The following is a 121,349-nucleotide window of genomic DNA, read 5'->3' as shown; positions in this document are numbered from 1 at the left end:
CCCATGCTAAGTATCCAGATACCAGGATCTTCACTTCCATAGTCCTTCACTGGTTTTAGTTAATCTGGTGATTATTTTCTCAATTATTCGATGTGTTATGTAATATCTCCAAGCCCACGGTGATGTCTTAAAATTGCTTGTTTTGTTCGACCAAAAGCCCAAAACCTAAAGATATTCAATTTACTGTCGTGTGTCAAAGAAAAGCAGAAACCCCTTACATTTAAGAAGCCAGACCCAGACAATGTTTGGTCTGAAAAATGACTGAAACAGTTAATCAGTTATCAAACAGTTGCCGTCGAGCTACCAACTGTCGCAGCTCCACATTATTTGCTTACAGGCTGTTGTAACTTGAGGAAAACTCATGATCTGCTGTGGCAGTTGATGCCAGCCCTCATGTCATGTCATACACGGTTGCTAAAAACAAACAAATGAGTGAGTCACACGTTCGGTTTGTCAGCTTGTATCCAACAAGACAAAATTGTCTATCATGGTGCTGTCTGCGCCTTTTTTTTTGTTCACTTTTTATTCTCAATTTTTCAACTTGCTTGCAGCTTTCTTGTTAACCTGATTTTCACGCGTCCCCTTTTGTACACAGTATGTTTGAAGCTTCCCAGTTCATTTTGAATTCCTCTTGACAATCAACCACCAGGGCATGTGTTTGTTTAAAGGAGTACTGAAATACATTTTTCATCTGGTCACGCGTCAGAACTCTTCTTGCTGCTCATTGCTTCTATGAATGAGCTTAGTTTTACATGACGATGACGTTACCGTGCAGTTACGATGGGTTCCTTGGTAGAAACACTGGTGTTGTGAAAAGCCCTTTACTGTGAGTGTTCAATGATTCTATCAGTTACCTAAGAGGTATACTAGATTTGTCACAAATTCCAGTTCATGTGGTAAGGCCAAGTTTATTATGCCTCAGGTTGAGTCTTGTATTGTAAGTCTGTACTCACATCTCATGAATGTTTCTGTATTTCAGTTCTGTATTGGCAGATTGATGAAGGCCATTCTTTTCACTGTGAGGTTTCAATTCTCACAAGTTGTAAGTGTTGATGTAAGGAAATCACAATGAAATGACCAGCAGGAAACAAATGTGCAGGAATAGAGATGGAGTGGGAGAAAGTACAATTGATAGGCGCCATCTCCTCATCATGCAGACAGAGAGGACAATGAAGGAAGAGGTGGAAACTAAAAGACAGAAGGTGGCAGCAGGTTAGAGAAACAATTTCTCCGCTCTTTGGCCAATGCTGTTGAGCCGATGAAGGGAGAAGAGTGCATTTAGGAAGTGATATCGTTCAAATTCAGATCAGGCAAGTGGTCGTTGCATAGTGATATCACAAGAGTACATCTGGGCTACTATTTACACTAGTAAATGTTTAATGACTATGTCTAGATGAAAGTTGTATCAGAGGAGGCAGATGTGGTTTGGATTTAACGTTGGTCTGTGTTCTCATTGCAAGTTGTTGTATGCAGTCTGACTCTCCTCTCCTCTGAAAGGCTCTTCAAATCTATTGTGAGTAAGTCATTCGTTGCCACACTACCTAAAGATGGGCTACGGATGTTGTGTTTATGTTTGTGTCTGCTTGACATATTGTCGCTCCTGGGTGGGATCTCTATATGGTGATGTCACGTGTACTGCCTTGTGCTAAACCACCCAACCCCCTCTTTCCTCTGTCCTCGTTCCCACCGGTCATTCTGAGGGAAAATATGAACTGTATGACAGGGCTCTAACTGTTAGGCGAACAGAAAGAAGTTTAGGAGCACAGTAAAAAAACGTTGGAGTTTATTAAACGGTTTCTTACATATTTATACTGTATGTGTGTGTGTGTGTGTGTCTGGTCACTACTTCCCCTCGTGTGAAATTAGGTAGGTAGGTTTAACTTTAATATAAAGAAATTAAGTTTTGTAACTCCCTTCTGCTACATAGCAGACAATATACATTAATAAAGAATCAATTATCAAAAATGGTAAACAGAAATAAACTATCATCACTGGAGCAGTACTGAGGATGAATTAGAGTTTAAGAGTTTAAGAGTTTGATAGCTTGCGTGAGGAAAGCTGCTCTGCAGTCTGGTGGTGCAGCAGTAGAAACGTCTATATCTCTTCCCAGAAGGCAGCAGGGTGAACAGGCTGTGGCTGGGGTGGGTACTGTCCTTTAGTATCCTTTCGGCTCTGTGTAGGCCCCTCACCTCACCGATTTCACTGATGCTCGGGAGATGGGTACCAATGATCTTCTGAGCAGTTTTAATCTCCCGCTGCAGAGCCCTCCCTCTGGTCCTGGCCCGTACACATCCCATGCCAGTTTGTGATGTTTCCAGTCAGGATGCTTTCTATTGCACCTCTGTAAAAGCTGACAAGAACTTGGTGTGGGAATTTGGCCTTCTTAAGCTTCCTCAAGAAATATAGTTGTTTCTGAGCTTTCTTCATCAGCGTGGAGATGTGAGATGAGATGATGAAATCATAGTGAAACAGTCTACTGTGATTGGCTTATTAAGGCTTGTGGCACATGGGACTTGTAGTTTTGAACCCGGAACAGATAGATTTTCCCTCCCAGGATTTTGCGATGTTGTGATCGCAACTATTTACACAAATTCACCAAATCCCAGTGAATTCAGCGTGACTTTCAATTTTGACCAATCACCGCAACTTTTTGCAAATGTGACCTATCATCACCGTTTCCCGCAAGGCGTTGCCAAACGTTAGCTTTCATAGCAGATGTGTGTTACCAACATCTCACATTTGCATCTGTGAAAAACAGTATTGTTGTTATTGTTGTTTTATTTTATTTTATTTTTTAACCAAAGCGGGGGTAAACTGTTTTGCAAAAGTGCAGTATTGTGGTCGAACATAAAGGTAATCGTGATTGACACACAGAGTGGCAGAACCTCATGGAGGAGGTCAGACGAGACTGAATCACTGTGACACAGGCTGTTGCTTTCCGGTCTATTGCAAGCGCTGAAAGAATCAAGGTAAGTTGGTTTAAATATGCAGGGTTAGGATTAGGTCTGCGAAATCCTGGAGGGACTATTTAATGATGCAACTATTATTCTAAAGTTAAAAAAAACAACACATCTACCATGCAGTCTTCACTTAAACCCAAAATGTCATCGCAAAAAACGCCCCAAAACATCACAACTTTCATCACAATTTTTTTTAGAAAAGCTGCCGCGAAATCAGGCATTTTAGATCACAACAGTCACAAAAAAGGCCTGCGAAATCTTGGAGGACGACACACCGGAGCTATCTACACAACTCACGGCACACGGCACAAACAAGATTACTGAACAATATTTATAGCAATAACTTAAAAAAGTAAAGGGGAATGTGGTGCTCTTAGGAGGAGGCTGGCTAGAAGAAGCACATATTGGCACTGGTCTCCTGGCTCTGGCTAAATCTAAATTTGTTAATGGCAATTGCTAACTCGTTAATAATTATAGCTATTTATGCAGAACAGTGAGTTCAGCATTTCGATAGTTTGCTGTAGTACGGCAACCTTTTTTGACAAGCATCTTGGCTTAATGAGAAGTTGAACATGTTTGAAATCTTGTGGCTCCATGTAAATCACTGCCAGCTATTTCAAATGCTTTTATTTTTGATAGTGCAGACTGCTTTTTCCCCTCAAAAGTCCTGGCCCTCACCACCAGTGTCCTGGCGTTTTGTTTCTTGACGTAGTTTAATTTTGCTTGGCTTCATGCTGCCATTAGCTGGCTTTTCACCAAAAATGGCACATTTTGGCTGGGACTCAATAAAACCGAAGTTACTTTAACTCTCAATATATAGCCTTACTTTTTTTTGATCCTGAGGAGACATCAGCACTTTACATTTCTCACTAATGGAAAATAATGGAAAGCAAGGGTTGCAGGTTAAGAGGTCTCAGAGGTTTAGCCTACTAAGTAGCCTGTCTACTATTTTAAGTGTGAAGAAAAAGTGTTATACAGACATTTTTTAACAACCTCATGCCAGATAAGGCCTTGTGCCTCCTTGTGATCTTTGGCTCCCCCAGGTTGGGAACCACTTTTGTAAATGAATTTTCCGGTTTGCACTTATCTATTTTTAGGGGCATATGCGAGTGAAATGCTCACACTGTATGAGGGAGAAGTGCAGTTGTGGTAATGTTTTAAATATGATAAAGTCTCACTTTTTTATATATTTTTTTTAACATCTGTCACCTTCTCCAGTGAGCACAGCTAATTTACTTTTACTGCTTCCAGTGCTGTTGTCACTTTTACATTGTTAGAACTACACAATGTTGTATTACTTCTAAAACTGTGGTGATATTTATGCTTGGTGTGGTGTGTATGGCGGATGTGAAGACAAGAGGAAGTGGTGACAAATGTCACCAAAGCATTGATCTATGCCCACAATGTTTCAACTACGGTACTATGTTATGAAGAAGTACTAAGATTGTTCTCCTTTAGTGGTTTGTTTCCTTCAGGACATGCTGTTACATTTATAGCTGTTTAATTACTATAGATTTTTCACTTTAGAATTGAAGAAGCAAGCAGTGTGAAACCGGCTTTAAGCAGTGTGTGGTTAAACTGACTGACTTGGAAACCTGTTTTTTGGCATGTCAAGCCTGTGTTTTACCCATAAAGCTGAACTCCAGCAAATAAAGGGATGTTTATCAAGACTTTGGATGTTCTTGACTGGGTGCAATTGCCCCAATTAGTCACCTAAACACAAAAACAAAAGGAACTAGGTATATAATAAGTATTATGGGCCAATCATTGCATTTATGAACAGTTGTTTGATATTTGAGATGAAATGGGAATCGATACTGACATTCATTTTTTAAAAAGAGAATCTCTATTATTTATTTTAGATTCCTGCAGGCTTGTTATGCGCATTTACCTTTATTGAGGAAGAGTATTATATAAAACAAACCTCTTTTAGCGGTATAGTGATGTCGCATCATTCATTGCCAACAGAGTCAAGTACAGCCGGGCTTTTTTCAGGAATTCTGTTGACTCTGCCCAGTTGAGGAAACCCAATGGCTCATTGAAGCCTTAGCACATGGATTTCAGCTGTTCATTATGTGGAAGAAGGTATCATTCACCTGAAACACACAAACATTGCCCACTGACAGTTTAACATTTTTACAGTGCAAATCAAATCACAAATGAAAATGTTATTGGTAGTCTGATTTGTTATCTACTGCTTTTGCTAGTATGAAATAAAACCTACTGCATATTCTTATATAAATGTATAAAACCTACCACAATAGTGGTCAGCCTTTAGCTGTAGTTCCTCTGAAATCATTGTTTTCATCTAGCAGTGACCATACAGTGTATTTCTGTCTTTCATCAACTCTTGTTTAAGCCCCATCTATCTTATATTTGACTTGATCAGGGTCAAGGGCATAAAGATGACCCTATGAAATATAACACTTTTGGGTAAGGGCTATACAGCACAACTCTAAGTATATTGCAAAAGTGCTGTGGATAAGAACTGCTTTGTTACACTTACCGATAGTTGATGAGTTCATGAGACACGTTTACTTTCAGTATCGTGTTTAGTGGTAATTCCAGTTCAGTTCAGTGTGTTCACACACACACACACAGTTTGCCCTGTTCTGTGAAAATCACCTGCCTTGATTTGACAGCTGTTTGTTTACCCCTAGTCACGTAATGTTAGTGCTTTAACAATTATTCAGTTATGTTTTCGTTTGGTTACTGTTATTATTACAACGACGGTGTCCGGTCAATTTCAGGATAGCATCAACATTTTGCTCTCAATAACATAAAATACAATAAAATTGCCACTTAATTGTGAAAGGTTATCCCACAATGCCTGTTTTGAATGTTTCGTTGGTGGACAGCAGCGGCCAGTCCGGGGCACTGATCTGTCACTCAAAAACAGAATTGTGATTAAGAAGATTCAGTCTGGATTTGACACTATCTACGACTGCATAAATGCAGCAGATAGCCTCTGTTTATCAGGGAAGGAGCAAACTACAACATTTTTAAAGCTACCTCTCAAGCCTTGAGGAGGCAAACGTGTGTAGTATTACTTTGAACTAAGCTAGTGACCTGCCAACAGACCAGACTAACTGTGTGAAAGTGGAGCAGGGAGATGCTGAAAAATAAATAGGAAGTCAGGAAACTTATGTTGGGTAAATGATTAAGAAATGATCATTGCAAACCAGTTGGTTAAGTTTCTTTGGGTAAGTGTATACGGTGTATACAAGGATACAGGGTTGCGTGCTACAGTAAGTTTGAACTAACTCAGTGCTGGTTTACGAGCAGTGTTATGATTCAAAGTTCAGCTGTTGACACTTCTGTCACTTGAAAACCGCCAGCACTTTCAGCATTGCAACCACACAAGATAAGTGTGTGCCTTTATTTTCTTTTTGTGTTCAGGTACAAAAAAAGAGAGAGAAAAGAAGGCCACTTTGTCAAGACCTTAAACATCCTGAAATGAACTCTGAGTAGGAGCTAGCCTACATTAAGTAAACATACAACAATAGAAACTGGCTCAGAAAACACACCTCAATGCTGAAAATAAAGACATAACAATCCTATCCATCTGTGTTGTAATATTTATTAAAGTTCTGACTGGGAAAGAAAAGGCTTACATGGTAAAAAACTCCTTTGTTTGTGGACTAGCTTGAATGTTTTCTTTTACCTTTTATCTTGTATCACAATTCACAACATCATAGGGCTGAAGCATTTCCTCTCTTTCTAGAGTTCTCTGCCATCAAACAATAATTGTCCAGAAGTCACGCTTGGTCAGATTAACATCTGTTTTGCTTCTGAGAGAAACATTTTTATCAAAGCCATCAGCTCATCAGGTGTTGGTTAACCTCAGTCAGCACCCACACATATTTGCTCAGGAAGAAAAATGTATTTTCCAAAACCTCATGTTATTTCTGGGACCAAGTTCCAGCCAATAAAAAGTAATTCAGTGCACACACATGTACTCCATATGTTTCTCCTTTTCCAGGTCTTCGCTTGAACAGGAAAATAGCACAGCACCGCCATACTCTTTCCATCTTTCCTCTGGTAAAATGGATATCATACTCTCATGCAGTTTTAGTATACTAATTACAAAACACATCTAAGTTGGTAGCACCTTCATATCCAGGATTCTGGAGAGACCACTGTTTTCACTTACCTGAGTAAATACAGGTTAGTTTATTAGTTTCAAGGTTTGTTTTTCCCTTTCTCAGTTCAGTTGCGTCAGATTATTTCTGCACTGAGCACGCCTATAAGCTGATTCATAGACCAAAGTTCCTCAGCACACAGCTGCCTCAGTGACAGCTAGTCTCTGATCTATCTGAATTATGCCTATGTTTACAGATTGATGCAAGCGCTTTTTGTCTGTATTTCTCTTTATTTCCTCTAAATACTTTTCTCCTTTGCACTCTTGTGAAAGTACACAGCTGCGTTGTCATGTAGCAAAGATGACGCAACAGGGACCCTCATGCTGTTTGCGTGCTATCCATATGTTTATTTTCACACTTGCTATTTAGTATTTGTATGTTACATTAGTATCATGGGGTTATTGGGTCAAAGTGTTCTCCAGATCTCAGCAGGAATAAATCTGAAACCAGGTGTTGTCAGAGTTGTTGACCCAGCTTATAGCCCATTTATTTGGCCCTGTTTTGCTGGCCCAAATGAACAGGCCTCTGAGCCGAGGCGAGGTGAGATGAGGTACGGATGTGCAGTTTGTTGTCCTGCCAGCGTATTTAGCTGCTATTGGCCTTAGCTTTGGCAAGCTGGCTGTGCCTGGGCCTGACAGCTGGCGGATTGCCCTCTTTACAGGGGTGGGGCTGTCTCGCTGCTCAGCGCTGACCTTCACTCTGATTTATGTGTTCCTCCTTGTGGCCTGTTTCCCTCCTATCCTCCCTTTTCTCCTTGTATGCATGCAGTAGATCAAAACGTGCTTCCTGTTGAACCTTGCCACCCTGCCCCCCCCCAAAACACAAGCAGGGCCACCCCGTGACCACCACCGACATTGAAGTCTGTAAACAAACGTGTGATATGCAGCGGATGAGCGAGTTAAGATTTGGCTGCTGGCTGAAGCCTGGATGAGAAGCGCACGCACGCACACACGCACACACACACACACACACACTGGGGAGAACAAGTATTTGATACTACTTACAAAGTATGTAGAGGTCTGTAATTTTTACAATTACAGTGATTTTTAAATTGCATTTCATTGCATGACAAGTATTTGATCACCTACCAACCAGTAAGAATCTCACAGACCTGTTAGTTCTTCTTTAAGAAGCCCTCCTGTTCTCCACTCATTACCTGTATTAACTGCACCTGTTTGAACTTGTTACCTGTATAAAAGACACCTGTCCACACACTTAATCAAACAGACTCCAACCTCTCACCAATGGCCAAGACCAGAGAGCTGTGTAAGGACATCAGGGATAAAATTGTAGACCTGCACAAGGCTGGGATGGGCTACAGGACAATAGGCAAGCAGCTTGGTGAGAAGGCAACAACTATTGGCGCAATTATTAGAAAATGGTTCAAGATGATGGTCAATCTCCCTCGGTCTGGGGCTCAATGCAAGATCTCACCTCGTGGGGCATCAATGATCATGAGGAAGGTGAGGGATCAGCCCAGAACTACACGGCAGGACCTGGTCAATGATCTGAAGAGAGCTGGGACCACAGTTTCAAAGAAAACCATTAGTAACACACTACGCCGTCATGGATTAAAATCCTGCAGCGCACACAAGGTCCCCCTGCTCAAGCCAGCGCATGTCCAGGCCCGTCTGAAGTTTGCCAATGACCATCTGGATGATCCAGAGGAGGATTGGGAGAAGGTCATGTGGTCTGATGAGACAAAAAAAGAGCTTTATGGTCTAAACTCCACTCGCTGTGTTTGGAGGAAGAAGAAGGATGAATACAACCCCAAGAACACCATCTCAAACGTGAAGCATGGAGGTGGAAACATCATTCTTTGGGGATGCTTTTCTGCAAAGGGGACAGGACGACTGCACTGTATTGACGTGAGGATGGATGGGGCCATGTATCGCGAGATCTTGGCCAACAACCTCCTTCCCTCAGTAAGAGCATTGAAGATGGGTCGTGGCTGGTCTTCCAGCATGACAACGACCCGAAACACACAGCCAGGGCAACTAAGGAGCGGCTCCGTAAGAAGCATCTCAAGGTCCTGGAGTGGCCTAGCAAGTCTCCAGACCTGAACCCAATAGAAAATCTTTGGAGGGAGCTGAAAGTCCGTATTGCCCAGCGACAGCCCGGAAACCTGAAGGATCTGGAGAAGGTCTGTATGGAGGAGTGGGCCAAAATCCCTGCTGCAGTGTGTGCAAACCTGGTCCAGAACATATGATCTCTGTAATTGCAAACAAAGGTTTCTGTACCAAATATTAAGTTCTGCTTTTCTGATGTATCAAATACTTATGTCATGCAATAAAAAGCGAATAAATTATTTAAAAATCATACAATGTGATTTTCTAGATTTTTGTTTTAGATTCCGTCTCTCACAGTTGAAGTGTACCTATGATAAAAATTACAGACCTCTACATGCTTTGTAAGTAGGAAAACCTACAAAATCAGCAGTATATCAAATACTTGTTCTCCCCACTGTAGCTAAATTCCCTAGCTAGTAGCAAACATGCAATGAACGTTAGCTAGCATTACTGTGTTAACATCTTGCCAACGTAACATACATTTTAAATTGACAAACGTGTGTAATTCAGGGCACAATTCAAATGCGATTTAAAAAAAAGTTGTCTCTGGCTGTTGACTACCACACACATTTTTTCCAAAATAAGGTCCCATGGGGCAGAAGCGATGGACTTAGAAATAGACCAAATCACTTCTGGTTCCAAAAACTACAATGGTGGCGTCCAAACTGCCGAACTACAGGAGCTTCAAAACAGTAGTCCACAAACCAATAGGTGAAGCCACAGTGGCCACGTCCACTTTTATACAGTGAATGAAATATGGTCCATGCCACTAACACATGCTAGCTGCGCAAGTTTATTTCTTCTCTTGTTCCCAACAGAAGAAAAGCACTCTAATAATGACACTAAATGGATAAATAGTTGAAATAGTTAAAAGTAATGAATACATAGTTAATAGTTAAAAGCAATGGATAAGCAGTTGAAATAGTTAAAGCTTAAAGTAAGGGATAAACAGAACCATACAGCTTCTGCCACTATATGCAAACACCACACTGGTAAAATTCAACTCCATGAAAAAATATTGTTACAAGGTCTCCTTTTATATAACTGATATTGTTAAATAACAAATGGTGTTTAATCCATTCATAAGAACACATTTGGAACATGATAAGTGCTGATGAATGGACTGTGGGAGTACATGACAGAAAAGGTTGGGAACCATTACAGGACCAAACCTGATGTGTGGGTAAACAGTAACTATGAGTAATGATTATAAAAAAGGACTAATGATTGTTCAAAAGTGCATTTATTTAATTAATTCTTTTGGCACTTCATCACCGGTCACACAGTTAACATAAAACAAATGTGAGCATCCCAGTACTACTGCAGCTGAAGAGTTATGTCAAATTTACTGCCCAGCAGAAATTCAAAATGTTATCATGATTAATAGAGCAGTTAATCAGAAATGTTTAAGCGGTTGTGAAATTTTTTCATCAGTAAATTTCTTACAATAATAATAAAATAAGTAATAATATGATTTTTAAGTAATGAATAAATATAATTTTCACTGACATTAGGGAAGTTTTAATTTTGGACAATTACAATCTGAAAGTAAAGCAAAAACAATGTTAAGGTTATAACTTTCAAGGGAGATCATCAGGGATTGTTTTTACATTTAAGGGTAAGAAAATACTGATAATCAGAGATGCTCACAAATTGTTTTGTTAGGACAATATTACATAATCAAATGGATAAAATATTTCACATAAAAAGGTGACGTACAGTATACAGAGATATAAAAAAAAAAAAAAAAAACATGCAATTTGACAGCACCAAGATGAGACCAGCACAAAGCAGCTTTGGCAACAACTGACATTTTCTTTACAGAAAGGAGGAGAAAAAGGTTTAACTGCTACAGCTCAACGCATCATCAGTATAATGAATCAATTCAAACATGCAGTAAGCTTTAAATGCTTAAAAAGTTTTATTAAAAAATTACATTATAAACTTACAGAGAAGGGTTCAAGGAGTGGACACAAACTGACATCTTAGTTCAAGTTAAAAGGTAACCTCAATCAGAACCATTAAATCTTTCTTCTGCACTCTGGTGTTCTCTTTGGCAGTGTCATTAAGTCCTAATATTGTTCTTAATGAAACTTTTCACGCACTGTATCATGTAGACTCTTTACCAGATGTCTCGTTTCATTTCAGTCATAATTTGATCTGGCTGCTCGTTTTGGCAAAGGTACCGGGTAAGATTTCAATCCTTGTTTAACGTCATAGGGTTAGCCCTTTTCACAAAGTAAATGCATCTGTTTGAGTAGTCTTTACACGCATGTTCAGAGTTCTGCCAGCTCCACACATGAGCACTAGTGCTTTCTCTCGAGGTAATTTGAGGGAACCCAGCCTTTCCTTGGTCTGCCATTGTCTAGAATCTTGCAGTACCACCATCCATTGGGGTTTCTTTCCAGGACCTCCAGACTCGTCCCCTCGGGAAATCCCATGGTCTCCTCGTCTCCATGGTAATCTGCTATGGAGACATAAACCTCTCTGAGGTTGTTGTGGATAATGTGGGGCTTGGGTTTTACTGTGGACACGGGGAGGGCATTCTTCTGAGAGCTGAAGCCAAGGGATTCAGAGCTACCGGTACCAGATCTGTTCCTGTTGGGTAGCGCTATGTTGTTTGGCGTCAGGCTGTGTGGAACAGTGCCGAAGGAGGCATTGCGTCGCACTGTGGGGCTGGCACGAGGGTGGTCCGTGGAGTTGAGGGACTCATTTCTCCTGAGAGAGCTGGGACCATCCCTAATTGGGGCTGATATGAAGACAGACTGAGGTCTGACAACCTGCTGCTGTTTGGTGCTATTCTGCTTTCGTGAGCCGAATAAGCCGGTAGGTTTGGAAAGGCCACCTGGAGGCTTGGAGGGGATAGGTGGGGTGACCTTCTTTAGGTTTTGGTTGATATTATTCAACGCCTGCACCCGTTGTTCATTCTTCTCCAGGCTGTTGGACTTGCTGAGGCTTCCAGGTTTAGTTGGGGTGCCATCAGATTCGGATCCCGCCATGTCATCTTGTTGCCTGATGGGCTCCAGGTAGTAAGTTGGAGCCCAACCCTCAGCGTCTCCCCAGCGGACATACCACCAGCCACTCTCCTGCTTCTCCACCACTTCCACCTCAACTCCGGCGGGAAAGCTGAGCTCAGACTCTTGGACTTTCTCATAGGGATCTGTGGTGCGATACAAGCTGCATCCTTCCAGGTCAGAGTCTCCCCGGCTGCCTTTAGAATAGATGGAGGAGAGATCGGACGTGCTCTGAGAGGAGAAGGAGTCTTCTGAGGAGATGACTGAAGCTGTCTCAGAGTCCTCACCTTTAGATTTGGTGCCGTTCTTCAGCTGCCCTGTTGGCCGCAGCTGTCTTCTCAAGGTGCTAATGTCCATCTTCTCTGCACTGGACGCCTTGGCAAGATGTGGTTTAGGCCTCACCACTGGCTTTGGTTTAGAGGAAGACTTGGTGGAAGAGGATGCCTTGCTTTCGTCTTGGTCTTTTTTGGTTCTGGACAGATCTGGGGTGGACTCAGTGGAAGCAGATTTAGGACTGGATGCCTCCTCAGCTTTGGTAGAAAATGGGCTCCCATTCAAGTCGATCTTGAACTTGTTACCTGCAGGTCTCCATCCACCTGATGTTGGGTTTGCAGTCCTGCCCGTTTCTGACAAGACACTTGTCTTGGAGGAATTTGAGTCCCTGCTGCACTGCCTCTCTGGTGTCTCCCTGAAGGGCCGGAAGCCGTCATTCTCATAGATACATTCTTCCTCCCCCTCTGCCTCCCCCTCTGCCTCATGGCCATCTTCAAACGATTCACCCATCTTAAAGGAGGCACTGTGGAGCGACGAGGCCGGAGAAGGCTTTGAGGACAGGTGGGATCCCTTCTCGGAGGAAGTGTCATCATTCTTTCCATCCACCAAGGACCCTTCTCCCCTCAGAAACTCAAACTCAGACTCCATGTCCAGATCGCCAATGGCAGGGACATCGTATTCTGGCTCTTCATACACCGGCCTCCCAGAAGACACAGGGGACTCTGGAGCTTCAGACCCAGGGCTGCTGGGAGGTGCAGTCTCTGCTGAGTCTTGTTTTTTGACAGGCGGAGCTGGGGGTGGAACTTTTGGGCGACGCAGAGTGCTTGTTCTGCGATTCAGGTTGGGCTTTTTACGTTTGTCAATGTAGGAGCAGGGAGCCCAGCCCTCCTTCTCTCCTATCTGGACATACCACCACCCACCGGAGTTCTTCTCAATTACCTAAAATACATGTTCATAAAAGAGTTAGGCATTTTTATACATTTTAATTTTAGATTTTCTCTTGGACAAGGTTTTTGTTCGCTACTGAGCTATGATAATTAAGTTATACAGCAAATGATATGTGGTTCATACACAAGCTTAAGATTGTCTTGTTACTGAACTTTACTTAGAAAAGAGTGCTTACCTCTGCTTTCTGTCCTCCATTGAAAGTGATACCGTCAGATATACAGGACTGGAAATCTGCAATGGTGTAATACTCTGCTTCAACTGTAGGGGGCTCTGGTGGCGACGGCAACTGAAAACCCTAAGCACAAATTAAATTGGCACTGTTAGATGAACTGTAAGTGCCTAAAGGTAACTCATGGATACTCAAGGACTGTAATTATCATTTTTTACTTTTCAGATTTTTCATTCATAATCATATGATAATCTTATAAAACACAGTATTGTCAAAGATTTAGACCAGTGAGCAGTTATGAGTAGTTAATATTTACACTTCACTTTTAAGCTTCCCACATGGTTTCATTCAAATAACTGTTCAAGGCTCTACGGGGTAAAATGATTTATTGTTTCACAAAAAAGCAAATAGTAGAGCAGATTCCAAAAATATGAATACAACATTTTCTAGAAGAACTTTGTTTTTCTTCTTTTGTACCTCATTAATCATCTCAAAACTCAGATCACTAAGAAGGGGGCCTGACCCACAGAGTGGGAACCACTGGACTAAAATACCTAACTTATAGTAATAACAACTAGCTGCAACTCGACCAACTGCAGCTGTAAAATGCTGCATACACGCCGATGCATTAGTAACAATTTACAAATGTAAAGTATAAATAAATCAGTCAAATGAGATATTTTTAAGTAAAACAAGTACTTTTACTTTTGATACTTTAATTATATTTTAAGTACTTCTAATTAAGTAAGATTCTGAATGCAGAACTTTGACTTGTAATGGAATATTTTCACACTAATGTATTAGAAAAGCAGTGCACATTTTAGGACTCTGGTACAGTATCCTTTCCATTTCTCCGTTCATTCTTCAGCCAAGAACAAAAGTAAAGACTGCACACATTTAAGATTGCTCACAAGGGATATATATATTTATTAGCACCTACAAACCACAAAATTAACTTTAACCAGTAAACAACAATTAAATGACTGCATGACAAGAGGTCATAGATGATGTATGGCTGAAATGTCTAACACTCTTACCAGGGTTGCATCTCTTCGAGGAGGAGGTTTTTGCCTGAGAACTGGGGAACCTGTGAAACAATCACAGAAAAAACACATACATGATTGTTTGGTTACATTTAAGAACAGATATTTATAACCCTCAAAGAATTTAAGTGAAACTGAGTAATTAGTGATCTACTGTTTTGAGAGTGAAAGAAATTCAAACATTCACAGTGAGATCACTAACCAATTTCCACACGATGAGGGGCGATGCGGGCTATAGCTGGTGAGGCAGGCTCTGCTTTACTTTTTCCATCCTGTGCGGTACTAACAGGGCTGGAGTCTGCACAAAGGATTGGCAGGCTGATCTCCTTCCTGGCCACCTGGGGGCTCTCTGGGACACCTTCAGTCTGCACATCTTTCTCACTCAAGGCTTTCTTGTTAAGCAGGTTACTGATCTCCATGATGTTTCCAATGATCTCCACTGGGCCCGTCACGGTCTTCTTACGGGGAGAGAAGTCATCCTTCATCTTCTTCAAGTAAGAGGCGGGAGCCCAGCCCTCTTTATCCTGGTACCTGTAAAGTATGCAGGACAGAAGTTTGTAATAACAGAAGTTGATAAACAAAGTGTGAAGCAAGTGAGCAGAGGTTTACCTGACAAACCACCAGCCTTCCAGGTTCTTCTGAATGACTTCCACAATGACTCCTTTCTCGAAAGCAATCTCATCCTTGCCCTGGCTGGTGTAGGGCTGCACTGTTACATACTTCTCTTCTGCAAAAGCCAGAGCAGAGAATGACAACAAAGCTAAGATTTTGAGGGCTGTGAGACATCTGTAAAGTACATCAAGTAAAGTGTATATTCTATAAATCTGTTCCATCATATTTTTATAAAGTCATACTGCAGTAATAAGAGATGAGGGTTAACAAATAATTTGCATTACATTATGCAGCAATATATGGTTACAGCAATATATAACGAAAGATAAAATTATTCTGTTGTGATACATTGTTACCAATTTTGAGATATGATACTAGAGCAGAGGCGTATCTTTTCTTCAATGCAGACTGAAACTGTTATTCTTCCTGGCAGTTGGTTCAGCTGCCAGATGTGCATGAAGATGTGCTGTGTGTGTTAAAATGTTCTTTGGCATGTGAGTTTTGTCTATAATTTTTATGAAACTGAGAGAACTTTATGATGCAGCGAATGACTACAGGACATAATTAATTCTTGTATTTAGAAAAAAAGTATTTTGCCATCATGGCAGTATTTCCCTGAAGTTACACAGATGGTGTGATGTGCTATATATTAGATTAAGTTTTGCAATATATCACATCGCAAAAATCACCTAGTGTTAGCATCATTATCGTGGGCAACCCACTGTGACAGTATTGTATTGTCTTTTTGTTGCTGTCCCTGCACCACAACTCAGCAAAGAAACACTGTGGAAACACAGTGAGGAAATTTGTAACAAAAAAGACTAACTTTGGATACCCTAATTTGACTGCCTCAGGCTACTTGGTGCTCTATGGATTTTTTTGCATTAAACTAATACGGTGGATTTGTCCCCCAACACTTCCAGTGAAAGCTCTTTAAGAAGGGATCTCTTTGCAGCCAGTGTGGATAGGAGGAAAAATAATGAACAAAAACGCTTTCAATGTACGTGTCGGTTTCAGACAGACTTGAAAAAAATGTTACCTTTCAAAGTTTGGGACAAACTGAAAACTAGCTGGAGGACTGGACAAACCACACATGAAGATCGTTTCAGTCGAGAAGAAGCATAAACCTTACGAGCAAGTAAATACACTAGACAACACACTGAACAACTGGTCAGTAACCACTGGAGTTCTGGCAGTAGATGACCTGGCAAATCCCATGAGAACCCTAACTGTTGTGTGTTCTTGTACCAAAACAAACGTTGACGGCAACAAGCAGTGTGCAGACCAAAAAAGTAACTAAGAAGTGTAGATTTTGGGTGAGATCCTGGATTAGAGGCGTGTGCAACGCTGGCTGTAAAGCCTACAGAGGGAATTGGAAGTGAGTGAACTTTGTACAACGAAGCTAACTTCTGGCAAAGCTGTTTATTTACCGGTATCTCTCACTTGGGGGACACATGTGATGGTCAGTTGTAAATATCAAACGTATTTAAAAAGATCTTTATTAGAACATCTGGCAGTGACTGGATCTGTAGACACTTAAACGAAATCCATAATCGGGTCATGTCTGTCCCCCCATATAAGGTGCCGACCATAAACCGCAACATTCCCAGTTTGCATTGTTCCCCTTCTTTCTCTCTTGACTCATTTCCTGTCAGCTCTCTACTATCAACTGACCAATAAAGTCCATAACAAATAACTAGTACTAGCGCGTATTCCTCAAAATGTGATCTAAATTAAAATTAATTTATTTTTATACACAAAGGCCTAATAGGGACCTTGGTCTTGCAACAGCATGCATCTCCTAACTCAGCACATAATAGAGAGCAGAGGCTCCATGCTGATTTATGCATTCCCATAAGGCCAAGGGGCAAAGCAAAGACATAATTTCCTGTCATTATAGCAATTCCTGTCTAAACACAGACAGCACAGGGAGAAGAGGTGTGTTCTGTATGCTGTCCTTCCAGTTGGTACACAGGAATCAACATTCTGGTGACAAATTTTTCCATTTTCCTTTTCTCCACCCGTTTCTAAGGTTGTGTAGGAGCAGAATGGTTGTGGGATAGCAATTCCCTTTACTTGCAAAAAACTACAGTAGGCTCCACGGGCAAAGGATATTTCTGTACACTCCATTTTCCTTTTGCCTGGTTCTTCCGGCCTCTTTGTCAGGGCTGGTAAATCGTGCAATAAAGGGAAACTCTGAATCAGATGTTATGTTAACCACCAACATGCATCGCCTGCATCAGTGTTATAAATTATTCTTGTGGAGTCAGCAAAATATCAGTCTTTTTTTTCTTTTAAACACAAAGCAGGATCTCAGTCCTAGGGTGGAAACTACTCTCTCTCCAATCCAGAGAGCAGCATCCTCTGCCAAATGCAAAGTTTGGGCTGAACTCAATAGCCTATCCTCACTCCTCTGTCGGCAATCCAAATGCATCTCCTGTGAAAAAAAGAAAAACCCTTGGCCTTGTTAAGAAAAAACGTGCAAGTTTGCGATTGAAAATGTGACTTTCTTGCTGAATAAGTGAGAGATTAAAAAAGGCTCTTTGTTTACCTGTCAATATTGGTTGCCATCTGCACCACAGCAGGATAAATGTTTGTTTCTGCCACTCTTTGGTAGAACTCACACTCATTAGAAAACTACATACACGCTTCATTTGCTCATAAAAAATAGCAAAATATGGCTCTAAAATGCAGCATGAGGCATTCCACAGTCTATTACGCAACTACTTTCAGATGATTGGGTAGTATTTTTTCTGTGTTTCTGGGAAGATTGGTTTTGGCACACTGTTTAATTATAACGAGAATGCTTACATGGAGCACTTTTGTAACATAATTTGAGCTTAGCATCAATAATTGGTGTATATAAAAGTTGCTGATTTCACCTTTGCTTTCCAAGCTCATTTCATATTAACGTCAGTTAGTGGTTAGTTGTGCTGGAGTGGGGCTCGTGATAAATGCATTTGCTGGAAGACAAGACAGGATGAAAGCCTGAACAAATATGCGCATGTGGAGAGGGTCGAGTTGTGGTGAGAAGAGACAATAAAGACGGTGTGAGGAGAACAATAACATATGGAGGGAGGGAGGTGAGGCAGCATCTGTCTCGGCTCTACCTCGGCTCTGCTGCCTGCTGATGACACCCCCCAACGTCCATCTCCGGTCCAGCCTCTTCAGATGAGCCTTATGCCGCTTAGTGACTGACAGACAAACGTGGTGACCAGACGACAGCAAACAAACAAAGCACAAGTGTTACACAAACACACAGCACACACATGACATGGATCCAACTAAGAGAGCTCCGTTATTAGCTACATGGAGGACATAAAAACAAGACCACAAAGCAAAACATGGTGGACGTGTTAGTGTGGGTGGATGAATGTTACAGAGGAAGTGTTAAACCAGGACATCTTCTCTGTGGCTTGTGATTAAGGATGTTGTTAGCATGGTTTTCCCATCCTGTTGTGTTAGAGCACCTGGGACACACATTGCTGCAGCAGGAATGCCATCCTGTTAATAGAGCAGCTGATGGTGCCGCTGGTTGGAGTTGTGTGCCTCAGAGGGTATATTTTTTCCCCTATGCCTTTTGTTGGTACAACAGTGGAGATGGAAACAATTTTTGCCAACTGTAAGATCTTGTGTCACATGCCAAAATGATAGAAGAAGAAGCTCCTTTAAATTAAGTACATTTTTAATTTCTAATGATGGAAATATCAGACAGAATTTGTGAAACAGGTTAAAATGAATATTTCCAGGCAGCTGATTAAGATCATTATAAAAAAACATAGCATGTGCTACTATTACAAAACCTGGAAAATATAAAAGGAACAGTTTGACATTTTGGGAAATATACTTTCTAAATAAACTTTTTGGCTGAGAGTCAGGGTATCTATACATAGTATGAAGCCACTGCCAGCCATTAGCTTAGCTTAGCATGAAGACTGGAAGCAGGGGGATTTTATTTTATACATATATTTTTATACAAAACGTGACTGAAACAAGGAAGAGGGGGATGTGTATACCCTTTCATCAGTGGGTAATGTCACATCTCAAGCTGTCTTAGCTTTCAACGTGTCACTTTTTTGGCTTTTCGAAAGAACTACCATGAATCCCAAATCCAGTTTTTCTGTGACAATGCGGTGGCACAGACTGCGGAAGACCACACGACTGACAAAGAGATGCTTTATGAGTTTCAAGCCATTCCCGTGACTGACTAGACACATAATTACACTGACAGATTGTCCTTCGCAGAAAAATCCCTGGCAGTAAACTCCAGCTACCTCTGACAGAGCAGACAGAAGTGTTGGGTGTAGACGTTTACATTTAGGTTTGTGTGTGTGGTCATACATTTGTGCTTTGCATACATGTTGAAATCTCCCTGATAAAAGGGGCATTTTAGCGTATTTGTATACATTTTCTGAAGCGGTAACACTGTTTAGCCTCATGTATTCTTTCTTTCCCTCTATCCTTGAGTCATAAGATATACAACACCAATGGGATCCTGGGTCAACAACAACTGTACAACAAAATGTATTTTGGCCAGTGTGATGGAAAATCTTAATGTTTGTTTGGAAGTGTGACACGCAACTTAATGATTTCCTTGCCTCCAGTTTGTTGGGTAGTCTCTACCACAATGCTGCAAAATCTTAAACAAGCTGCAGTTGCTGCACTTACTGTCAAACCCATGTAGTGTATGTGACACTAATTGAGCTCTATTGGTCTGACATTAAAATGTTTTCTCCACTAATATTGAATAGCTTGAGAGCTTTTAGACGGCTTGATAACCGCATCTGACGGGGCCATCATGATGACTGCATGACAGGACGCTGTCTTCAGCTTCACATGTGTCCGCATTATATTTTGGCAAACTAAACTCTACATATGTGTGTTTCTTATCAGGGTTTTGGATCCCTCTCTGACTCCAGTGAGCTCGCAAAATTTAACATCAACACTACTGCACTGTGACGTATGAGCAATCCACAATGACAAGCAGACATTGCATGAAATAGCATAATTTATGTCAGAGCTTGCTTTAACAAACGATAACCATAATTTAAAGAGCATGACTCATGAGATATTCTCCTGTTTTATTCCTTACTGCTGATGGAAACACATGCCTCTTTCATGAGCTCACTCCGTGGAGGTCATATCACTTAATATTGCTCTGCATCTCTACTGTACAGAGCATTACTGTACATCACTTCAGTGGTTGTGGTCTGTTGTCTCCTGGCAGTCCTCCTTGCTGTTTACCCAGGCCTGAATCTACACTCTGTTCAAGCGTGCTTATAATGGCAGGCAGACAGAGAGAGGTGTTCACTCCAGCCTGGCGCCACCCGTTAGCGTAGGCCGGCACCGGTGGATGTAGGGGCGAGTTTGCTCCATTTTGTCACAGATCAAAGACGGGGGATTAAGGGCAGAGATGGTATTTGTGTGTGAGGTTGTGATTGAGTGTGTGTGTGGGTGGGCAGAGGCAGGAGAGTTTGTAGTGACTTACCTTCCCCAGCTTTGGAGGCGCCCAGCTCCAAGTCATCACGCGTGCCACTGTGTGAGTTGAGATAGGTAGCAGGGACCCAACCCTGCTCTTCCGCGGTGCTGACAAACCACCAACCTATGGAAAAACATACAGAGCCTGAAAATCACCCAAACTATGTCCGATGTTTAACAAACATGTCACACAATGGAATGCACTACATAGCAAGATACAGTCGATATAGCGTAAACTTCGTAAGTGTAAGGAATTAAAATGTCTTCTGAGGTTTAACAGTTATGTTGAAATTTAGCAGATGAATTTGGGACCATTATAAGATTACTGCCCCAAAGAGTACACATAATCTCTGCAATGACAGATGAAAATGAACACAGATGACATCTGCTGACCATAAATCTTCTAGTCTGGCTTATATCCCACGTCATATGACATGTATGTTTGTTTTTGTCAAAACGCAGGGATGAGCTGAAATGAATGAATAAGAACATGAGGAACTTAAATGTGTTGCCAACATAATCCATTACTACGGTCAAGGCGAAGAACATCAGAGGGATCACCGCCGGGATGTAGCGCTTATTGAACCTACATTTCATCAGGATTTCTGATATACTACTAGCAGATATGACTTGCTTTATGACAAATGCCAAGCCGGAAATGTGCACCTGCAAAATAATGTTTCACTTTAAAATAATTTGATCCCAATAAAGTAAGTCGAGTGGAGAGGTCTGTTGTGTTAGATTAGGGCTTGTGGAAAATGTTAAGTACATTATGTACACAAATACTGACATTTTAACTTTTTGTGAAAAATTTCACAAAAAGTCCCACCATATTTGTGAGACCTCTCACCAGCTCTCAACAGGAGACTTAAGTGACAAAGCTGACACCAAAACTGTATGGTATGCCACACATATACTATTTGTTTTGGTAACAGGAATACAATATGGCTGACAGCTATCCGGACAACCCATAAAGCGGACGGGAGTGTTCCATCACACCTTCACAGCTGGTCCAAACATCCAGTGTACATTTTTCTAAAGAAAGTGTATTAATAGGTAGTTTAGTTGCACGTAAATAATATAAAAAAGCAGAATATAGTATGAGAGACAAGAACAGACAGAAGATGTAATTACTGTATATGTTAAAGGATTGGGTAAACTTATAGGATGCTAATATGGAAATAACAGCAAAAAGATTGAAACGCATTTCTGAAAGAGAATGGAGTCATCCTTATTTTTCCACATGACAAAACAATCTCACAGAAATTCGGTGCACCCAGGACGCAGGTGCATTTCAGAATAAACAAATGGTCCTACTAAGTCCCATCATGGCCCTTCTTTTTCTGTCCACCAAATTCAACTAGAATCAAGGAGCACTAGAGATATCCAGCTGACAGATTAGATGCAGGACTCTCAGGGAAGGAAAATCTTTCTAGGCCTTTTTGTAACTTGCACATGCAGATACTGTTTTTCATGTGAAGGATGATTTATTTAATTGATGAACTTGCTAAGCCACACGACAAAGTACATAATCGGCTGTACAGCGGGGCTCGTTTGCACAGTGTTAGGGAGGGTCCAGATAGCAAGATGTTGTTAGTGTTTGGCTCCATAACAACATGCTGGCCAGGGCTCAGGTACGTAATAAGCCGTGTAATGTGCTCAGTCTTTACACCAAAGCTGTGGCTTGAACAAAACCTCATGCCAATAAATCAAACAGAGCAGCAAGCTACAAAAAACAAAACAAAATGTTGCCTCCATTCAGAACCATCCATTTTGAGAAGGACTCAAAATACAGCCTTTTTTTGTCCACAGTTGAGTTAAAATATTGTGAGAACATTCAATTATTGTTTAACATTAATTATACTGTCATCCTAATTTTAAATGAGTTGATTATATCAAAAAGTTTGCAATACTTTATGGAGTCCCTGAAAACGTTTAAATAAAATCTGATGTGTTGTGTTTAGTGACCACCAAAGGTCAACAACAGCTCTATTAATGTTACATTAAAGTAAATTGAACATTATAAAGGAAGGTCAGCTTGGCAGAAGTAAAAAGACCTGCATCAACTCAAAGAAAAATCCTTAAATTTGCTTATTTTTAGACTGACACACTGGGGGGAAATGTCATTCTCACTTCAGCAAACTGATACTTACAGAAATGTAAGCAAATATAAGAATAAGGTGTGGGAATGTACTTTAATTGAACACTTGGCTATAAAGTCTGAATATACATACACAGCAAAGACACACAGTCACTTTAAAAGGCCTGAGTAAATATATGCTGTTATTGATGGCTAACGCTGCCATGCCTGTATTTTTCCAACCATTCTCCCATATGGCAGGTGCTTAGGCTGAGTTCACTGAACCTCAAAAGAAGCAATAAAAGTACTTTAAAAAAATGCACACGCATTACATACGTGCTGATTTCCATGCCACTGCAGGTTTATATCAGACAGGTTGCAATTATATGAAATGTAGAGGAAAACACTGCTTCATGTCTTTCATCGCATGTATTTATTCAGAGTGACTGCAATTAAATCTTGCACAAAAGCAGCTCCATAGTCGATGCGTATTTACAGGCAACACAAAATGACAAAAATCAAACTTTCATAAACCATGTGGAAGACATGAAGTCATTCAATCTATAGGTCACGTTTAGGGCTTCAGATTTCAAGTGGAGTTGTGGATTCGGCTGCTTTAAGCCGAAATGGCAGATAATGGAAATAAGATTAAGAGAAGAACGTGTTCTCTTCCTCGTTTCCAGACGGCAGGGATTATCTGCACAGATGTCGGAGAAACAAAGGTGAAGGAAGCATACCTTATGTCTGGAAATATGTGTGTGTGCATACGCGTGTGTCTATGTGTAGACATGTATCCATGCATTTGTCTTATTTTGACCTGTCTTGGATCCCACAGCGGAGAGAGTAGAGACATACAGTACATTATAAACCTACACCTGTATTGATATCTGCTTTTTTTAATCGCTTCTCGTTGTTTTTGAGTCTACATCGTCTATCTACGTCTATCTTGAGTCTACATTACAACATGCATTTCTCAGTGTCTTCCTGCCTCACCAGCCACGGAAAAGTTCAAAATCTTGGAAAGCTGCTGCAGAGTTTTAACCACAAAAGAAAAAAAGACAGCCAAATGCTGACTGGCAATACACTTTGCTAAACATTATTCAGTATTATGATTATAGCTACTTAGTCAACATCCTGAGTAAATCTAAAAGCTTTTAAAACGTTTGAGCAGAGTTTAGTTTTGGAACCCCCACCGTTTATGGGTCAGTGGTTGCATAAGACAATAGCTAAACCCATAACCCTCTGGTGGAGATGTCATATAACACCATCACACCATAGAATCATGACCACAGACATCAACCTCAAATGTCAGTCTCAGAAAGGAAGAAACCCAACGGTATGTCTTTACAACACTTTTGTATTGCACTACAATGACATTGGGAAAAACAAGATGTTTCAAGCGCAGCTGAGGTCAAGTTGTAACTAAGTTTATGCCTCGGGTAGCCTGCTGTGAGGTGCAAAACTCTGGTCGTATCAAGTTAAATGCCTGCTTGATTCCAATTATTTCTGTAATAAAAAATGAAAATGATGATGTCAGCCTAATTTAGACAGCATGAAACATACAGACGCAGATTTAAAGCAAGACATGTTGGGAAATACACTTACTCACATTCTGGCAGAGAGTTACGCGAGAACTCGATATAATTCTAATATCTTTCAGCTTAGCCTAGAACAAACAATACCCAAATCCGCCTCCCAGCACCTCTAAAGCTTATGTTATATCTCGTAACTTCTTGGAGTCTCTGCTGGTTGCCTGTCAACTGGTCCCAGCCAAGAATTAGTCTGGCACATAACCCCTCATAAAATATATAATTGTAATTTTTACACTTGTTTTGGTACGGAATACACTAATTAAAGACAAAATGTAAATTAGTGAGACAGAGCCAGGATAGTGTTTTCCTCGTTTCCAGTCTTTCTGCTAAGCTAAGCTAACCGTTGCTGGCTGTAGCTTCGCATTGAACCGACCTACATGAAAGTGGTATCAACCTTCTTGTCTAACTCTCTGCCTTTGTTGATTTAAATAAATACATTGTTTTGTTTGATTGTATAATGAACAAAATCCATATCGGTTATGTAAGTTAAACGTTTTGCAGCAATTTGCAGTCTGAGCTCTATTTGTCTCTCGTACAGTATCTGCCATCTGGAAACTCTATCAGCTTTAAGACCGGTGCTACATTTTTACTGTAATCAACAACAGATTCTCAGCTGCAACAAGAAACTAGATTTATGCCATGTGGGATTTTTCCTGAGGTGACTGGATAACCTATAAAACAAAACTGCAATCTAAGAATTCAATAAATCAAGTCTGATACCTAAGGAATGACATATGCAACACAGTGTGACATTTGCTATACTCCTTCATGCTCCTTGTCCTTAACAAATAGACTTTAACCTGTACTGAAATTCAAAATAAACATTGTTTTGTGCTTTGGACTAACTCTGTAATACTCAATACTCAACAAAATACTTCTACACATCTAGCATGAATATAAGAACCACAGATCCAGCAGCACAAGGAGGCTTTTTTTTCCTCCATGACCTGAAATGATGAGGAATGCAGTGGCTCAGCAGTCCTGCAGATATCTGACACCACTGTTGAGCAGAGCAGGAGAAAACCCCATTCATTTCCAGCTTCTGTATTCATTAACAGTGGATTTGGTATCAAAGCACAAGGGGGAAGGTATCCAGCCCAATACACACACTTCCAGTTCATAAAACCATAAAACACTGGGGGGGGGGTGAAAACAGCAACAACACGACTTTCAAGAGCTAATGTTGACCTAAGGCACAGCCTTCTCTCTCTCTGAAAGGATCCCCTCATGGTCTGAACGAAGCTGGAGCCTAGAGCTTGGTTGCTTTCTAGGCTCCACTGATTTGGAGACACAGCAGTCCTTGAGTATCTGAAAGCCCACCCCTTTAAAATGCTGGTTTAACTCAATGGTCAATTCTTGAGTAAGAGAGAGGGGCACCTCTTTGGCTCCACAGAGTGGTTTCTGTAGACTATTGTTACCACCATTTGTGCTCTTAAAAACTGTTATTGCTCCTGTTCTTCATCTCATCTGCCTGTATCGCTCTGCGACAAGATGAAGCCCATGTTGAAATGCCAGTTACAAACCTCCCATTTGAGTTTCCATATCTAAAAATAAAGGAAAAGGTTCATTTCTTGAGACGGTCGTTAGTACTTCCTATGGTCAGTTGAAAGAATGTGGAGGATGGGGATTACTTTGAGTGGATAATGTGTCTTCCATCTGCTGCTGCAACTTCAGCTTTTAAAAAAAAAGACATTTAACACTTGGCAAGTTTTCTGCATCATGTCTTTGGTGGTTCTCTGACATGAATTATAGGGTTTTTCCTCTTTTATACAAGGAAACATGTTCTTGCTGAAACTGCACATAGCAAATTGGGAAACTGAAGGCTAGTGCTGCAGATGCTCGCAGCACTAGAAACTCAACAAATACCTTTCCTTTAATCCTCATGTGGCAGGTATGCATGATGCTTTTTGTGCTTTTTCGTGCCATTTTCGGGAAAGTCAACAGTCATTTTAGTTGTTATCTGCGCAGGGTGATTATGAAGACCTAGGATTGTGTCCCAGGTGAAACAACAAATACAGTCGACTGAGGGCTTCAAGGAAATACACAGTTTATTACCTCTACAATATGAGCTAATGGTGTGCTAGATGGACAGTAAAGGGATCAGCAAAATTGATTTAATTTGATTGTTAACATGAATGTCTGTCCAAAATTACATGGCAACCTGTTCAATACCTGTTCAGAAGTTCCAATAAAAGCTTCCTTGGCCCTAGATGTAAAGACTGGGATCACCAAAGTCATCAGGATATATCCTCTGGGCACCATGAATGTTTGTACCAAATGTGAAATGGCGATCCATCCAATGGTTGTTGAGATATTTCAGTCTGGACCAAAGTGGCTGGACCAACCGAAAGACCCACATTGCCAAGAATTACAACTAACTCAGATTGTCCAAGTCTAGAAAGTTACAGCACTCTGATTACTGCACTATTTGTTGATATGTCTATATTGTTTTGTTCATAGTGTGTATATTAGTGTTGTCTATTCTGTAGTTTGTGTCTGATTTTATTTTATTTTATTATTGTATAAGTAAGCACATCGTGAGCAATGTACAATCCTGAGTCAAATTCCTCGTATGTGTACACATACGTGGCAATAAAACTGATTCTGAAAGTCTGTGCTCTAGTAGCAAATTCAGTTCCTGGAAGAATCTGTCTCTCTGAACATCAAGCAGCCTGCTACTGTCAGCTTGAAGACAGAGCGTAGACGTTACTCCATTGGTACATTTTTTTTTCATGTTAAGGTAAAGAAGACATCCTGCACATCCATTATGCTGAGGGCCACACCTGCTTAAACTGCCAGGATTTGACACCAGCAGTCTACAGGCAGTTGAACACCACCTGCAGGATACCCCTGTTACCGTCCAGTTTCTCTGTGGCTCAGATGTGTTAATCTTAAAATCATTAGTCTGCATGAGAACAAAAAAGGGCTAAGATGACCGTCTTAGTAAATGACCCTTAAAGCTCTTCCTGAAATTTCACTCACTCCACCCTGCTTAAGTAAACTGGGTGGAGCAGCAGAGATACAATACTGTACATGGGTGGTGCCAAGGGGTCTTTGGGGAGCTGGAGGGACGGACGGATGTGAGCTAGCCTCTCCAAAACAGACAGGCATTCCTGGAGTTCATTTAGCAAATTGTAATTCATAACAGCTGATCTGGACTTGGAATGGAGAAAAGTTAAACCCTGACTGGTCCACAGAGAGCGATTTTCTACACAGCACTGGGCACACTGTGCCTTAAGCTGCCCTTGAGGTATAGGCAAACCCGCTACAATAAGTACAGTATTTCCACAAGTGCAAATAATTTTTTCCCTTCCTACAGTACATACTATTCCCTTAAAGGGCAAAGTTTAAACCACTGAATACAGACCATCTGAACTGACCAACAAGGCTGATAGCTTAGCTTTGGTTAACATCTCTCCAATATAGTGTAAACTGAGGAGGCATCCTGGAGGATCCATTAAGCCATTATAATGAACCAACCTCTCTGAACCACTAACTTTGGCAGGAAATGTCTTTTTCCATTTTCTCCCCCCTGAGTTTCTCCCTGCATTACTATTTCCTCCTGAGCCAGCCCATCAGCAAACTCATAAAATAGACAATTAAAATTGCTGCAGAAGGAGTGAAGACAGAATTAATACTTATAAAACCAAATTTTAAACATTTTTGGGGAATGCTAACTTGTAACTTCTATAACATGTTCATATTGTGCCTTTAGATTATACCTTGTGTTTATTTTTATGGGAAAAAGTAACTCCTGTCTTTTAAGAAAATTATTACAGAAAGACCAAGCAGTCAGTGGTCTACCTTGTTGATTTACCGCATACTACACCTACTTCAAAACCAACAAACCACAAATCAATATTAACTACTGTACCAACTGAAACAAAGGCCACGGCACAAACTGTATCGTCAAGCAAGTGCAATGGAAAATACTGCCTTGGCTCGGGACAGCAGGCTGGAAAAGTGGAGAAAGCAGAGCTTGCTTATAGGTCTGACCTAGATTCACTGCCCTGTCTAAGGCATATGTTATCTAATCTAAGGTAAGGAAAAGTCGATAACTGCACTGGCAGCAGTCACAGCCACAGTCTATGGTACAGTAGCTTTAACAGCAGGACTTATGTTTGAAGGACTAGGGTGAATGGCAAGAATAACACAGAGTTATAGTTTTCCATTTCAAGATCTTTCTCTGTTACACTGTTACAAAAAAATCTCACTCAGACACAAAATGCTGATACTAAATTAGATGGTAATATGACAGCATACAGATGTTTTCCACTCAGTCCTCAGGCATCCAAAGACTCTTCAGGGACATCCATGCTGGTTTAAATGTACATGGCTTTAAAGAAAATGTGAGACTATGGCTGGAGGCTCAATAAAAAATCCATACAACCCTTTTATCATTACAAATGCAACAGACACCTTTTAGTACCTCTAACTCGGCATACATAACTCTGTAATACACAGATCAATCTGTCAGAAACCATTAAAGGGTTTGTACTTATACTGCAAGGGAATGGATGCTAAATGAAATGAGCTCTGAAATCTTCTTAGCACACACCTGGTCTTGTTAGTATTGGCAAAAGGCATATGGAGTGATGTCACCCAGCCAAATGGAGCAGATTTAGCCGACTTCCATTGCAGGAGGTGTTGAGATTTCAGTTAAATGCTAGCTGTGCTGCTGGAAACGGTCTCCATAGCAAGATGGATGGGGGGGCTGTATTTACTTCAGATCTCTGTGAAAGTGTCCGTCAGTGTATAATAAAACTGTCAAATAGCCTTAAGATGTTATTTAAGAAGCCTGAAGTCTACTGTTCATTCTAGAAACTCATGACTAATCCAACCACACCAGAAATTAATGAATGAGCCGAACTGAGAGTGGCAACAAAACTTAGCCTGCATCAGAGAAGAGGATGAAACAAAGCAATAGTAACATGGAAACTAAGCTATAATGACAACTTGGAAGCCTGGAAATCATAAATCTGCAATGGGACCATTGAAGTGCATGAGTTTCCCATTCTGCATGGATCATCAACGCACAGACCAACCACTATAACTTTGCACAGTGGTCAACTGAAATGCAAAAGTGAGGGGGCCTCTACTTAAAAGCACAGGACCATGCGGTTCAAGTTCATGGAGGAAAGCTCTCATATAAGGCCCCCCGATAAAAGGACTTCAAGGTGTTGGAATATCCGCCTCACTGTGGCCCCCCATTGGGTTGAAATCCTTCTGGAGCAGGGAGTGAAAACAAATACATGAACCCGAAGGCAGAACACGTGACACTTCAAAGCGGTCCAACTCTAGGGACCCTCTTCCTTAAGGCTAGTGTGGCATGGCGTTTCACTCACACCCATCATGAAACCCAAGTCCAGCTGCCTTGCTGGTCACCGCTTCCTCCTCCACCTCTCTTTCCCCATCCTCCCACTGAAGAACACATGAGTCCCATTACTGTTTTACTGTCTCAGCACACCATTAAAGCTCAACTTCAGACCCTGTTAGTGGGCCTTTACAGTACCTCTCTTTTGCTTCATATGGCAAATTCCCTTCAAAACAACAGGTGTTTAGACTTGGGTGTCAGTGATAGTTAACGGTTTTAGTATATTTAACCAAGACTCGCGATCTGATACTCACGGTAGCTTTTCTGGTTTCCTTGTCATGTGTCATAAAATCTAAAAAACTATCTAACCAGTTTTCATTTTACTGTATTACTGTATTGTACTGCATTTAAGATAATTCATGTGCATTTGCTGAGGGTCTTTTTGTGTGTTTCTCCACCCACAATACATGCAAGTTCCTAGAAAAATTTTAGCACATTCCTAGAAAAAAAAAAATACAGCTACTGACTCATTAGACATCAAATACTCTTGTCAAACTGAATCACACATACCCTAAAATGTGATCTTGGATCTTGTTTGCTAACTCTTTCCAGAGGTTAAACGGCTGACTAAGGTCTCTCTGCAGCTGGCATTTGTAAATCCGGCATGTCTTTCTGGCTTTCCATTAAAGTGAGGTGGGATAATTAATACGAGTCTGGAAGGCATTCCTCTTGCTAGAGGCAACATTCTGGTCCCCAGCCTAAACCAACAGTGGGAAAAAACAGGGATGACTGCAGGCCAAAGTGAGCCTCCAGATGGGGCTAACTAACAGCTAGCGAGCTGTGGACAAAGGGTTGAGTGAGGGAAAAGGGCAGCATGTTTGAGGAACCATGGGGCTGAATCATGACAGTCTGTTTGTGTCTGACATACACACAACAATGTACACTGTTCAGCATGTGTTTGTTGTGGATTTGTTTTCGGTAACTCACCACTCTCGCTCTTTTCAATGACGTCGACCACCTCGCCCGCTTGAAGGCTGATTTCTGCAGGCTCTTGTTTCTCATAACTGGCCACCACCACGTACTGTTCCAGGAGCATGGGATCCGAAGCATCCAGACCTGGAGTTGATGGGAAAAAACATGCTGTCAGCCAGCTGCCAGCCATAGGTCCACGAGAACGACTGCTGGGCACTCGTTGTGCCATAGGCCACTTTGTCTGTAGAGCTCAGCCAATCACAATATTCACAGGGCTCAGTGCATCTTCCTGAGAGTCTAGCCATAGAGCTGCATCCCCCTCCAGCCCAACAACAAGGGCAATGGAGATACTGAAAGTCTAGGAACAGAATCTCCCTCCAAAAAGTGAAGGATCAAGCAGTCATGTGCAGAAAATCCATTCTGTGTTACTGAAGGGGCCTCATCCCTATAGTCCAACCAAGCTGGGACCGGGTCAGTAGCTGCAGGTAGGCACATTAACACAGTAGAAAGAGGAGCAGCAATGAGAAAGCAGAAGGAGCTATAGTAGTGATAGAAATGTGAGCTAAAGCCAGCTGAGGACAACACAGTAGAGTGGGAGAAAGAAATGATTTCCCTTGGAAAATAAACCATCTGCTAAAAAGCCTCCTTCTCCTCAGTTGGGGTTGGAGCTGGAGAAAGAGTAGGGGGTTGTGTACACCAATCATAAGAGTCGGCACTAGAGGCCTTAAATAGAACCAGATGAAGGGGCTGGAGCTGTGCTCAGAGGGATGGCCCTCTGTCGCCATGAAACACTAGAGCTTTGACTACAGCGTGCCACCCAGCCAATGGAAATCCTCCTTTCTGTACTTCACTCAGTTAACCATATAAACACCAGCAGTGATTTAGTTCTTTCACAGTTTATGCCAACTTTCATAACTTGGTCAAATCCATTACTTATCCAGAGTTTCTTAACTCTAACTAACTACCGGAATGCCTTATTAAGACGGAAACACATGATTTAATTTGTGAACATATATAAAGAGCATAGGATATAGTGCCCGATATATATTACTAACATCCACAACATTTCCCTCCCCCCATTAGTAAGGCTACATTAACTGAGCCCGGCTGAAGCTTTAATCGTGAAGAATCCTTAAAACAAGCATAACTAACTGAACTAGAGCAGATCTAACAAGCGGCAGCTGGAATTCAGACACAATCCCAGCTGACATTCAGTTCACACATTAACAAGAAACTCTGCTGACCACTGAGTTCAAAGCCCCTACCAAAAGGGGAGCTATCGTCTGCACACTTAAGATTATATCCGTTTACACTAATAATGCTGCTACCACAGATACACAATGTACTTTTATAGTGTGTTTGAATACCAGTAAAAGATCACAATCGCTATTTATGGTCACATTGCTTCATATGCTGCGTTTACCAACTGCCATCAGTGACTGTAGTTACTTGACTCACACAATTAACAAATACTTCTAAGAAAATAATGTCACGAGAAGAAGAAGAAGAAGAAAAGCAAAGCAAATTCATTCAAAGAAGATTCAAAGAAGATTTGTTTCTGCAAAGAGGAACTTTTCTTGAGGATGGAAAATAAGAGCAATTCAGTCCAATAGATCGAAGTTTTGAGAGGCTTAGATAAGGAATGATTGAGACAGCTTGGATTAAGAAGCCATTTCTCCAAAGAGCTGACCTAGCGACAGCCCTTCAGACTAAAGATTAACATTTCTCCATTGAGATAATATTTTGCATTCAATTTGGAAACTAAATTTGAAAGGCGCTCATAACTTATGAAGATGAACTCAGCACCATTAGCATCTCAAATGCTTAAAACTGCCAAAGAGTCTGACACTGGATTACTGTGGTTGGGCTGTGGTTTATGGAGCTTCACATTATTTGTGCAAGATGTTTTGTCAAACCACAAAGTTGGGTGCAGAAACACTGGAAAGAACATATTTAAATTCTGGGTATTGCCCCCGTGTTCTTTAAAGTATAATATGACAGCAATTACTTTAGTCACAGCAAACAGTGATATTCCTTTTGACACTATTCTGGGATGTGTGTGGTTGAGTGGTTTGTTTTTAACTCATAGATCAATTAACGCTGATCACTACTAATGTAGGCTCAGCAAGGACATAAGTTCACTAACTCAAACAGGGTCTGCTGTAACTATTACACAATTTTTACCAGTGATAAAACTTGTGTAAATCAAGTTCACACACTACAGTCTTGGCTTGTCTGGATTCACAGATTAGTATGCAGTACCTTTACTGAATGAAATTTCATTCAGCTCTTTACTTTTTCATGAGTCATTTTCCCTCTACTCAAACCACAACAAACCTACATATTCTGTGCCTGTGCTGATTTAATACTGAATCCGGCCTTGAAATAATATAATGACCTGTCGGGAACCCAATTTCCAATGAATACGCTATCCTTGACATTGTCTCAAAAAACAAAACACACTCATCAAAATTTTAATTTCCAGACAGATGGACATAAAACACGTGATCTCATAAAACCATTATCTATGTCAAATTAAGTAAACGGAGGTTTCTAAAACACACAATTAATGACTACTGTGAGTGAAAAGTAAATCTGAGACCTGAGGTGAGTGAGTAAAGACTTTGTCAGCAAAGTCAATAGGCCTGAAAAACAAAAGCTAATATTTCAGCCTCATTCAGGAAATGAAATGTTTTGCAACAGCAGGAAGACAGAGCCAGAACAAGGAGAACATGTGTGAGAAAAATGAGGGGAAACACCCTTGGACAGGATAGGTCTAATTTCAAATGAACCCTTTGCAAAGAGAGTATAAAATGAGCTATATAAATTACTGTATACAAATCAAGTTTAAACTGTTGGAGCAGTGATTTCCAGACAGAGGTACTTCTGCACCTTCTACGTGGAAAGATTGTGAGCAGCTTTACTATTTTGAAAAACAGTTATGATTTCATTAAAAGAACATACATTATACAGTATCCACATACAGGGAAATAAAGTGTATGAAAACTATCAGCAATTGAGCACAGAAATTGAAACAGTTAATGGCTAAATGGTTGAAATCGTTAGCTTAATGTTACGGACAAAGAGTTGAAATAGCTAGAAAGCAATACATTAATGGTTGAAATTGTAAAAGTACTGGATAAATGCCACTCCAAGTGGTAGTTGTACAAATGAAAAAACAACTTTTACACTGACAGATCAACTATATGCTACAAACACTGTAAAAATATTCACTTTATATCATTAATCACTTTAAATAATAATATACATAAATAATGTTAATAGACATTTGGGACATGATGTGGTGTGGATGAAGGGGTACTTGACTTCATCTGATAGGGCTGAGGGGGTATCTCTGAGACAGTTGGGAAGCTTGCATGTGTTTACATGTGTATTATACAGTATGTGTATGCACAACATACATTAAGAATTTATGAGCTTTGAGAGGAAAAGTATTTTTTTCTTGGCTTCAATCAGATAGCCTTTTTAGCCACTCTGTGTTTATATCTCTCCTCACTCAGATTTACACATGTACTTCCTGCTCCCACCCTTGCACACCATGACGTCCCCACACCATCCAACCCCTGCCTCCACCCCCACTCACCCATCATCAGCGCCGTCCAAAGATGATGACATTTAGGAACGTTGCAATAACTCATCACCAAGAGGAGGAAACCGGGGAGTCTAGTCTACCCATTTATACCAAGGAATTTTTCTTTGTGAGAGATTTTTCAGGATCAAGCATTTTGGTTGATAGCATAGTTGGCAGTGGACTTTAGGTCTTAGTGCCATATTTTGAACCCTGGGGTAACTTTATGAGAGCAGATTTGGGTTGAGAGGAGTAAAAATTTGGCAAACTGCGATGCCTTTGTTTGGCTCATCAGCAGCAGATGTGCAGTTGGATTAGAAAAGGACACCGGACTGCTGTTCAATGTAGTGCAGATGTACTCATGTCACTGAATCAGTATGTGGCCCTGAGGGAGAAGGGGCAGACCACAAACAAATAGTACAGAAACTTCCCCCAAAATCATCTTACAGACACCCTTCACAAGGCTGTTAAAAACTGTTGACTATATTCATTATCATCACTTGATCTGTTGATTCTCAGTATCTTAGGTCCAGAAAAAAGTGTAATCATAGTAGTTAAAATAAAAAGTATCAGAAAGATAAAACATTTTCAAATAGGTTTAGAAATATTTAAACCTACACTGTATACATCCATGTTTGCTTGTGAGCCGTATTCTTTTTTCTTAACTTTTGTTGCTACATTACTTGAAAGGTTACTGCCACAAACTGTGTATATCATGTACCCTGCGTGCTGGGACACACTTGTAAAAACATCGCTCCATAGCAGTACTACGGGTAAAAAAAAAAAAAACATCTACAGGGTACCTTTAACTTCAGTAGTTAGCACTGCACTGGATGTTGCTGGTACACAGGTTTTCCAAAAAGCCTGTAATAGGAAGCAAACTGCTAATTAAGTAAGCAGGATTTCCACCAAACCTCCCCTCCATCAGGTTTTCCAGGAGAAACCCTGACGCCTTTGATTCTTCACCACTAGTACGCGAAGGAAGCAAACCATTTGACACCATATCCAAAATTACAAATAAATTCATTACAGAACATTTTCTGGCTTGCATATAGAGCAAAATGCAAAGTGCTTTCTCCAGGGTGGGAGTCCACTGTGATAAATGGTCACTTATCAGAAACAGAGCGGCCTGTATTGGACCTGCTCCATGCTGGACGGGGTGGAGCTTCGATCCTTCCAGAGTTAAGTGATGTTAACCTTTCCAAAAGCAACATTTGATTTAAACCTTGTTTAACCCACAAAATGAATCATTCTGCTACTGTGAGGGGGCGCTGTTCATTGAGACAAAGTGAATAGTTGTTAAAGTAATTTGGAAGTGTTCATTTGCCTTAATTATTTCCTAGGCCAGTTGAAAATCTTATCCATCTGCAAACACAAACAAACACGCAGACCTCTTGACCCACCCACCATCTAACTCGTGAACAAATTAACCCTTTCCCCCCACAACAAGCATGCGCGCACACATGCATACCCACACATGGCATGTAAACACCCACATAGACACAACCTCATGCACACTTACACAGCCTATACACGCCCCCAGAGACCCACAGCTCAAATAAAGACAGCAAGTCTGCACACATAAACACACTCCCTCAGTCCATGCGCAACACTGAAATGGTTTCCACTTGCCACGTAAACCTTCTCTCCTCTCCAGCTGCTTTTCACATGCAATACACCCGTGAGCGCTCCATTTCTTTTCCTCTCCCACTCAATTTCTGTCGTAAGCCCATCTCACTTTCTTTTTTAATACAGATTTTAACTAATGCTTCGGTAATGCTCTGAATCCCCTGAACCTCAACATCATAAGAAGCAAGCAGCAAGTTCATCTTGAAATCAGAGTTCATTTGAATACTCAGTTCCGCTCGTGTTTCTTTTTCCGTGTATAGATGAAGTAGTATTATGTAATTCATCACCGTAGTAGCTTGTCAAAAGATGTTTCCTCCAAGGTTTGGTTATGACAGCATGTGTTTTCATCAGTCCCAGTCATCTGACAGTGATTTATGCTGTCGACCCCGCTATCAGCAGTCAGCCCTGACAATTCCATTATATGTCTTCCTTTGAACCTAATGTAGATAGCGGCCTGGCTATGATGCTGAGTCAAAAGTGTAGACTGCTTTAACCTCATACTGTGGGGCTGTTGAAGTGGAAGTCACTGTTGGATGACAATGAATAAAATAAGGGCCAGAATCTTTCTGAAAACACGAGAGAGATGAAATCCCGAAGTATATAACACAATTCCCTTTCCAATCACTTTTTTTTTGTCGTTTTTTTTTATTTTTATTTTTTTTATCTCCACTGGTCTGATAATGACACCAACAGCGAGCGATCATCTGTGAGTGTGTAAGCCTAAGATGTTCCTTAGATTTCTCATGCTTGCCAGGTAAACAGAGTTCCTAGCTGAACCTCTAACTGCCAGCAGTTTTGTGGTGAAGGGCTACATTCTCCTGTTTAGGGCAGGGACTCAGTACACTCTTATGGGAGACCTGCACCATGTAATTATGGAAACCATAAGCTGCAGCTACAGCACAAATTCACCACAGACTCACTGCGCTTTATCTGCTGTCCGGCTTTACAAGAGAAAGATCAATCTTTCAGCTGCGTTTACCACTAATGTCCTGCATGGGGACTCTGGTGATGGCTTAGAGATGAAGTATGGAGGGCTTGTCTGTGCTCCATGTTGACTGTGAACAGTAAATTATCATAAGCATCAGACATAAAATGTGTTATTATTGTTTTCATTGGTAGACTTGATCCTATGCAATGATTTATTCTAAGCATAAATACATATCTTAAAATCTGCATAGGTGATAACATATTTAATATCAAAACCAAACCCTTCAGAATAAAACAGCTGAAACTGTGCATGCAAACGACAGGCGCTATATGATGAACTTTCCAGGCAGCAGATATGAATATAAATGGAAACCAATCTAATATCTTGCACAGACTGAATGTAGGCTACTCGACACACACATACACGCACACAGTTGAAATAAGACAATTTTTCCATTTCGCTATGTAACTGGAATTCCCCGTTACGTAAAGCCTCAATACCATGGAACACATAATGAAATTAGGTTGGGTTCTTATTTCGTTTGGTGGCAACTCCAGCAAAGCTTTTCCTCAGAGTGGATCGCCCGCAGAAAATTAACTTATAGGTCATTTACGGAGACTTTCATTGCCCAGCTATGACATACATAACTGTGGCAGATTGCAGGAAGGATGGCCACAGCAACTTCTGCATCTGATTGCAGGACTAACATGTAATTTAGTAATGCATGTGGGTATTCTGAAAAGGCATGCAAGTGCACGCGCAAACACACAAATACACAAAACTTGCACAGCTGTTCACTAAACCCCTCTCATACTTTTCCTGCTGCCTCCTACGCTTGTATCCCCCATGCTCAGCTGAGTCACTCAGTCTTTCTGCCTTCGTTACACACACACGTAAATCCAACAGCCAACCCTGGCAGAACAAATACAGAGTAGAGAGGCACAAACAGGTGGTGTCTCCGAACTAACACTATTTTCTTAGCCGTTTTCATCATAATACAGAAGTGACGGGGTCAGGATGTGTGTTTGAAGAACACGTGCTCCACTGATTTAGCATTGCACTCCTATAACATATCGGACGGTATAAAAAAAAAACAAACAAAAAAAACAATTAATCTCCTGATTATTTTCTCAATTAATTGTTCAGTTTCTTTTAAACTGTTAAAAAAAAAAAATGCAGTGTCTCTGAGCTCGTGGTGATATTTTCAAGTTTGTTGTGCCCAATCAATAGTCCAAAACCAAAACTTGTTCAATTTATTGCCATTTCCTCTCATTTCAGAAGCTGAAACCAGAGAATACAATATTCAAGCAATATTTTGCTTGAAAAATAAAGTTAACCATTAGTCAATTCTCAAAATAGCGTCTTTGACATCACTTGAGGCAATTGCACTTCCTGCGGCTCCCTCTGGAGCCACAGAACACTTAAACAACTTTTTTCACATACGCAGTAGGACTCCCCAAGACCCCTAAACAGACTTTAATGTGTAAAATCGGTGCATATGCCCTTTAATGTTCATGTAGTTTTGCGTAAATATTTTAAAAAACAAATGAAAAATGTTACAACTTGTACATAAAAAGAGACCTTAAAATCAATATCATTCAAGAAAGCAATAAATAAACAATTCAAAAGGATGGAGCATAGAATACTTGCATCACAGATTCTACTGAGACTGCAAAAAGATCTCAGATCCTTACCTGATTTACGTTTGCCGGAGCCTCCACAGTCTCTGCAAACGAAGCAACACCAGAGAAACATGGTCAGTGTGAGTGTGTGGCAAGAGAGGTCAGAGCATTAGCACGACTCCAGTAACTGGTTACAGCTGAATCTCTGTCTGGGACCATCCAAATACAGTTGGCACACAAGTACCAGCCAAACCCTGGTTGAGAATGCATGCAGAACTTGACCCACTACTAGAGGGAGGGAGACAGGGTGGGATACAACATAAGGGTGTGTGGAGGACCGCAGCAAGTGTGTCAAGGACAGTGACAACACAAGTCATCACATGTTTTAGCCAGTATATTCCAATGCGTGTATGTTTGTTTAAAATGGTAGACATGGGGTATATGAGGGCGATGCAGCTGCCTGTTTTAACAGAACAGCATTTATTTGCTTGACAACAGTATCATATCCCCTTGATAAGTCCCATTCATGTTTAGATGTGAATGTGTCTTTCTGTTCCAAAGCCTGGACACTGAAAGGATGAGGACTAGTGTCAATGAACCCGCTCTGTGCTTTCACACTCATCAGGGTCACAGAACAAGCAATTTCAGATTGACTGTTTTTACTGTACATGTCTGTTTTTGACTTTTTTTTTGCTTTAGTTTATTATTACTTAGACTGGAACAGATCATTTACATAATTGTATACCAGTCACTGTTGTTGGATTTGTTCAGCCAGAGAAAATATGAAGCAATTATTTTAGTATGAGAGAAATAGAAAACATAGGATGAATACATTTAAATTAATTCATTAAAGTGCTGTCAGTTCAATTCATATGCTCACGCTTTATGTACTGTAATGCAGGTACATAAATCATGATACTTCACATAATTATTTAATCCAGGTTCAATGTGGATTTGTTTGTACAATGGGAATGCATAACCACTTCAAATGAGACCAACATTTCTGTGTGTACATGTCTGTTTTGTAACTTGTAGATTTTAGGAGGTGCTGGCTGACTGCATGTCCTCGTTTAGTTTACTGAGCTACAGAGAGAGCACACTGAGGAGAAGCTGAGGTTTGACACAGATGGGAACAGACACCTGGCTCTCTGGAGAGGCCAGCAGCATGACTGGAGCCATGGCCAGTTATGGATTGGAGTACACGTTTAGACAACCTTTTCTAACATTTGCAAGGTTAAAGCCTGCTCATCAACTCATTGATTCCAGTTAAGAAAAGTATCATTTGAACTATTTTGCTATTTCTTTATACTGTACAATATAATCTTGTACTGTTGTACAAAGAAGCCATTTCATATTTAGGTTTTGCTTTTAAGAGGACAATAACAAAAATGTAAAATGACACTGACGCTATAAATCAGGGTAAGTCTGTGTCTGGCAAGCATCATGAAAGGATTATCCTAGTTCAAGCTAAGCAACACTTCTTGCTTAATCAAAACATTTCTTACCAATAACTGTATTCCTCTGTTACTTAAGATAAAGTCATTTTTGGCACAAGGCTTCTCTGTTTCCAGATGCATGAACAAACACGACCTATGAGACATTTCCAATCACACATGTAACAGCTTACAGCTCAGTTCAGCTTCATTAAAAAAAATTTATGATATATACTCACTTCATTTTGAAATAAAACAACAAATTCAACCATGAATACACTGTTAAACTGGATCTTCAAGCAACGGACAGACTGGATTCATTTCATAACTTTCCTGTATGATCTGATGGGAAGAAAACACAATGATTTGATGACAAACATTTATGCCGAGCCAACATGAATAGAGGGGTGTAGTTTATTAAAAACTAAGTATAGTCTGAGCAGATGGTGCACAAAGTATCACTGGAGACAACTTTAAACTCACAACTTATGGAGAGGAATCAAAATAAGTGCAGCAATGGGTTTTAACATCAAAACATTCATACATTTTATACGGTGTGAATAGTTCAGAGTCTTTTCAAGTAATGTTTTTAAGTAATGTAGCATAAACTCCGGGATAAATTAGAATATGTTTATGGTAATGGCATCGGATAATTTTCACATCAAGACAACGTGAGACAAATTAATTGTAATACATGTTAATCATTTCTGAAGTATCTTATGAATCATTCTGTGTTTATTTTGTCAAAATCTGTCAGGGTGGAGATGAAACAGAGGGAAACACTATAGAGGGTTGGGGAGAAATGATGGGGATGAATTAGATGCTTGACCTGCCCTGCTAGCTCATGAACCTTAGCACAGAGCTGGAATAATATTCTTCCCAGGAGGAGACTGAGCACACAACTCTCTCTCTGTGCGCTTCCCCCCTATCACCAGTAAATTCTAATAGATGAGGAGAAGGTAAGGGGAGCGAAAATATGTCCAACCACTATTAAACGCTTAAGACTTTGAACCTGTTTTTGTAGAGGTACATTTTAACCTTTAGGCAACAATAAAGAGTCACAGAAGTTGGGACATAGTCTTTATAATTCATACCGTTTTAGTTTCATTATGCATACGCCCATGCCAGGAGATGCATATACACAAACTGCATGGGCTGAACACATCATTAAAAATCTAAGCCCGTGAGAGCCCATCCTAAACCCAAGTTGAGAATAACAATCTGCTTGCAGCTCACTCTTTGTAGGTGGGCCTATTAGAAATGGAATGTGTGAGACATTAGTCCTTTGCTCACATTTCTCAGCCTAGCCAGAGGACTGAAGTGTCTGCCCTGCTGCATGCATACATTACACAGACACTCCCGCCTGACCCAAGATTAACCTCTGCTGGAGTGACCTCCAGCTCAGGGTTCAGTGGGTCCACGTCATTGAACAGGAAATCATTATGATAGAGAAGAGGGCTGGGTTTGCACACAGAAAAGGGGCAGGAAATGTTTTTGTGTGTAAACCTTAGGAGAGGAAATGACACTGCTCATTCAAATCCCTGCACACACCCACAGTAAACTCATGCATGCGGGCCAAAAGCTCCAGCAAAACTTGGTGATGATTACATAGTGATGTCAGGGTAAAAGAATGTTACTTTGACCACAAATCAACAACTATCAACTTCCATTGTGGTGCAACACTGGTGTAAAATTAAGATTTGTTTCTGTTAACAAAAGACATTAAAACAACTTTATTGTCTCTCGTATAAATTAAAATGCATAATTGTTCTGTTGTATTAATCATGTTGTGTTGACACATTCACAATTTGGGGGACATTTTAGGGTTAAGACTAGTTTTAAGTGTAAGGTTAGGGGGTTTAGCATTTGTGCCATCAGTGAAATGTCTTCCTAAGTCATGTGGTCCACAGTAGTTGCACCATCATGTGTGCACATCTGGAGGAATGTGTTTTGACCACAGGTTTTCTACCAGCAGCATGATGTGTTTTGAATGTAAGCTACAGAAGGGAGACTTCTTTTCTTCATTGTCATCTAGTCACAGGCAGTTCTGCTCAGATCTCCAGTCTTTACCGTAACAACTACTGTGTCTGTCTAAGAACTACATAACACATGTCTGTTTCACATCTCATAATGCTAGGTTTATTGTAACTATGAAGTTTTAACTAAATTAAAATGATCTCATTCTGAGGAATCATCCATCTTACATGATTAATGTCCTGCTCCTTCCTCCATAGAAAAAAAAAGGATTCCTTTAACCCCTTGAATGAAGTGGGATGAAGTTTTGATCTCAAAGTCAGACAGCGTGGAGCTTATTCCTTTTTTCTGCATGCTAGTTCAATTTTTATTCATCTTAAGCTGCAGAGCCTACACAGTCGTGGGCACCATCTTGTTTAAAATTAAAATTTTCTAAATTCAGCTCAGAATAAAGTCATAAGCTCGATTCCCGTTTATCAAGGTGGTTCTCGACCAGTCTACAAGGTGTGGAGCTGTAAATGGGAATCTAGTAATGTGATTAAAAAAATGCATATAAAAGTATTGTTGACGAACTAACTCAGAGCATTTATGTCCTTTTAACCCAGAGCCATCTAACTGCAACAGCATCTAACTTTATTTTAAATCACACCCTTTATTTCTGCCACTGTCAGGGCTACTCACAGGACCGGTTATTGACAGCTGTATTATTAAAGAGGTGGTATTATGCTCATTTTCAGGTTCATAATCCTATTTTAGGGGTTGTACCAGAACAGGTTTACATGGTTTTGTAATTGTCAAAAAAAAAACACCATATTTTTTTGTCATACTGCACATTGCTGCAGCTCCTCTTTTCACCCTGTGTTGAAGGCTTCGATTTAGCTATGGAGTGATACATCTTGTCTCTAAATGATCTTTGTTGGGAGTTGCACATGCGCAGTTCCTAGGTAAGGATTACTAGCCAGTCAGAAGCAGAGAAGGGCAGGTCAGCAAAAGGCCGGCAATAGCCAATCAGAAGCAGAGAATGGCAGGTCAGCGAAAAGACAGTAAACAGCTTCTATTCAGCTGTAGGCTACATGTTGCCAACCAGGTTGGCAATTTGGACTGGAGCAAGAGTTTCAGAGTGGTGGGTTATTAATCTGTAACAAAAGTATCTTTTGTCCATAAAGTTTTAACCGAGCTCTGTCTCTACATCACAGTAACAACTTCATGTCCATTTACTGCTTGGAGGTTAGCTAGTGTTTGGAATTGAGCGGTGTGCTGCAGCTCAGTGTTTTTCCACCGGTGTTTTTGAGGGCGTGCCGGACTAGTCGCTCAGCGAGCATTATGACACGTATTTTCATTGTGACATCACAAGAAAGGGAAGTAAAGGCGGGACTACAAACGAGCGGTTTTCAGGCAGTTCAGAGCAGTGTTTTCTGTGGGAGATGGGAACTCCCTTTGGGGTGGACTTTGGGCTTTTTCACTTTGCAAACTTAGTACATGCACAAAAAAAGATATATAACTCAATAAAAAGGAGAGGGAAAAAGCCAAAAACCACATTACCATCTCTTTAATAGATTCTAATTGTTTCTGGTCCTCTTACATCAATCACTACTGATACTGCTAGATTTGTTTGCTTATTTCTTGCAGCGGGACTTGGTGTGAAATTCTTTTTATTACACTTTGGTAATATTTATGTGAATGAAACTGACTTTGAACGGTCATACGATCAAACCCAGTGGCCTTGAATTGAAAAGACTTTCCCTAGGGCTACAGTCCAGGAAGTACTGATATTTTCACTTCTTCAGGAGAGGTACATTTTCCTCTGTGGGACGAGGTCTTAATCTTTTCATTTTTTTGTATGCTGAGTCAGTTTACTCCCTGCTGGGTCCCATATGCTCAGACTCCCAAGTTTAGATGAAGAGTTCAAGAAGTTTAAGAGCAAATGCAACTAAGAGCTGAAATCCATGGGAAGAGGCTCATCATCATGTAAACAAAATGTAAATTGAGCTGATGTGGTTTAACCTGACATTTGCCTGTATGGAAAGTAAAATGTTATTTTAAAATGAGATACATAGATATGTTTACTGGAATTATTCATAATTGTGCCATTGCCCTTGACCGAGTTGCTGGTCTCAAAACTGGAGATGGTCTCCAGGCACTGCGGCTGCACGCTGTTCCTGAATAGGCAGGATGGATCAAATGTGGAAATGAGGAAAAACTTCCCTGTGGGGATTAATAAAGTGTAACTTATAACCACTCTAAAGATACCACAAATGTAGTACAAGGCAAAGTCACATTGCAGACAGGGCAGTAAAAGGTATTTATTAGTGAATGAGCAAAAACATACGCTGACACCGACGTATTATTTCAGCAAAACACCTTAAAGCTAATTGACGACAGCTAAGCAAAATACCAGTACCTTGTTACAAACAACACAAATGCCTAGTTACAAATCTGCATAAATGTCAAACTAACACGGCAGTGTTGAAAGGATGACTGATGACTAAAAGTTTGTATTTTAAATTTTACACCTGGCCAGCGGCATCCATTATCATCAACCATCAACTATAATTTAATATTCTCTATCATAAACAGTCACTTGAGGTGCCAAAGATGTAAAATGATTTGTAAGGCTATATAGTTCATGTTTCAATTATCCAAATGTATTATAATATCTATTTTTCTTAATTTCCCTTAAAAGTATCTCCAATGGTCTCCTTTTCTTGTGAGAAATTCAATAGCTTTTAGCCCTAAGGCCTTTGAAACTACTTTAAAACGGTTATCTGAATGAACTGTCCACTACTGTGCAAATGCATACGAGTGACTGGGAATAAGCATCATCTTAAACCACAAAACATTTAAAATAACTTACTGCAACAGTGTGTGAGTGAGTGAGTGAGTGAGTGAGTGAGTGAGTGAGTGAGTGAGTGAGTGAGAGAAAACTTTGGGTTGGTTTTTTTATTAATTGTTATTTATAGTTGTATTTCTTGTAAAGTTCACACCATTTATCAATATAAATGTAAAAAGGCCAATCAAGTCATCACACACATTTTTTGCCATTCACTATCTTCATGTGTTTGTATATCTGTCTACACTATTATTTTAATGATAGTTATGTGATGCCATCTTTCATCCATCAAAAGTCAAGAGAAATATATTTCATTTTTCAAGCCCTCTTGGCTCCCTCTTGTGACTGAGCATCATCACATCTGTTTTGTTAGTTGTTGTTTTTCCCCCCTTTAAAAAATGTGCAGTAACATCTGTTGACCATTAGATGGCAGTAGCAGATGAGGGCATAACAAACAACACTGCTGATAAGAGTGACACAGTAATGTCTGAAATACCCCTAAAATGGTTCTGAATTATGATGGAGAAAATGTCCCCAGTATGACCAATTACTGTAATAGAGAATATGGTGAATTAATTGGATAAAAGTGGAACTGCTATTAACAGCCCATACATTGTGTTTAGTGATTGGGACAGTTGAACTTTAAATTCTTTATGCCGTTATTTCCAAAAATATAATTTCCTATAGAGCCCAAACTGTGATTATAGCTCTCCATTTCAGTGGAAACTTTTGTAAAAGTAAATTTTCCCAAATTATTTAAAACTAATTCAACACTGACAATGTTCCCTCACCATACCTCACATATTGTAATTTTATGGCATCAAAAGAATGATATCCTAAAAGTCATTTTGAAATGGTCCAGATCCCCCAGTAGTGAACTGAGCACTTGGTTGCATGGCTTTTAGACATCAATATCTCAGTTTAAACTGCACTGAGACTGTCCCAGAGAGTGGAGGAGGCTCTCACTTTGATGTGGGATTAACATGGGTATGGGTGGTCGGGGTTAGAGGTGGTGGGCCTTTAGGTAGTGGAGAGACTGTTTACTCTACCACATTTTTCTCATTGAGCGTGTTGGTGCGTACCAAAGTGTACCAACAACATTAGACGAGTTTATATTCACATCTTAGAAAGAAATATTACCAGAGACAAACTTCAACTGAACATAAATCATGAAAGGAAAGAATAGAATTTAAACAAAACATAGCCAGCAGCCGGTCTGTAATTACTCCCTCTCTGACTTTGAACAGAGTATGACAAATTACTAGCCTGACAGCCTTATCTGCTCTGAGACGTGAACTCAGCCGCACCCTCATGACGCCACTAATCCTTATGAATTCACTTTGGGATCAGGTGTCACCTCCCAGAAATCATTATTAATAAAACACAGTGCCTCTCAACCAGCATCCATCAATCATCTCAGACACTGCAAAGCCTCTGGATCAAGATGGGTCTGCGTGGGTGAAAGGCATCCGTCCCAGCTGCTGAGCCACACAAACACACACAGTCTGCTGCCGTAGCCTGTGTTTACAACCCGCCAGAGGGCAATGTTTGGTATCTTACAGCTCTTATAACGAAGATGATGCTAATGCTCAATGATTGCTCCTGATTTCTAAAGTATGCAGTGGTAGTTACTCACTCTGTGGGAGGGTTGAGGTCCTCTAACTTGGTTTCAAAGAACTTAAGGACCTCCTCACTTTGGGAAATGTGGGAGGGAAGCTTCATCAGAGCCTGTGGGAGAGAAGGGAGTTAGAAAGCTACTGGCTGCAACAAAAACACACAGGCTTTGAAAGGCTTTGAAAGGCCACATGTATTTTTTAACGTGCTGTAGTTTGGTTTCAATGGCAATGAGTAACCAGTTTATAACATTTAGTCATTGTACAGTCAGTCAGATGAGAAGACCAGGCGGAGATGTGGAGGGTGTGGAGGGGAAGGAAGAAGGCTCTGAACCCAGAGTGAGAGTTAAAAACAAAGGAAAACACACAAAGATGATATAACAACAGCCTATCACAGCTGCTTAGACATTCAAAAGGAGACGCTTCACTGTACTTAAATCAGAAAAGACCTTCTTATAGAAACAATATTAAAAAGACATCTAGTTTTGTTGTCTTTAAGCTTTTTGCCTGCACGTCAAATCTTGCTTAGTCCGTCTAAATGAAAACTGCTGCCACACTTGTTAGCGAACCTGCCCCACGTTCCCTTCTCTGACCTACAGAATATAACAGTGTCAGGTAGCCATCTGCGCTCACTGCTACACTTTAAGTCTGCTGATTCATTCTTATTCTTCAGATTCTGTTTTACCCCTGTGTGCCCCCATTTCCTTTATAGGCTGCCTATTTACATTGGTGACAGGAAATGACCAGTACAGATAGAGCAGTTGCTTTCCTGTTGAGGCTGGTGGGGGAGATACATGTTGAGGCCTTCCTTAGAAATTCTGTGGCAAATGTTCAGGGAGTAGAGCATTGACACACACACAGATAAAGTGCTCTTTCAAACCAGCACATAAACCAACAATGAGTTGCAAAAGTTACTGTCCAAGGAGACGAGCAGACAAACCAAACCTTTGTCTTACTTTGCAGTAATTATCCAGGTGCTTCAGCCTCCTGACGGCTACATCTCTTATGTGACTTCGGCGAAACAAGACTTTACCTGAGAAAAAAAACAGAGCAGTCAGTTGTACATACACCTCCAAAAACATAAAAAAAAAAAACAAAAAAAAAACAACATTCAACAATTACAACTTCAGATATTAAAACGTACTTACTAAAATGGGGACCCCACACATGCCAAGTGTATCCAGACAGTAAAATTTAAGTTGTTAAATAGAGGTCATGATTATTATGCTAAAATAGGAATTATTCAATAAAGGGAGGTAATAGGACCCACTCCTTTCTTTTCTTCTGAAATGCTTAATTTTTTTACTCCCTTTTCTTATTCACTGTCATTAATGTAATGATGAAACCATATATATGTGTTCACTCCTTCTTTTACACATGGCCCTGCATTTTACATGTCTCAGTCTCGCCTCAAAACCCCTTCTTTTGAGTTTATTTGTTCTCTTGTGGCCCTTTTATTTACCTTTATTTATGTTTTTCTTTGTGTGGAGGTCTCGTGTTTACCTTTTTTATAACTTTAAATCCTTTACTTATGTGTGTATATTAATTTGTTGTATTGAAATGCTGGATGTATATTTGGGTGGAAAATAATAAAAAATATAAATTGTAAAAAAAAAAAAAAGCTTCTTGAGACAGGTAATGTTTACACAAGAGAGGATGCAACTGATTCATAAGATAAGATGTTCCTTAATTGATTCCCCCACAGGGGAAATTCAAATTGGCACAGGAGAATGTAGTGCAAAGTAAAAAGAAGAACATAATACAATAAAAAGTAGATGTGTTGTCAGTGTGTAGGAAGTGTGTTCCCTTCATTTACTAAAGTATCTTACATTACATTTTTAATTATACAGGCTTGATCCAAAAACAGAAGAAATCCAATGGGTCTTCTAATCCATAAATTAATGAGACCAGCTGCAGAAAGTTACTTTTCCCCTCTATTAATCCTCACATTATTACTCTTGGGAGACTGACTCCTAATATCAGTGTCTAAATGCATTAAGCCCATTAAAGAGTAAAGTTGTGCATGCTGTCTGCTGTGTGTGTGTGTGTAAGAGAAAACAGTTCACACCATGTTGGACTTACAGAGATCAAAACAGCACTGACCGGATTTCAACAGTGCAGCTTGTCTAACAAAGGATCTCTTCACTGTTCTCCTCTGCACTGGCCCACAATCAGTTTATCAGATTAGACAAATCCCTCTCTGTTAGCTTCCTACTGCCATGGCAGACCACAAACTGATTTGGCCTGGGTGGAGTATGGCAGTTAATAAAACAATGCAATGTGGCAGGCCGTAGTATGAAGTATGTTCGTATCGGTTGTGCATTAAAATGTCTGAAGGCCTTTTCTTTAGCTTCTACTGACTTGACTGCTGCAGTCTTCTGGATAAATCTAAGATGGACGTGACCGTGATATTAGGGTGTTGTGCATGCTATAGTGAATTGTGTTTATCACCTGGCAGAAAAGGAATAATCCTCTTTTTTGGGTCCTTCTGTCCTCCTTCAATTGGGAATTTGTCAAGAATTCGCATCTGCGAAAGTGAGGCAGAAAGTAAAGAGTGACACAAACATGAGTTGTGCAGCAAAACTCAAAAACACGCCCTTTCGATTTCCACGAAAAAGATGCATGCCAATATACAGTGAATGGTAAGAAATAATTATCTCCTAACTGTTGGATGGCTAAACTACATGAACTGGCCTTTAGTTACCACAAGTTCATCAGTCAAAGTTTAAAGTTGAGGAATCTGAGATGAGAAACAAAACAAAATGGGGTTCAAACTGACCTGGAACAGTCAACTTCCTTCTTAGGGTACATTAGCTCAACACGGGGTGCAATTACATATTGTCTGAAGAGCTACTGTGTCGTGCAACTACAGAGAGTTTCACTTTGATCTCTGGCGCAGCAGACAAGGTTACATGACTCACACTTGGCATGAAAAAAAAAAAAAAAAAATTAAAAGCAAGTTCGACTTAATGAGCTGAAAAAGCCATCGGATGAGATAATTAACACTTTGATGTTAACAATTGATACATGTGACCATTTATAGGATCAATCTATTGAGCGATACAGGGTGAAACAGACAGGAAACGGATACAAAGCATGCTCTATCAAGTCTTTTATGACGACAGCATACAACTATTTTCTTTTAAGTGTAGTAATTTGTAAGTATTTCAGCGTGTGAGATTATATATATATATATATAAAAATAATATACACACACACACACACACACACACAGCCGTATATGATGTACGAGCATCACATGAACACATGTGTAAAGACTCTCCAGTTGGCTGTTTGAATAAATCTCGACAATACCATGAACGTACATGACAGAGTCTTACAGCAATAGCAAGCTCAGAATCCAGATGTAGCTCCGCCTTTGTTCGTTCTGCCTTGCCTTGTTCCAGATGTGCTTTGTTAAACAGCAAGGACTGTGAGCGTCAAGCTAAAGCACACTCAACTGGGAGGACAAGACCAGGAGTTTGGTCTTTGTTTAAACCAAGCCAAGAACAGCCAGGTGGACAAACAGAATCAACCTTGGAGGGTCTCTCTGTCTGGGCCTGCAGGAGCTGTTTGTAGGATTTCTCCAGTGAGAGGTGGTTTGGTTTCTCCTCTTGTGGTTCTTTGTTTTCTGCACTCGTCTGCTGCCTTTGCTAAATTTCTCTCAGAGCATGGCATTTCCCCTCTCCTCCGAAATACTGGCCGTCAACAAGAAATGGTTTCTTTTGAAGAGGACAGCCATCATTATTGTGGTTTAAGGGCAAAGTAAAAGGGCTGAGTATAAAGAACCGCCCTGGTTAACCACACCTGCACTGCTGGTAAGATTTCTGAAGATTGGAGTTTTACACTCCTAAAACTGAAAAGGCATCAAATATATACACACACACACCAGACTGTTTTTCTTTAGACTACTATGGCAATAATAAAATTTCACAGCAAGGGCTGCAATTTCCAAGAATCCCAGTTTTCTCAACGGTACATTGGCAACTGTATTATTTGTCTGAGACACTAAGCTGCACACTCATCATGTTTTCAGCCTCCCAGCTGGATGTAGCCATATACTCCCTCTAAGATGGGAGTGTTCACTCACATTCACAAGAAACCAGCTCGGCTGACAGAGAAGCTCCTCATCCAGAAGCGATGATGATGATATCCCCCTCCCCGGGGACCTGCCTGGATACACTCACAGCTCTACGGGACAGGTGTGAAAGCGGTTTCTATGGCAAAAGCCGGACAACTTGGAACAAAAACCATTTCTCACATTTCACATACATTTAATTGAGAGGCTTCAGGGACCCCAGAGGCTGTATTTACTCTATATTTCTTTCCCAATCTGCACAGGATTCTGCAGTGTATTAAGCTGCAGAGTCAGCCAAGTGTTCCCACTGGGGAAATTAACATGTCCAAGTAGCAACAGGTGATATGATGTAATCACATTTCCCAGTGTCTTTTTACACACTCTATAATCAGTGTTGTGAATAAATGCCTCAGAAATAAAGTGCAATAAACACTCAATCATCAAACATGTCTCTATTTTGGCATCATGACATCATGGGCATGAATTATGGTGACAGGAGAAACCCAAACAGCTTCTGTACACTGTAAAGACAATCATTTGAAGCATTTAAACTTAATTGCAGTGGAGAGGGAGGAGCAGACAAAGAGAGACTACACTGTGTAGCAAGCAGACAAAGAAACTGTTCTGGGAGGAATCTCAGACAGGGTTGGAGGAATGTTTTGAGTGGGGTAAGCAATGTAATCTCATCTCTGGGTTGTGTTTTGACATCTACTTGACAGTTGTTTACTGCAGAGAGCTTATGAAGCAACAGACTTTTTGGTCATAAACTAAGAGTAAAACTAATAAAATCTAAGATTTATTGTGCATGTTGTTACAAAACCTGCATCTTCTGACAGATTTTGCTGCAACATGCTGCAAAGTGTTCAAATCTTTGGGATGTTCATCTCTGAAACCGAGGGGCTCACATGACTATAAATCAGTTTATTCATTAGGAAAGGGAATTCCACCGATCTTACACATCAAAGTCTGTTTACAGGTCTGAGACAAATGTAAAAAAAAGTTTGCATGAAATCTTTTTAGCTCCGGAGGGAAACCTGAAGTCTGATAAATTTCCTCAAGTGACTTCACTTGAGTGAGCACGCGTTGGGTCTGAAGATTACAAGTTCAAAAACGAAAAAAATCTGGCGGTGTGGTGTTAGAAAGAAGTGAGCTTACCAGACCTCTGTAGCCTGCTCCTCATCTCCGCTTGAACCTAACAGCCTGAGGTTACATTAGCCGCTACTAGCACAACATATCCAGCCAGTAGATAGTCTTCCCCCATTTGCATCAGCACCAGTTTGACAACCTTTTTTTTTTTTTATAATATAACTGTTAAAGTCTCATCTAATGTTGGGAATGTAGGCCAGACAAATTATAATGCAGAAAGGGTAGAGCTGACCCTGGTCCAATTCCCCAATCCAAAAATAATGACGACTAAGGGATTCATGGAGATGTGTCTGTCCAGAAAAAATAAAAAAAACAGGCCAGCTTTCACACTCCACAATCCTCCTGTGGAATGCTGTGACCCATGTGCTCCGTCCGCTGTGGTTGACGGGTGTGGAGAGAGAGACGGTAAACTCTGTTTGACACACTGACCATTTCTGCTCACATCAAACATATGCGGGTCAAAAACATTTCCCTTTCACACAGCATTTGGTGGAATTGAGGCTCAGCAGTATTTCAGCATAAAAACAAACGTCTTTAAAAAAAACAAGTAAATCAATGTGCTTAATTCTGCACATGCATTACAAAGAGCATACTTCCCTGTAGGTCAGCAGAAAAGATGAAGAGAGAAGGAATCAGAGATGGGATCCTGATAATTTATGATGATTGCTTCCCAGAGGAGCAGCAATGAGTTATTTTAGTGCACTGGAAAGGTTTGAAACATTAGTATGGAGTGCACTTTGACATCCATTTGGCAATGAAAATGGTTACTTCACCTTTAAAACACAAACAACAAAGTTGCCTGTTGTTGATGGGGGGTTTATAATGACCAGTACAGTACTGACGTTGGACATAGTATGAACAATCGGCCACTGCTTAAAAGGGGCTTCTTGTTCTGTGACCTTAGTTGGCTTTTCTGAATTCTGAATTAATGGTTATCAGATGAGATCATGGTCACATTTGTCAGGCTAAGGGTGCCAATGCATTTTTTCCTCTCTCTCAGCTTCTAGTAACATAAAACATACAATTGTGCTATGAAGACAGAGGACTGTGCAGAGTTGGGGATAGATTGTAGGTGTCAGTTGGCAGACACACAAACAACAGCTCAGTTTCTGCCTGGAGAAAGGACAAAATATTCTATCAAGTGAGACTATTGGTGATCACGCAACATTATTGAAATCAAAAGGAGACATGCAGCAGTTATATCTAAACTTTGGAGAAGGGAAAGCATCTTCATTTCAGTCTTTAAATCCAAGGCTCCAAAACTGCTCATTACCCCCATCCCCCCCCAACCCTTTCCTGACCACAGCTTCCTCCTTGTTTCATCCACTGCATTCCGGGATTGGTCCTTGCATTACCTAAACTACATCCTCCTCCTGAAGAGCGTACTGCAAATCTCTCAAATTACCACACAAAAAGTATAGTTTGGTGTTATTCAGCAGATTTTTTGGTGGAATTTGTTTATGCAACTGTTGACATGCTATGTTTACTAGCAGTTCACTCCAACTATCACAGATTAGCTGCAACTGCAAATGTGCTTCATGCAAGACACTTCATCTTTCACTTATATGACTATGTTCATGAAAGGACAAATAAAACAAACCATCCCCACCCATTTTGTATGGACAGCTGCAGCCTGTTGTTCCTCACAGATTACCGTGGCCAGACAAACACACCCAGGCAGCAGGGATCTATGGACAAGACTAATGTTTACAGAGACAGGAGAGAAGCTCTGTTTCCATCAAACAGACCAGGGCACAATTTTCCTGGCTATTAGCAAGAGACCAGAGAACAAAGGGTTTCCTTTGCTGCCTTCAACAGAGCCAGCCTACCAGAGCCACGGCGCTATAAAGTATAGTCTGGCAGAAAGGGTTATCAGAGAAGAGCAAGAGCATCTTTTAACAGAAAAAGCCATAAGGTAAGGATAAGGTATGCACTGATTTAGGTTTAAACCCCTCACACCATTGCTTCAGCTACTAGATGCTTTGAACAAACTATAGTAGAGACAATTCAGCCCTGTGTGGTTAAAATGTAAACGTGTTGAACTGTTACTGTTAAAATACAGAGATTTCACTTGAGGCTACCGGATCCCTGAAAAAAAATCCTTAGGCATAACTTTGCCCCATGCTTTATTCTGCATTTTGACTGAGGTTGTTTTTTCTTCCCACATCTGCAGACTGGATTTCCCCCATTTCCCTTTTTCCCCAAGCAGGCTCCAGTAGTCTTAAATGAGACCTTTTACTATGCATAGCGCCTTCCAGCAGCTGAACAAAGGGTCAAATTGACCTCACAGAGTTTGATATGAAGAGAAGACATTCACTCTCATACACAATTAAAATATTTAGAACTGATGCTGCTCATGGACTAAGTGACTGTAGATGTATTTAGATAATTTACCAAGATAACATACCTGTAGGTCAAAGAATTTGCTGTATCTTCTGTAGACGACATGGGAAGTAGAGTCTGAGTAAGTGACGTTGATGAGGTATACCTAGTGAGAGAAGGGCAAACAGAACAGGTCCATTAGGAACAAAGTCACTTTGTCAAAGATACCAGGGCACCACTTTAGCTTGACTTGCCCTAATGACACAAAGTGCATTCCTCCTAACTTAACTTCAAGCGGTCGTTGAAGGTCAAATAAACAAATTAAGTTCATTTGTTTCCATCACACATTAGAAAGCCATCAGGGGTCAAAAACATTTCAAATATATCATTGAAACCATTTATAATTAATTATATTTGTGTTCTCAACAAGCATCAATGCAACCAAAACTGCGTTCTATAATGACAGAATAAGCAGTTCCATTGACTCAAGGAAATTATTTATTCACTTTTAAAACGCTACTAAATCCTCCACCTCCTCCACCCACAAACTTGTCTGCTGATACCTTTGCTGCCTTCTTCACAGGCAAAGTGGCGGCTATAACTAGCCAATTCTCTAAATCTCTCAAAATCAACAATTCTATTCCCGCCCTGGTCAGCTCCCACTGTGTGAGCACAGCACAGGAAAACCTATCATGTAGCAGTCCTTATACACATCTCCCTCAATCTCCCTCGAGAAATGGCGCAAAAGGCTCAACACCAAGGCTAACATGTAGCATTCCTACTACATCTGTTCTTCTGCCCTCCCAGGACAATGGCACTTCGTTCTCCGTGACAGGAGTAAACGGGCAGAGTGAAGTATCAGAACTCCTGACCCATAGCCGTCCCACTACATGCCCACTGGACCTGATTACTACGAATCTCCTCCAAGCCATATCTCTTACTGTGGTCCCTGCAATCACTCATGTGATAAATACTTGTCTGGCTTCAGGAACCTTCCTGACCACTTTCAAAAGGGCTCAGGTTACACCCTTGCTTAAAAAGCCCTCACTCAACCAAACTCAAGTTGAGAACTATCGGCCAGTTTCTCTTCTACCATTTTTATTCAAAACTATCAAATGGGCAGTCTTCAAACAGGTCTCAGAATTATTCTCACAGAACGACCTCCTAGATCCATATCAGTCTGGTTTTAAGAGTGGCCACTCTACTTAAACGGCCCTTTCGTCTGTAACAGAAGCCCTAAGGTCAGCTAAAGCTGCAGCGCAATCCTCGGTTCTTATCCTGCTGGACCTATCAGCTGCCTTTGACACAGTCAATCACAAGATCCCCCTATCCGCACTCTCAGCAATGGGCATCTCGGGTAAAGCACTCCTGTGGCTCGAATCCTACCTCTCGGGGCGTTCCTACAATGTTTTGTGGTACTGACAATTATCCTCCCACTGCCTCTTCACAGGGGTACCCCAAGGCTCAGTGCTAGGGCCGCTACTCTTCTCAAGGTTTGCCACCTTCAACTAAACCTCTCTAAGACTGAACTCTTGGTCACTCCAGCCAAGCAATCTATCCACCATAACATCAAACTACAAATTGGCTCCTCAACCATCACTCTAACCAGGGTGGTGAGAAACTTGGGTGTCATGATTGATGACCAGCTGTCCTTTACAGACCATGTTGCTGCTGTCTCTTGGTCGTGCTGCTTTGCTCTATACAACATCAGAAAAATCAGGCCCTACCTCACTCAATATGCCACCCAGCTTCAGGTACAGGCCATGGTTACCGCTCGCCTCAACTATTGCAATGCCGCCCTAGCGGGTCTTCCAGCTTGTGTGGTGAAACCCCTACAAATGGTTCAGAACGCAGCAGCGCGTCTGGTTTTTGATCAGCCCAAAAGGACGCGTGTCACTCCATTAGCGCTTACTAGTATTTATTGCTGCTTTTATTAATATGTATTGTCAGTTGTAGATCTCGTGCTGTATTTTATGCTCTGTTAATGATTGTATGTTGTTCCTCAAATGTAAGTCGCTTTGGATAAAAGCGTCTGCCAAATGATTAAATGTAAATGTGTTTTTGAGTGGAGCTGATCAAATGTGACTGATTCAGTACCTTGTAGAATCAACATCTTTGCATTTCACTTTTGTAATGGCCACCTGAGTCCACGGTCTGAGTGAACAAATGCTCCCATTATGTCAACAACTTCTAGTGCTCCTGTCCATCACCAGGAATAATGACAGGGAAGAAGTGCTTACTCACAGAAACTGAAATGGGAATATAGTTTCCCTGGCAGACATTTACAGAACAAAACAGTGTTGTAGGAAGTAAGTCCAAAATAAATTTGCCTCAACAATAAAAAGGGCAACAACAAACAATTGTGCACACCCTGAGGTTCAGAAACAGATGGCTGTACCTAATGCATTTCCATCTAAGCACAAGGACCAGAGTGTTTACAAAAGCAGCATTTACACATATGGTGGCAATATGCAAGGACATCAGTTTCTAGTTTAAAATGCAGCCTTCATTCGGCACACAGTTCATTACAGAAAGAGTGTGCAGGGAGGCGGAACGAGTTCTCCAGCAGCTCGCTAATTAGATACAGACAGCATGACCAAACACTCAGGCAACAGCATGGCTCAAAGTGAGGCTGTGTGAGGTCAAGATATGTCCCAAAAGAACCATGAGCTATGTTTATGTTTGAACATAACAATATAATTTCTGAGATTAGCACATTGTTATGAGTTTATGAATGTATACTTTTTATGAAACACTTAAAAGTAAAGTCAGGAATTGATTGTGATTACTGATACAAATAGTATTACATTCTTTACAGTGGATTCAAAACAAGTAAACACCACATATGAATGCATATTTATGTCTGGGTTCATCTGCATTAAATTCTCATTTTAACTAAATATTAAAAGCTGTATCCAACAAGGTTGTCCATGCAGTAAGTTGTACAAACTGAAGCCTTCTCATCGGATCTCATCTCTGCTGAAATTATCTTCCAGCAATGTATGTAAACAAGGATAAGTTGCCATGCACTCTCTTGCCCCAGTGCCATGAGTCCCTGGAAGGAAGTCACAATTGAACAGTGGGGACAAAAGACAAAGGGTTGCTTCTTTCCTCTCTCAAACCGGATAAGCATTTTCAGTTGCTTAGCTCATAGATAATGAGATTTTTTCCCCCTTCCCTTCCCTCATGGGGACTTCCCAGTCAACCCTCACCTCCGGCTTCCATCCCAGGGGAAAGTCTGTGCCCTGCGTTTAGTGGCCTTGGGGAGCCTCCCTCAGCAGGAGATGGATGATGAAATTGATCCCAACTCTCATTCATTAATCCAAATGTACCTGATGGGCTAATTGATTTTTGCAGCCCCGCTGAGAAAGGTCTTGTGGCTCATCTGATTTGATTACTCAAGTCAGTAAGATAACACCAAGACCAGGCCATGCAGTCAAAAATAAATAAATAAACGACACGTCTACAGCCACGCTAGCAGCTCTGTAAGGCTGTCCTTAGGCACCGCAGTGCTTTGTGCTAAATGCCAACATGACAATGCTAACATGCTGATGTTTAACATTTATAATGTTTATTGCGTTCACCATCTTAGTTTAGCATGTTCGCATGCTAACATTTTCTAATCAGCACAAAACACAAAGTACACAGTGAGGCTGATGGGGATGTCATTAGATTTGCAAGTATTTAGTCAGAAAAGTACTTTGACCTGATGAAGAGGCCAGAAGAAGAGTCAGAGGACACCATGAATGTCTGTACAAAATGTCACGGCTGTCCATCCATTAGTTGTTGATATATTTTAGTCAACACTGCAATTAATAGAGCCATAGTGAACTACCAAAGGTCAGCACCACATACTTCCTACTAGACATACGTGTTTATTGTTAAAGCTGGGGCAGGTAACTTTGGTGAAACTAGCAAGAGACTAGCTAGACTAGACAAAATCTAGACTAGCTAGATTTCGAAAGTATCCAACCGATAAAACCCTCCCTTGAGGCCTCCCTCCAAAGCCACTCAAAGTGAGTAATGGGCAGTTCACACAGAGACTGGCAGGTAGGCAGCAAGACAATCATTTCATTTGGACTAAATGGAATTTTTTTGTCACTAGATTTCTACAGACATTCACATGTAGATAGGGATGAAACGATTACCGGTTCAACGGTAAACCATGGTAAAATTCGACGGTTAATATTACCGTACACATTTTAATTACCATGGTAACCGGGTGCAGTTATAATCTCACGGCAAACATGCGCAGAATGCAACGTGGGTTTGTTTGGGTTGATGACAACACAGCGCTGCGGAGATTTTTCAGTCACTCTGAAGTCCGTCCGGTCGAAACTTGATTTAAGAAAATAACCTTATAGTGAACGTCAGGGTGAGTTAACTTTTAGCTTTGGTTTGTCTCTCCGACTTGCCAACAGCGTGTAAACTGAAGCTCTCTGTGTTAGCCACTCTTGTAAAAACGCTACACGTTGTTCTGTAGCTGTTGAGCCTATTCGTCCACTGCACATGATAACACATTATGCAGTTTAGTCAACCAACCAGCATTTCTAGAAACGCTACAGACTCCTCTGTATTTATGTCAGTTTTTGGGCTCATTGCAGTTACTATCACTGTTTTCTAAAGACATTTGTTTTCATGTAATTGTCCACAGGGTCATTGTATTACCGATGTAATATAAAATAAGATCTTGATGATGCACACTTAGATGATTTTCATGTTTACAAAAAGGTATATTATTTTATTTTTTATGCAAACAAAATGGCAATTGTATTTGTAGTTTTCTATATAAAACTTGTTGAAATGGTTTGTGTGTGTGTGTGTGTGTGTCAGTACATTTTAATATTTTTTGGCACATTTTTACAATACCGTGATAATACTGATAACCGTTATAATTTTAGTCACTATAATCGTGATATTGAAATTTTCATACCGTTTCATCCCTACGTGTAGGAGTCATGACCGGAATACTCCAGTCTTTGAGACAAAAAAAAGGGAAGCAGAGATTGAAAACAGAGGACTCCACGCTGGGATTTTACTGTTTGCGATAAAAAAAATAAATAATAAAAAATGTTCAATTATGTTCAGCCAGGGAACATGAAAAGCAACTCACCGTCTACTTGACAACTTTTTTCACCTCTCTCTGAAATGACAAGCCTGAATTAGCAGACATCCCTATGTGACACGCTAGAACTCACGCTGAAAAACAATTAATCAATTATATGACTGGCAATAGACCCTGACAAACGGTTGATCCTCTCTTTACACCAGGCATATCTTGGTAGCAACAGCATGAGCTGAATCTAGAATTAAATCATGTATTTACATCACTTATCTACCTTTATGTCTTCATTGCATGCTAAGCTACACAAACAAAATCTCCTGGCTCTATTTTTGATTCATCAGTTCCCAAAGTATTGTCTCTGCATTTCTCATCCAGCAAGTTCCACATGCTTTAATCTTAGCCAAGCAGGACGAACCACCTCTGACGTCAAATATCTATTGACAAACTTTTTGACTTTGTAATTTGTTGGAGGCAGACTCTGCCTTTGCATAGGGGTTGCCTGACTGGCTATACTCTGTAAATAATGTGACCAACAAGGAAGCATGTGCATCATTTTTACCTCAACTACTCCAGCAATCACACTGACAACTGACTACCAAAGGGATACTCACACTGATCTGCAAATATGTCCAGGTAATATTATAATATTGAATGAAGGTTGGCTTAGTTGCGGGCTACTTTCTGTGGTTTCTTTCATTATTATTGTAAAATGTGTAGTCTTTGCTGTCACAGACTTGTGTTAATGAGCTGAGCAGGTTATTTAATTAGAAGGATATTACACCCAGTCTGATACTTACATTTACAATTATTAATTTAGCTGACGCTTTTATCCAAAGCAGATTACAATTGCTATTTATGTCAGAGGTCGCACTACTCTGGAGCAACTTAGAATTAAGTGTCTTGCTCGTGTCACAGTGGGGAGTTAAACCCAGGTCTCTCACACCGAAGGCATGTGTCTTATCCACTACCCCTACTTCATTATGTTTTCTTTAAAAAGTTGAAAGGGTCTTTAATGAAAGGCGGCATACAGGTAATGTTGTGTTTTTAGATAAAGAGGAAGTTCTTTCTTTAGGTGTGTCAGGTAAACTTCAAAGCAGCACTATCATTATGTGATACGGAGAAAAGGGATGAACTATTTTAAGAACAACCTGTTTGAACAAATGGTGTGCTTCATTTCTCCCTGATGACTAAATGTCTGAGATAACCGGTGTTAAATTTTCGAAATGTCTGAGATGACATATCACCAAACATCTGATTCCCTATGCATCATCTCAGCTGAGCCTGTGCTTTTTGTGCAGAGAAGATAACTTTCAGAGATTGTTTAGCATAACCACTGGCAACATATTTTGCCATCAATTTATGTGCAGAACAGGTTTCATTAGTATGCATTATATTGATTAAATACAGGCAAACATACTTTACGTTGCCTTTTAGTTGATGAGTTACCATTTACAATATGCGCTTTAATGGTGCTGCCGTTGTGTGACGTCAGACGCCTGCTTCTTCATCAAGCTGGGGTAGATTGATTTGCCCCAGAGTTTAGGGACTCCGACTTTGAGTAGAATTTTATTGTACTTTTTCCTAGTAGGAGGTCTGAAATTTGTAGACGGAAAAGGTAAATTAGCCTAGTCAGTTTCTGTTTTGTTGAGGCACAGAGAACAGCCTTTTTGCCAGATTAACTGTTACACACATCAGTGTCCATAATTAGCTTACCAAATACTTGGTGAATAAAATAAATGGAGGTCAGACGCCACAGGCAGGTTGCTGAAATATGCCTACTTCTCCGTAAACTAACCACCACAACACATAAGTTGACTGACCACATTTTGATTTGCATTGGCTCTGCACACTGTTGGCGACATGTACCTTACATGAACAGGGACTTTCTATTTCTCCTCTGTGACAGCTAAGACAATACTTTCAGTAGCCACTTTACGGCTGAATAGAATAACTTAACTATTCCTGCTGGTACTTATCTCTCACACACACAGAGAGACTCGCTTCCCACAACAAATCTGCTGGTCTGTGTCACACACAGGTTACACAAGGCAACTTTCCTTAAACAGGGAGGCTCAGCAGGTCACAGAGCAGAGCTAGGCTGTGGCTGTGCTAATATAACTTGTTAAAAAATGTCCATGACAACAGTCTCTCTTCTCTTAACGAAGCAGTTTTTTAATCATTTCAATCTCAAACAAATACTTTTTGGGTAACAATCAAACTTTAACAATAGCCGTGATAGACAATAAAAAAAGTCCTGTTAATCATTCAGATTACAACACAGCAAAATGTGTGTCATAATGCTCGCCAAGCAGCTAGTCCGACATGCCCTCAAAAACACCAGTGGAAAAACACATTGCCTGTCCTACTCTGCTTCTGATTGGCCAGTAGTCCTTAACTAGGAATTGCGCAAGTTCAACTCCCAACAAAGATCTTGTAGAGATAAGATGTATCCCTCGATAACTAAAACGAAGCGTTCAACACACAGGGTGAAAAGAGGAGCTGCAGCAATGTGCAGTAATTTTCAAAAAATGTGATGTTTTTTGAAAATTAAACCATGTAAATCTGTTCTGGTACAACCCCTCAATAAGATTTTGAACCTGAAAATGAGCAAAATATGACCTCTTTAAAATGCACTCAGCTCCTCATGAAATCAGCTCAATAACAGAATTTTGTTTCCATATGCGATTTTGTGTATTATTCTGCATTAGAAATAACATTTAATCATGAAGTTCTTTATGGTGTAAAATTAACTGTACCCATCTTAATGTAGACTGTGTTAATTTACCTGCCAATGTCATACTGTCGATAATTATGTGTTCCTGACAAAACTTTTTTTATTTTTCACTGCAGATTTTTTAGGAGGAGAAAACTCAAAGCAGGAACATTAGTGCTTGCACTTTTAATTGTTCTTTATCTCTGTAAAGACTTTGACCACAAAGCCATTCAACTCCAAGAAAATGGGGAGTACGATGGCAGTCAAAGAAAGGCATCCACCATAAACACATCCCCGCCAAGATGTGAAAAAAATGTTTCTGCTGACAAAATCCCAGGCTTCAGCTTTCTTCCTGATAGGATTAAAGACTTTCTCTACTATCATCACTGTCGCCATTTCCCAATGCTACTGGACATCCCTGACAAATGTGGACGAGCTGATGAATCTGCAGACATCTTTCTTCTGCTGGTCATTAAAAGCCCCCCTTTAAATTACGACCGCCGAGAGGTGCTGCGTAAAACCTGGGCTCAAGACCGGTTACACAATGGTGTGTGGATCAAGAGGATCTTCATCTCAGGAACGTCGAGTACTGGTTTGGGGAAAACGAAGCTGAATAAACTCCTCGCTCTGGAGCAAGAGGAGCACAATGACATTCTCCAATGGGACTTTAACGAATCATTCTTAAACCTCACCTTGAAGCAGATACTCTTCTTAGACTGGATGGAAAGAAACTGTCAGAACGTTCGCTTCCTGCTAAATGGCGATGATGACGTCTTTGTCAACACGAACAATGCGGTTGAGTATCTCCAAGGCCTCAAGAATAATGACGGAAGGAGGCACCTCTTTACTGGCCATCTCATCAGACGTGTGGGTCCAATTAGATCATCAAAGAGCAAGTATTATGTTCCATTGGAGGTATACAAGTCAAACTTATATCCCCCTTACTGTGGCGGTGGGGGCTTCATCATGTCTTTCTACACAGCTTTGGTCATACACAGGATGTCCCAGTCGATTCCTATGATTCCCATTGATGATGTTTACATGGGCATGTGTCTGGCCAAAGCAAAACTAGCACCTGTTTCTCATATGGGTGTGAAGACGGCAGGATGGCACATTCCCTCCAGAAAACTAGATCAATTTGACCCTTGCTATGTAAAAGAACTGCTTCTGTTACACGGATTCCGACCAAATGACATGTATGTCATGTGGGAGACAATACAGGAGCCCAATCTGATATGTTGATCCTCAACAAAATTGCTTTGGAGAAAAACAGTAATTTCCAGGAGCTTATTGTTTGCTCGTAGTTTGCGAGAGCAGACATGACCTTCTTCATTCTATCATGAGAAAAGGTTTAAAATATTTTGCTGCAGCTTCTCAGTAGGCGTCTGTCCAATGCAGTCCAAATCATTTATTTTTACATTTTTTGTGCGGCGAGCAGGAGAGTATGCTTTGTGTATTACATACTTGCATAACTGCTGTCAGCTTGATGTTGTGATAGTGATGTGACTAGGGCTGGTGTTGATCTGCAATACTTTCTCACTACAAACTAAAAGTAAATTGCTTGTTTGTTAGCAATAATATCTGCTCTGTAAATGTCATATTCTGTGTTATCTTAGAAAAACAAAAGGGAGAATAATGTTTTAAATTTCTTGGTTTTGTGAGGTCACCCAGTGTCAGTGTTAGGTCCCTGTCTCCATAGATGGAGAACTTGTTTCCATCCAGCCAATTATATTACTTAATGTTTACCCAAAGTAGGGCTTTAAAAAAAATGACTATTTTCATTGTCAATTAATCCGTTGATTCATCGATTAGCCCCGCGACCCTGTACGCAGGATAAGCGGTTGACGATGGATGGATTCATCGATTAGTTGTTTAGTTTAAAAAATGTCAGAAAAATGTCGATAAGATTCCCCAAAGTCCAAGATGACACAATGCGAATAGTCAGTTTACCGCGATAGAGGATAACTGAAATCAGAAAACATTTAGCCTACATTTCAGAGGCTGGAGTGAGATACCTTTTCTTAAAAAACAGTTTTAATCTAATAGTTCACAATTAATTGATTAGTCGTTGCACCTCTAAACTATGGATAAAGCAGAAACAAAACTGTTCCATCATAGTCACACTAACAGCGAGACAGCAACCTGCTAAGAGCACAATAAGAGCCACATACTTTGAACAACAACCTAGATTAGCTTTTCCTGCTAAAGTCTCCTTTTCATCCAACCTTCAAACATGAACATGTCTTGTCCTGCACCTTAGCTTGTTGAACAAGTGAACAGTCACAGGGGGAAAGTGCAACACTACTGTCATATTAGCAAATTAGCTGGTCAGCTGCAGCACATTAAACTAACGTCACATGTGAAAGTACCCGCAAATATCACTTAGGTCCGTTTGAATGCTGGTGTGGTCATTACTCAATACCACCACTGGCTTGTGAGCTACAGCTCCAGTTTGTTGAATTCAGCCTGCCAGCTTCTGTCCGCCAAACACAGACAATGACCCACACCCATCCATCTGCCAAAAGAAGCACTCCAGACATTTCCCATAATACACTTTTCTTCCATTTAATCATAAAATACTATTGACAATACAGTTTAAAAACACGTTGACAATATTTTTTTGACTGCAAAAAGGGATGACATGATTTTCAGTTCAGTTTCTTTAAAGTTTTCAACTATGCTAGCAGCTCTGTGGTCAGGATGTTCTTTGTGCTGAATGCTAACATGCTCACAATGACCATGCTAACATGCCGGTGTTCAGCAGGTGTGATGTTTATCAAGTTCACCATCTTAGTTTACCGTGTTAGCATGCTAATGTTTGCTGCTTAGCATAAAATACAATTGAGGCTAATGAAATGTCATTAGTTTTGCAAGAATTGGGTCAAAAATAAGACAAAATTACAAATTCACACAACTTTAAATACTGACCGTTTGATGGCGCTAAATGACATAAAGTCAGATACCATGTCAAATGTCATCCATCTATCCACATTTTACTCAAAGCCACAAATGTAAATCTCATGGTGGCAGAGGAGGGATATTCAGTTCCAAAGCCACTGGGATTCATCCTCTGGACACCATGAATGTCTGTGCAAAAATTCAAATGAATCCAATTATATTTTAGATCTTTTTCAGTCCAGAACAAAGTGGTGAACTTAACTTATAGTGCTGCCAACCACAGAGCTGCTAGCATGGAGCCTACATTTGTGAAGTTAATAGCTACTTGAACTACATGATAACAGAAACAACGGATGAGGAGACAACTTACATAGTGTTTGGAGGGATTCCTCCTCTTCTGCACGTCCACAACATTAACGTCAAGGACAGTGGGGAGCTGCATCTTCACAAACCAAGTAGGATTTGCACCAAGAAACACTCCAAATGCTACAAAAGAAGATGTTCACCCATGAAAACGATATGGAGGATCAGAGACCATACGGGAACTGCCTTGTGAGGAATTCTGGTTAGAAATGCAAACTTGATAGAAGGATTAAAAAGTCTTTCAGCACTCTGCAGGCTCTGGGTGCATGCACGAAATGATGGTGTCGGGCAGTCTCGGCGCTTCTGAACTCCTTGTGAAACATGACAACGCAGTAAAACTGGCGTTTAATCAATCTTCTCCTCCCTTAAGAGGGGCTGGACTGCCTCAGGAAAGTACGGACAGGAGGGCAGTACAAATCAATATGTACGGGGCGGTGCTGTTTCAGCTGGCTGGACACGCTGCACGGGTCCCTTTGAAGAAGTGGGACCTGTTTCTTGTGTCTCACGTGTAACATTGTACCAAACTCTCTTGATGCTACATGGTTTTAGTAGCTTTTACTTAAAACGTATGCAAATAGATGCACAGAAGTTGAAGAAAGGCATAAGAATTGACAAACATTGATGTTTTATGTTTTGAAAGTTTTTGTGTCAATAAACTCTAAATACTCTTCTGTGTGCAAAGAGCTGTATTATTTACTAGAAAAAAAGCTTAACACGCATGAACAGCCACACATGTCTGCTTAGCTGACAGTCATATAACATTTAATTTACACAATACACGATGCCGTTCCTTTCAAAGTTTCAATAGGATTTCCTACAGCACTTAAACTCGACATATGACTTTGCTCCCTCCTGGTGGAGGGGGCATGAGTGAAGAAGAGAATAACATCCCACAACATTAAATTAATCTGCCCACACGGGGGCGCTACACAACACAAACAATGATATGTGAAGAAGTTGTGCAACTAATGTTTTTTATTATAATTTGCACTCTGCAGAGGTGGGTAAGGTACAATTACAGTATTTAATCACGTACTGCACTTAAGTACAGTTCTGAGGTATGTGTATTTTATTTGAGCAATCCATGCCACCTTATAGCCTATTTCTACTCTACATTACAAGGGGAATTCAAGGGGTATATTTTCTCTACTAGATTTATTGATCGTGACAGTTAGAAAAGTCCAGTGACACCATACAGCTGTATAGTTACTACTTCAGTTTCAGATAGTTCACATTCTATTATAAATAAATAAGAGTCAACTCGACCACCTACAACACTAAAATACATAGTGCAATTTAATGCAGTAAAACTGTTAAATAATCCAACAGAATATCATAGAACATATTGAAAGGGTCCATTCTACATAATGAGTACTTTTGCTTTTGATATCCTGAGTACATTTGGATGATGACACTACTGTACTTTAAATTAATTTGTATATCATTATTGCAGAACTGTAGAATTGTAGTGGGTTGTTTTATTTGACAATGCATAGTATTGCTACTTTTACGTAAAGGATCTAAATACTTCGTTCACGTTATTTACTATTGAGTAGTTACTGAGTAACAGTTAACGTTAGATTAAAGACACCAAGACAAAGAAATATGTGGTCCTATTGTATTTTACAATACTTTATGGTGTGAATTATGAAAATAAAAGACCAACTATACTTAATTATAAGGTAACGTTACCGGTATTAACTTATCCCTTATCTGCTTAACCAGCCTATTACTGCTTAATTACTGTTAATTAGCTGAACTGATAAATTAGCCTCCATTATCTGACTCCTTCTAACACAATGTGGGCATGAATTGGGCTAAACTGTAAAGCAACTTCTACTATTTTTTCATCTTCATGACGACAGGAACATAAGTAACGTTAGCATGCGTGCTAGAGCCGAGGGGCTCAGCCGCTAAGCACGTCCTACTGAGCAGATTCAGGAAATAGATACAGCTAACCAACTGCGTCAAGCTAACAAGTGATAGACCACCTGACAGCGGAAATATCGACATTTAACGTTAGTCTTCGAAGTACATGAGTCTCGCTTGCGTTATTCCGGCAACACAAAAACGACATAGCCTAGCAAAACACAATCGCATTTGGACCACATGATTTCGTGGGAAAAGGTTCATTCAGCAAAACAGATGTAGTGTAAGTTAAGTACATGAAAGCTAGCGAGATTTCTCCATTAACACACACAAAATAGTACAAAAGACAGCTAATATAACACTATTTGCCTCATTGTTACAGTGGAATTTATTATTTATTTTATCTTCGATCATTTCAGTGATTAAAAGATGCATTGTGCGGTGGTTCGTTGGTTACGGTTTTAATTTGAACGTTCATAACGGAAACCCAAACAAGTAAGGTTAGCTCGCTTGACGCTAGTCCGCTAACTTCAGTTATGGTCAGCCAACCGAAGCATGGGGTACTTTGACTCTCTTCGTTTTTTTACTCGCTAACGTTAAATAATGAGAATGTCGTGTCGAGTGTTGTGACATGGTCGATATTTACTGTTTTATTTAATTTAATTTTAAAACGGAAACGCCAGCCTGTACGTAACACAGCGAACTCTTCTCTGTAGTACGTTATCCCTCACCTCCCCGACCAGCGTCGACCACTGCTAGCTATTATGTGATTATGAATAACTGCCGTCGAGGGAAGTTATAATTGACATTATCATATCTGAATGGCTACAATAGCAGCTTCTCTGTCTTCATTTAACGCCCGCATGCTGTTATTTCGCCAGCCATTTGAGCTGCGCGTCGGGAGGAACCTCTATATTTTGTTGGCGGAAACAACCGAACCCACGACGCTGTAGTTGACGTCCGAAAAGATGTCTTTCTTCAATTTTCGGAAGATATTCAAGTTTGGGCCTGATAAGAAGAAGAAGCAGTATGAACATGTGCATAGAGACGTTAACCCAGAGGAATTTTGGGAGATCATTGGGGAGCTGGGAGATGGAGCGTTTGGGAAAGTGTTCAAGGTAATGTATTAACGTTAACGTTACATCCGCCTTGGGGTTTTCTAACCTATTTCTTAAGATAGCGTTAACGTTACTCCATTGTGTTTCATTCAGGTCATATAACGTTTAATTGACAGCAGGGATGGCACAGCTCTCGTTAAGGCCACATTCTCTAGGCCACTAGACCCCTATTAATTTAAATTTTTATCATGCTATGTCAGATCACTCATACATCTCATACTCTACTACTAAATAGATTCCTGTTGCCTATGTAACGTTAAAGAAACGTGGCCTAAGGCTGTGACAGCTTAAACTCACCTGTTAAGTGTGTCAGTGGCACTTCCCATTTTGGAGGTTTAAGAAAGGCCCTGTTACATTGTCAGGTTATAATAATGATTTTTGCCATGTTGCACTTGGGCTCAAGTCAAAGTGATGAAGGTAGGGGGGGGCAAAAAGACAGAGAGCAGGCGCCCTTAAAAGTCAAATGTGTCAATCACAACCTTTTAGAATTGGCCATTTGTGAAAAGGGACTTTGTTTACAAAGGCATGGGCAAGTAGTTTACTGTTGCTATACACTGTGACAGGCATGCAGGTGTGTATGTAAATTTACTGTACACAATACTTGCAACACCAGTACAGGATAATGCAAATGCTTGTCGAGCTTTTAGCTTTTGTTGAGAGAGTCAGAGTGCCAGAGAGGGGTTGTTTCGTTCTGCAGTTTCTGAAAGGCTGTAGTTTGTGGTGGTGGATTGCATTGTATAGCAAGGTAGTCATGGTTTTGTGTCCACCACCTGTTATCACTGCTAACTGACGTACCTCTCCAGGTTATCTTTGTGGGAATTTGTACTGGGCTGAGAACACCCTTTGGAAAGGTCAGCTCTTTTAAACAACTTTCAAGACGCAGTTCATGGGTATAAAACATATCAAACACAGCTGATTATAAGATGAGAAATGTAGTTAGTCTAGTAGTTTGTAGAAATTACTTTTACATGAAGCTCCATGTCAGTTCAGGACTCTTTTGCAGTAACCCACACTGAACAGCTTTCTCTTGTTTTCTCTCTGACTTATGTTGTCCCTTCCTGGAACTGTTGTTATCAAATAATGCAGCTAATGGCTCAGAAATCTTAATTTTCCGGTTTCCTTATTAGCTGATTAACTAACTGTGATGAAAGCCAGAGGACTTTCATGCCTGCCCGGACTAAAGTTGCAGACAAATATACACCCCACAATATACTGTCTCCCTGTTCGGTTCCCTCTCATGGAGGGGTGGGGAGCAGTTGCCTTCATCAGATCACATTACCATCAACACAGATTACGCATTTCATCAGTTATTTCACAGGCTGTTGATGGCTTCCTCTTTTGGGCGGAGTGACAAAGATTGCCAGCAAAGTGTGAATTAGCTGTTTAAGAGAGTGAAAGAGAGAAGAGACCTGAACTTGCATCCACATGGGGTGAATTGTACCTTTTTTTTCTTTTCTTTTTTTAATCAGTGAAGAGGCGTGTCATGTTTTTTGGACATAACAGCTTACATAATTCTGTTCGCACAGCCAGTCAATTCAGTTAGATTGGCATACATGTCTTACAATATGAGAGACAAAAATGCAGTCCTTCTGCCAAGTAATGTACCCATACAATACAGCTGTAATGATTAATCTGTGTTCACATCCAGACAGGTGACAGTATTTGCTAGTCTTAAAAGATCATTTTAACAATGTTCAGACTTGTTTGATTTGTTATTATGACACCCACAAACTCTCCTTTAATCCCTTAAAACAGACTGGTATATAGAGTTTAAAGGACACAGAATCCACTTAAATAACTCAATGACAGGCAAATTATCACTACCTGTGGCATCATGAACCTAATGGTTGAATCTGCATGCATATTAGTGATGACATGTGCTGGACAGATGTCGTGCAGTACAAAGGGAAAGACACAGTGAGTGTGTCAGGTCAGAACTGTGTAAATATAGGGTGTGACACACTCTGCAGCAGTTGTTCCTAACACTCCCTCCCTTTTCTTTTTCCTTAACTCCCTGAGATTGTGTCTGTATCCATAAACATTAAGTCTAAAGCTGGCCTTAAAATAACTTCCCAGCTAGTTGTTCGACGGAGTGCATGCGTGGTCATTTTTTGTACTAGTCTCTTCAGTGCTGCCTAATCGGGAATGAAGATTTTAGTGCATAAGCCATTTCCCTAAACAGAAACCTATTAAATCGTACATTTACTTGGTATAATCTGTAAATTGCTGCCACTGTAACACATCTGAGCTTAAAGTAGGTGTGTCAAAGTGAAAGGAAAGAAAGAACACAAGAGAAAGAAGAGGAAGTGAGCAAGTTTGATCAGTTTTTTTAGATTAGGTCAGAAGATGATGGGGCATATTGTAAATATTTTGACTTCAGATGTTTTTTCACATGTTATCATAAAGTCTCTATGAAATGTATTTATAGAGATTGCTTTGAGCTACACAAGCCATGAAGTGTTGAAGTGTTTATTGCTAAAATTACTTTAGTCTTAAATTAAATTGTTAATGTTGATGGATGTTCTTCCATGTAAGCTGCACTACAGCACGGCCTTAGCAAAGTTAGACAAGCTGATTGTTCTGTAGTCTAGCCAGGAATATAATTTATATTATACAGCACACTCAATTAATACAAGCCTTCTCTGTGTTCTCTTACCTTTTTCTTTCCTAATTTATATGTTTCGTATTGTGGGGATATAAACGATTAACTATTTTTGTCATCAATGTTGCTTTCAGGCCCAGAACAAGCAGAATGGGACCCTCGCTGCTGCAAAGGTTATTGACACAAAGACAGAGGATGAACTGGAGGATTACATGGTAGAGATTGACATCCTGGCCTCCTGCAACCACCACCACATCGTTAAACTGCTGGACGCCTTCTATTTTGAAGGCAAACTTTGGGTAAGTAAGCAAGTGCCTGGCTGAGAACGGTTTTTCTTTTCTTTTTTGTTTGTTGCTGTTGATTTGAAGCCAAGCCGACACCAAGGCAGTGAACCAGTCACGCATGGAGACACACAGTTTCATCACAAGCCACTATTCGTTATGCTGTTTCTCACAGAATTCTTATATATTTCGATTAAAGGATAATAATAGTGCATTTTTGTCCTGTCGCCTACATTTGAAGAGTTTAAAACCGATCATGTGACATAGTTGGTACAAGGCCTGACCTCCCGGAAGTCTCAACTCATAATCTAGAAAAAAATTAACATTATAGATTGTACATCATCTCATTTGAAGCTATGGATTATGTTTCTAAGGGAAGAAGTAGGTTCCTGCAATGTAGGCTAAGCAACTTCCTGTTTACAATTGGACCTGTGACTTCCAGCTAAAATACTCCCCATTTTGACCTTATTCTTACCTTCCCACATATCTAAAGCATATATAAGCAGTATGGTTTCTTTATAGTGACAAAAGAGTTCTGCGCTTGCATCCTCATCAAGCTATTTTACTGTGAGCAGAGAGTTGAGCCACAGTGCAGTTTAATACATGGTGAGTAGATCTCATTCTGTGTGCAGTAAGAGGCCCCAGAGCAATTATGTCCTGGCAGGTGGTGTCATGTGACCGTCCCTTGTGGACTGGACACATCTATTGGATGATAATGGAGGGCTTTTGGTGACTGGAGAAAGTGCCTGTGAATAATTCAGAGCTGCATACAGGTTGTCGTTCCGGCCCCTGTCTTAAATCAGCATGATGAATGTGTAACTGCCTCTGCTTTGGATGTGTTGGGTGTTGAGTTAATATATAATATGTTCCTTTTTGTTTTCTCCTTCAGAAGATTCAACAAGGAGGCTTAATTTACATGCATGTTATTCAATTTAACCTGAGATGAGGATTTGCAAATTTCAATTTGAGCCCACGTGTTACACCTGTCAGAATGATAAGAATGTAGATTTCAAGCCAGATTTCCACAGCACAATACATTGTTATGCAGAACAGGAACAACCGCTTGGTTTCACCTCTTTGTTTGAGTCCCTGCTGGAGGGCGGTGCTCGGTTGTAGCTTTGATTGATTTTTGTCTATCATCTGATACCATGAGCTGCTAACTGGCAAGGCCAATATAGATGAAGTGGTGGTCGGGTACATTACACCAGCTATTACAACTGAGGTCATGAGCTGGTCAGTTTTACATCTCAATAAAAGTACAAGGATATGGTGCTGTCTTCATCTAATGCACAGCGGCTTCACAGAGATAACTAAAATGTGCTCTGTGAAATGGTGGATCCATTATTCACTAATTATTAGTCAGCAGGTCGTTTGGTTTAAGCACCTCTACAAGTCTAAACTTTTACTGTAAAGCTGAAAAGTTGCATTCTTAAGATGTTCATGCTGAGATTGACAATTGACTGTAAATTCAAGTTGTAATGGTTATTTACTCTCTGGCTTATTACGGTGGTACATTTTCCTTTCACATCTTGCATAATATTAATAGTATGGTTTAGATATATCTATAAATATTTGTTTGTGCCAGGAAGTAAACTGCTTGTACTCCAGGGATGAAATTGTCTGTGCTGCATACATGTGTTGAGTGTTGGCTTTATCCCCTAAATATATTGTAATGCTTGCCCAAAATGAGGAAATCATTTTTCATCAGAATGTGTGATGAAATATCCTGGATGTGAGTCATGTGTTGTCACAGCGCACAAAACATTTACACTCTAAAGAATAAGAGTTTAGTTTGTAGAAGGAGAGGTTCCCAGTCTGTCTGCAACTTTCAGCTAGAACCTCGGCTGAAGTTTCCATCCAACAGGGACTGAAACGTTAACATTAACCTGAAAAGATGTATCTATAGAGGATGCTCAGTGTGGCTGTTCCTTGTCTGATTGATTGGCTTCTTGGAATGTCTCCACAGCATAATCAGCAAGATAGACTAGGGTTTCTTATGTGTTTCCTATAAAGTCAACGTTGTTCACCTGCCTTGCATAACAAGAGTTCCTGCTCTATGAGGAGATAATAAGGCCTTCTTTTTCTTAAAGTACACATTACTTATTGTTCCTCCTTGTTTTGTTTTACCATTGCAGATTCTGATTGAGTTCTGTGCGGGTGGTGCAGTGGATGCCATCATGTTGGGTAAGTCCCTCATTCATTGAAGGAAAGAGAAAAACACTCGGAGGTTCTGGAGCTTTTTCTTTGCTCCATCCTCAAGCGCCAACTCTTTTTTTAATTTTTTATTCCATCCTAAGCCTCCTCTGTAGGATTTTTTTCCTTCTCCCCAGTTGGAGAGGCCATTCCAACTGTGTAATTATTGTAGCTCAGATTTCAAGTAGTGGTTAGTCCACTTCTAACGGCTACAGTTTCTCTCTGTGTTGAATCTTGACAAAACACCTCAACACTTTTCCTTACGTGTGAATTACCACGGCAAAGAGGACACCAATTAAATCACTTCACTCTTGGATGTTGATGCTTTGTGCTATGTAGCCTGACTCACCTTGAACACATTTCTTCAACCAGATTTGTCCAGTCACACATGCAGCCTGTTGTCAGGGTGGAGTTTTGTCATGTGATTAAATGTAATCAGGCCATCACAGTTGATAATTCTAATCCAAATGACCCAGTCTGTCTGCGTAAAATTGCATCACCAAAACCACAATAAGAACATATGACCACTTATGAATTATCTGTGTGCATGTTCATCCACAGAGCTGGAGAGGCCCCTGACAGAGCCCCAGATCCGTGTGGTGTGCAAGCAGACCTTGGAGGCCTTGTCATACCTCCATGAGAACAAGGTCATCCACAGAGACTTGAAAGCTGGGAACATCCTACTCTCCTTGGATGGAGATGTGAAACTGGGTAAAAAATGGTTTGCTGCTCCATTTGCCATTAAAGTATTTTACTAAATGTGAAGGACTATTCAGCAAGGAAAGAATAGCTAAGTACACATACTAGCTTTTAGAGTACTACACAGATCAGTAGCTGATTCATTGTTGATTTCTCTCTCAGATGTGTGTCCTGGGTGGCCACTCCTGCAGGGCCAACACTAATAGGCTTAAAATGCTCATTAGTAAAGTCATTTGTGGATCCCTTTGCCATCAGTGCTGTGGCAACCAGCTGAGCTATTTATTTGGGGATAGTGGTGACAAGTGCAGAGCACAGTGTTTACATATGATAAAACTGGAATGAGTCATTCATGTGGCATCAAGTAAAAAAAAAAACAAAAACATGTTTTCAGTAGCCCCCAAGGAGAGAACTATATTTTTAATACACCACTTATGTACAGGAGTTGTTGATACATTTAATTGGTTACATAATATTCCAGAAGAAAAAGTATTTATGTTGCTGCTGTAGCATCCATAGCTGCTGGCTCCCTGATGATTCATGTTCTGTAGGCAGAGGGTCATGACGGAGCCTGGCAAACAATAATTATCAAGCAGTCACCAGGGACTTGATGATAGAGCTCCTTTTCCCTCGAATGTGTATACCCTCTGAGTGATGTGAGGAAAAAAAGAGCAAGCTGAAATAGTTGCACAGGTGACAGAACTGCCGGGAGTGTTGTAGGAGCATTATAAAAGGGAGACTGAGGCTTTTCTGCCCGCTTATGGGGTTCATCATATTTGAAAGCTTGAAGCAGATTAGTAAGTTAGCTGTAACTGTGGCACTAGTGTGGCAATAAAACAATAATGATCATTATCACAGCATAATTTTCCTCACTAACAATATAACAAATGTTCAATAAATGTTTAATTTGAATCACAAACTAATCAGCACATGATTAATCTATAGAGGTGGTATTATGCTTTTTGGCTTTTTCTCTCTCCTTTATTGGGTTATATACCTTTTTTGTGTAATAGGTTCGTAAAGTGAAAAAGCCCAAAGTCCAGCCGAGAGGGAGTTTCCATCTCCCACAGAAAACTCTGCTCTGAACTGCTTGAAAACAGCTCGTTTGTAGTCCAGCCGCTTTCTTTTCATCCTTGTGATGACACAGAGAAGAAAGCTAAATGCGCCTCATATAACGCTCGCCAAGCGGCTACTTCGACACGCCCTCAAAAACACTGGTGGAAAAACACAGAGCTGCAGCACACACCTCCTCTCCCTTCCAAACACTAGCTACCCTCCAGGCAGTCAATGGACATAAAATTGCTACTGTGAAGTAGAGACAGAGCTCAGTTAAAACTTTATGGATGAAAGATACATTTGTTATAGAACTAATAACTAACTTAGTTCGAACTACGTTGGTTCAAACTAACATGTTTCCAGGTGTGTTCGACTTTCACAGCACGAAATTCACAAAATGTCATATTCTGCCTAAATATGTAAGTTGTGACCGATATTAAGTGACATTATTATGCTAACTTATTATTTAGGCTTTTCATATCATAGTCGTACCGACAATAAAAAGAATATCAACAACAGTATTAATGAAATCAACAATATAAATAATATATAACCTAATCATTTTATTTAGCCTACATATAGTCTATAACTTAGAAGAAAAAATTAAGAACTATTAACGATTACAAGATATTTAGTAAAATATGTTTAATCTGCAAGTATCTTCTCACTTTAACACTATTATGAATCCCTTGGACACAACCGATATCATCTAGGTCTTGAGAATAGCTCAGTGCGAAAAGTGTCTGAACTTGTGTATGTTCTCTTTTGAGACAGACACGGGTTCGACTCCCGTGAGTTCTCTATTTATCTGTGTTATAAAGGCAACGAAAACTCTCAAGGATTTATTCATTACAGTACTTTCATGGATTGTATGCTGTCTCTTTTTATATCTATGCTTGTAATGAAGACTAGAGAAAACCCATCTTCCTCAGAGGCCTGGAAATGTAAACATTAAGGTAATATTAAAAGTCTTGTCTTTACATTCTCCGTTTTGTCCTTTAACCTTTGTACTGGGTGACTAATTAAATTACGTTATTGTGAACAGATGGGTAAATAGTCTACAGATAGGCTTCTTAGTACTGAAATAATGCAACCCCACCCATGACCCGACAAACACATTTAAAAGTATCTTCTAAAATTATCAACTACATTTAAAAAATCTTTCCTTAAATATGTTTGTACAGCAGGATTATCTAACATTCCCTGCTTAAAACACATTACATCCACCTCCTAACATTGCATTTTCTGCTATCTGTGATGTAGTCACCCTGAACTAAGCTTCTAACCGCAGGTCCGGAGCTGTAGTTCGAACTATGCTATATCTTAAAAAAAAAAAAGCTATAGCGATCAGTGACGCTGCGTTGGTGCCTCGTAGGTGCGCTGATTAAATCGTGACGATCCAAGTCAGACAAACACTCTGAGCCATGAGACTTTGTGTTGGCGCAGTTATGCAGCTACCAGAATTACGGTGTTTCTGCAGTTGTTCTACATCATTAAACCACGGTTATGCTGCGCGATCATGCGCAGTAGATGCTGGTGCCAACAGGAGGCTTCACTGCTCTCTATTCAAATCAGCGGGGTGGCTTCGTCCAGTAATATACTGTCTATGGAAGCTGCTACTGTAGTTAGGAAAAATGATTTGGGGAAACGCACCCCTGGTCGGCAGCATGTACAGCTGAAATAAAGCTGTGTTTGCTTCTCACTGACCCACCCTTTCTCTGCTTCTGATTGGCTAGTAGTCCTTAACTAGGAGCTGCGCATGTGCAACGCCCAACAAAAAATCATGTATAGACCAGATGGATCACTAAAAAAACAAAGCCTTCAACACAGGGTGAAAAGAGGAGCTGCAGCAATATGTAGAATGAAAACAAATATGGTGTTTTTTGAAAATGAAACTATGTAAACCTGTTCTGGTACAACCCCTAAATAAGATTTTGAACCTGAAAATGAGCATAATACCACCTCTTTAAGATATTTGTTTAAGATTTTAAAATTATAATTGTTTTGAATGTTCTACCTCTGATTTGTTAAGTGATCCATTGTTTGGCATCCAGAGTTTTTTCTAACCATAAAGAATAGTTTAAAACCACAATCAACCATCTGGTTTCTTCAACTTTTACTCAGGAGCAAAAGTCCGCCTTTAACCTTGAAAGAAATGATGATTTGACATTTATCGTGATAAAAATCGATATCAAACAGTTTTTGTCTATATCGCCCAGCCCTATGCTCTTGTAGAAATGTGATATATGTTATTCCAATGTCATTCTACAATTCAGTTTGAGTCATTGATGAAAGGAATCATAATTTATTTCTTATTTCAGCTGACTTTGGGGTGTCTGCTAAAAATACCAAGACGTTACAGAGAAGAGATTCTTTCATTGGCACTCCATATTGGTGAGTCATGCGGCCTGCATACAAGAGGGCATTCACCCTTTATTGTCTGATAATTGTCTTAGCGTGTCCCATAGCTAGAGGGGAGGATTTTTCTATGTGCTGGTGCAAAAGATGTCATGGAATGTGACTGAACGGAAAAGGCCTCATTCAGCAATTTAGATGCACTTGAGTGTTTGATGACCTCAGCTTTAAATACTGAATAGGTTTCTTATCTATTAAAATTCCAGACCGCAATGCACACACATACTATTTTTCTGACTTGGTAGACCTTAAGGGATTAGACAGATATGAAACTACGTGCCTGAATGTACATAATTTGCTTGTAGTCCAATATTTGCTTAATTCTTATTACAAACCCACTGACTTCTACTTTTGCAGGATGGCCCCAGAGGTGGTAATGTGCGAAACATCCAAGGACCGTCCATACGACTATAAGGCTGACATCTGGTCCCTCGGGGTAACCCTGATAGAGCTGGCGCAGATCGAGCCACCCAACCACGAGATGAATCCCATGAGAGTGCTGCTGAAAATAGCCAAGTCCGAGCCGCCCACGCTCATGCATCCCTCTCGCTGGTGAGATGGCCCGCTGGTGATAACTAGAGAAGTGGCAATGAAATGTTTCCGCATTGGAGATAAGGACATGTTGACTGTTTAATGTGTGAAAGCTTGCTGAATTGTTAATGCTTAACTGAATGGCCACAGACGGAAGAATAGTATTAATTTTATTCCACAAAGCAGGATGCACACTCTGTTCTATGGCCAGCAAGCTGATTCTTTTTAATTTATTGTTGAAAGGTCACCAGAATTCAGCGACTTTCTGCGGAAAGCACTGGATAAGAATGTGGACAGTAGGTGGGACACACAGCAGCTTCTACAGGTGAGCTGCCCAACTGCATTCACTCCCTACTGTTATCTCGCAATACGCAACCATCTATGCAGCCTACAATAAAATATGTAAAATGCATACACAAAACTGAATGTGTCATATCTTAAAGGGTGTCCTTCCCTGTTTTGCTGTTTGTTATTATATCTGATTCAGCCTGATAGTTTGTGAAGGATAAAGGTTAGTATTTAACGTTGTTGTCTTGCGTCCCTGTCCGTCTATGTAGCATCCTTTTGTCACCAGTGTAACTGATAGCAAGCCTCTCAGAGAGATCATAGCCGAGGCCAAAGCTGAGGTCACAGAGGAGATCGAGGATAGCAAGGAGGAGGAGGAGGAGGAAGAGCCCGATACGCCTGTGGTATGTAATTCTATCTGTGTATCTAAATAACAAGCAAAGTAGTACTCGACCAGAGATTTTTTGAAATGATGTGTGAACTCTAACAGTTGTTGATATCCTTGATCAGCTGTGACCGTTTCTATTGCTCATTGATGACATATTGTGATTTTCACATTTCAACAGGCGGTTCCTGGGCACAAGCGAGCGGCATCTGATGCCAGCGTGGCCAGCTCAGAGGATGACAGAGTCCCACCAACTCCCTCCATGCTGGAATCTGTTACAGAAAAAACGGAGGCTGAGCCCGCTGAGGACCGTACCAGTGATAAGCTCTCTGATGAAGGACTTGGAACAAGTGAAGTAGACAAGACTGAGGAGGAGAAACTCAATGAGGTGTCTGATGCCAGTAATGAAGACCTGGCCTCTGGGCTAATAGAGCCTACCAAGGACATTATCTCACAAGAACATACAGAGCCTAAACTAGATGATGGCCAAGCTGAAAAGATTCCTGCTCAGCCTGTAGTATCACAGCTAGAAGAACCGATAGAATTTGTCACAGATGGTCAAGAAACACAGGAAGAACTGAAGGAGACACAAGAGTACGAACCTACCCAAGTAATAGAAGAAGAAAGAGAACCCGAGAAGGTGAAAGAAGAGGAAGAAAAAGAAGCAGAGACAGAAGAAGCCAGAGAATCACAAGGGCAACCTGAAGATATACCAGAAGAACCCGAATCCATATCAGGACAGGTGGCTGAGGGAGGAGAAGAAAGCAAAGAAGCAGATGAGGAGATACTTCAACATAAAGCAACAGAGGACAGAATAGAAGACACAGCTAATGGCACAGATGTAAATATTAATGCAGAGAATATAGAATCAAATGTAATTGATACAAACATAAATGGAGACGCAGACACAAAGTCGAGTGTGGAGGAGTCCTCCGCTGAGGTTTTGTTTGAGAAGGAAGCCATAGAAAGTCGGGCAGATGACAAGCCTGAGAATGAGGCCCCCGAGCAGCCAGAGCAGCCTGAACAAGACAGTCACCCCAGAGAGGAGGTTGGACTGGAGGATTGGGCTCCAGCTGAATCCACAAATGGAGTCAGTGAAGAAGCCAAAGACACCTCTGAGGATTCAGAACAAGTGGTCCCATGTAAAGATGTCACTGCGAAGGAAGATGAGGAGAAGGCCGCTCCTGCAGATGAGAGCACTTTCCAAGATGCTGTCTCTGTCCCGGAGAGTGAAACGGATTCCGAAAGCAAGCTCGAGCATGGAAGCCCTGCTGTGATCAAGCCAGATGTGGAGAAGGACTCTGACTCTGGAAGCAGCTCTGCTGCTGATAGCAACAGCCTTGACCTTAATCTGTCCATCTCCAGCTTCCTCTCCAAGAGCAAAGAAGGGGGCTCTGTGTCTATGCAGGTAATACAATGTTTGACTCACTTACAGCATCAGTTGTTTTATTATCAACACTATTTTGATAATTTTAGTGCTCAAAACACCACTGTTTCATATGTAGGAGTCAAAACGTCAGAAGAAGACTCTGAAGAAGACACGTAAGTTCATGGTGGATGGTGTGGAGGTCAGCGTGACAACATCAAAGATAGTTACAGATAACGACACCAAGAGCGAAGAGATGAGGTTCCTGAGGTATGTCTGTATCCAGTCTGCTACCATACTTTTGGTCTAAATATGTGACATGGCCTATTTAACATGCCTGCCTTAAATAGTTCTTGCTCACTTCACAACTCTCACAGCTTTTTACAAATGCCAGATGGGTTATCTCCCGTGATGAGTGCTGCATTGTGTTACTCTCATCTCCCATGTAGCCTTTTAAAGACATGAGACATGCTGCTCTGAATGTTTACACAAGTGCTGTCTGACTATTGGGTTCATGACTTTATGTCAGTAATGCACAGAGATAACATGGATCACTTCACATCACAGAAATAAGAAGACCTGGAAATATCCCTTTACATATTAATGTAGACTAATATTATAATAAACCTTACATTGAGTATATAAAATAGACAATGAAACCATCCTTCATCATCCTTCATCATCAGTGACAGTTGAATTTGAGGTGAGTAAATATGGGGGCACCCTGACTGCACTGTTACTGTGGTTTCCTCAGGCGGCAGGAGTTGAGAGAGCTGCGCCTCCTGCAGAAAGAGGAGCAAAGGGCCCAGCAGCAGCTGAGCAACAAGCTGCAGCAGCAGAGAGAGCAGATCTACCGGCGCTTTGAACAGGAAACTGCTGTGAGTCAATTTGTTCGTACCGCAGTGGGGTTTTTTTTTTTTATTTGGCTAACTCCTAGGAGACGAGCTGCATAATCTCAAATTTGATCTAGAACTGATGGAGGGAATTACATGAAGCATGTAGCAAGGCACCAACTCTGTCTCTTTCACTTATCATTTCCTCAATAAGCATTTCTACCATGGAGTGCAAATTCTCTGTAATCAGTGATGCTCACAATATTAGAAACTTTAATTTGAGTCTGTCATATAAATCTATATAAATGTCTCTTGCAGTCAATCCCCCACTCCCTCTTATGCAGTAAAGGCCTGAAACTAACTTTTGAGTGTTAATCTATGATATTGGATCACATAACAACATCTAGTCATTTTGTCAGGCTGACACCAGTGTCTGTTGATTCTGTCCGTGCAGGCTAAGAAGCGTCAGTATGACCAAGAAGTGGAGAATCTTGAGAAGAAGCAGAAGCAGACCATTGAGCGACTGGAACAGGATCACACCAGCCGGCTCCGTGACGAAGCCAAACGCATCAAAGCGGATCAAGACAAGGAGCTCTCCAAGTTCCAAAACATGCTGAAGAACCGGAAGAAAGAGGTATGGCTGCATGGGTGTGCCTTTTATTTGCCTTATTAGCGCAGGGTCGTAAGCATTTGCATGTCATATGTCAGATGCAAGCTGTTTAATGGTGCGTGTGTTTAACATCTTAGCCCGTGGCATTCTTGGCTGTGTCATATTAATCCTATGGGAGCGGTGTGCTTCGCCGATGTGCCTTGTACTGTATGTGTTTTCAAATGATAGCAACGGACAGACTGTGCTATCTTTCTCCTAGATGCTGCTAGCTCCATGTTGTATCCATTATTCATCAGCCCCAAAGGCTTCTGGTTGCTTCTTAAGCAATACTGTGCTACTGAGTCTGTTATTTTTAAGTTCAGTCTCAGGCTAAGCATAAAACCTTATTATGATGTTGTGCTGCTAGGTCTTTGTTAGTCTTTCTGCCTCTTTGTCTGCTTGGCAGCCTTAAATGCTTTGTTGGATGTTTTGGGTGTGCTTGCAGTTTTTGTGTTTCTTTTTTTGCATCATTTTTATGACAGTAGTGCAGATTGGCATCCTTGCTGCTCGCAATTTTCTTTCTGGGCCACTAATAGAGTATATTTTTATTTTACTTAAAAATATTATCATATTGCGGGTTGGCTTAAAGTGGTTGCTTCAGCTGTCGGTTTCTTTCTTATGGTTTAGCTACAGAAATATGAGCTATTGCGATAGTCACTGATAAAATGCATACTTTTTGTTACTTGCAATGTTGCATTATTTGTTCAAAATGTACTGTTATTGTGTATTTAACTAACCATGTCGCATGTATGAGTGTGTGAGGTGACTTTGGTCATGGGATGGCCAACTTTCGAAGATTTGTCCGAGTGGTGTTGGGCTCATTTGGGAAAATAATAAAAGACTTGCATCAGAGTAACTGATATGGAATCATCTATAACGGAAGGAGTTCAAGGAATGTAATTTATTTAAAACCTTGTGCCTTGGCTGCCATTTAATTCAGTTGCCATCAGTCAGTTACACACTCAGTGTTACTGTATAAACAAGTAGATAAAAAAGTAGTTGAATAAATAGAGCAGGAAACACAGTGGGTTAGTGGCTACTGATAATAAAAGCAGTCTGTAAAACAAGTGGTGTGCGCCTTGATGATACAACATCGCTTACTCAATGGTAGCAGTGCTCTTTTCCTGCACCTGACATCAAATATCTCATCCAAGTATGGCTGACTGCTCCCTGGTATTTTGGGTTCCTGCTTAACAGTTTTGTTGAGTCACTTCGGGTCAAACACAGACAGGTTATCAAAGCACACTATTAAATCTCCTGTAAGAACACAGTCATGTAAACAGACTGAGACAGCAACCCTGTGGCCCACCTATGCTTACAGTGGAGTGGAGGTTATTATTTCCCATACCTCTCTTTTAAGACATGATGTACCCACACACAGATTGCACACAGACCTACTGAACCTGGTTTAGTTTAGCCACCTTAAAACATGTTAAAAAAGATGTCTTGGGTACAGGCGTGATTCTGCACTCGGTGGTTGCTGGATGATTCCAACTCAGTTACTCTTTTTTTAATTTCCAGAGGCAACATAATCATCTTGACGGCTGTGGGACTTAACTTAATGCAAAGTAATACAGAGGGAGCTTTTTTTTAATAGACTTAACATCTTCTGGCATGTACCAGTCAAATCTTTCATGACTTGACTCTGACTCACCCCTTTCAAACTTACATTTCTCTGACATGCTCTGAAAAGCTACTAATCAAGACTGACTGAGTTCACAGGGACGTCAATCGCAGGTCACAGGAATTAATGCATGCTGACTTTAAATCAGTTGGTGGCTGGATGCGGTATCTCTTCTCTCATAGTGGGCCGTGCATGCCTTCTACTGTTGTTGGCCAGCTTTGGTAGATTTTCAAAATATACCGCATCAACCAGTTTCTGCACACACACTGTAGGTCGAACAGGAAGTTGGACAGTCACCCAAACACATGAGAAAAGAGCTCATGAAACGCTTAAAGGAGGACCTATCGCTCCTTAAGACCGCAGAGGTAAACCGTCACCTGCTGTCTTTTACTCTATGAAAGAGTAAACTTACTCTGTCTCCTCTTCCCTCTCTGCCTATAACCTCATTCATTCTTGTAAGGCGTTCATATACACACAAAGAAGTGCTGTGTCTGTAATCGCTCCATATTTGCTACCTAGTGCATAACTTGCAAACATTTTTATTTGAGAGTCAAAATTTTAGGTATGGATGAGCAATATGACAATATATATAAATGGTGGGACTAAAGAAATCTGTCAACCATCAAAGATTTTACCATTTAAACTTGGCAAAATGTTTCAGTTTGACTGTCCCTTTAGTATAATGTGGTGGTATTAAGAACTGCTTTATGGCTATCAGTGTGAAGCATCTCGATCTACTATGTATTTAATTTACCAGGTTAACTAAAAAATACTCTCTTCTGTCAGGATATTTTATCCATTAATGGTTTCTCTATTGAGTTTCTAGAAAGTGTAATACATAAAGATAATCAATATCAAGATATAAAATGTAGAGCTGAAACAATTCATTGATTATTTGATTAGTCTTCTAGGCTATTTTGATAATTGAATTGATGAAAAGTCATATTTTAAGCAAAAGTAATTAAAATTTTCTGGTTCCGACTTTCTTAAATGTGAGGATTTGCTGTTTTTAGTACTCCTCTTTGATAGAAATAGTAAATATCTTTGGGTTTTGAAGGCATAGAAAATTTTAAGGAAACTTTGATGGGCATTTTATAGACCAAATGGTTAACTGATTTATTGAGCAAGTGATAGTGTTAGTTGTTAGGGCAGCAACTAACAATTATTTTACTAACACAATTAAATATACTGTGATAGATTTCATTCTTTAAAATGCCCACAATAGAACAAAAAATGAATGATCCATAGCATGTGTGCTACTGATTACTAAACATCCCACAATGCAATTCTTCGTCTTTGCTCCTGAGATATTGAACGTACAGTTAGGTCACAGTACATGTGTTAGCGGCGATGCACAGTTACGATGCTGATTCATAAATGTCGGCTCTCGTCTTGCTGCTCACCACAGAGCGCCCCTGAGCGTTTCTCCTGTAGTGAATTAATGAAGGAGGGAGCGGCTGCAGACACAGCTTTTGTTTCCACAGCACACATCTGCACTGAAAGCCCTTTTCCAAACTTTGTTTTTCCTGTGCATCTTTTATGAATTAGACATGAGTCATGGGGACAAAGACCTTCTTTTCTCTGTGAGAGGTAACTCTTAGATTATTAACACTCCATGAGCCAGTGGCATGGAAGGAAACAAAACTGCTCTTTTGCAAGCTGGATGAAACCCAAGTGCTGAAATTACCATCCGCTTTCAAGCATGAGATGACGAGTATTAACAACTAATTAATTTATTTCTACCTCACATTTATCCAGAGCTGTGCAGCTATAATGCACCGATAAGTGGGAAAGGGCCATCTCTTACATAACGTAGAAGGAATTAGTGTGTGTGCTGGTGTTTGTGTGTGTGAGAGGTCCGCTGTGTGCTCTCCTCCACAGGCAGTGGCCCAGGTTATGATACAGTCTTTTCAGTTGTCCTCATGCGCACTCTTCAACGCTCAGATGCAGGATGTAAGTTTCCCCCCACCCGCCCCCTTGCCCCTTTTCTCTCCGTCTCTGGCCCATACTGATGTTAGCGAAGTTAAGTTACCGGATAGTTTGTGTGATGGTGCAGTTTTACTTTGAGCGCGACACATGTAAGCATGGGCGCTGTTACTTTTCTTTTTTGAGTGTTGTCATGACTCTGTTTGTGCAGTGGTTCTCTCTCTTGCTCTCCTTCCTCAGTATTTTTCCTCCACCCATCCACAAATGTCCTACATCTAGTCTGTGTATTTTATATGGTGTTTTATATGGTATTACACACGTTTGCATCAGACTAGACTGAGTCTGTGAGTAAACATGTTACAGTGCTCTTTCCTAGAGGTGGTGTAGCTGTTGATCCTCTTCTGTCTGGATCCGTTTGTCTCTTGTCAGCCAAGGACCAAGTATACAGACCGACTGCCTTACAGGATGGATGTAAAAGTCACTTGTGTTGTGCATCATCTGGTTATGGTATCACATTTTAACCAGCTTAATTTGGATTCAGCAGTATAAGAACAGTGTTACCCAGGTTTTCTTTACTGGTAAAGTGAATTCTGTGTAATTATATAAGCAGTTATGCCGAATCATAGTTAAGTAATAGCAGCACGTATCCTACTATTTGCCACCAGCTAGGTATTAGACGTCTAAAGAATAGATCATTACATCTATTTAAAAAGAAAATTAAATGAACAGACATCTCTGGCTCGTTATGTAATGAGTCATGCATAATGTAGGCCGGGCTCTGGACGATGTGAACGTCGGTGTCGATGTTGTCTCACATAAAACTATGAATCTGAATCTTTGAGCCGTTAACTTTTCTTTCTTTCTCTCTTCACCTCCATTGTGGATCGTTGCCATCCATGACTTCTCTACATGAGTGTCTTCTCTACTGATTTCAGTTGATGCTGTGACATCTGAGTGCTCTGTGTTGTACTGAACTTGAAGTGAATGACTTTGACTAGATTATCATTTTTATTTCAGGCAGATTTGATACTTAAGATGCTTTTGTGCTGTTGTGCCGTCTCTCTCTGCTCTTGGCTGTCCCTCTGTGCAATCCCCGTGGCTTCCTCTGCTGTTTCTCACCGATCCTGTCCTCTCTGGCTCCTCAGGAGCAGGAGTTCCTACAGAAGCAGCAGCAAGAGCTGGACGGAGCTCTAAAGAAAATCATCCAGCAGCATAAACTAGAGATCGCCACTATTGAGAGAGACTGTCTCAACCACAAGCAGCAGCTGATGCGAGGTAGGAGATGGAGAAAGAAGTACTTAATAAATCTGACTTTTTACTACAGTCTACTTACTTACAGCTTGTCACTGCCACCCTCTATATGTGCATTTCCTACGTTAGAGGCAGCTATAAGTTTCCATTTATTTCAGTGAGATATGAAATCAGATTGTAGAGACTTGAAACATGCAGTCATTTGTTGGCTATATCACACTGTCTTGTTTTTTGTTCAGCCTTTTTATCGTTTGAATAGTAAAGCTGATGATATTTTGATTTGAAGCTGTTGTGGTGCATTCACATGCTGGTGAGAAACATGCCGACACCTCTGGTTCTGATTTCCTGATAACACAACTGAAAGCACCACAACAGCAGATTTTTGTTATCAATTATGCTTAAGACGACAACATGATGTCACGGATCCCCTCTCATGTGTCAAGCATCCTGTGTAAGTTTCAAGTGTCTGAGTTTGTTTTCATAACGGACAGACCTGAAACCAACTTTTTTTTCTTTTTTTTTACTTTTGAAAGGGAGTAAAATGAGTGTATGATATGTGTTACATGCAGATAAATGAGGATACACACGTGCTGTTTGAGACATGTAACAGCGTGTCCAACTTTCTGACGGTGTTGACTGTCTATTGTTTGCATCACTTTACCCACCTAACATGTTTGCTAACTCCCACATACGTGACTGTGTGTGTGTGTGTGTGTGTGTGTGTGTTAGCTCGAGAAGCAGCCATGTGGGAGTTGGAGGAGCGCCACCTGCAGGAGAAGCACCAGCAGCTGAAGCAGCAGCTGAAGGACCAGTACTTCTTGCAGAGGCACCAGCTGCTGAAGAGGCATGAGAAAGTAAGTCCTCCGAGAGAAATCTCCTCAGAGAAATGTGCGGCCTCATTCAGATAATGCTGCTGAACTCAAAGCCGCGTGCATGTGTGTGTATTTTATAGGAGATGGAGCAGATGCAGCGCTACAATCAGCGGTTGATAGAGGAGATGAAGAACAAGCAGACTCAAGAGAGGGTCCGTTTGCCCAAGATTCAACGCAGCGACGCCAAGACCCGCATGGCCATGTTCAAGAAGAGCATACGCATCACCGCCACTGCATCCGTCACGCCAGAGCAGGAGAGAGAGAGGATAAAACAGGTACAGACACTCTGCTACTGTTGTTTCACAATTTGTACTTGTCACATTAGTGACAAGGAGAAATGTGACATTGTCACTAATGTCTTTTTTTAGCTACTGGCACACCTAGGATCTGCCCAATAAAAACACAGTACTGCCAGTACCAGTCATTCTGGATCAACGTTCCAGTCACCATCTCACGCACTTCACTGGCTCCATCATCCCCAAAATGTTATTTCCAGTTAGTTTTGATCAGATAAGACGGGTGGAGGAAAAAATTCTCTGCAGCATAAGTAGCTTGTAAAAATACGCTGTTGTGACACTTTGAAAGTACACACAAAACACATACAGTATGTGAAAAGCAGATACTGGAAATAGTATGTTATGTATGTTGTTGAAATGCACCGGCTCCCTTGTCCTTCTGTAGAATCACCCTCTCCAGCTTTCGTTTGGTGCAGTGTTGGTTTGAATTGCTGTTGACAGTTGTCTGTCTGTATTTTGGTCCAGTTTGCTTCTCAGGAAGAAAAGAGGCAGAAGAACGAGAGGCTCCATCAACACCAGAAACACGAGAACCAGATGAGGGATCTGCAGCTGCAGTGCGACTCAAACATCAGAGAGCTGCAGCAGCTACAGGTGGGGCCACAACACACACACAGTTTATGTGTTTTAGACCACATTTTAAGCATTGAGCTTTTGTTCCTGATTGGAACAGCAGAACAAGCTTTAATACCTAGATCATAAATAGTGGACTGTGACTGTAGAAGGATCATTGTGTGAGCAAAGAAATAAAATAAAAGGGAATTATTTTCACCATGCAGATTAAAGTACAGGAGCTGTGATTTATCAATCCAGCACATTACAGCTCCGTGTTAACCTACGTTTTTCTTTCAGAATGAGAAATGCCACCTTCTGATTGAACATGAAACCCAAAAGCTGAAGGAGCTGGATGAGGAGCACAGCCAAGAGATAAAGGAGTGGAGAGAGAAGCTGAGACCCAGGAAAAAGGTATATTTAATATCCATTTACTCTCCACAGGTGCACTATATTCAGCAACAAGGTCCTGCACAGTGTAAATGGCTCAACAGCAATCTTCAAAGGGTTTGACTCACTCACTTGTTTGCATCTGCTGCCCCCTGCAGGCTTTAGAGGAGGAGTTCACACGGAAGCTGCAGGAGCAGGAGGTCTTCTTCAAGATGAGCGGTGAATCTGAATGCCTTAACCCCACCACCCAGAGTCGAGTATCAAAATTCTACCCCATCCCAAACCTGAACAACTCTGGTTTATAGCCTCGTGTCTGTCTGTGCTACAAAACAGACTCCTATCGAACTGCGCTCACTGACTCGCCCTTGCGGAGCGACATCATCTCTCCGACCGTTACTGATAAACATGAAAAATGTCTTCACTGCTTTGATTCCACCGTTGGTGAGCATGACATGCCTACACACTGATCCCTCACTTAATCAATTTTTCTCAGCTTCTTGGGAAACTTCCAGTGGATAATATGCACTTTTTGGAGCATGTTGGAATTTGAAAAGTTAGCTAAGGCCAATCATGCTTATGAGTGAGCACAGCCTGCTACAGTACGAATGATCTCTAGTGCCTCATTTGTTCTTTTTTTCTGCATTTAGGCCCTTCCCCTGTGTTTTCTCAGCTTGCGGTAAATACACCACCCCCCTGAATGTCTTGCACTTAAACAACTGGTTAGCATTTCCACCTCTCAACAAGATGTTGAGAGATTGTTTTAATCATTTCACGCAAGGTGGTGATTCAGCCGACACTGAGATTTGTTTTCCTGCATGTGAGGTCGAACTGGTTCAAGGGAGATCAACTGATGAGTCTGTGGACTCAAAAAGAAAAAGCCTGTCGTTGTAAGACTTTGTTACGTCTGTGTAGTCCTACATGTCATCACGGGAATCAAAAACCGCTCCGTTTTGGGATCATAAAGGCTGTCGAGTTCAAATTTAAAGGAATGTACTGTGCTGTAAATGACGCGCTGAGTGAAATGTTACGTGTGTGCACCTACATATGAAGTTTAATCAGATACTGTGCTTAACCATGAAGATTTTACAGTCTTGCGAGATGAATAAACAAAAATGTATCTATTGCTTTAGCACATTATTTCATGTCAGTGCTGTGCTCCCAAACACACATTCCCCCTGTTCAGTTTAACTCTGAGAATGACGAAATACTTTTTTCTTTCTTCTAATCTTTTTAATGTAGAAAATAAATCACTACCTTCTGGGAGTAATTTCGAGAGTTGTTCTCACAAAGGAATGCTTTGTTGTGACATATATAAACACATGAATACTGAAGGAATGTAAAGCTGTTGATTTGCACTGTTTTGCCACTTGAACTAAAGAAAAAATATGCAGTAATATAAATTGTCAATGTATGCTTGACAGTGAGTCACCTTTGTCTCACCCAAGTCTATTCCAACTCCAAACTGACTGAATTATTTCAACATTTTTACTCACAATTTTGCCTTTTTTTAGTTTTTTTTTTTTTTAAAAATGCCCTTGAGTATTTTATGGCCACATCTAGTTTTCTAAACATGTATTCCTGATATATTGATGCTGTAATCGCTCTTTTTGTTGAGCTTTTGCTCTTGCTGAGTCCAGTGTTGTACGAAAGGTAAAATGCCGTATCTGTAAGCGTTTGAGTTTCAACGTGTGAGACGTCCTTCGCTGTATTTTATGAGCAAAGTAATGGTGATTCACAAAAAGAGACCTTCTCTAAGATAACGATACCTGATTATTACTTTGCCACTGCGATGCATGTTATAATTTTTGTACGCTGACATTAACGTTGACTTGTCATGAATGCTGGATTTTTATTGGGGTCATTGGAGACTGTGTCAGATTGTGAATTACACCATACGCCCCATATATTTCAAATACTTTTTTATTTTGTTAAGTTACAGCATTTTAATGTGTCATTCTACCACAGTGAATATTCTTAGTATATTTGATGTCAGATCAAATGTATTTCAAGTGTCTATATGGACATTTTTTGTTGTAAATAAAACACTGACTGTTTATTTGACATTGTAACTGTCTGGAAAAACCTTATTTAATCATACAAATATCAAGACTCACAAGTCCAAAAAATAGATTTATTTGTGTGTCTTTCAAATATATTGATCAAATGTCAATAAATCTAATCATGTAAAACATAACCTGGGAACATTTTATAATTTAATCTTTCCAACACTTTTAAAGGTATAAAGAAAATATATCAATTTCAGTGCGCTCTTATACAAAAATATACACTCCAATCAGTCATTATCTGAGTCCCTGTTTTTCAACCATTAATGTCTCCAACAAACCTTTCAACTAAATCCTCAGTCCTGACTACATTAACATTTACTGTAACCCTCGTCCCAATCCCCCCCTCACTCCGACTCTCAGGTTCAGATGATGCATTTGTTTTATATATTTAAAAATGTTAATTATTTAATAATTTGTATTTAGTGACCGGATAACAGCCAGGGGTCTGAGGTTGGCTTGATTTGTGTAAATAATCTGCCATTATTGCATTTTATGAAACACTGAAGCGTTGACACAACATGTAACACATATAGTCCTCAGTACAATATATTCCTCAAAAGACAAAACACTTAAGAAACTACACCAGACACTCGACTAACACAAGCAATGGGAAAAGATGCAAAGTGCAATTTTAAAAATTCAGCAATTGCCAATTGCTTAAAAATAGATTTTCTCTTAAAGCAAAGTTGCCCCTGGAAAATGTTTGAATGCAAGCTTCTAACTAAGCAAAGTAAACTTAATACACCCCCAAATAAAAGTCTTGTGTTACAGAAACACTGACCAGCAGCTAGATCCTACTGAAGCTGTTTTAAAGACACCGATGCATTGTTTTGGCCGCTTTTATTTTCTCAATTTGTCCTCTGACTTTTCTACACATGGCAACAAAAAGGAGCATTTTGACTACTTGCATCGCTACAGTTGAACATCTAAAAAAATAAAAGGAGTAAAAAGAAATTCTGACATGATCCAGTAGTATGTTAGCACTTTAGCCCCCGATGGCTCGACGGCGATGCTTCTTATAACGACCAATCACTTCATTGCCTGCAGTGTATGGGGAAAAACAGGTGTATTGATGAGTTACATGTATGTAACACTTTTTATGTGGTTTGGGAACATTTGACTCAAGTTACCTGTATCCCTCTTCTGCACTCTGTGTGGAATTTGCATTGTGTATAACCCTGGTAAACCCTGGGGTCCAGGATCACCTGTAAACATGCGAAACATTCAGTTGCTCCACTAAAACTGTTATGCAATAAGCAGTAATTCTTTCATCAGCTCTGTTTAAATGTACCTTTGTCTCCTCTGGGTCCTGGGTACCCTCGGTCTCCCTTTGGTCCAGGGCTTCCTGGAGGGCCAGGTATGGTGCCATAGACTGCGCAGAAAGCAGAAGCACAGATTCAATCGTGATGAAGCGACACTTTCCAGCTACACTTACAAGTGTGGATGGTTTTCCATTCCTGTAAGCTTTAACCTGACACAGTATGTGGAAAATCAAAACTCTGTCTCCTCACTTCTGAAGAAGTCCATGAGGTCAGCTGTGATGTTGCCATAGGCGGCGAAGACGCGGCTCTGACCAGGTGGTCCAGAAGGTCCGGGTGGACCAGGGGGGCCTTGAATCGCTCTGACATTTGTCCTCAAAGGACCCTCAACTAGATACTGCTGCAGCAGGCCTTGATCTAGAGCAGGGTTGTTAAATCAAAGCATTGTAGTGACAGATTTACACTTCTCTCATCAGAGGTGGAAGAAATAGTTCCTTTAAGTTCCAAGTTATCCAGTGGTAGATAGTGTATAAACCAATATCGACTAATAGAAGGGCACAGGATAACTTACTGAATCCATAATAGCACGCCCCTAAAGTATTATGCAGTTAGAGCATATCTACCAAATTGAAGTAAGATATAAAAATGTGAGTGAAAAAGTTTAGTAATATTAACTTATCATGTTGTTCTATAAATAAAGGAGGGGTGTTGGGATGACCAAAAAAAGTTTACTCTACGTTTGAGGGCTGTAATGGACTCACTCTTGATGTAGTCAGTCACTTTCAAGGCCACGCTGGAGTAGTCCAGCGTCTCTGCGAGCTTGTTGACGTCGGTCTCTCTGTGCTCAGAGCCATAGCGAGAGTCGCCCTGGGAGTAGCTCCGGCTCTGCGTGTGGCTCTGGAAGTAACCCGAATCTCCACGCTCTCCTTTCTGACCCCTTGGTCCTGGAGGCCCTGGTTGTCCGATGAAGGAACGACGTACACTGTCACCTGTTAAAAAAAGTAGTTCGTATCACCTTCAGGTTTCACGGAGTTTAAATGACTACAGATACTGATCACACGACTTTCATCTGTCTGTGCGCGATGTTAGGAGCTTACTGGTTAGATACTCTTGAACTTCAGAGCGGATGCTCTCCCGAGGGAAGTTTCCACTGTAGGAAACTGATCCAGAGTTACTGCCTGGTGGACCCTGTGGTCCCGGTGGACCTTGAGGGCCAGGAGGGCCGGGAAGACCTCTGAACTGAGAAGAGCCTGAAAAAAATTCAATTTAACATTATAGTCAAATGTTGTGCAACCCCATTGATGTTAACAAGGGGGGATGGTAGACTACAAAATAGGGAGTGGACAAATACACAACTGTCAAAGACCAGAGAGTTAACACTTATAATCTAACTGAATGTTAAGCTACATATAGGCAGGCTTTAATGCGGGGATGTTGTGTTGCGTTACATTTAAGAGTAACTTCACAACTCCTTAAGATCCTTGTTTGTGCTGACCTCCAGCTGTTTATCTTCTCACCTCACCACAGTAATATAGAAGTGAACTAAATGCAGATGGACTTGAATGTGTTACGTGACAGACATGATTTGAAACATTTTGTTTTGAAAGATTAGTCTGAAAAGTGAGTTTGAAAGAATTCAGAATTTGGATATTCAACCTTTTAACCCATTAAAAATTTAAGGTGAAAGCCTGTATAAAAGAGGACTGTAATGTTATATTCTGTATTTATGGTTAGTGATATTTCTCTTTTGTAAAATTATTATTTTTATAATTATTTTAGAAGAAAAGGAAGAATGTAATGTTTTGTATACATGGTATGTGTGGTGATGTATTGGTCACAATAAGGCTGATACAGGAGCATTTAGAGAATGGTTTTCAGGGGTTTATGCTGCACTGTGCATGTCTCTGAAAGTTGTTTCCCCTCCTGTTGGTGACTTAAAGCAAACAAAATGGATATGCATCTGCAAACACACTGCCTTTGGTTGTTGTTTACATGAAATTCTAACTTGTTTTGATATCCACGTATAAATGTTTAATCCTGTTTTCAGTAAATATTCTCTCAGAGAGGCACTTACGACGATAATTAATGTTTAACGTGAAACATTTTAATGAGAATTTACTTATTTTTTTCCTCCTCTAAGTGTAATTAAAGCTTTCATTTTACTTGAGGGTGCTATAGATAATCTAAATATATATAAATATAATGTAATCATTATTTTCATTTGTGCTGTACTGTAAACAGTGCAATAACGTTGGTTGTAGGTTGCGGATAGATAGTTGTGTGTTCAATATGGACTCATTTAACCTGATTGTTATTGTAATAACAAGTATTATTAGTGAAGAAAGAAAACATTATGTTCATCTTTTCTGGCAGACTCACTCTGCAGGTAACGCTGAATTTCCTCCAAGCTGTAGCCACGACCTCCTGCCCCGTACACAGTGGCAGTGGAGACTCCTGGTGGCCCCTGAGGGCCTGGAGGGCCAGGGAGCCCTTGGACACCCGGAGGACCGGGAGGGCCACTTTGTATGGCAGAGCTAATCCAGGAGCGGAATTCTGAATCTAAGCAGATGAAGAGACAAAGTAGATGAAGCGAGTGAATTACTTTTCTCTGTTCTTGGAGAATGAGCGCTGTGATATTAACTCTCCAGGTGAAACAACCAGCGTCTGTTAACAGGGAACGCAAATAAAATGACTTACTTCTTATCAGTGCAGAATAGTCAATTGTAGTGGTAGTGAAGCCGGAGCCCACTGCAACAGAAGGCCCAGGAGGACCGGGTGGTCCGGGTGGACCTCTAGCGATGCCTCTTTCTGAAAATGACATTAAAAGCAACTTGATTGATTAAGTCCAGTCACCACTTTAGGGGGTATTGGGTTCTGTTAGTGCAACCTGTGCTCACCATTCATGAAGTTGAAGACATAAGTGGCTATCTCCTCCGCACTGTAACTGCCTGAAATTCCTCCTGATGTCCCTGGTGGTCCCGGTGGTCCTTGTGGCCCTGGTTGTCCTGACAAATATCTCCTCACATCGTCTCCTAGACAGATCACAGTAGAGAGACATAAGTGCTGGAACTTTTTTGTCATCACAGTCAAATGAGATGATGTTAACAAATACAGTGGACTGTAAATATGCAGAGGGCAGTGTGGGTAATTTATGTGTCTGTATTGTACTTACTCTGAAGCATGGCGATGAGACCACCGACCGTCAGGGATCCAGAGCCAGGTCCAGGAGGACCCGGAGGTCCCGGAGGGCCCTGAACACCAATGCTGAGGCCTGAGCCCGAACCTGAAATTGCACAACACGGTTGTGCAAGGTTGGCCCCCATTCCACTAAAAGTATAATAATATACATTCTGGGGAAAAGCACAGGCTTACGTTGTATGTATGCAATGACGCGAGTAGAGATGTCCTCCATAGAGCCTGAGAAGGTTCCAGGGATTCCTGGAGGCCCAGGTGGACCTGGAGGTCCGGCGATAACAGCCAGTCTGCTTCTACCTTCATGGAACAAATAAAACATGTCTTTACTATGTTCTCCTCCACCCCTACCAACAGCCTGTGAGCTTGCTTCAGGAAAAACTTACTTAGATAGTCAGTGATGTACTGGTGCATCTCACTAGAAGAAGCAAAGGAGCCTGGATGGCCTGGAGGACCAGGAGGACCTGGGGGACCAGGAGGGCCTGAGGTGACTGAGATGGAGCCTGAGAAAAAAAATACAAAACAGATAGTGGAGACCCTGAAGAAGCCATGTCTAAAACTAACGTCTAAACTACTTGAGATAAAACAACTTTGTGTTTCATTGTAAAGCGAAGTTTTAACAATACAATAACTTATAATTAATTTTTTCTACCTCTTGAAGAACCAGGAATACCTGGAGCCCCAGTGTCCCCTTAGAAATGATAAACAACAACAAAAGCATTATCTTCACACAGGCAGATACAGTATTTACTCTGAAACATAGACAATTAAACGTTGACAGCATTCATAGAGTTTGACGCGTTGGTAGGTTTACCTTTAAATCCTTGTGGTCCTGGAAGTCCAGGAGGCCCTGGTGGACCTGGTGGACCAGGGATCCCGTGTCCTCCGGAGTAAGTCACTGTTAGGAATAAATATATATACGTTTAAACATTAAGCTCGCTCCTCATACACCCACAGTAAGTGTGTCTTTTTAACGTGATTTAGTCTGATTTGTGTTCGGATGCTGACCCCTCTCAGAGCTTCCTGGTCTTCCTGGGGCGCCTGGCTGGCCTGGTTCACCTGAGACACAAATGAAATGTCGCAATTATTTATGCTGGGAGGCTCACAACTATCTGCGTTGTTCCATAACAGTCACCACAGTTAGCAAACACAAAAACAAATGTTTGGTGACAATTCAAGAAAGACACCTTACCTTGGTATCCCCTTGGTCCAGGAGAACCTAAAATAGTGATGGAGATGTTGTAATAAAATGCAACTAAAACTGAAAGACAGGAAGGATTCTTTAAATGATGCATTTTGTCTTCACAAAATCTGATCACCTGCTGATCCTTTAGGCCCAGAAGGCCCAGCTGGTCCAGGTGGTCCTGGTGGTCCGGTGTAATACGTGCCTGTGAGGAGAGCAGTGTTGAAATGTTTTCTGTTTTCTGCTAATTACACATGTAACCCACATCAAGACAGAGCACAAGTTTAGGTTCAGCAGATTTAGATTTAGGATCATACCAGAGTTGGATGCAAAGCCTCCAAAATCTCCTTTGTCTCCCTTGGGTCCTGGTCTTCCATAACCTACAAAGCAGAGAAATAAATGAAGTTTGATATAAATAATGGATGAGCTTCATATAATAAACAAACACACCGCATGATCCGCTCGTCTCAGAGTCCATTTTTGGACTTAGTGGATTTACTTGCCTGGCTGACCTGGAGGCCCAGGCGGTCCTGGAGGTCCTTGTCTTGAATCTCCTAAATAACATTCAACAGTCAGTTACGCAATTTAAAGAACATTGTGAGTTTGACTGTGGTCATTCTCCTTTGCTGTCAAACAAATCCCGCAAAATCATTGAAGTCTTTGCTCACGCTGCAGCAGGACATGTTGCGTCTTATTTACCTGGACGTCCAGGAGGACCCGGTGGGCCGGGCGGGCCGGGTTTTCCTGATGCATCACTGGCAACAAACTGCCTGGAAGCTGAAACAAAAACATAACGTTTTAAATAATGGACAGTATTCTGATCAGTAGAGAGGGATTTCCTGTTGTAACATCTGAGGCATTTACAGGATAGTGGTAAACGCTAGCATGTAAGTTAACACAAATAGAGAAGCGTGTAATGTCAGTTTTATTATTTGTTAGCATTAGCCACCTTATGCTACTGGTGATACCAGACAAAGTAAGGCTGTGGCATCTGCAGCTGGGTGTACTGAACTGGATTTTATTGCTTATGAAGAAGATTGTGTAACTTGTTTTTTCTTTCAAACGTTACATGGTCTTGCTATAAGTGTATACTTTAAGTGTGTGATGTTACACGCCAGACCTCTAAATACTGTATGTCTCACTCACTCACTCTCACCTCTGTCTGAGCTTATACTATCAGCCGTTCTCACTGTTATTCCTGGTTCTCCCTGAGCTCCCCTGTCACCTTTAGGACCTGTGAAGACAAACAACAGTGTCTATGAGCTCCCGAGGGCTACATAACCAATCTAAAAAGCTTTGTTTTGGGAGCAAAACAAGCACGGTGACCTACCAGCTTGGCCAGGCAGACCAGCAGGGCCAATGGGACCTGAGGAGGGAAGTAAAGAAACACCAACACTTTGACGTTACCAGGATAAGTATTGCAACTACTGACATGGTGTAGTTATTCAGGGCTGAGATGCAAGGTCTTCTGGCTACTTTCCAGTCATTAAAGGGTCATACCTGATAATCCTGGAGGTCCTGCTGGGCCAGGAGGACCAGCAGGCCCAGGTGGTCCTGGGATACCAACAGAAGCGGAGCCAGCTGGAAAATAAAAGTGATGGTCAGATATCGAACTATAGTCTTATCAATAATGTGTTAAAATATAAAATGTGTCATGTTCTGTTACCAGCGTTGATGATTCTTCCTGGTTCACCTGTTTCACCTAAAACAGACAGACACATGTTACATCAGATGCACAGATTAGTAGCAGGTGATATTTCTCTGCTGCAGGTCTAGGGAGGTGACCTTGACAGTAGCCATACCTTTCGGGCCAGGCTGTCCTGGATTCCCTGGTATCCCTAAAAGCAAGACGTGAGTCCATTTTTAGTGTTGTCAGCTTTAAAAGCAAATAATTTACACCAAGGGGCAGAATTAATAATCGAAGGGCGATGTGTGTGAATAATCGATGTGTTAATACTAGAGTCGTACCTGGTGGTCCTTGAAGCCCAGGTGCTCCTACAGAGGGGGAGATATTATGAATATATCTTGTCATATTATCCACCGATGGTAATGGTAAAGGTTAATAAAGCTGAAGATCAAGTTTCATAAGAGTGACATCAGGCTCAGTTTACCTTGAATTCCATTATCACCAGGAGACCCAGAAGGGCCTCTGAGTCCAGGGGGCCCAGGAGGTCCTTGATCACCTGAGGGATTTTATGTACTCTTGTTACTGCCACATCAAAATCAGAAATTATGTTATGTTTACACAGAGCCAGGCTAGTTGTTTCCCCCTGTTTCCAGTCTTAGTGCTAAGCTAAGCTAACATGGACGGATATGACGGTGGTATTAATCTTCTCATCCAACTCTCTGCCAGAAAGCAAATTTCCCAAAAAGTCAAACTGTTTAATGTAGTTTGGAAGCACAATACAATAATCTGAGTGTCCAAGAATCAATTAATTATCTGAGGCTGAAGGTCCTGTGACTCACCAGTGGATCCTTTGGTTCCTTTCTCTCCAGCTGGCCCTTGTAGACCTGGTAAACCAGAATCACCTGAGGAGTGGGACAACTGGATCAGGAAACTATACATATACATATCACTAGTAGGCTACATATCATGCCAATTTGTCAGCGTCAAAAATAGTTTAATTCACAAAGCTGTACTGACCTGGCAGACCTCTGAGACCTTTGTCACCCTGTTCACCTAAAATAAACATTACTTAGACCAGTTAGAAACAGTCACTGATCCCACAAGTCCTAAAAAATCCTGATTCAGTTACAAACAAACCTTTAAGTCCTTGAAATCCAGCAAGCCCTCTGTCACCTGCAGAGCGAGAAGAGTAACTGTGAGTAAGATCATAGAATATAAAATAAACTAAATTAACCAGTTCAGTGTCTTTAGCAACCGAACAAATGTCCGCGTAATCTACCTTTAGTCCCAGGTGGGCCTGGTTCGCCACGGAAACCCTGAGGACCTGGTTGGCCTATAACAAAACAAATCCCAGGGACTAAGTAAAAGCACCACTAACATTGTTTTCAGTTGGTGCTGGTAAATTTGAGATAAAATGTGTTTCTGGAATCACTGTACTGAATGATAACAGGGAAAACTGACCTGGTGGTCCAGAAAGCCCAGGAGGTCCAGGTGGGCCTAGAACAAAGATTATCATTATAAGAATTATTAAAAAGGAAAACCACTGTTTAACAAGAAGATTATAAAAGCATCTGGGCACCTTGAATTATGCTAAACAAACACATAAACAAAAAGCTAACATTGGAATTAAAAACTAACACAGTTAAGAGTGTAAAACTGGGAATTGACAGTGATGTTATATTTTCCCAAAAGATGCAGTAAAATAGCACTTTTTCTTTCTTTTTTATAGGCTACATTACTGACTGAAATTAATTCATCCATGCTGTGTTGATAATCCCCAATTGATCATATTTTAACATAAAATATATATATAAATAATTGTAATAGCCCACAGCAGAACAAGAGGAAAAACAAATGAATACACTTTCAAATTAATAAAATATAAAAAAAATATATGAATAAAATGTGTTCCTAATACAATGAAGCCCAACACACTGTTTTACATCAATGCACCAGGAAAGATCGTAGTACTGTCACCCTAAACTTCACTAGTGTCCTGTTTATAATCGGAAAAGTAACTCATTTAAGGTTATCAAAAGAAAGGTTAAGAAAGAAACACACACACAAAGTGCTGATTGTGACTTTAGATTATTTAGATACATTTTAGATAATGAAGCATTTCTAACACTTTGTAACAGATGTAAGTATTTATGTATACAATTAGAGAGTTAATGATTTTTTTACGAGGAGGGGTGGGAAACAAAACATAATTTTGCAAAGCACTGGTGCTACTGAAGCAGTGAATTAAGGCTGTTGCTGTGCTTGTAATTTAAGTAACCATCATAGAACATTTCAGAACAAACCAATTTCACATCGAACATGTGATCAAACGTCTGTGATATGGTGTTTTCCAAAAAAAGAAGCAGCAAGAATTTAATATGAAAATTGTTTATGTTTAATTTTTCACCATTTGAGACATTTTTACTCTTAATTACTTTATGTCTATGTCAAGGTAGTGATCTTCTTTGCTTTTCACTGAACAACATGGAGGCGACTCTATGCTGCCACCTGGTGATGTTTGTAGTTCATCCACCATGAGGTAATAAACTGTTACAGATGCACCTTTTGTCAACAACTGAAACCAATGGTACTTTGATGATAAAAACATTAGACAGCTAGATGTTTTTGTTTTGTTGAAGTTCTGTTCAATGATCTCACCTTTTGGTCCAATAGATCCCACAGACCCAGGAACCCCAGGATCTCCAGGAGGACCTGCATAAACCAAACAAACAAGATCTTGTAGTGACGCAATGTAAATATTTATTAGTATCACTAATAAAGCATTGAGTGAACCTGAAAAAGCCATAGGTGAAACTTGAGGTTCACAATAAACATAGTAAAGTCATTTCAGTGGCTTGTTTTTGATTTTTCATTGCTGAATCCTGCCACCTGTTGTTGCTGTGCATGGGGTATTTCTTGTTTTAATGAAGGTCCGTTACTGCTGGGAATTTGAGCCATACCTCTTTCACCTTTTGCTCCAAAGCCTGAAGGTCCTGGCTCACCTCTGGGGCCAGCTGGGCCCTCACGACCCCTCATACCTGGCGGCCCATCCAGCCCGTGATCACCTGATCAGATATAACACACAGTCACTGTAAATGAGCTAATCAGTGTACTTGCATCATGTATTTTGAACTGAAGCACCCTGTGTACCTTGGTTTCCTTTCTGTCCTTTCGGACCCTCGGGGCCTGCATGTCCCATCAGGCCCGGAGCACCTGAGGTCAAACGTCACAGTCAGAAAAATTACATTACACATGATAGTCCTAAGAAAACACAAAATACTGTTAAAGACTCAAGGAAAATCATTCCTCACCTGGAGGTCCAGTGAAACCAGAATCTCCTGTGACAAGTGAAACATACATTTGATTATGATGAGAGTACGCAGTAGCTGAGAAACAACAGACCAATAGAGTTACAACTGAAACATCTGAAAAAGATTTCTAGCAGTAAGTGATTTTGCTTCGCGACCTTTAGCTCCAGGGTCCCCTGAAAAAAATATAAAAGAAACATAAATTAACATAAGTTAAACATGCCTAAAAAAAGGGTATATGATTAGATTTTATGAAAAAGTAAAAGTAAAATGAAATTTTACCTTTAGGTCCAGGAAGTCCTCTCTCTCCCTGCACTGACGATACTAGTAAACCTGAGATGGGAAACAACAGTTCAATGAAAATGAACATGTGTATGTATGTGTTTGTGTGTGCGTGGGGGTGGGGGGTGTGGGGTGGGGGGTGCAGTACCTTTGAATGCCTGTGATTGCATTTCAGCTCTTAAGATTTGCTGGATCGTCGTCTGAAGAGAAGTGTTTTCAGTGAAGTCGGTACCATCGGCGTCAGTATTGACTCTGTTGTCTGTCAGTCGACTGGCCTCAGCATTTAAGACAGAGTTCGAGGCCTCCAGGGTGGCCACGCGATTCTTCAGCTTTCTCACGTCCTCAGCTGAGGAAGAGACATTTGGTAAGATGCACATACAAGAAGCGCACGTTTAGACAGCGATAAGAAATTAGTCTCATTCAGCTTTTTGATATTGTACAGAATTTCTCCTTCTTTCAATGTAAATGTCATGATTATATGTTTATCATTCACTTATATGTAAAGGACTTTATGATGCATTTATATATGCAATTGTGGAATATAAACAAAGTTTCTTATTGTTTTTCTTAATCTTATAATTATAACAGCTTTGCATTCAGGAAAGACACTTTTCCGATCTAAATGAATGCACATGAATGCACCATTCAGACTGACTTTTCAATCAAATGAATTTCCCAGCAGCTTTTCAAAAGGAAAATAGAAATAATGGATATAACTATATAACCAATTCTTGTTGAATGAGGCAGGAGGTGTATTTAAAAATATTTTATATACAGTGTAAGGAAAACACCATATTATTTAATTAATAAAATAATAACAAGTCATCCTACTTATAATAAAGCTAAAACAAGGCAAACATTCAGCTGTTCAAAACAAAATAGAAAAAAAGCTGTCTGACATCAAGACATATACACTATATTTAAATATAAAAAATAACACAGTAAATGATTAGATACATCACTGATCAAAGTCAATAACCCACATTGTCATTACTTAATGTGTAAGGTAATGTTAACTTTAGTATGTAAATTAATGGGTATCCAGTTAGCTTGTAGTTCATTACTACCCTTAGTTAGTCTCTCTGAATAGCATCTTTATGCCTGTTCTGCAGTCCAGTCGTCACTAACCTTTTCCCACCACATACTGCCAAAATCTCATTAGCTAAAGCCAAACAGTCAAAGTAACACATCTGATCTCTTTTGTCAGATCACTCAAGAAACACATTACTGTAAAAGTATGAAAACCTTGGTACAGAGCAAAGTCTGACAACTGCCCAACAGAAAGTATGTTACTGTGGAGTCGGTTAATTAGACAAGCTTAAAATTTTAACAACTTTTAGCCGATATTTGTTTCAAATCTGACAGTCCCTGTTTGCAATGGATGTACAGACAACTAGCACTGTATTACTTTGACTAAAACGTGATGATTCTGAGGCATGTTTTGGAGTTGTAAGAAGTGTCGTCTGAGCAAAGCTGATCAAATTAAAATTAAAATTAAATATCTTGATTCTGAACTATCATTGAAATCACGCATTGATCGTGTCTTACGTAAAGTCAATTTAGGAATCAATATTTTACATAGATCTTGAAACTGCTATACGCACAGCGTCCATAAGAAACTTGCCTCTCAACATATACTCCCGATTCCTGACTATTGTGATGCTGTCTATCAAAGCGCTGTAAAATCTAACTTTATCTGGCTTTACAACCATAGGTGTCATTTACACTGGGGACGCTGGTAACATGTCCCCACCACTTTTTGAAATGGCTGATTTTGTCCCCTTCACTTTTTAAAGCATAATTTGCTAAAAAAAAAAACAAAAAAAAAACACTTGCAGTTAAATAACAAATGAAAATGCCTTTAGAAAGGTTTATTTGCACATTAAGAAAACATTTAAGAAGAAACAAATGTGCATTGTCCAAAAAAGTAACTTAAGCTAAAAAACAAACAAGCTACTGATTATAAGATTGTTCAAACGTTCGTTATAAAGTGTTTAAAGATCTAAATTTTCTGGGGGAGGTCCCCCCAGACGCCCCACTCATACATCTCTGCATTGAGGATATCTTTAAAACACTGTTTAAGGATCTTTTGGGCTGGTTCTTGTGAACCTAATATTGCGTAGCGTGATGTCTCGCGAGCTAATCTAATCTGAGGCCCTTTGTCCCCACCACTTTTCAACACAAAGTGACGCCCTTGCTTACAACAGTATTCTGTACCCAGTATCCAGTATACTGTAAGTTTGGCACTCTGCTCAGCTCTATTTCTCCGTCCCTCCTGCTAAGAAAACAACTGGCTTTTAAAAAAGCTTTTTTGTTTAAAGCCCCAGCAGATAGGAAGAATTTGGCTATGATATAAGATCCATATCTTTTGTACGTTTTGTACGTTGAAGCTGTCTTTTTACCTTGATGCGCTGCTCCTGTTGTGAAGCTGTCACATTGTGTATATACTGTACTTGAAGTTTATACCTGTGTTTTATTTGGTGATCCACTCACACTCTACTGCTTATCTAGAACTGGCCAGTTTTGGCCAACTTTTGGTTGTAATGTTCTCTAGATTTTCAATATTTCATATTGATAACTGTTTTTACATTGTTTTTATGTTGTGATTTGTGATACATGTTAGGATCCCCTCCAAAACGAGATGCTGCATCTCAAAGGGTTTATCCTAATACACACATTTGAATATTGAATACCTCAAACCAGAGGTTGCAAATGTTTTTTTATCTAGACAAATCCATTCCAACAACTTTCCTGCTGCAGGAAAACAAACTCTGAGTCTCTGATGTCATCAAGCAACAATTTCTGGAGCTGCTCCACTCACAGTGAATGCCAAACCGCCGCCTTTATGGCAGCGGGACAGTACCCAGAGATCAGGTTTCCAGGGAAAGGAATACATTTACTGTCTCACGGCTCTTAGCAGCAGTGTGAAATAATGCTCACTAGCCTGTAAAAGCTGAAACACACATTTTATTGGTTGAAAAATAGTCACTCCCAGGAACTTGATTGCAGAGTAGCTCCAGAGAGTCTCTCATGGCTCCTAAGGTTTTATCTTTAGGGAGATTTTTATTTATTTTTCCCTATTGAATCTCATTGTGTTGTGTATACTGCGTTGACCTTACCCAGTGCAATGAGCCCAAACAGGAGTCCCAGCAGGAGCAGGGAGAGGAGGAGAAGACCCAGCAGCCATTTCCACCAGGAGCAACATGCGTCAGAGCAGCAGCATAGCCCGCCACCTCCGAAGATGCCACTGTCCCTGTGGATCTCTGAAAAACAGAGAGTAAGAGTGAAATCCTCACTTTCAAACACTCAAATGTTCATCGTCATGTAACAATCTACACACATGAAATTAAAAATACCTGCATAGGTGGCTTTGTCTTTCATGACAACTCCAGATGACCCATCTGATTAAGGAATAAACAAACATCAGTCATTTAATTTCACAATCAAACTTTTTTCTTCTTGGAGATGTTTTTTAAGACCGCTCACAGTAAGAGTTTCCTGTCTCCGTCTTCAGCGGCATCGTCTCACTGTAACTTGAAATGAGCTTCTCTTTCTTTATTGAATCTCCTGACAGCGACCCTGTAAAATTATAAATGTTTTTTAAAACACAACTTTTGTATATTTATTGTGTTTAACAACACCACACAAATATAATATATCTATACCAACAAAGACAAAAAGTGCATGCAAACAAAATTAAAATAAGTGTGCATACAATTAAGAAAACATCTTCATTTTAAAGAGAGAAGAAGAAAAAATTGTGAATGCTGTCAACCCTTGTTAATAGGCACGTTGGTCTGCTTGTAGAAGGTCTCCAAGACAAGGAAGACGTAAACCAATACTTTTAAAGGTGCTAGTACTTCAGTTCCTGATCTGATTATAGTGATCTATGAAAGCTAACCATTACAAGCTAAACACTTTTAATGGTAAATTCAAATTCACTTCACGCTACTTTGGCTTTTTCATTAAGAAACAGAAATGTGGGATCAATGTTGAGATGGGGTAAAACAACCAGAAGGCAGAAATTGTTATAGTTTACAATTCGTCAGTGGGATCACTGGGACTTCACGTCCATTAACAGCCTCAAAATCAAGTCGAAGTGACCGGTATCAAGGTTGCATGGTACGCTGGTATTTGAAATACAATAAATACTGTATAAATGTGTTTTACGTGGGTTGGGGCCAGAAAAAGTAGAGAAATTCTATGAAGGAAAGCAAAATGTCAGCGTTTCTCCAGCGGTAAGTAACTGACTCACCTCCTCCAAACTGAACGCTGCTGCTGCTGGTGAACTGCTTCCCGCTGTCTTTAGCCAAAATGAGCATATCTGTGTCCCTCTTGGCTTGAACGTTCTCCTTGTCAGAGATCAGGAACTTATAGTCTTTCTTATATGAGTCATCAGTTTGGGATCTAGTGGCTGACAACAAAAAGAAAAAAAGACAGGAATCATTTCAGTTTGAGTTGAAATGTTGTGACTGTATCTGCAGGGAATTTATACTATTGTGGACTTACTTGTAGAGACTCCAGTGCTTGTGACACCACCATTTGACACATTCTTCTGAACGCCATAACCTGTAAATAGAAGCACACACACAGATAAATGCTCATATAATAAAGGTGATATTTTGTATTATTATTACTAAGTGCAAAATATTTGAGAGTGTCAAGATATTGGGGGAAACTGTCAAAAAACATGCGGCTGTACCTCCTAGGCTAGCGTTTACGTTAGCTCCGCTGGTGGTGAGCACACTTGTAGTGGTAGGAGCCAGATTATTCTGAAAGCCGTAAACTATAAACAGAGATGTAAGGTTTGATTTGATTAAATTACATAAAATCTTACAAAAACACAAACATGACACACTTGTCCTAATATTCACAAAAACAAAACAAAGAAAACAAGAAAACAAGAAAACAAAACACACATGATGCACAAAAAGACAAACATTTTATATGATAATAAGTTATAAAATAAAACAAACTCTAAGTAGTAAATGTAACACAATCAAGTTGTATTAAATATAAGCATGACAGAATAAAAACACTAAAAGTGAATAATTCACTTATATTAATTCAAAAATCTAAAGATATTCATATATATATATATAAGTTATTTATATGGCTTTGTTCTAAAACTTTGTTTAATCTTTGACAGGAAGTCGCGATTTGCATATTAGTGTTGTAGCTTTGACGATGAGAGAAACACATTATTTGAACAATAATAATGGCTACTTTTAAGTAACTATTGAGTAAGTACCAAAGTGTGCTTGTTTGCTCATTTGTATATTTATTCATTCATATTTATGTCCACACACAGTACAAAACCATCACCAAAATATTCCTTCCTACATTACAACACGACCACATTTCACCTGCAGGTGACGGGTAATATTTAAGGGATGGTCTCACCTGACAGGGACGAGGGTGAGGTGAGGCCGAGCGGCGAGGATCCTCCCGGCATGTTGTTGGTGCCGATTTGGTACGTGTAGCTGCTGGTGTTGCCAGCAACCACCGTGGAGGAGGAGGGCAGCGTGGAGGTGGACCAAGAGAAAGATGGATGCGTAGCATCCAGTGTGTCATACTGGCCTGATCCCACACCAGTATCATACTGGGCTGATCTCACAGTGGTGTCATAATGGGCTGATTTTATACCAGTATCATACTGGGCTGATTTAACACCAGTATCATACTGGGCTGATCTCACAGTGGTGTCATACTGAGCTGATTTAACACCAGTATCATACTGGGCTGATCTCACAGTGGTGTCATACTGAGCTGATTTAACACCAGTATCATACTGGGCTGATCGCACACCAGCAACATACTGGGCTGATCTCACACTGGTGTCATACTGCCCTGATTTCAGACTGATGTCATATTGTCCTGAGTTCAGACCAGTATCATACTGGCCTGATTTCAGAGTGACATCATGCTGGCCCGATTTCACACCAGTATCAAACTGGCCAGTTGTCAGACTGGTATCACACCGGCCTGATGTGTCAATGGTGTGGAACCGGCATGATCTCACACCAGAGCCAAGTGAAGACGAATCTGCAGGAGAAAAAAAAACACAAAAAGAAAAATCTAGAAAGACTCTCTTATTTAAAGCTAACAACAGTTTGTGCCTTTAATAGTTTATCATTGCATTTGAGTCACAGAACTAAGCAACAACAGATCCCTCAAAAAGCCAGAAATAAACTTTTGTCTATCTGGATCACAAAAATATTCTCTCACAAGAAGGATAAAGATTTTTGACGAAAATTTTCAAACTTTCTAAATTCAAATGAAGATGGTTAACAATCATGTGACAAATCTCCTTGCTCAATCAGTGTAACATTAACGAAAACTCAGCTTTAATTGTTAGGCATATTTATGTGTACTGATGTCATTTTCTATTATTTTATACTTCCATAATAACGTCTTGATATATGTGTTGTCTAAAATGAGCAAGGAGATACTCTCATTTTAATTGTGCAACAGGCAAACTATTTTTTGATCCAGATGAAGAAGAGTTTTTCAGGATTCTGGAAATACTATAAGTGTGGTACTTGTTGTTAATTTCTGGGTTCCCAAAGGATTTGTCTTTCAGAACACCAGATGCTTAGCTCTGTGGCTCGAATGTAATGCAAATCCACGCTAGGCACAAACTGAGGCCATTTTAAACAATTTACTGTATGAGTGCTTGTGTGTGTAAAGCTGATGACACACAGAGCAACTTTTAGAGCAATCATGCAGGGCAACGTTGCCGTCAATGATAATGAGTAAAGATTACTACCGTAATCCCCTTCCCCCACCACTCCGCCACCCGCCCCGCACCGGCCACTATCCGTTCAAAACATGGTCGGACTTGCCAGTAGCAAGATTGCCCAGCAACATTGCTCAAAAAGTTGCCCCATGTATCATCAACTTCAGGGTATATACCCGACTGAGTGGCCACAGAGATGGTCTTGGTTTCCACGCCAGCCTTTTTAGGGACAGGCAGGGTGATGGAGGTGTTGGAGGAGCGAGTGGGGCTGACGCTGCTGGAGCGTCCCTTCAGCAGCTTCTTCACGTCATCCAGCTCCGTCCCTGAAACACCACAGTCACACAAACAATGCTCACCAAATACAATACTGCAATATTCTACCTAATATTTAAATAGTCTAAATTATTTTACAATACTTCAATAAAACTGCGGTACTTCTAAGTTCATGGTACACTTACCCCGCTAAATGTCAACAAAATATGTTGTATTATAAAATCAAGTTGAAGTTACCGGTATTAAGGTTGCATGGTACGCTGGTATTTGAAATAGAATAAATACTGAATAAATGTGCTTTGCGTGTGTTTGGGCCAGAAAAAGTTGAGAAATTCTATGAAGGACAGAGAAATGTCAGCGTTTCTCCAGAAGGCGGCGGTAAGTAGCTGATGCTGCTGATGAACTGCTTCCTGCTGTCTTTAGTCAAAATGAGCATATCTGTCATATATATAGATATATTGTACTTTTTACTCAAATACAAGCTTCCCTGTGGGCTCAGAGCTGTAAGATGCAGTGAAATGCAGCAAAAAGGGTTTAAAAATGGGGGGTTAAAAGATTGAAAGTTTGTAATGACTTCCTTTTAATTATTTTACCCCCTAAAAAACCATTGCCATATAAACTGCATAATGCCTAATAATACAGATGATGCAGTCTGCATTTGGCTAATGTTCAGGGAATTAAGGGGGGAAATCTACCAATCAAATGTGTTCTTTCAGCTTTCTTGTCCATTTTAATTAGATTACTTCAGAATGTAAACATAATTTTGACTATTTGTATAATTTATAGGAATTAAATGTATCTCTTTTGTGCTTAGTGTCTGTCTGTTCGCCTACTATTAATATCTATGTGAGGGAATTTTCCTTTTGTGGGTAACAGGTGAAGTATGGGTCACATACATGTCACGCTCAGGGTAGTTGGCAGATCTAGAAGTAGAATGACCTCTGCCTCCCTGGAAGTACTTAGTGCCAATGTCTCTCTCTCTGTCAGTGAACAAGACAGCTGCACTGATAGGAATGTGCTATTACAGTATATAGGAGCTGAAGCTTGGAGATATAGTGTGTTTGGGGTACGTGTTCAAATTTAGATGTTTATAGATTGACTATTTCCGCTTAGAATTCAATACATGTGACCTCCAGCTGACTAAGGTAATGCATTTAGGTCAAGCTTTTAGTAAGATGGCTACACATATTTGGGCCAATAAAGAATGACCTTGTATGAGATACAGACTCTATGGGTTGGCAAAGGGAAATATATTGTGGACCAAGAGGCAATCTTCAGATCTGATTTGGCATTAGACTGTGTTCTCACATGTGCTGCTGATGCGTCGCCATGGCCGAGCAACATTGAATGCTGTGTGACACATCCTGAGTTTCCTGAAAACTTCTTCCTCAATAATAGTTGACTCAATCACAAGAATTTCCATCACAATTTATATTGAATTCAATATAATACATTATCAAACAATTTAATACATTTAAAGGATGGGATTTAAAGGTTGCTTAACTATACCAAATCACATGAAAGTCACTAGTCAAATGAGATGAGATGGTAGTTAATGAGATTTTCTCCTCCACCATTATTGGATTTAGCTACTGCCTCATTTTGATATGTAGAAAAACTGAAAGAATTAGACAGCAAAAATCTGAAGTTCGGATCGATTCTCTAGGAAGAGTTTGTTTGCTACGGAGTATGGAGCGTCTAAATTGCTTTAACGTGCAAAGTTTTGAGAGTTTTCGAGCACGTTTAGGTCGTCAAAATGCAATTCATTTGCAGAAAAAAAAAGAAAGAAATGCTCTGGCCCTTATTACTAAAATTTCAGTTGATCAAAATGGATATTTTACAATTAGGCTGCAGATACCAGCTAGGGAAAATCTACCTTTTAGTTTTAGCTATCTCACAAACAAGCTTTTGCTTAATATAGCTCTCTTACTTTAGCTGTTAGCTGTCTGTTAGTTGTCTCTGGGGCACAGTGCAATAGGCTAATAATCAGTAAATAAAAGTCTAAAATCTAAACAGTGGCCATAATTCATACGTGTATGTGAGTGATAACACTTGTGTTCTTTTACTTGAGTAAAATGTTTGAATGCAGGACTTTTACTTGAGTATTTTCACCCGTGTTAAAAGAATTATTGAAGTTTTTAAGTAAAAGTGGCAGTACAACACTATAAAAATACTATTAAAAGTCATCCACTTTTATGTAGAAGTACATTTGCAGCAAGTATAAAGGTAAAGGGTACAATGGCTCCAGTCAGAGAGTTATTTGAATAATGGATCATTATTACTGTTGCATTACTCATAATACATTATTATCGCTATTTATCTACTACTTCTATATAATTTTATATACTGCTGGATTGTTTATGTTCAAAGTAACTATCACCTGTCAAGTAAACGTAGTGGGTTTAAAAAGTAGCCTACAATGTTTCCCCCTGAAATGTAGTGAACTGGAAGTATAAAGTACAAGTACCTCAAAATTGTACTTAAATGCATGCTTGAGTAAAAGTACATAATTACATTCCACTTTAGATTATTACCCCTTTGGATTGCTATTTCTACTTAAAGTAAAAGTACTAAATACTCCTTCCACCACTTCTGAAAGTGGTGAGAGAAAATTTGGGAGTTGAGGTTGGGTTAAGGTGGCACAGAACTGTTAAAAAATGTGGATTTAACAATAGCAGTTATTCACTTTAATCAGCAGGGGGAGCGAACAGCGTCTGAAAAACTCACGACTCTCCACTGTTTTGCTTTAAACAGGAGGTGCAGCACACAGTGACTCATGTGTGCCATTGTTGCCACCACAAATCAGCCCCTTGAACATGAACATGGTGCAAACAAACCAGATACTCATCGTTTAAATCTCACCCTTTTCTTTTTGCTAGTGGACTATAGACATACCTGCTGTCTGGGGGGAACTGCACATGTGTTACTAATTGAAATTTTCATGGAGGTCAACATGCATGTGAGAGGTGGAAGAGGGGGAGTGTCCTATGCGTGATATACTGAATCCTGAGCCAAAGCATTCGACAGCAGTGTAATTAAAAAAACATGCTGCTTCAAAGTGACCCTGCAGTAAAAGATATTTTGTTATCCAAGTGGTTTTTTGACTGAAGACGCTCAAATAAAGATGCTTTGTTGCTTTATGAGGAATTGCACAACCAGCAGCAAATGGATCAATGTGTCTCAAGTGGTCTTACATCTGCAGGCGGTGGGGGAGGCACTTTGTAATCTGGCTCTGATCTCGCTCTCTGGAAAAAAATCACAACACACAATGGACAAAGGAATCCTGATTTAATAAAAAATAAAGCCGGAACAATTTAGAGTCAGATGGTGCCTGAAATAATTAAGAGAAGAGGGGGGAAAACTAAATACCTCTACTTTCGCTCCTCCCTCTTGTGGTGCTGGAGCCTGAAAAGAAACAAACAGACATATCCTATGGGTTAAAACTGGAAGACTATTGTGTAATCAGAAAGTATTTAATGGCGTACAGATGTCACTCTAACTTACAATAGTTTCCATAATCTTTGCGTGTAAATTCAGGGGAGGAATTAGCACTGGAACTCCCTGGAAGAAAACACATAAGCAGCAGAAACATTGACGGCACCCTCGTGCACTAACATTTCCTTCACTTTTACAAGCTTCTGTTTCAGACACCCCTGATGCCAACTGTGCAGCGCTTGTTTTTATTAACAGGATCTCACCATCATATCCTCCCGAACGGCTGGATATGTTCTTCCTCTCCCGGAAACCTGGCGACAGGCCTCCTGACGAGCCAGCAGTCTGCGCTCTCCTGGCACCACCCGACGAGCTGGACCTGACTTTTGACACCGAGCTCACAAGATAACTGCCTCCGACTCTGCCTCCTCCTCCACTTCCGTACCCTTCTCCGTCTATGTAGCTCCCCCCGCCATCAACTCCTGAGGAGTCTCCTCCGAGGTAAACCCCTGAAGAGGAGCTGTAGCTGCTGGTGTTCACACCTACAGAGGCTGGGGGATAATGCATACAATTTATTTTGGATTTCCTCTCCACAGGGCAAATGCACAAACACAAATATGATCTATAAGCAGTAGTGGAAATACTTTTACTCAACTTTTTGTTGTATTATGATTATCTGACAGCTGTAGTGAATTTACACACAAAACTTATGATGAGAGTATGATGCATTATTATAGATTAAACTAACCAACACTATACAAAGTATTTTATATTAGTGGTGATGTTTTATTTTACAAGTCCCGGTATTTGGTAATAATTTTCTAGGAATTTTCTAGAAAGATCTATGAAATTTTGTACATATTAAAGGGAAAGTATAGACGACATTCTGAGACAGGTATTCATGTAGATGAGTTGGGTTTATAAACATTCATTGATTTGGAATCTTAATGACAGCAAAAAACGATCCATTAAAACAAAAGTAAATATTGATTTATTATTGGAAACTTTACTCTCCAGTTGTTGAATTTTATGTTTGGGCTACGGCCAGACAAATTTAAGATTTTTGCACGTTAAGCTGACATTCAGATGAATTTATAGTTACATATCACTTCCTTTTTTATCAAATAACAGGAAGCTATGGGCAGTGGTGGAGGAAATATTCTGATCCTTTACTTAAGTTAAATACCACACTGTAAAAATACTTCCATATATGTAAAAGTCCTGAAACATGCTACTTAAGAAAAAGTATGTGTGTTATCAGGAAAATATAAAAAGTCCTCAATGCAGACAAAATTTATGTTACAGCTGAGGTGGAGCTTTTAAGTATTTTATATAGGACTTACTTAGGACTAATTAATGATTTTTTCATTACCCTTTTTCTCAGTTAATCAATTGATCGATAGTTGGGTTTGTAAAACTTAGAAAAGTGAGAAAACTAGTGAGAAACGCTGTCACGGTTACCCAGAGCCCACAGTGACACCTTTACAATATTTGTTTCTGTCTAAATATTGGACAAACTATATAATAATAATATTAATAATAATAGTTACGAGAAAAATTCAGCAAATTCTCACATTTGACAAGCTGGAACCAATAATGTTTGGCATTTTCACACGAAAACTAACCAATCATGGAAATCGTTTTTCAGTTAATTTTCGAACAGTGTGCTCATTGATCAACTAACTGTGTCAGCTCTAATTGTATACAGGTATGCTGTGCACAATAATCTAATAGTATATGATAGGGCTACTCTATGCATTGAGTACGTTTACTTTTAATACTAAAAGTACATTTTGTTGACAGCACTTTTACTTTAGTGCCATTTTCAATGCAGGACTTTTACTTGTCATGGAGTATTACTACATTACTTGTGTAAAATATGTGAATACTCTCTCCACCACTACCTGTAAGTTTCTAAAAACTGCAAGTGAAAAATAATGATTCACAAGCCCAGAAATCAAAATGAGCGTTAAAAATATAAAGAGCAGCATCTCATAACTTGTCCGAACACACGGCCACAACTTCCTAATTTTGGATCATGAGTGGAAATTTGCTCTCACATGAAGAGAAATAAGTTCCACTGCTGTTCTGGGTTAAGACATTCTTCTCCAAGCCCAGCCCTCCAGCACTGCTGGACATATTCCTGTGATTTGATCCGCTGGTTCCCTCTAGCAACAAGAAGACACACAGCAAAACAAGGAGAAGCTGTTACTCATCGGGTACTTCCTTTAGAACTGCTCAGCTATAATTACTGCATTATGCATTTAGTTTACTGACAATAATTAAAGAAGGCATGACTGGATGAAAGAGACACTCACTTGGTGGTAGAGAAGTCAGTCTGGTCGTGGAGGTTACAGATTCGGTCACAACTGATGGCAGGAAAAAAGAAAGAGAATTATCATCCTGGGAGCTACTTGTTATTCAAACTTTTATATGTTAATCCCACTTGGCAGGTGTTGATGGACTGGCATGGTGATGACTTTTACACCTCCAGAGTTGTATAAATGTCACTTGATGATAGGCAGTGTGGGACTGGATGGATTTACCGCCATTATGGTGCAGTAGTAAAAGAATTCAGCACCACTTTCTAATAAAGGGCTTGTCAGCAATAACTAATGGTTTTGTTAATGGATAACAAATAATTAAATAGTGCTTTAAATATATATAAATATAAACCATTAATAAGAACACTGTTTGGGTTCCCAGGTTGATGTTGATCCTCCTCTAGCAGGTTGTTGCTTTATCTTGAGCTCTCAGCCATATCTCAATGCCTTCATTTGCAGATGTAGTTTACTCATTTGTCATGGAGATGGCTTAGTTGTTATCGTGAAAAGTACAGAATATACAGTCTCCATGAATGCCCTGGAATCTGTCCACTAAGTGGACGTTTGTGCTTGTTGTTTGCTGTTGGGTGTTTTGTTTGTTTTTGTGGTCAAACTACTATTTCCAAGGTTACTAATAAACCTTCCACCTCAACTTGGCTTTTACTCTTTGATAATTGTGCTGTGAACTTTTTTATGTTGTATTTTCTCACTTAAATCAAAAACTGTCTCCCCAAACCTGTTTCTTTAGAGGCAGTTAAACTCTTTGCTGGATATCAAGTTAGGGAAAATCATTAAATAAAGTTTGTGTAAATCATGTCATGGCTATAATGAACCGGTAATTAATACTAATAATCTCCTTCTTCCACTAGGAGGCATCTTGTTCTCCATCTGCAGCCTGTTGAGTTTTACTGGATTTAGTCATAGATAATGCAAATTCCATTTCCTCTTCATACTACCTCCTCGCTCCTCTTCTTCCTCCTCCTCCAACCTTTTAGGGACATTTGTTCGTTTCAGGGTCAAGGCTAAAAACTAAAGGTGATCATTCTTTTGCTGCCATTGCTCCTTGACTTTGGAACAGCCTCCAAAAAGGTCTCGAAGAAGCTGAATCAGTGCATAAAAGGCTTTTTTTTAGTCCTTCCTGAACTTTGTATATTGTGTCAAACCTTACTTTCTCACTTTCTTTTCTCTCTTCCGTAACTACTCATTTGAAAAGTGTTACATAACTTAAGTTTACTAACTTTCTTTTAGAGGTGACATAAAACAAGAGAAGAATGAGGGGACAACAAGACGTCTAGGTTGGCGTCAAACATATAATCAGGCGTCTCTTGACCCCGCCATCAAAAGATGAGCTGCTCAGTTATGACTACTGGAGGAAAACCCGAAGGATGACTTACACCCTGAGACCCGAGAGAGAGGAACAAAAATAGAAACCTGAGACCAGTGAAGGCATGCCAAGATGTTAGTGTTAGTAAACCCCCCCAAAACAGAGAGGCAAAAGCGCACAAGTATTTTGGTTCTTTAAAAGCAGACACTTAGCCAATCTGTCATTAAGCTTTGAAATGAAAGATCATATTTTTATGTTATGCCACAATGAGGTCTGTGGAAATGGGAAACTGTTTTATTTTGTTTAGATTTTGATGCTTTACACACAGTATTTGAGAATCAAATTCTTCTCCACTGCATTTGCGTGGCCAGAGCTGGCCTAGTGGGCTAGTGTTTTGACCCTTTAACTTGTGTTTTTTATGGTTACTTTGTCTTTTGGCAGCTTCATAACTTCATAAAAAAATTCAAAAATCTCACCCTTTTCTTCTGACAAGCCTCCTGAGAAGTCCATCTGTCTTGTTAACTCGTCCATCCCATCATATCTGGTGATGATAAAATGTTGACCACGTTCATGCATAGATACTGTGCCAACTGTCGTTAAAGGTCTGTTTATTCCTTGACTTGCAACTGCGGTTAGGCGGCATATTAGCAAACATTTGATGGGAAAATGTCAAACAGTTATGCCAGGAATGATTTGGGTTAAAGACCAGGCCGCTTGTATCAGATGTTTACTGCATCAATTTGAAATTTCATGCCACAGAAGAGAGAAAAATGTCATCACATCAGTCTCATGATCATATTTTAAAAGCCACAATCTAACAGCAACACAATTTCCTGCTTTAATGATCTTGATAAAAACAGGAATTCTGCAGTAGGACCAAGATAGATCAGGTATATAAGACATCAACCATACTGTGTTTAAAAACAGGTAACTTTCCAGACAATTAAATCTCATCTGAATGGTGAGAAAGGCCCCAGAAGCCATAACGCATCATCTATAGATCTCAATAGACATTGTATTCACTTTGTTTCTTTGAAGACCAAACTAACAAAAGGACAAAAGAGACCAGTGGATCACTGCACAGCTCTGACAAGCCATCTTCTCACCACACCCTGCCACACGTTTAACTGCATATGCTTGGTTTACTGCACACTTTGATTTAACAGTTTTACAGATACAACATTTTTAAAGGTGAAATTTCCTCATCGCCTAGGTTACTGAAATCAAAATCTGAAATCATTAATGTTTTTCCACTTTAAGCTCAGACTAAAGTACAATATTAAGTGAAAGTCCATTAAACAAATAGCCTATCTCTCAACAGCCTACATCTACTTCTTCTTTTTATTATAGCTTTTAAAATATCTCTGTTATAGCCAGTAACTGATCTGAACAGCAACTATGAAAGGCCAGGTCCTGTCTTATATTTAGAGGGATGTAAATAGCACAGCAACATGTAAAACTATCCTGAGATCACTATAACAGACTAATTTTATAGATATCACCAGATGGAAAGTGATCCCCAAACACGCCACTGGGTTTTAGAGACTAGTTCAGAAGTACTTGTATTTTTTTTAATAGGAATATAGAGGACTTTGCAGCTTCCATCCTACAAAGCCAATAAATCCAAACTATAATAGCCCCAAAAAATATCTTGACAGACCATCACCAAACTCCCAGAGTGCAGTTGTTAGTGCAGAGATGCAACAGCCAGGTGGGAAGAAACACCCGCACCATCCAGCATACAAACAACAAGTCTCCTGGTTATTCCTGCTATGTTGTTAAAAATCCATACCTTCAGCCAATTCCAGCAACAATCAATCAAATCCCGACTCCTCTCAAGATGGACCGACTGATCCACGGGAGGAGTATAATGTGATTATATGAAGTTGAGGCGCCGCGGTGGGATGTTCTCAAAGTCCTCGCTTCTTTTGTGCCTTTTTCGCTCAACTTTCCCAGGCAAGTCAAAACACTGATTTGGGCACCGGTCCCAGCCGCGCCCATCAGCACTGGCGCTTTGGCAGGCAGGTGTAGTAGACGGCACGAAAAGCTGGATTTTAAAAAGAAGTTGAAAAAAAAACAGCGCCTGAGGGAACCAATTAACTTGCCAGTCTCACCTCTGCAGAGACAGACAGTCGACTGTGAAAAAAGAAACGTGATGAACTCTTCCTTCTGCTGCTTCTGCTTTACCTCACCACTTTTTGAAAACTGGCAAAGTTTTTTTTGTAGGGGGGGGGGGGGGATTTGGGAGGTGGGGTCTTTTCTTTTTGTTTCTTTTTTTGGACTGTAGGAGTGCAGCCTTCCCAGTGTCTGCTAATCTATTGTGTGCAGCAAACCCATGCTTTTGCAGCTGGAACACATCTGGTGCGCACATTGGAAGTCGAAACAGAACATTTAGTCTAAATGGCTTCAGCCACTGTGTTATTACATAACCAAACAGCATTTTACCACATGTGCAAACACTTTTTTAAGGCAAAACGCATCATGCTATTCTCAATATACTTGTCAAAGTAGCTACTTTTAACCGACTTGCAGGTCTTTGCACAAAAGGCTGTTGTGCATGTTTGTGCAGCTGTTAAAGGATCCATGTCTGTTTTCCTGTCTCAATTAGGAATTTGATACTTTTTATGTGACACTGCTGATAATCTGAGGAAGAGGGCAGTGTCAGTTTTCACCACCAGCACCAAATCCATAGAGCTGTTTTTAACTGCATGATCATAATAAAACTTCTCTATCCATTCATTTGCATTTCTGCAATTTTGAGCCAAATAGGATGCTTTATTCCTCCACTGGCGCTTGCGGGCTGCCAGTGGGATCCCTCACCCACCACACCCTGTGTAGACATCCACCCACCCTGCATGACTCACAGCAAGCATGACTCCAATCTGCTCAATGATGGAAAACTAATGGCCCCAAGGACAGTGTAGCGGAGGAGGAGCTGCTCCACTCACATCTATGTGCAAGCTTGAATAATGCCATATCCAAAGGAAAGGGGCTGGTTTATAACAACAGATTCCAGGGTGGTGAAAAAATAAAAAAGGAGTCGAATGGCTTGTGCAGCCTTTTTGGACACAGTGTTGAGGCCAACAGCCTCACAGATTATTTCTCTGGAACAAGGGGGCAGCAGTTTTCAAAGGTGCCCAAATTAGGTCTAGAGTGAAGTTCAAGAGAGGTGCATCACATTGCAAAGAACATACTCATTCGAGGTTTATAAAGATAATGTGACACATTAATGATTCACTGTGAAAATGACAGCAGGGTGTTATAAAGAAACCACCAGTTATCCTCAGGTAAACCAGAAAACATCACTCACTGTGCTACATTACAAGAACTGCTGGAATAGATATATTGTTTCTGTGGGTTTTGAAGGAAGCTTTATCAAAGGGTCTGCTGAAATCTTCTGCAGGCATCATTTCCCTCCAGTCAGGCAGCACTTGTTTATTGTTAACGATAAATAATACATAAAACTCAACAGACTGGTTCACCTTTGAACTGAGATTCTGGCATGTTTAAAAAGACAAAGCATGAGGTTCACCTTTTCATGGATGTGATACTTTGTTCTAAGTTAAGTTGGTAAACCTCTCTGGTAAAAATCTCTCCTTAGAAAGAACAGCAGAGAATGAATTCCAGCAGGGGAGCTCTTTGTGTGTGGTCGGACAAAGGAGAGGCAGCTGCAGACCTTTTATTTATTTATTTTATTGTGTTTATTTACCTGGATACGTGGCTTAGAGAAAGTGATCCAGGGAAATTTTGGTGAGGAAGTTAACACTTTCTTTTTTTAAACTGCTCTTCAGATGATTTTGTTCTTTTTAAAACTCTCACTCACCTACTTGTATGTGCATAATAGTTCTACATTACATTTATTAATTTAGTGGACACTTTTATCCAAAGCGACTTACCATTTCTAAGTATGTCAGAGGTCACATGCCTCTGGAGCAACTAGGGGTTAAGTGTCAGGGACACATTGGTGGATGTGTCATGGGGAATTGAACCCAGGTCTCCCACACCAGACATGTGTCTTTTCCACTGCACCATCACCACCCCTGTCTATGTTTAGTTCTATGTTTATTTCAGCTTAGTTAGTCCTTAGTTAGTCCTTGTTTTTGATTTTTATAGCTGTCTATTTCTGTCTTCCTGTAATTTGGAGCTGTATGGAAGTGGGGAGCAACTTAAAACCAGAGTCAAATTCCTTGTTTGTGTACACATGCTGGGCCAATGAAGCTGATTCAGATTCTTATAGTCAAGTAGAAAACTTGAGCTGAAACAATTAGATTCTGTCGATTGGCAAAACAATTATTAGAAATTCATAACTTGTAAGAAAATTAATGATATACTCATCGTATAAATAAAATAACACAGATAAAAGTGGACTGAGAGCTTGACAGGCACTGAGAGAAGCCCTTTCCAAAATATAAGACAATTATTTTTAATGAGAGTTTTGATTTACGTAGTCAACACACAGTGTGTTATAATTACTCTTTGACCATGAAAGAAAACACATCTCTAATTGATGTTCAGAAATGATGTGCAATAATGACAAACATCCAACTAGCACAACAATCACTGGGCCATTTTGAAAGCTCTTTACATTGCTCAGATTTTATGTATTATAAGGTAAATTTGTGGCCGTGCCTGGAAGATAAGGAAGACTGTTTGCTTACATTAGCACCACATAAAAGGGACTTTTCCAACACAGAGATAACAGATAATGCAAAATAACAACCGGAAATCAAAACAACCTACTAACCCAAATTACAAAACACCACCTTCAACCAAACACATTCAAGTGACACCGCTGCGGTCTGCCTTGGTACACAGGACAATTACATCTCCTCCTCTAGAAATGGGACTCCATAGGAAGAGCTCATGTCAAGAATCCATTGTGTTTAAAACTTAATTTAAGACCTCTTCCTAGTACTGCAGAGGAAAACATAACCTGAACAAACATGACATGAGGCCATATTTATGAGTGCCCAGCATTCACACATGCATTTGCTGAAAGTGCTGGCGTCCTCTCTCAGTCTCTCACACAGCCTCTAGATATAGACTCACACCACTGCAACAGTTACTTCATGTATATTTCCGAGGAACAAGCACAGTAGTTCATGTCTAAAAGTTTTTCAAAATAAGTACAGAAAACAGTCTCCTGACTCAAATGTAGTAATTATCTCCAACCCTCAACCCTGCAAGATTCATCCATATAAAATGTTTAAAAAATCCCCATTCCCAGGGGTGTGTGATATCTGACTGCCAAGTACTGATGTTCAAGTCTAGGCAGGATCACGTTTTAATTCACACCTTTCTCCTCCCGGCTATAGAAAAACACAATTTTAAAAAATATATCAGCACAAGTCTCTAAACAATGTTGAACAAATGTCAAATACATCAGCATGTACCTTGGAGGAGTGTTAAATAAATACTTTAATAGAGATGAATCAACTGATGAGAAGAGCTGAATCACAACATGACTCAACCCCTGTAACATGGGCAACCATGTAACACAGCTCCAACACTCAACCTGTTTTGCTTTTACTTCCTTTGAGCACTTTATTTTGTGAAATAATCCAGTTGGATAAATGTGTCTTTCTTTAATTCCCACTTTTAAATTATTACCACAAATATATTTTACTCATGTGTTGTAATAAGCAAATGACTTTATGTCTATTGTTACGCACCTAGTCACCAAAGCAAATTCCTTCTATGTGTAAAAACTACTTGGCAATAAAGCTGTTTCTGATTTCTGATGTGTATCACACAGTATATATGTGTATAAAACAAGAAGAGAGAGAGATGGTGGGGCCTTGTGTGGGTTTTAGGTATGAATAACATGGAAATATTGAGTTTTAAAGTTGTGGTTTGTGCCGCAAAAAGCCAACAACAACTACAGCGCCCAAGATCCTCCTCGGTAAGACGTCATAAAATTCTGTCCAATCACTGACTGCGGAGGTTTTCTTGAGCCGCAAAAATAAGGAAATACAGAAAAATCTCTCTCCACAGTTTTAACGTTATATTTTAGTCAGCGTATCTGTTTGGTAGTTGTTGCGAAAGCGTTAGCTATTACGTTTGGTTAAGTGTTCGTGTTTGCTGAGGTGAAACTAACACTATGTGACTAACTGTAGCTGATAAGTTACTCGTTAGGCTAACTTGGTAACGTTAACGTTATTGTATCACAGCACTAACAACGTTAACGTTAGTTTACATGAGTCAAAGTAAGCTATGGAGATCACTCCTAAAGCAAACAAATTAAAATCTGTGTATTCTTCACCCTGTAATTCAGTGGAGTCCAG

General features: G+C 40.2%; 4 protein-coding genes across 9 annotated transcripts; 2 read left to right on the top strand and 2 right to left on the bottom strand.

Annotated features, from left to right (window-relative positions):
- Positions 1-10,397: 10,397 nt before the first annotated feature.
- sh3pxd2ab (SH3 and PX domains 2Ab) lies at positions 10,398-65,277 on the bottom strand. Of its 3 annotated transcripts, XM_046070955.1 has the most exons (14): positions 64,877-65,277; positions 53,916-53,996; positions 48,736-48,811; positions 47,241-47,317; positions 46,308-46,399; positions 38,507-38,538; positions 30,682-30,810; positions 20,719-20,832; positions 18,341-18,424; positions 15,228-15,345; positions 14,821-15,149; positions 14,613-14,662; positions 13,582-13,701; positions 10,398-13,397 (listed from the first exon to the last, which is right to left on the bottom strand). In XM_046070955.1, the coding sequence occupies exons 1-14, from the start codon at positions 64,946-64,948 to the stop codon at positions 11,478-11,480; spliced, it is 3,294 nt and encodes a 1,097-aa protein (XP_045926911.1). In that variant the 5' UTR covers positions 64,949-65,277; the 3' UTR covers positions 10,398-11,477. The 3 variants fall into 3 exon arrangements, with proteins under 3 accessions (XP_045926911.1, XP_045926912.1, XP_045926913.1); XM_046070956.1 differs by lacking the exon at positions 18,341-18,424; XM_046070957.1 differs by lacking the exons at positions 46,308-46,399; positions 47,241-47,317; positions 48,736-48,811; positions 53,916-53,996; positions 64,877-65,277 and adding an exon at positions 40,107-40,194.
- On the top strand, positions 59,521-62,850 carry LOC123984451 (N-acetyllactosaminide beta-1,3-N-acetylglucosaminyltransferase 3-like). The gene is made up of 2 exons (XM_046071363.1): positions 59,521-59,528; positions 61,746-62,850. The coding sequence occupies exons 1-2, from the start codon at positions 59,521-59,523 to the stop codon at positions 62,848-62,850; spliced, it is 1,113 nt and encodes a 370-aa protein (XP_045927319.1).
- A 1,519-nt stretch (positions 65,278-66,796) lies between the features above and the next one.
- On the top strand, positions 66,797-90,117 carry slka (STE20-like kinase a). Of its 3 annotated transcripts, XR_006828390.1 has the most exons (19): positions 67,036-67,856; positions 70,593-70,757; positions 72,875-72,923; positions 73,494-73,643; positions 77,006-77,078; positions 77,457-77,651; positions 77,874-77,955; positions 78,188-78,319; positions 78,482-79,708; positions 79,806-79,936; positions 80,421-80,544; positions 80,954-81,133; positions 85,844-85,973; positions 86,679-86,803; positions 86,902-87,096; positions 87,583-87,708; positions 87,967-88,080; positions 88,215-88,497; positions 88,704-90,117. XR_006828390.1 is itself a non-coding variant. In XM_046070954.1 (18 exons), the coding sequence occupies exons 2-18, from the start codon at positions 70,671-70,673 to the stop codon at positions 88,359-88,361; spliced, it is 3,267 nt and encodes a 1,088-aa protein (XP_045926910.1). In that variant the 5' UTR covers positions 66,797-67,021; positions 70,593-70,670; the 3' UTR covers positions 88,362-90,117. The 3 variants fall into 3 exon arrangements, 2 of the variants coding, with proteins under 2 accessions (XP_045926910.1, XP_045926909.1); XM_046070954.1 differs by lacking the exon at positions 67,036-67,856 and adding an exon at positions 66,797-67,021 and having other exon boundaries at positions 88,215-90,117; XM_046070953.1 differs by having other exon boundaries at positions 88,215-90,117.
- A 56-nt stretch (positions 90,118-90,173) lies between these two features.
- Positions 90,174-117,228, bottom strand: col17a1b (collagen, type XVII, alpha 1b). Of its 2 annotated transcripts, XM_046070947.1 has the most exons (56): positions 116,858-117,228; positions 115,542-115,606; positions 113,736-113,786; positions 113,478-113,585; positions 111,684-111,968; positions 111,490-111,546; positions 111,355-111,390; positions 111,180-111,230; positions 107,889-108,035; positions 106,755-107,018; positions 106,377-106,700; positions 105,676-105,759; positions 105,483-105,542; positions 105,229-105,387; positions 104,460-104,552; positions 104,330-104,374; positions 104,093-104,236; positions 101,122-101,319; positions 100,974-101,024; positions 100,850-100,867; positions 100,695-100,721; positions 100,534-100,596; positions 100,344-100,448; positions 100,042-100,095; positions 98,845-98,880; positions 98,663-98,716; positions 98,521-98,556; positions 98,401-98,436; positions 98,223-98,285; positions 97,868-97,939; positions 97,725-97,751; positions 97,559-97,594; positions 97,423-97,458; positions 97,257-97,337; positions 97,087-97,122; positions 96,913-96,990; positions 96,456-96,533; positions 96,260-96,310; positions 96,074-96,136; positions 95,893-95,961; positions 95,766-95,792; positions 95,582-95,632; positions 95,388-95,471; positions 95,226-95,264; positions 94,960-95,076; positions 94,754-94,873; positions 94,554-94,664; positions 94,279-94,413; positions 94,079-94,189; positions 93,761-93,940; positions 92,479-92,631; positions 92,143-92,370; positions 91,634-91,798; positions 91,414-91,494; positions 91,253-91,327; positions 90,174-91,163 (listed from the first exon to the last, which is right to left on the bottom strand). In XM_046070947.1, exons 2-56 carry the CDS (start codon positions 115,594-115,596, stop codon positions 91,108-91,110), a joined length of 5,064 nt encoding a protein of 1,687 aa, XP_045926903.1. In that variant the 5' UTR covers positions 115,597-115,606; positions 116,858-117,228; the 3' UTR covers positions 90,174-91,107. The 2 variants fall into 2 exon arrangements, with proteins under 2 accessions (XP_045926903.1, XP_045926902.1); XM_046070946.1 differs by having other exon boundaries at positions 106,377-107,018.
- Between the last annotated feature and the right edge of the window lie 4,121 nt (positions 117,229-121,349).

Source organism: Micropterus dolomieu, linkage group LG15 (assembly GCF_021292245.1).
Source record: "Micropterus dolomieu isolate WLL.071019.BEF.003 ecotype Adirondacks linkage group LG15, ASM2129224v1, whole genome shotgun sequence".
NCBI lineage: Eukaryota > Metazoa > Chordata > Actinopteri > Centrarchiformes > Centrarchidae > Micropterus > Micropterus dolomieu.
This window is presented reverse-complemented; position numbering and strand designations above follow the sequence as displayed.

Excerpts from the sequence above, each read along its gene's own strand:
- sh3pxd2ab (XM_046070955.1), bottom strand. The coding sequence starts at position 64,948 with ATGCAGCTCCCCACTGTCCTTGACGTTAATGTTGTGGACGTGCAGAAG. Across the intron at positions 53,997-64,876 it reads GGAATCCCTCCAAACACTAT|GTATACCTCATCAACGTCAC; the intron begins GTAAGTTGTCTC and ends TTCTCTCACTAG. Across the intron at positions 13,398-13,581 it reads ATGGAGGACAGAAAGCAGAG|GTAATTGAGAAGAACTCCGG; the intron begins GTAAGCACTCTT and ends CATGTATTTTAG.
- slka (XM_046070953.1), top strand. The coding sequence starts at position 67,707 with ATGTCTTTCTTCAATTTTCGGAAGATATTCAAGTTTGGGCCTGATAAG. Across the intron at positions 77,956-78,187 it reads ACACACAGCAGCTTCTACAG|CATCCTTTTGTCACCAGTGT; the intron begins GTGAGCTGCCCA and ends CCGTCTATGTAG. Across the intron at positions 86,804-86,901 it reads TGCTGAAGAGGCATGAGAAA|GAGATGGAGCAGATGCAGCG; the intron begins GTAAGTCCTCCG and ends TGTATTTTATAG.
- col17a1b (XM_046070946.1), bottom strand. The coding sequence starts at position 115,596 with ATGGACGAGTTAACAAGACAGATGGACTTCTCAGGAGGCTTGTCAGAA. Across the intron at positions 98,881-100,041 it reads GGGATCTATTGGACCAAAAG|GCCCACCTGGACCTCCTGGG; the intron begins GTGAGATCATTG and ends TCTTTGTTCTAG. Across the intron at positions 94,665-94,753 it reads CGTCATTGCATACATACAAC|GTTCGGGCTCAGGCCTCAGC; the intron begins GTAAGCCTGTGC and ends GTGCAATTTCAG.